Consider the following 141,955-nt stretch of genomic DNA (forward strand, 5'->3'; position numbering starts at 1 on the left):
TCTTTGTTGTGGAAATTAACAAGATGATTGGCCTGATTTAATCATTCCACATTGTATACATATACCAAAACAACACATTATACACCACAAAAATATACATTATGATTTGTCAATTAAAAATAATATCAATAAAATTTAAATTTATATGGAAACACAAAGGTCCTAGAAAAGCTAATCTTAAAACAACAATAGGCCAGGCGAGGTGGCTCACACCTGTAATCCCAGCACTTTGGGAGGCCGAGGTGGGCGGATCGCAGGTCAGGAGTTCAAGACCAGTCTGGCCAACATGGTGAAAGCTCATCTCTACTAAAAATACAAAAATTACCCAGGTGTGGTGGCTGGTGCCTGTCATCTCAGCTATTCAGGAAGCCGAGGCAGGAGAATCGCTTGAACCCGGGAGGTGGAGATTGCAGAGAGCCAAGACCACACAATTGCACTCAGGTCTGGGTGGCAGAGCGAGACTCCATCTCAAAAAAAAAAAAAAAAAAAAAAAAAACAGCTGGAGGACTTACACTATCAGATATCAAGACTTCTTATAATGCTACTGTGATTAAGATCTTGTGGCATTTATTCAGTGATGGTCAAATACACCAATGGAGCACTATAGAGAATACAGAAAGAGAACCACTCGTTTCCAGATATATGGTGAAGGCACCATTACAATTCGGTGGGAAAGGGTTAGACTTTTATTTTTTTTTAATAGTGATGGGTTAACTGGATTTCTATATAGAAAAAATGAACTATTTTAAACCACACACGAAAATTAATTTGAGATAGATAATAGACCTAAGTAATCTAGAACAACAGAGGTTGGCAAACGTTTTCTGTAAAGGGGCAGATTGAAAATATTTTAGGCTTTGTGGCTCATCTGGTCTTTGTCACACTGACTTTGATGCTGAAGTGTGAAAGCAACCATAGACGATACATAAACGAATGGATGTAGCTGTTTCCGTAAAACATTATCTGGGCCACATTTGACCTTTGGGTTGTAGTTTGTTGACTCCTGCTCTAGCAAACACCTGGAAGCATATCTTCTTGATATTAGGAATAGGCAAGGATTATTTATTTTTCTCTTTAGATGCTCTGAATCAGCAGCAAGGATTATTTAAGGCATCAAAAGTACCAACTATATAAAAATGATAAATTGGACTTAATTAAAATTAAGAAACTTTTGGTCAAATGATACCATTAAGAATATGAAAATTCAAGCCATAAACTGGGAGATTTTTGTAATACATATGACTAAGGACTTGTATTTAGAACATGTAAAGAACTGGGCCAGGTGTGGTGGCTCATACCTGCAGCCCCAGCACTTTGGGAAGCTGAGGTGGAAGGATTGATTGAGGCCGGGAGTTCAAGACCAACCTGGGAAACAGAGCAAGATCCCATTTCTACAAAACAAGTAAAAAAAAAAAAAAATTAGCCAAGTGTGGTAGCACACGTCTGTAGTCCCAGCTACTTGGGAGGCTGAGGAAGGAAGATCACTTGAGCTCAGGAGTTTGAGACTACAGTGAAATAGGTTTGCACCATTAAACTCCAGAGTGATACTTTGTCTCTAAAAAATAAAGAATATATACAGAAACCTTACAAAACAATAGAAAGATAAAAACTCGGTAATAAAATAGGTAAAATACCTGAACAAGCATTTTACAAAAGAAGATATCCATATGGTCAATAAACCTATGAAGAGATGCTCACCATCATTAATCATCAGGAAAACACAAATTAAAATGGCATTGTGATACTACCATACATCCAACATAATGGTTAAATTAAACAGACAAAATCAAGTGCTGATGAAGACATAGAGCTATTGATACTGTCATACATTGCTGGTGGTGATGTAAATAAACATATGATCACTTTGGCAGTTTTTTGTTTTGTTTTGTTTTTGTTTTTGTTTTGTTTTTTTTTAAGAGATGAGGTTTCTCCATGTTGGTCAGCCTGGCCTCAGACTCCCAATCTCAGGTAATCCACCCACCTTGGCCTCCCAAAGTGCTGGGATTACAGGCGTGAGCCACTGCGCCCAGCCCACTTTGGCGGTTTTTACAAAAGCCCAAAATACATCTCATTCTATGACCAAGAAATTCCACTCCTGCATATGAACTCAACCAAAATGAGTGCTTCTATTCTGGGAAAGATATGTACAAGACTGTTCATATCCATTTTGTTCATAATTCAAAAACTGGAAACACAAATGTTTTTCTACTCTAGAATGAACAAACCAATTGTGGTAAATTGACACAATGGAATTAGTACATAGCAGCTGAAAAAAAAAAAAAAAAAGAAACTTCTAGAATGTACAGTGATATCAATAAATCCAAGAAAATAATGTTGGCTGGGTACAGTGGCTCACCTCTGTAATCCCAGCACTGTGGGAGGCTAAGTCAGGCAGATCACCTGAGGTCAGGAGTTCAAGACAGTCTGGCCAACATGGCAAAACCCCATTTCTGCTAAAATACAAAAAATTAGCTAGGCATGGTGACAGGTGCCTGTAATCCCAGTTACTCAAGAGGCTGAGGCAGGAGAATCACTTGAACCTGGGAGGCAGACGTTGCAGTGAGTGGAGATCACGCCACTGCACTCCAGCCTAGGCAACAGAGTGAGACTCTGTTTCAAAAAAAAAAAGGAAGAAAAGATAAAGATAAATAAAATAATGTTGAGCAAAAGTCAAATACACAAATACATAGTTTGATTCCATTTAAGTGAAATTTTAAAACAGGCACAATAAACCTATGGTGATAGAGGTTAAAACAGTGGTTAACTTAAGAGTGTTGAGTGGGATGGGGCATGAAGAAGTATTCTAAGGTATTGGAAATGGTTCTAGATGTGTGTGTGTGTGTGTGAGAGAGAGAGAGAGAGAGAGAGACAGAGAGACAGGAAGAGATGTGTGCGTGAGAGAGAAACAGAGAGAGAGAGATAGAATTGAGTGAGCTATGCTTAAGATCTGTGAACTTCACTGTAGAAAAGAAAAAAAATATTTATTAGCTGAGCACAGTGGCACATGCCTGTAGTCCCAGTTACTTGGGAAGCTGAGGCAGGAGGATTGCTTAAGTCCAAGAGTGCAAGACCAGCCTAAACAATATAACGAGACCTTATCTCAAAAAAAAAAAATAAATTTTTAAAAAGAGAATATCAATTTAAAAAGAAAAAATGGTCAATGGTCCCATTGAGCACTTCAAGAAAGTATGTTATCCCAGCATTTGAATTTACTAAGTAAAGTAATTGCTTCTCTCTCAAACTGATAGTTGCAGGAAAGGCTGTTACTGCCCATTAAATCTTTCTTTAAACAGATTATTTTGCTTTTCTTTTGCTCACTTAGATCTTTTTGCTTTGGATGTGGTATACAAGTATAATAAAGCAGAAGAGAATTTTTTTTCCTACTCCCAAGTATTAGTTTATGTCATACAGACATCATTTATTCTTCAAAACATTTGCTCTGACCCAATTCAGGATGCTTTGTTTTTGGCAAATAATCTGAGTAAAAACGTCATTCCTCACTCTGTGAGTGTGTGTATATTTATACGGTTTTGAATTTTCCTGGGAGTACTCATACCAATTTGAAAAGCATGCCTTTGAATAGCCAATCTAGTCACAATGGCTAATTGACAGGAAAAGCCTTGAAGTGCTCAAAGGGATCACTGATCCTTTTATTTCTTGATGAGCAAAGAGATCCTTAGAGCTAATTAAATTATGATCCTAACATTCTTCCCTTTCATTATTAGAAGTATTTGGCCTTGATTTTTTTCCTGGAGCATGTGTACTTAATTAGGGGTAAGGGAAACACATGTTTTATAAAACATAAGTGGTCATCATTCTCTGCTCCAATTAGAGTGTGTTTTATCTTTTTCTTTCTCCAGAGACGGAGTCTCGCTCTTGTTGCCCAGTCTGCCAGTCTGGAGTGCAATGGGCGATCTCAGCTTACCACAACCTCTGCCTCCCGGGTTCAAGTGATTCTCCTGCCTCAGCCTCCTGAGTAGCTGGGATTACAGGCATGTGCCACCATGGCAGTCTAATTTTGTATTTTTAGTAGAGACAGAGTTTCTCCATGTTGGTCAGGCTGGTCTCGAACTCCCGACCTCAGGTGATCCACCCACCTCAGCCTCCCAAATTGCCGGTGAGCCACGGCGCCCAGCTGGGTGTGTTTTATCTTTTATCATTAAAAGAGGAATCGCTATTTTTACCAGGAGCTTTCAAATACAATTTTATTTGAAGAAAGTTCTGATGTGTTTCAATTGTTCTAAACTAAGATTAAGGTCAGGGCTACGATTCAAAATGTTTAAATTATATATAGTGCTTGGTTTTAATTTTCAGTGTGGAAAAGTGGTAACTGAAGACAACATTAATTTGGCAATGCTAAAGCATTAAGTGGAGAACAAGCTTTCAATTTTCCTCACCCTGGTGTGATTTATTATAGTATAGCCCATACGTGCAGGATCTATATTTTCTCCCTCAAGGTATGAGATCTTATGATGCTAATAATCTTTAAAAGGAGATACTTTTCTTAAGAGAGTACAAGGCATCGGGTACAATGGCTCAAGCCTGTGATCCCAGCACTTTGAGAGGCCAAGGCGGGTGGATCGCCTGAGGTCAGGGGTTTGAGACCAGGCTGGCCAACATAGGGAAACCCTGTCTCTACAGAAAATACAAAAATTAGCTGGGTTGGTGGCACATGCCTGTAATCCCAGCTACTTGGGTGGCTGAGGCAGGAGAATCGCTTGAACCCAGGAGGTGGAGGTGCAGTGAGCCAAGATCGCACCACTGCACTCCAGCCTGGGTGACAGAGTGAGACTCCAGCTTAAAAAAAAAAAGAGTACAAGGAGCAGTTTGCAATGCCATATGATTTTATTCTCAACATGGTATGTTGGAAAAAAAAAAAAAACATAGAATCTGGTGTTAGTAAAGCAAAAGGTAGACCTCACTCCATTATGAATGACTTTGTATCAATTATTCAATCTTTCAGAGCTTATAGTTTCTTCACCTGTAAAATGAGACTATTATAATAATGTCTCCCACACTGAAGAATCTGGATGAAAATCATCCACACAATATCTTAGAATGTGAACTGGATATAATGTATGACAATATATATATATTTTTAGACAGGGTCTCACTCTGTCACCCAGACTGGAATGCAGTGGCATGATCATGGCTCACTGCAGCCTCAGCTTCCCAGGCTCAATCAATCCTCCCTTGTCAGCCTTCTGAGTGCTGTGTGCCACCATACCCCTTTAATATTTAAATTTTTTGTACAGATGGGGTTTTGCTATGTTGCCCAGGCTGGTTTTGAACTCCTAGGTTCAAGTGATTATCTCACCTCAGACCCTGCAAAGTGTTGGGATTACAGGCAAGAGCCACTGCACCCAGCCTGATACTATTTTTTTAATTCCGGTATAATTAGGCTGACAAAAGTTTAGGTTTGGGGTTTAAAAATCTAAAAATACTAAATAGTAAAAAATGCACTATAAACATTTTAATAATGGTCGTGGTAATCTAAGACTGACAGAAACCGGTATTTTAATGGGAAAAGGTTACTTTTCAATGCCTAGAAATAAACATTTAATTACTGAGAAGATAAGTATATATCTGTTTGGGAAGGAGGGAGTGTACAGAAGGAAGAGATTACAGGTAAGCCTCTATATTCTATTTTTTAATTAACTAATTATTGAGACAGTGTCTTGCTCTATCACCCAGGCTGGAGTGTAGTCGTGCAATCTTGGCTCACTGCAACCTCCACCTCCTGGGTTCAAGTGATTCTCCTGCCTCAGCCTCCCAAGTAGCTGGGATTACAGGTACGTACCACCACGCCCAGCTAATTTTTGTATTTTTAGTAGAGACAGGGTTTCACCATGTTGTCCAGGCTGGTCTCGACCTCCTGACCTCAGGTGATCTGCCCACCTTGGCCTCCAAGGTGCTGGAATTACAGGCATGAGCCACTGTGCCCAGCCTAAGCCTCTAATATTGTAATCCACTTGTAGGGCCCTGATATGGACACCCAAATATAGCTTTAAAATATAAGGAGAATGACAGAAGTTAACAATAGTATACATGAAATACTCTTACCAAAAGATAAAATCTACTCTAATTAAGCCTGTAGGGAAAAAAAGAGACAAAGGAACATGTTAAACAATATTATGAGAATCGAATCAGCAAACTCTAGAACGTGGGAAACTTAGGAAGACAAACACCCAGTTTCTTCAAGAAATAAATTGCAAAAATAAAAAGGCGCAAGGAGAATCTATAGATTAAATGAGGCATTAAAGACATATCAATCAAATGTAATCTGGGGACCATTGAAAATACCTGAATCAAACAAATGGTTATAAAACACTTTGAGACAATCAGGGAAACAGAAAAATAGACATATATTAAGGAAGTATTGTTCATGTTTTTAGATATAATTATATTAACAAGTTTTTTAAAAAAGATTTCTTGAAGCAATATCAGTGAAAATGGAAAAGTAACAGCCCCCCAAACTCAGCCCTCCATAAAATTTTTTAAAAGCTTGACAAAACTAGTCAGAATCAACATTCTCAGAACTCTAGAAATTAACCAAAGGCTTGCAGCAACCTGGGGAATGTATTTTAAAGAAAAACACCTGAATCTCTGTAAGAAAAGTGAGATTTATGTCATTTTAACTTGTCCTAGTTCCATCTTCCACTCTCTAGCTCTTCAGTAGCCTTAAAAAGTTACAGCCCACATTTATGAAGAAAACCAGCAGCCTGGCTGACACGTGAGGGAGCAGAAAAAATGGGAGCTTATTCAAAGCTTCATTCCTAAACAACCGTCATTATTATATACGTCTGGTGGTTCCCTGGAAAACACCACTTGCAAGGCTGTCTATATTCGATCTGATTCAGAGATAACACAGTGCAAAAAGCCTTCTCCAGGGGGAGTATCCGTCAAGAACAAATACAGGCAAGTGATTTAGCTTTGTAGCTGCCTAAGGCTAAGGTACACAATAGACTAACAAAAAAATGTAAACAGAAAAATAGGGGAAGAAGATATCTATAAGCACTTTGAAAACCTACATTTTCCAGAAAATCTAGAAGAGCATAAGCATGCATAGGACTGTATATATGCTCTAAAAAGACTCAAGAACACCCCGCATTGTTATGTCTAGCTGACCTTGAGCCTTTGCACTATCAGGAATTGAAAGCTAAGGCAGAATTGTTAATGGCCTAGCTGATTGTTGAAAGTACACCCCAACATGCACATTCTTTGACAAAGACTAGGAGATTTGCTGGTTCTGGCCATTGAAGAAGCTCTCTGTCCAATCATGAACTAATCTCTAAGATAGCTGAGTAGAGAATTCAGTGGTCACATATGACAAACAATACAGACTAGTTACTAGTTCAGAGAAATCCCTAAAACGACCACCCACCCACATTAGTAAAAACAAGTCAAAACAACAATAAACCTTGGTGAAGGGAGAGCATCTGATTTCCCAGATTGTCACATCAGATTATTCAAAAGTCCAGTTTTCAACAAAAAATGATGAGTGATGCAAATACATAAGAAAAGTATGGCCAGGCACAATGGCGCATGCTTGTAATCTCAGCAGTTTGGGAGGCAAAGGTGGGCAGATCTCTTGAGATCAGGAGTTTGAGACCAGCCTGGTCAACATGGTGAAACCCCTGTCTCTACTAAAAATATAAAAATTAGCCAGGTGTGGTGGTACATGCCTGTGGTCCCAGCTAATTGGGAGGCTGAGGTGGGAGGATCATTTGAATCCAGGAGATTAAGGCTGTAGTTAGCCGAGATTACACCACTGCACACCAGCCTGGATGACAGAATAAAACTCTGTCTCAAAAATTAATAATAAAATAAAATACAGGCCGGGCGCGGTGGCTCAAGCCTGTCATCCCAGCACTTTGGGAGGCCGAGGCGGGTGGATCACGAGGTCAAGAGATCGAGACCATCCTGGTCAACATAGTGAAACCCCGTCTCTACTAAAAATACAAAAAATTAGCTGGGCATGGTGGCACGTGCCTGTAATCCCGGCTACTCAGGAGGCTGAGGCAGGAGAATTGCCTGAACCCAGGGGGCGGAGGTTGCGGTGAGCCGAGATCGCGCCATTGCACTCCAGCCTGGGTAACAGGAGCGAAACTCCGTCTCAAAAAAAAAAAATAAATAAATACAGTATAAATGTGTTTTTTATAATGCTTTTTCTTGCCTGTCTTATTTAAAAGACAACTGCATAGAAGAAGAAGTATAAATCTGTATTAAAATACACCCAATGTATACGCATGTAATTTGTGGTAACAACAGCATAAAGGAGGGTTAGGACGGAGCTACTAAAGAACAAAATCTTCATCTTCTTCTTCTCGGATAAAACACCAAATGGCGGACGACGACGGTGCAGCAGGGGGACGGGGCCAGAGGCCCTGGGGGCCCTGGGATGGGGAACCGCGGTGGCTTCCGAGGAGGTTTCGGCAGTGGTATCGCGCCGAGGCCGCGGAGCTCGCGGAGGCAAAGCTGAGAATAAGAAGTGGATGCCTGTCACCAAGTTGGGCCGCCTGGTCAAAGACATGAAGATTAAATCTCCGGAGATCTATCTCTTCTCTCTGCCCATTAAGGAAGCTGAGATCATTGACTTTTTCCTGGGGGCCTCTCTCAAGGATGAGGTTTTGAAGATTATGCCGGTGCAGAAGAGACTCGTGCTGGCCAGCGCACCAGGTTCAAGGAGTTTGTTGCTACTGGGGACTAAAATGGTCACGTCGGTCTGGGTGTTAAGTGTTCCAAGGATGTGGCCACTGCCATCCGTGGGGCCATCATCCTGGCCAAGCTCTCCATTGTCCCTATGTGCAGAGGCTACTGGGGGAACAAGATCGGCAAGCCCCACACCGTCCCTTGCAAGGTGACAGGCCGCTGTGGCTCTGTGCTGGTGCGCGCCTCATCCCCGCGCCCAGGGGCACTGGCATCGTCTCAGCACCTGTGCCCAAGAAGCTGCTCATGATGGCTGGTATCAATGACTGCTACACCTCAGCTAGGGGCTGCACTGCCACCTAGAGCAACTTTGCCAAGGCCACGTTTGATGCCATCTCTAAGACTTAAAGCTACCTGACCCCTGATCTCTGGAAGGAGACTGTATTAACCAAGTCTCCCTATCAGGAATTCACTGACCACCTCGTCAAGACCCACACCAGAGTCTCGGTGCAGAGGACCCAAGCTCCAGCTGTGGCTACAACATAGGGTTTTTATACAAGAAAAATAAAGTGAATTAACATTGAAAAAAAAAAAAAAAGAACAAAATCTTCATATACTATTGAAATCAAGTTACTGTTCATCCAAATTAGATTGTTTAAAGTTAAAATGGTAATTGCAATACTCGGAGCAATCACTAAAAATTATTTTTAAAAGACACAGTAAATGAAATAACAAGGGAATGATGTTACACTAGAAAATAGCTATGTTCTATATGAGATTTTAAAAGCATTATCCAACTATATGCTGTCTATAACAACAACAAAAAAAACTTTAGATCCAAAGATACAAATAGGTAGAAAGTAAGGAAAAAAAAAAAATATATATATATATACACACACACATACATATATATAAAAAACTATATATATATACAAAACTATATATACATACACATATATATATACAAAACTATATATATATATATATATATAGTTTGGTTTTTTTTGAGACTCTGTTGCCCAGGATGGAATGCAGTGGCGCAGTCTCTGCTCACTGTAACCTCCACCTCCCAGGATCAAGCGATTCTCGTGCCTCGGCCTCCCAAGTAGCTGGGATTACAGACATACGCCACCATGCCTGGCTAATTTTTGTATTTTTAATAGAAACAGGGTCTCACCATGTTGGCCAGGCTGGTCTTGAACTCTTGAACTCAAGTGATCCACCCACCTCAGCCTCCCAAAGTGCTAGGATTACAGGTGTGAGCCACCGTGCCCAGCCAAAAAAAAAAATTTTTATGCAAACTAACCAAAAGAGAGTTGGAGCAGCTATACTAATGGCAGAGAAAACAAACTTTATGATAAAAGTTGTTGCTAGAGACAAAAAAGGAGTGTGTGTGTGGGTGAATCCATCAAGAAGATGTAACATTTATAAATATATATGCATCTAACAATAAAGCTCCAAAATACAGGAAAAAGTCTTGACAAAATGGAAAAGAGAAATATATGATTCAACCACAAGAGCTGGAGACTTCAATACCCCACTTCAAAAATGCATGGTGGCTAATGCCTATAATCCCAGCACTTTGGGAGGCCAAGGCAGGTAGATAACAAGGTCAGATCAAGACCATCCTGACCAACATGGTGAAACCCCATCTCTACCAAAAATACAAAGATTTGCCAGGCGTGGTGGCGTTGTGCCTGTAGTCTCAGCTACTCAGGAGGCTAAGGCAGGAGAATCGCCTGAACCCAAGCAAGCCACCTAGGAGCCCAAAAGACAGCCCACCTGGATCTAACACTGGTGTCAACATACATCATGCTGAGACACAAGGACAAGTACATTCAGCCCACCACTCAGATCAAGGGACCAAGGACAGGCCCATGTGGTGTCCCTGTCCCCGGAAAAACTTCACCACAGCCTCAACCAATAATAGCATCCTAAACCACTGAGGAAATCACAAACATCACCATATACAAAATCAACTCAGCACAGTAAAGACTGAAACATAAGACCTGAGATTATAAAACATTGGTCTATGCAAGGAACTTACGGCTAAGACCTCAAAAGCACAGAAACAAAAACAGACAAATAGGACTATATAAATAAAAACCTTTTGCACAGCAAAGGAAACAATCAACAGAGTAGAGACATTGCTGAACTGAAGAAAATATGTGCAAATGATTCATGCTACAAGGAACTAATATCCTAAATATACAGATAACTCAAACAACAGGATAAAACAAACCCATTAAAAAGTGAGCAAAGGACATGAATAGACAGTTCTTAAAAGAAGACATGTAACTTCCTAACAGGTATATGAATAAAAATGCTGAACATCATTAATCATCAGGGAAATGCAAATCAAAACTATAATAAGATATCATTTTACCCCAGTTAGAATAGCTATTATTAAAAAGGAAAAAAATAACATGCTGGCAAAGATGTGAAAGGGGAATGCTTATACACTGTTGGTGGGATTGTAAATTAGTATAGCCACCACGGACAACAGTATGGGAGGTTCAAAAAACTAAAAATAGAACTACCATATGTTCCAGGAATCCCACTACTCGGTATTTATCCAAAGGAAAATAGATCAGTATATCAAAGAGACACCTGTGAGCTTACTGCAGCACTATTCACAATAGAAAGATATGTAATAAACCTAAATATCCATCAGTGGATTAGTGGATTAAAATTGCACATACAGGCTGGGCAAGGTGGCTCACGCCTGCAATCCCAGCACTTTGGGAGGCCGAGGTAGGCAGATCACCTGAGGTCAGAAGTTCGAGATCAGCCCAGCCAACATGGTGAAACCCCATCTCTACTAAAAACAAAAATTAGCTGGGCGTGGTGGCAGGCACCTGTAATCCCAGCTACTCAGGAGGCTAAGGTGAGAAAATGGCATTGAGTTCAGGAGTTCAAGACCAGGCTGACCAACATGGAGAAAACCCACCTCTCCTGAAAATACAAAATTAGCCAGGCATGATGGTGCACGCCTATAATCCCAGCTACTTGGGTGGATGAGACAGGAGAATCACTTGAACCCAGGAGGCAGAGGTTGCAGTGAGCTGAGATCGCACCATTGCACTCCAGCCTGGACAACAAGAGTGAAACTGTCTCAAAAAAAAAAAAAAAATGCACATACATACACACATACAATGAAATACTACCATCTATAAAAGAATACAATCCTACGGCTGGGTGCAGTGGCTCATGCCTGTAATCCCAGCACTTTGGGAGGCGGAGGTGGGTGGATCAGGAGGCCAGGAGTTTGAGACCAACCTGGCCAATATGGTGAAACCCCATCTTTACTAAAAAAAACTAGCTGGGCCTGGTGGTGTGCACCTGTCATCCCAGCTACTTAGGACGCTGAGGCAGGAAAATTGCTTGAACCCAGGAGGCGAAGCTTGCAGTGAGCTGAGATTGCGCCACTGCACTCCAGCCTGGACAACAGAAGGAGGCTGTCTCAAAAAAAAAAATAAATAAAATAAAATAAAATAAAATCCTGTCATTTGAAGCAATGTGGATGGAACTGGAGGTCATTATGTTAAGTGAAATAAGCCAGGCCCACAAAGACAAATATCACATATTTTCACTCATATGTGGGAGCTAATAAAGTTGATCTTATGGAGGTCGAGAGTAGAATGATAGATACCAGAAACTGGGAAGGGCATGGGCTTGGTGTGGGTTGGGTGAGGATAAAGAGTGATTAATTAATGGGTACATTCAGTTAGATAGAAGGAATAAGTTCTAATATTTGACAGCACAGGAGGGTAACTATAGTTAACAATGTATTGTATATTTCAATAGCTAGAATAGAGGACTTGAAATGTTCCCAACACAGAAATAATAAGTACTTGAGATGTTAGACATCCCAAGTACCCTGACTTCATCATTACAATCTGTACATGTAATGATGTATCCCATGCACCCCATAAATACATACAAATATTATGCATCAACCAAAAACAGAAGTGTAGATCTTAGAAAGGCTCAATTACTGTCCAACCTCTAGAAGCTAAGATACAGGCCAAGATTCCTTCAGCTCTTTCCTTCAGCTCAATTCATTTCCAAACACAAGGGGAAATAGTCTTTGAAGTTAGAACAAGAAACTGCAATTTTATTCTAACTCCCCCATTCAGCACAACATGCTCATTTTCTTTCCATTTTCTTTCTTCCCGTCCATGGAAGTGGTAGGATCATTTTCTTTACTTTAGCTTTCCCTGCAACTGTAGAGGCTAAATTGCAGAGGTAGAATTCTTATTTCCTTATAGTAGGGTAAATACCCAGCAGGGGTAGGTGGTAGAGCTATATAATCTAAAAAGCTGTTGTACAGCAAAGGAAACAATCAACGGACTAAAGCAATAACACAGGATTCTAAACATTGCTAAGATTTTTTCAGAGTATCTTAAAAATGGGGTTGTTATTGAAATGAGCCTAATTGTTACAATCCTCACCTGAAATTAAATAGTTTAATAAATTTTTTTTTAATTTCAACTTTTATTTTACATTCAGGTGGTACATGTGCAAGTTTGTTACCTGGGCATATTGTGTGATGCTGAGGTTTGGGGTATGATTAACCCCATCACCCAGGTACTGAGCATGGTATCCAACAGTTTTTCAACTCTTGTTCTCCTTCCTCCCCATTTTAGTAATCCCCAGTGTCTCTGTGGCCATATGTCCCTGAGTACTCAATGTTTAGCTCCCACTTATAAGGGTGAACACGTGGTATTTGGCTTTCTGTTCCTGCATCAATTTGCTGACCATAATGGTCTCCAGCTGGTATCTCTGTTGCTGCAAAGGATATAAGTTTGTCTTTTATGGCTATGTAGTATTCTATGGTATATATGTGCCATATTTTCCTCATCCAATATACCACTGATGGGCACCTAGTTTCATTCCATGTTTTGTGACTGTGAATAGTGCTGCAATGAACACATGAGTGCATTTTTTCTTTGGTAAGAAAATGTATTTTCTTTTGGATATGTACGCAGTCATGTGATTGCTAGGTCAAATGGTATCTCATGGGATATCCAGTAAATCCAAAATTCACTTTTAAAAATTCCTGCAATTGGCCAGGTGTGGTGGTGCGTGCCTGTAGTCCCAGCTACTTGGGAGAGTGAGGTGGAAGGATCCCTTGAGCCCAGGAGGTTGAGGTTGCAGTGAGATAAGATCACACCCTTGCACTCCAGCCTGGGTGACAGAGTGAGACTCTGCCTCCAAAAAAACAGGCCGGGCGCGGTGGCTCACACGTGTAATCCCAGCACTTTGGGAGGCCGAGGGGGGTGGATCATGAAGTCAAGAGATAGAGACCATCCTGGCCAACAAGGTGAAACCCTGTCTCTATTAAAAATACAAAAATTAGCTGGGTGTAGTGGCACACGCCTGTAGTCCCAGCTACTCAGGAGGCTGAGGCAGGAGAACTGCTTGAACATGGGAGGTAGAGGTTGCAGTGAGCCAAGATCATGCCACTGCACTCCAGCCTGGCAACAGAGCAAGACTGTTTCAAAAAAGAAAAATAAAAAAAGAATTTCCACAACTACTTAAGAGGTGCACAATGATCATATACAATCCTCTTTGCATATTCCTAACTTCCTGGAGGGCAGGGATTGAGACAGAAGATAAGCAAATAATGATTTTATGAGTATAATTTTTCTAAATGTATTTTTATACAATTAAGGTGATCACTATGCAAATATAAGATCTTTAAGATTACTCACCCTTCTCCAAAGCAGGACTTAAAATAGTCCTTACAAGTTTTTAAACATTGATATAATTTATGTAACAATTTATCCATTTAAAATGTACAATTCAGTGGTTTTTATATTTACATAGCTTAAAACACTTTCATTACCTGAAAAAGAAACCTCTTATCCATTAAGAGTCACTCCCCATTACCTGCCAACCTATCCCCATCAGCCCTAGGCAACTACTTAACTACTTTCTGTCTTTATGCATTTACGTATTGTGGACATTTTCATATAAGTAGAACCATAAAATATGTGTTTTGTGATTGGATTATTTCATATAGCATGATGTCTTTGAGGATTGTCCATGTCATAATATGTATGGTTTTTTTTTTTCCTGCCAAACAGTATTCTGTTAAATGGGTATAGCATACTTTACTCATTCATCAGTTGGACATTTGCATTGTTTCATCTTTTAGCTATTAAAAATGATGTTGCAATGAACAATCTGTGTTCAAGCTTTTGTGAGGACATATCATTTCTTTTAGTGATACATCCAGTGGAACTGCAGGTTCATATGGCCACTCTGAAATTTTGAGCAACTATCAAACTATTCCAAACTGGCTGCAACATTTACATTCCAACCAGCAATGTATGAATATTTCAATTCCTCCACATCCCCCAACACTAGTTATTATCTATCTTATTATGCCTGTCTATCCTACAGGGTATGAAGTTGCAGACCATTGTGGTTTTGATTTGAATTTACCTAATGACTCATAATGTTCAGCATTGTTGCATGTTTTTTGTTTTTTTGTTTTTTCAGATGGAGTCTTGCTCTGTCGCCCAGGCTAGAGTGCAGTGACATGATCTCCTCTCACTGCAATCTCTGACTCCTAGGTTCAAGTGATTCTCCTGCCTCAGCCTCCTGAGTAGCTGGGATTACAGGCACGTGCCACCACGCTCCACTAATTTTTATATTTTCAGTAGAGACAGTGTTTCACCATGTTGGTTAGTCAGGCTGGTATTGAACTCCTAACCTCATGATCCACGCACCTCAGCCTCCCAAAGGGCTGGGATTACAGGCATGAGCCACCATGACCGGCTGTTCCTTGTTTTTTTTTTTTTGTTTTTTTTTTTTTAAGACGGGGTTTCACCATGCTGGTCAGGCTGGTCTTGAACTCCTGACCTCAGGTGATCCGCCCGCCTTCGCTTCCAAAGTGCTTTGATTACGAGCATGAGCCACCACGCCCGGCCTGTCCCATGTTCTTATTATCCATTTGCATATCCTTCTGGGGAGAAATATTCAGATCTTTGGCCCATTTTAAAATCTTAATTTTAAATTATTTATATATTTTAAATAACTTTTATCAGGTATATGATTCGCAAATATTTCCTCTCATTTTGTTTCCACCAGGGATCCCTTAATGGTGTGATTTGAAGCACAAATGTTTTTAACGACAATAAAGTTCATTTTTTTCTTTTATTATATATGCCTTTGCTGTCATAGCTAAGATATCACTGCCCAAACCAATATCACAAATGCATACTCCTATGTTTTATCTAAAAGTCTGTAGGGCCAGGCATAGTGATACACGCCTGTAATCCCAGAACTTTGGGAAGCTGAAGTGGGATGATCATTTGATCAAAGGAGTTCGAGACCAGCTTGAGCAACAGACTCCGTTTCTATAAAAAAATCAAAAAATTAGCCAGGCATGGTGGGGCATGCCTGTGGTCCCAGCTACTTAGGAGGCTGAGGCAGGAGGATTGCATGAGCCTGGTCAAGGCTACAGTGAGCCATGTTTGTGCCACTGCCCTCCAGCGTAGATGAGAGTGTTACTTTGTCTCAAAAAAAAAAAAAAAAAGTTATTTGGTTTCTGGGTTTATATTTAGGTTTTTAAATCCGTTTTAATTTTTATGTATGGTGTGATACAGAGGCCCAAATGGATTCTTCTGAATGGAGATATCCAGTTGTCACAGTATCATAATGTAATATTAAGTCTTTTCATTTAAAATATTGTTTCATGATAATCTTCTCAACTATTGTATTGTCCCAGTACAATGGGGGACTATTCTTTCCCCCATTGAACTGTGTTGGCTCCCTTGTGGAAAAGCACATTGGGCCTAAATGTATGGGTTTATCCCTCAGCTCTCAATTCCATCCCATTGACCTATGTCTACCTTTACGCTAGTATCCCACTGTCTTGATTAACATAGCGTTGTAGTCTTTGAAATTGAGAAATGTGAGTTTTCCAAGTTTTTTCAATATCATTTTGATTATTGAAACAATATTGATAAAAAAAAGAATATTGAAAAATATATTGTTCTGGGGTCCCTCAGTTCCATTTTAATTTTTGGTTAAGCTTGTCAATTTCTGTAAAATGCCAATTGGGATTTCAACAGAGACTGCACTAGAGGCCAGGTGCAGTGGCTCACATCTGTAATCCCAGAACTTTGGGAGTCCGAGGCAGGCAGATCGCTTGAGCCCAGTAGTTCAAGACCAGCCTGGGCAACATGGCAAAACCCTGTCTCTACAAAAAATACAAAAATTAGCTGGGCATGATGGCACATGCCTGTAGTCCCAGCTATTTGGGAGACTGAAGTGGGAGGCTTGTTTGTGCCCAGGTTGTCCACCCTGGGCAACAGAGCACGACCCTGTCTCAGAAAAAAAAAAAAAAAAAAAAAAAAAAAAAAAAAAAGACTGCATTGGAAATCTATCGCTATCTTAACAACATTTTCTTCTAATCTATGAACATAGATACATTTGCATTTATTAGACTGTCTACTTTTTTAAAACAATGTTTTGATATGGTGTATTAACTGCCTTTTGGATTTTAAATCAATCTTGCATTCCTGGGATAAACCCCAGTTTGTCATGAAGTATAATTCTTTTTATGTAGTCATGCACCTCTTTTTTTTCATCTTTTTAAAAAATTTTTATTTTATTGCATTTTAGGTTTGGGGGTACATGTGAAGAACACGCAAGATTGTTGCATAGGTACACACGTGGCAGTGTGATTTGCTGCCTTCCTCCCCCTCACCTAGATCTGGCATTTCTCCCCATGCTATCTCTCCCCAACTCCTCACCCCCCTCCGTCCCTCCCCCATTTCCCCCCAACGGACCCCAGTGTGTAGTGCTCCCCTCCCTGTGTCCATGTGTTCTCATTGTTCAACACCCGCCTATGAGTGAGAACATGAGGTGTTTGATTTTCTGCTCTTGTGTCTGTTTGCTGAGAATGATGGTTTTCAGGTTCAACCATGTCCCTACAAAGGACACGATGCACCTCTTAACAGAGCCATGTCCTGAGAAATGTGTTAGGTGATTTTATTATGTGAACATCACAGAGTAGTATACTTACACAAATCAAGGGTCTATGGCATAGCCTATTACTCCTTGGCTGCAAACCTGAACAGCATGCTCCTGTACTGAACAGAATACTATAGGCAACTGAAACACAAAGTATTTGTGTGTCTCAACACATCTAAACACAGAAAAAGTACAGTAAAAATACCGCATAAAAGGTACAAAGCAGTATACTTCTATACAGCATTTAACAAGAATGAAACCTGCAGGACTAGAAGTTGTTCTGGGTGAATCAGTGAGTGACCGTGAAGGCCTAGAACATTACTGCACAATACTGTAGACCGTATAAACACTGCACACTTAGGCTACATTTATAAAAAGCTTTTCTTCAATAAATTAGCCTTAGCTTACTGTACTTTTTACTTTATAAACTCAAATTTGTTAACTTTTTTCACTCTTTTGTAATAACACTTAGAACACAAACACATTGTACAGCTGTACAAAATATTTTCTTTACATTTTTGTAAGTTTATTTCTAACTTTTTCCCCTTTTAAAAAAAATTAAGCCACAGAAACACATTAGGCTAGGCCTACACCAGGGCAGGATCATCAATATCACTGTCTTCCACCTCCACATCTCATTCTACTGGAAGGTCTTCAGGGGCACTAACAAGCATGGAGCCGTCATCTCGGATGATAACAATGCCTTCTTCTGGAATGCCACCTGAAGGACCCGCCTGAGGTTGTTTCACAAAATGTCGTTATGTGGTGGTACATAACTGTATATTGCTGGATTTGACTTGCTTATATTTCCTTGAGCTTGTTTGATGTATAGATTGCTTTTCATCAAGTTTGGCACATTATTAACCATTATTTGTACTTTCTCTGTCTCCTTCTCTCCTCTTCTAGTATTCCCATTATGAGCATATTTGTGTCCCACATTTCTCTAAGGCTCCATTCATTTTTCTTCACTTTTTTCCAGGTCCAGAATTTCCATTTCTGCGTATACAAATGGCGTATGTGTATCCACTATACTTTATTGATAGTCATTGTCATCATATCTCCCTTTAATTAAACAGTTTCTTTAATTTCTTTGAAGATACTTATAATAGCTGCTTTGAAGTCATTGGTCACTAAGTTCAATATCCGGTCCTCATCAAGATAACTTCTAGTCTTTTTTCCTGTGTATGAATCACATGTTCCTCTTTCTTTCCACGCCTCATTTTACTGCACTGAACACTTTAGGTACTATTGTTGCAGCTCTGGATAATGATACTCTCTGCTCCAGGTTTTGTCGCTGTTGTTTATTCACTTATTTGGTGACCTGGCTAGACTAATCCTGTGAAGTCCATTCCCCCAGTGTACGGCCTCTAATGACTCCATTTAGATTTTTTTGTTTTTGTTTTTAAATCTGGCTTCCTAAGGGTCATCCTTGGGTCAGTACAGTTTAGTAGTCAGCCACTGATAGATAAGAAGTTGTGCTTAAAACTCCCGAGTCAATAAAGTTTTTTGTTTTGTTGTTTTTGAGACAGAGTCCCGCTCTGTTGCCCAGGCTGCAGTGCAGTGGGCAATCTCAGCTCACTGCAACCTCCGCCTCCCGGGTTCAGGCAAGTCTCCTGCCTCAGCCTCCCTAGTAGCTGGGATTACAGGCACATGCCACCACACCCAGCTATTTTTTGCATTTTTAGTAGAGATGGGTTTTCGCCATGTTGACCAGGCTGGTTTAAAACTCCTGACCTCAAGTGATCCACCTGCCTCGGCCTCCCAAAGTGCTGGGATTATAGGCGTGAGACACCGTGCCCAGGTCCAATACGGTTTTTTTCATTCTTTATTGTTTGCTCTGTAGCTTGGAGACTGCTTTCACACTTCAGGGAGTTTACTATTTTGTCCCACATTTAGTGAGGAACTAATAGCAAAGCAGTTCCTCCTTCAGTTGCTTCAGAGAGAATGATATATGTATGTGTACATTTTTCCATATCACCAACTATGACCATGATTTTAGCAAGGCCTCCTTTGCTTTTTCTCTGCTCTCTCTTTTAAACTTCTGGCTGGTCTTCCTCTGTAGGTATTATACTGTGCCGCCAGTCTGCACATATTGCTAATGGGTTATCCTATTCTTATCAGCAATTCCTAGAGTCATAAGTTGCTCCACAGGACAAATAAAGTCAAGCTTCTCAGGAAGGGCCAAGGTCTTGCCAGTCTTTAAGGCTTGCACTGACCCCATTCCCTTGGGAGAGCCTCTGCATTATGAAGCAGTATCTGGAGGGGATAGGAGTTCCAATTTGGGCCATGCCTGCTGGAATACCTCTTCCACAATAGCTCTTCTGCAACATGAAGTTGGGTGGGAAAATGAATGCAGCCTCTAGCTCAGATGTTATGACCTCCACTATTATTGAGTTCTGTAAAGTTTGAATATATTGAGTTTCAATTTATTGCGAATCCTCTGATCACTCTCCAGAGATTGCGAATGATTGCCTTTGCTAATTTTAACCAATGAAATGGGTATTTCTCTGGGAAAAAGTTCCATTGAACTCTTCATAGTGCCACCTAGAGGTCCTCCACATTCCAATTTTCAATTGATTATGCAGAAAGTAGTAATCAAGTTTGAGAATTTAACCCAGTCCATGAAACTGATTATAAATGTAAAAATTATTCATTTCTAATTTTTAAACGCTGGAATTAATGGTTACTTTAAAAAAATTACATGCTATGTTCTCTCTTATTACCCAAGTAGCAGAAAATTGGATACAAATGGATGCAAGGGCAAGGTGGAATGCAAAAAAACTCAGTCTTGTTCAATTTCATAGGTGTCATTATATCTAAGGCTGGAATACTCATAAATGCCCAGGATGTCAGTCTATTAAATATGTGCTCATTCATTGATACTTTCTGCATTTTGTCCAAAATGGCTCAGGCAATCTGTTTGCCCATGAAGGTAAACTATAATAAATGCAAATTATCTCAGTAAGAATTACAGAGCGTAACTTTTCTAGTAGACAATTCTACTATGTTAATAAAAGTTATGTGTGACACCATTGACTTACTTTTCTTTCCAGATCAACCCCAAGATCAAAAGGAAGGAAAAAGTATAATAAAAAGGAAAACAAATGTTAGAACTCTAATAGCAACTTTAGTATTGAACATTAAGCCAATATTAATAATGACAACAATTCTACACAAACACTCAGTAAAGAAAAATATTTTGTGAATGCCAAGTGTCTACTTAAAAAATTAAAAAAAAAAGAAAAATACTTTTTGTACAACTGCAATAATAAACCAAATTTTCCATTTCTTTTATCGTCTAGACATGTTTTGCACTGAAGCAAAATAGCTATTCTTTATTTAACTATTATGGTTTTTGCCATGAAAAATATTTTTCAGATAACTACATTTGGCTTTTTTGTACTGCCATATAAGTAATCTTAAGTAGGTTAAAAAATTAAAAGAAATACGCACAAAAAAAGGTATCCAGGTACATCTAAGTATTTTATTTGTGGGGAAAAAAGATACCCAGGGAATCATTATTGAACAAAAAGACACACCTAAGGGAAAAATGATTTTTCTTCTGGAACATAAATTTAAGTTTAGAAAAGTTTCTTTAATGATAAAATAATCAAATCCCTTCTCACAATGGAAAGTTCTATATGATCTTAAGGACCAAAACATGATCTGAAAAGCTATGTGGAAAGTTATTTGCAGTACAAACTCTACCACATTTACTTAAAAAGCGGCCGAAGTTGCTTTTTTTCCAGGTATACAGGCAACATTCCACACCATTCAATACTATCTTCCTTTTGTGAAACACTTTCTTCTGATGGCTTCCAGAATACCAGTCTCCTGATTTTTCTTCTAGGTCACTGGTGGGTCCTTCTCGGTCTTTTGCTGGTTCCTCTTCTTCTCCTCTACTTCTCAAAGATGGCGTATCTTAGGTCTCCATCTTTTGCCACCTTCTCTTCTCTAGCTGTACTAGATGATCTCATCAGAAGTTATAGTTATTCCCTAATGACTCTCAAATTAATTTTTCCAGTCCCAAATTGTACCCTGAAGCCAGACTTGGATATCCAATTGCCTACACAGCAGCATTTCCAACCTTATATAGCCAAAACAGAACTTGATTCCACATTCTTCCAAACCTGTCCCTTCTCCAGTACACCTCATCTCTGAAACTCAGAATTCACCCATTCTGTCCCAGTGGAATTCATCCTGGGATGTGAAGATGATTCAACATATACAAATCAGTAAATATGATATATCATGTTAACAGAATGAAGGACAAAAGCCATATGACAATCTCAAAAGATACAGAAAAAGCATTTGACAAAATTCAACACATTCTATTCCCATTCCCTGCCTTTTCTTTATAGCACTTGATATGTTGTATTTCCTTATATTGTTATTGTCTGTCTTCTCCATTGGAATGTAAACTCCATAAAAACAGGTACTTTGGGTTGGGTGCAGTGGCTCACGGCTGTAAACCCAACACTTTGGGAGGCCAAATTGGATCACTTGAGGTCAAGAGTTCAAGACCACCATGTCAAACATGACAAAACCCTGTCTCTACTAAAAATACAAAAATTAGCTGGCCATGGTGGCAGGCACCTATAATCCCTGCCGCTCAGGAGGCTGAGGCAGGAAAATAGCTTGAACCAGAAGAAGGTAGAGGTTGCAGTGAGCTGAGATCATACCACCGCACTCCAGCATGGACAACAGAGTGAGACTCCATCTCATCAAAAACAAAAAACGCAGATACTTTGTACTGGTCACAACTGGATAACCAGCACACAGAAGAGTATCTGGCACAGAGTAAGGAGCTCAATAAATATGTATTGAATCAATTAATGAGTCAATGGATGAATGGGACTTCTAGTCTGAACACTATTCAATAATATAATTTAGGGTTTGGTTTTCTTAATGGGGAAAAAAAGAACCCCGAGTATGCATCCTTAAAGACAAAAATTAATTCAGCTTGATTATTCTCGAATGATATAAATTTTATTAGAAGGGAGAGTTATTTAGTAGCACTGGGGCAAAATTTTATAGTAAATTTTCAGTAAGATATTCTAGTTATTATTAATTTTTTTAAACTTCAGACTTCCTTCTGAAAGTAAAATTTCTGTTAGTTTATTTAGTCCTCAACACTTAAAAACTGAAGCCACAGACACACATATATATACACACATACACATATACATATATATACAAACAAAATAGAGCAGTTTCATGAAATGAAATTATACAGGAATGTCTTGATTACCCAACAAATCCTCTTGCCTTCATTCCCTCATCAAATTGCTATGATTAAAGGCCCAGGAAGTTACCAACTACTTAGGGCTTTTAGAGCCATACATGTTACATCCTGTTAATTTGGTGCTCCTGCTATTGTTCACAGTAAGAAAAATGGGAATGTCCCCAGAGGCAGCAAAGTATTTTGCATGTGTATGTCTGTGAATTACCTGTCACCACATATTACTGCTGTCTTCCATCAACGCAGCTAATAGTACACAAAAAAGTGGAAAAAATCCTACCACAAAACAGATGTGTCTTTTTATATACACTTTGGTAGAATGCAGAGCCTGATGACGAAGGGGTCATTTTTCACTAGCAGGCTAAAGAATTTACATCTTGAAAAATCAGTTAGCCCCGCCAAGGCTCTCCTAAGCCATGAACAGAAGGTCAGTCTGAGTACTCCTTGAGGGTGGCAGTCAGTGAAATGAAAATAGGAACTCAAGATGAGCCACTTTGCCTCTAGCATCAAGGAAGGAGTTTAGTCCAGTATGCTCAGTTTATGTTAACATTCATTGAATACTGACTGTTGTAGTTTACGCCCTCTGCTCTGGTAACGGAAGAACGATGAACACTACTTCTTATAAAAAGTTTCAAGCCTTGTAACCCCTGTGAAAATAAATAGTCCAAATACCAGCTCCATTTCTTTCCCTGCAGGCACAGAAAAAGGAAAATTACTTATCGAATATTTTACTATGTTTTTTCTCTATTTCCCCCTCTTTCCCTAGGAAAAGTTCGCAGGATCCTGCACGCATCTATCAAAAGTTAGTTCAAGGAGGAAATAAGCTCAGTCACTAAGTAACATTTAAACCAGAAAGTACCCAATTCCAAGGGCTAAGCATCCATTTTATATGTCGACCAAAAAAAAAATTAAGTACCGTGAAATGGAAATGTGTCATTATTCTCACACTCTAGGAGATAACATAGGAGCAGATATTATTATATTACTGCCTATATGAAACATGTAAATAGCAAGAGTTTTTGATAATGACATAATTATATGTTTTTTAAAATTTTTTGAGACAGGGTCTTGCTCTGTTGCCCAAGCTGGAATGCAGTAGTGATCACAGTTCACTGCAGCCTCAACCTCCCAGGCTAAAGCAATCATCCTGCCTCAGCCTCCTGAGTAACTGGGACCACAGGCATGCACCACTATGCCCGGCTAGTTTTTTAAAAATTTTAGTAGAGGTAGGTCTTGCTATGTTGCCCAGGCTGGTCTCAAAATCCAGGCCTCTGGGTCCAGTGGCTCATGTCTATAATCTCAGCACTTTGGGAGGCTGAGGTGGGCAGATCGCTTAATGTCAGGAGTTCGAGACCAGCTGGCTCACAGGGAGAAACCTCTTATGTACTAAAAAAGCAAAAATTAGCCTAGTATGGTGGTACACACCTGTAATCCCAGCTATTTAGGAGGCTGAGGCACAAGAATCACTTGAACCCAGGAGGCAATTGCAGTGAGCCGAGATTAAACCACTGTACTCCAGCCTGGAAGACAGAGTGAGACTCCTTCTCAAAAAAAAAAAAAAAAATCCAGGCCTCAAGAGACCCTCCTGCCTCAATCTCCCCAAGTGCTGGGATTGCAAGCAAGAGCCACCATGCCCGGCCTATGTACAGTTTTGTTAAATCAGTCTCATTACAGTCACACTTTATATACATGCAACTGTACTTACATAAAATAAGACAATGTGTGGTCACAACAGCAAGAGTCAAGCTATGAAAAGTTATATCCTAGAGAAGACTAGAAAGAGTAAGTGCCAATAAATCACATTAAAGTCACTGTAATGAATTTGGAAGGCAAACACTTCATTTTGACTTTGTAGAGGCAGCAGGCTTAAGACTTAGAAAAAAAGGAAAGGTCTACATTCTCTTGATGAAATTAAGCTGTATGAAATCTCTCAACATGATGAAAGTAAATTTATTTACCTGAATAGAGCTCACGTTTACTGTCCTTTCTTCTGCGCTTTCCTTAAAAACAAAACAAAACAAAAAAAACAAGTGGGGAGACATGGGGATGGAAATACTTGGTTAGCACAATCACCAGAAAATTAAGATGGTGCTTATTCCAACCATCACTCTTGGATTCCTTTCAAATATACACCTACTATATAACCTTCCATATTTCTTTCTCCTTAGAAGCACAAATAGAGGGGAAATAAAATCACGGTAGATAAAGTGAGCACCATTTTGCTAATCTATGGCTTCATTTTAAAATTCTGTACTTAGCCACCAGGGTTAGGGATGAAGGGTGTTAGAGGTTTTTCTCAGGAATGTGATCATTGAATTGAGTCTTAAAAGATGAAGAGGAAGTTTGGTGAGGCAAGCTGTGTACATGGTAGATTCTATTAAACTAATTCTTTATAAAATCTCCCCAACACAAATGAAAATATTAAATCAGTTTGGTTGAACTGGTATTTGATTTTAAACTAGCTCCACTATTTCCATTTGCATCTTACTCCAAAAAACAGGAATTTGGTACAGGATGAATGGATGCCTTCCACTTACAGCTTAGCATAACAATAAATAAGGTTACATTCTATAGCATTACTTGGTCTTTTAGTACAACTAAACAAGTGTGAATAGTATTTATGTTCTCTTTTGCAAGCCAACACTGTAACTTCCACTTGTACAACTATTGTCAGAAATTTCTGAGAGATCATTAAAAAAATAAAATAAAATAATTTAAAAAAATGAAATCTCTAAGCCTAGCTAGTCCCGTGTTTCCTGGCTTTAACTATCACTTACTGTATTTCACTGAATCTAAGATCTATCAGCTCTAAGAAATAACATTTTTAAAATTATTGCTAAGTGAAAACTGCCTATTAAACTATGCATAACAGGCTGGGCACAATGTCTCATGCCTGTAATCTCAACACTTTGGGAGGCCAAGGTGGGCAGATCTCTTGAGACTAGGAGTTCGAGATCAGCTTGGTCAACATGAGACCTTGTCTCTATTTAAATAAATAAACTATGTACAACACAATGCTTTTTTAACAGAATTGTTATAATGATTAAGAGTTATTTGCTTATAGCCATTACCAGAAAAATAAAAATAAATTTAAAAAAAGAAAAGGAAAAAGAGTTCAGATGTAGGCAGATTTTTATCATACCTCATTTTTGTAAACATAAATATAAACAAAATAAATTGGTGAAAGTACTTCTAAAACTTCAGACTACAACTCCTCTATTCAAAGTACAACTCCTCTGAGTTGTAGAATGTCTATATTTTTTCACACCACATCATTCTCTGTGCCATAGAGTATTGGTGATGTAGCATTTCTTTTTTCTTTTTACTAACACATAATAGTACATATTTATGGGATACAATGCAATGTTTCAATACGTGTATATACTGTTTAAGGATCAAATCATAGTAATTAGCATATCTATCACCATAAACATTATTTCCTTGCTGTGGGAACATTCAAAGTCCTCTCTTGGCTATTGGAAATATACAATGCATTTCTTAAAAGAACTAATAGCTAATGATGCTGGGGTCTCAATTATTTAAAGCTAACTACTTTGGGCTTCTGCTTCAGGAAAACCCATAACAGGTATGAATCACTGTTTCTGCCTTCCCTCCCTCCAAATCATTGGGTTTTTGAAGGTTACAACAATGCTCCAATATTGTCTCCAGATTTTTCAGTCTGCCTGTGCACACTCCCATAACAAATGACAAATATATCATGATTCTTACCTGACCTACAATGATCACAAGATGTATCTGCTCTCTTAGAAGTAGGAAAGCGAAAAAAAAGTTTTTGAAATTGATAAATATACTACTCACTGATTAATTCCATATTTTATTTATTTCTCTAGCTTGAACCTCTCTTCTGAGCACCACGCGCCTATTTAAAGCTGTCTACTAACATTTTTTTCTTGGATGTTTAACAAGCATCTCAAACTTAAGTAGGTCAAACAGAACTTGATTCTCAAATTGTCCTCCCCACAAAACAAAATAACCTCTCCTGTTTTCTCATCATTATTCCTCTTAATAGTAAACAAAACCACCATCAACCCAAGTATTCAAGTCAAAAAAACAAAAAGTCAGTCAGGCACGGTGGCACATGCCTGTAATCCCAGCACTTTGGGAGGCCGAGGTGGGTGGATCACCTGAGGTCAGGAGTTCAAGACCAGCCTGGCCAACATGGTGAAATCCCATCTCTACTAAAAATACAAAAAAGTAGCTGGGCGTGGTGGCGGATTACAGAATCCCAGCTACTTGGGAGGCTGAGGCAGGAGAATCACTTAAACTAGGGAGGCGGACATTTCAGTGAGTTGAGATCACACCATTGCACTTCAGCCTGGGCAACAAAAGCGTAACTCTGTCTCAAAATAAACCAAAACTGGTTAGGCATGGTGGCTCATGCCTGTAATCCCAGAACTTTGGGAGGCCAAGGTGGGCAGATCTCTTGAGGTCAGGAGTTCGAGACCAGCCTGACCAACATGGTGAAACTCTGCTTCTACTAAAAATACATTAGCTGGGTGTGGTGTGGTGGTGCAAGCCTGCAATCCCAGCTATTAGGGAGGCTGAGGCATGAGAATCACTAGAACCTGGGAGGCGGATGTTGTGGTGAGCCAAGATCATGCCACTGCACTCCAGCCTGGGCAACAGAGCGAGACTCTGTTTAAAAAAAAAAAAAAAAAAAAGTGATCTCCATTAAACATCAACTCAAACCATTTTACAACCCTACTTAAAAATCATTCCAGGCAGGCGCAGTGGCTCATGCCTATAATCTCAGCACTTTGGGAGGCTGGCAGGCAGATCACCTGAGGTCAGGAGCTCAAGACAAGCCTGGCCAACATGGTGAAACTGTCTCAACTAAAAATACAAAAATTAGCCAGGTGAGGTGGCAGGCACCTATAATCTCAGCTACTTGGGAGGCTGAGGCAGGAGAATCACTTGAACCCAGGAGGCGGAGGATGCAGAGAGCCTAGATGGTGCCACTGTACTCCAGCCTGGGCAATAAGAGCAAAACTCCGTCTCAAAAAAAAAAAAAAATTCCATTGTTTCCCACTGTACTCTTTTTTTTGAGACCAAGTCTTGCTCTGTCACCAGGCTGGAGTGCAGTGGCACAATCTTGGCTCACTACAACCTCCGCCTCCTGGGTTCAAGCAATTCTCCTGCCTCAGCCCCCCAAGTAACTGGTACTACAGGCGTGTGCCACCTCGCCCAGCTAATTTTTGTATTTTTTAGTAGAGATGGGGGTTTCACCATGTTGGCCAGGGTGGTCTCGATCTCCTGACCTCGTGATCTGCCCATCTCAGCCTCCCAAAGTGCGGGGATTACAGGTGTGAGCCACTGCGCCTGGCCTTCCACTGTACTCTTAAAAGGACCTGTAAGATAGATGGCTCCTGCATCCCTCCAACCTTATTTTACTCCATTCTTCCTCTTGTTCCTTAATGCTAAGCCACACTGGTCTTATTTACTATTCCCATTGCCTACATCACTCTTCTATTTATTTCCAAGCTGGCCGATTCTCATTCTTTAGAAGAAATCTTAGATCGAATGTCATCTGCTCAAAAAGGTCTTCCTGGACCATCCATCCCTGACAACTCTACAGTGACTCTATCTCACCCCACACTGTTTATTTTCTTTGTAGCATTCATCAGAATTTAAAATTATTTTTTTTTCATTTTATTACTTATCATTTGCCCTCATTATAATATAAACTCCATTGGGCAGAGATGACATCTATTTTCTTCAACACTGTAGTCCCAGTGCCAGGAGCAGAAGGGACACCAAATAAATATTTGCTGAATGAATAAAGAAACAACTAGTTGTTAATTCAAAAGCAATTTGTGATAAGAAAACACATAGCTTCGGAATTTCCCAAAATGTAGGCTCTACATGTTTAAAATATTTCAACTTATTAAGTGAGCTGAATTCTTTAATAATGAGATCTAACTGGCCAAATTAAAGTTTACTAAATTATCTCTAAAGAATCTGGCTAATTTGAAACATTTTCAAAGTAGTAACTCAGTAAAAACGTCAGGCCAATATCCTTGATGAACACTGATGCAAAAATCCTCAACAAAATACTAGCAAACTGAATCCAGCAGCACATCAAAAAGCTAGTCCACCAAAAGCAAGTGGGCTTTATCCCTGGGATGCAACGTTAGTTCAATATACACAAATCAATAAATATGATTCACTACATAAACATAACTAAAAACAAAAACCACATGATCAGAACCAATTGACGCAGAAAAGACTTTTGATAAAATTCAGTCTCCCTTCAAGTCAAAACTCTCAACAAACTAGGCATTGAAGGAACATATCTCAAAATGGTAAGAGCCATATATGACAAACCCACAGCTATCATCATACTGAACAAACAAAAGCTGGAGGCATTCCCCTTGAAAACTGGAAAAAAAAGGATGCATTCTCTCACCACTCCTATTCAACATAGTGCTGGAAGTCCTAGCTAGAGCAATCAGGCAAGAAAAATAAATAAATAAAAGGCATACAAATAGGAAGATAACAACTCAAACTATCTGTTTTTAGATGATATGCTTCTATACCAAGAAAACCCCAGTCTCTGCCCAAAAGTTCCTAGACCTGAGAAACAACTCCAGCAAAGTTTCAAGATATAAAATCAATGCACAAAAATCAGTAGCATTTCTATACACCAACACCACCTAAGCTGATCTAAGGTCAATTTATTCTACCTCTGAGTTAAGCTTCCCCTCCTGTAAAACAGGGATAGTGATACCTGGCTTTGAGGTCTAACATATATATGTACACTATAGTCCAAGTCTGATGAGTCATAAGTCTTCAATACAATAATTGTTACTTCCTGGTCGTAATAAAAAATAATAATAATAATAATAGATGTTGGTGTGGATACAGTGAAAAGGGAACCCTTCTACATTGCTGATGGGAATGTAAACTAGTACAACCACTATGGAAAATAGCATGGTGATTCCTTAAAAAACTAAAAGTAAAACTACCATTTGATCCACCAATCCCACTACTGAGTACCCAGAGAAAAAGAAGCCATTATACAAAAAAGGCACTTGCACATGCATGTGTATAGTAGCACAATTTGCAACTGTAAAAATGTGGAACTAACCCAAATACCCATCAATCAATAAGTGGATAAATAAACTGTGGCATATATACACAATGGAATATTACTCAGCCATAAAACTGAATCAATTAATGGCATTCACAGCAAACTGGATGGAATTGGAGACTATTATTTTAAGTGAAGTAACTCAGGAATGGAAAACAAAACATCGTGGCCAGGAGTGGTGGCTCATGCCTATAATCCCAGCACTTTCAGAGGCCAAGGCCGGCGGATCACAAGGTCAGGAGTTCGGGACCATCCTGGCTAACAAGGTAAAACCCTGTCTCTACTAAAAATACAAAAATTAGCCGGGCGTGGTGGCATGTGCTTGTAGTCCCGGCTAGTCAGAAAGCTGAGACAGGAAAATCTCTTGAACCCAGGAGGCGGAGGTTGCAGTGAGCCGAGATTCTACCATTGCACTCTAGCCTGGGCGATAGAACAAGACTCCATCTCAAAAAAAGGAAAACAAAACATTGTATGTTCTCACTCATAAGTGGAGGCTAAGCCATGAGGATGCAAAGGCATCAGATGACACAATGGACTCGAGGGACTTGGGGAAATGGTGAGAAGGGGATGAGGGATAAAAGACTACAAATTGGATTCAGTGTATACTTCTCGGGTGATGGGTACACCAAAATCTCACAAATCACCACTAAATAAATTACTCATGTAATCAAATACCACCCGTTGCCCAAAAACCTATGGAAATAAAACATTGAAAAAATAATAAATAGGCCAGGTGTGGTGGCTCATGCCTGTAATCCCAATACTTCAGAAGGCTAAAGCAGGTGGATCATCTGAAGTCAGGAGTCCAAGACCAGCCTGGCTTACATGGTAAAACCCCACCTCTACTAAAAATACAAAATCAGCTGGGCGTAGGGGTGCACACCTGTAATCCCAGCTATTCAGGAGGATGAGGCAGTAGAATTGCTTGAACCTGGAAGGCAGAGGTTGCAGTGAGCCAGGACTGCACCACTGTACTCCAGCCTGGGCAACAAAGCGAGACTCTGTCTCAAAAAAAAAAAGGCCAGGTGCAGTGGCTCATGCCTGTAATCCCAGCACTTTGGGAGGCTGAGGTGGGTGGATCATGAGGTCAGGAGTTCAAGAGCAGCCTGGCCAAGATGGCAAAACCCCGTCTCTACTAAAAATACAAAAAAGATTAGCAGTACATGGTGCCGGGTGCCTGTAATCCCACTACTCGGGAGGCTGTGGCAGAGAATTGCTTGAACCCGGGAGGCAGAGGTTTCAGTGAGCCAAAATTGTGCCACTGCACTCCAGCCTAAACTACATCTCAAAATAATAAATAAATAAATAAATAAATAAATAAATAAATAATTGTTCATTACTTTCCCCTTTAAGCAATAAATCAACCTTCCTGAGGCTATTCCTTCACTTTTCAGATGGGAATAATGGTGCCTAACCTTACAACCTCACAAGACTGCTTTGATAATTAAAGAGTCAACATATATTGTGGCACTTAAAAAAAAGAGGGTAAGGCCAGGAGTGGTGGCTCATGCCTGTTACCCCAACACTTTGGGAGGTCAAGTCAGGAGTTCGAGACCAACATGGTGAAACCCCATCTCTACTAAAAATATAAAAATTAGCCAGGTATTTTGGCAGATGCCGGTAATCCCAGCTACCCAGGAGGCTGAGACAGGAGAATCACTTGAACCCAGGAGGCAGAGGTTGCAGTGAGCCAAGATTGTGCCATTACACTCCAACCTGGGCGATGAGAGTAAAACTCTGTCTCAAAAAAAAAAAAAAGAGGATAAGTTATTAAACAAAGGCAAGGTAAAACATTAGCAGCATCTTCATCATCATCATAATTATTATTATTATTTTTCATTGCATTAAGAAGCTGGCTCAAAAATCATAATTATTATTACAAATATTTATGGCTGTACTTGACTCATTTGTCTTTATTAAGTTCAACATTACATCATAAAAGTCTTACATGACAATCTAGTCTGAGCTATTTTCCAAACTAAACTGGTCATTTTATGCTTTAACATTTTTTCTTCAATAATCGAATCTGTTTGTCTCCAAGAATCTAAAGACTTAACAGAAGAGTTTTTGGTTGCCCTTCCTGAATTTCGTAAGCTTGTGCTATATAGTGTTACCCAAAAAACCCCCAGTAATGTGTAAAAGAGAATTCTTATCCATTACCAAACAGGATTTATTCTAGGAATGCAAGGTTGGTTAAGCATCTGAACCTCAATTAATGTAATACACTGTATCAGTAGAATAGAAGACAAAAAACACAGAACCATGTTTACAGATGCAAAAAAGCATTTCACAACATCTAACACCCATTTATAATAAAAATCATTTGGCATAGCAGTGGCTCATGCCTGTAATCCCATTACTTTGGGAGGCTGAGGCAGGTGGATCACCTGAAGCCAGGAGTTTGAGACCAGCTTGGCCTGGTAAAATCCCATCTCTACTAAAAATACAAAAATTAGCCAGGCATGGTGGCGGGCGCCTGTAATCCCAGCTACTTGGGAGGCTGAGGCAAAAGAATTGCTTGAACCCAGGAGGCAGAGGTTGCAGTGAGCCAAGACTGCACCACTGTACTCCAGCCTGGGCAACAAGAGCAAGGGTCCGTCTCAAAAAAAATAAAAAATTTAAAAAACATTCAACAACAAAAATTTTAACCAAAACAGAAAAAAAATTCAACAAACTAGAAATAGAAGGGCAGTTCCTCAACCTGACAAATGACAAAGTGAACTGTTTCTCCCTATAATTAAGTGACCATTCTAGTCATTTTCTTTTTTGACATAGTACCTGAAGTTCTAGGCAGTACAATTAGGCAAGACAAAGAAAAGGCATTCAAATTTGTAAGGAAAAAAACAAAACTATATCCATTTGCAGAAGATATAATCTTGTATATGGAAAATCCTAAGGCATATAATGAAAAGCTATAAAAACTAATAATTGAGTTCAACATGAGATATAAGATCAATATACAGATGCAGATCAATTGCATTTCTATATAACAGCGATAAGCAATCCAAAACTAAAATTAAGGAAAATATTCCATTTACAATAATATTAAAAAAAAAAACACAATGCTTAGGAATACATTTAACAAAAGGAGTATAAAATTTATAATCTGAAAACTGTAAAACATTGTTGAAAAAAACTGAAGACCTACATAAATGAAAAGACATGATGTTTATGCATTGGAAGACAATATTGTTAAGATGGCAATACTACCCAAATTTCTTTCTTTTTTTTTTTTTGAAGTATTCTATTTACTCCATCTTTCTGAACAAGTCTTTCCCAAAACCTTCCCACTTGCTCTAACCCTAGTTTGCCCTCCTTGCCTGGGACACAGCTGTTATCCTGGATTTGCCTTCACTATACTGGGAGGCCCTCTCATTTTCTGCCCATGTTGTTGGGTCTCTTGTTTTCTGTAAACGTCTTACTGTCTCTAGGGTTTTTTTTTTTTTTTTGGGGGGGGGTTTTGGTTTTTATTATTATTATACTTTAAGTTCTGGGGTACATGTGCAGAGAATGCAAGTTTGTTATGTAGGTGTATACATGCCATGGTGGTTTGCTGCCTCCATCACCCCATCATCTATATTAGAATACTACCCAAATTTCTACAGATTACAAGCCATTATCTATCAGAATTGCAGCCGGAACCTTTTTTCTTTTCTTTTTTTTTTTTTGGAGACAGAGTTTTGCTCTTTTGCCTGGGTTGGATGGAATGAAGTGGCACAATCTTGGCTCACTGCAACCTTCACACCCCCAGGTTCAAGTGATTCTCCTGCCTCAGCCTCTCAGAGTAGTTGGGATTACAGGCACATGCCACCACACCTGACTAATTTTTGCATTTTTAGTAGAGACAGAGTTTCACTGTGTTGGCCGGTCTGATCCCGAACTCTTGACCTCAGGTGATCCCCCCGCCTTGGCCTCCCAAAGTGCTAGGATTACAGGCATGAGCCACCGCACCTTGCCTGGATTCTTTATAGAAATTGAAAAGCTGGTTCTAAAATTCATATGGAATTTCAAAGAATCAAGAATAGCCAAAACAATCTTGAAAAACAAGAACAAGTTAGAGAACTCATATTTTTTGATTTCAACGCTTACTACAAAGCTATACTAATCAAGACAACATTTACTGGCATGAGAATAGACATATAGATCCATAGAACAGAATTAAGAGTCCATACATCTGTGGTCCATTGATTTTAGACAAGGGTGCCAAACATTTTAATGGGAAAGAGTAGCCTTTTCAACAAATGATGTGGGTACATTTGTGTGCTCACACACACAAAAATGAAGTTGTATACTTAAATCACAACATACACAAGAGATAAAATTGATTTTAAAAACCCAAATTTAAGAGTTAAAACTATAAAATTCTCAGACAAAACAGAGGAGTAAATCTTTGTAATCTTGGATCAGCAGTGATTTCTTAAGCTCTGACGACAAAAGCATAAGCAATAGAAAAAAAAAGTGAAATCACATTTCATTAAAATTAAAAACCTTTGTAAATCAAAAGACACTAATAAAAAAGTGAAGACGGCCCACAAAATTGGAGAAAACTTTTGCAAATTACATATTCGATAAAGGATTTGTATCTAGAATATAAAAAGAACTATTATAACTCAATAATAAAATCACAAATAAACTCATTAAAAAATGAGCAAAGGGCCAGGCATGGCAGCTCACACCTGTAATCCCAGCACTCTGGGAGGCCAACCCAGAGTTGAGCCCACGAGTTCCAGACCAGCCTGGGCAACATGGTAAAACCCTGACTACAAAAAGTGAGCCAGTAGTGGTGGCGTGCGCTTGTAGTCCCAGCTACTCAGGCGGCTGAGGTGGGAAGATCAATTGAGCTCTGGAGTTCAAGGCTGCAGTAAGCTGTGATTGTGCCACTGCCCTCTAGCCTGAGCTACAGAACGACAGTCTCAAAAAAAAAAAAAAAAAAAAAAAAAAAAAAAAAAAAAACATATATGTATATATATACACTAAAAAACTTAAAAAAAAATTTTTAAGTGAGCAAAGAGTCTGAATAGATATTTCTCCAAAGAAAATATATCAATGATCGATAAGCACATGAAAAGATGCTAAACATCAATAGCTACCAAGGAAATGCAAATCAATACCACAATGAAATACCACTTCACACCTCCGAGATGGCTGGGGGAAAAAAACAAAACAAAACAAAAAAAAACAGAAAACAAGTGTTAGGAAAGAGGTGGAAAAAATGGAACCCTTACATACTGCTGATGGGAATGTGAAATGGTGCTGCTACTTTGGAAAACAGTCTGGAAGTTCTTCCAGTGGTTAAACATAGAGTTACTATATGATCTAGTATTCCAACTCTTAAGTATATATACCCAAGAGAAATGAAAAGTTGAAAATAACTAAAATGTCCATCAATTGACAAATGAATAAAATGTATCATATCTATACAAAGAAATACTACTTAGCAGTAAAAACAAATAACATACTGATACATACTATAAGATAGCTGAACGCTGAACATATTATCCTAAGTGAAAGAAGCCAGGTCAGGCACTGTGGCTCACGCATGTAATCCCAGCACTATGGGAGGCCAAGGCAGGCCTCCCACAGTGAGGTCAGGAGTTAAGAGAGTCAGGAGTTAGAGACCAGCCTGGCCAACATGGTGAAACCCCATCTCTACTAAAAATACAAAAAATTAGCTGGGCATGGTGGCATATGCATCAGGAGGCTGAGGCAGGAGAAACTGCTTGAACCCAGGAGGCAGAGGTCGTTGCAGTGAGCCAAGATGGCACCACTGCACTCCAGCCCAGGCGACAGAGCAAGACTCTGTCTCAAAAAAGAAAAAGTACAAAAAATTAGCTGGGCATCATGGTACATGCCTGTAGTCCCAGCTACTCAGGAGTCTGAGGCAGGAGAATCACTTGAACCCAGGAGGCAGAGGTTGCAGTGAGCCGAGATGGTACCACTGCGCAGAAGTGGTTACATATTGTATATCACAGAAAATCACATATTGTATGATTTCACTGATTTGAAACTTCTAGAATAGGCCAATAGACAGATATACAAAGTAGATTAGTGTTTGCTTAAGACTGAAAGGTGGGAGGCCCTGAGGAATGATGGCTGAGGGATGTGATGTTTCTTTTGGGAATAATGAAAATGTTCTAAAATTGATGATGGTGATGGATGCACAGCTCTAAGAATAAAAGCCATTGAACCATATACTTAATTTGTTTTTGTTTTTGTTTTTTTTGGTTTTGGTTTGGCTTTTTTCTGAGATGGAGTCTTGCTCTGTCACCTGGACTAGAATGCAGTGGTGCCATCTCAGCTCACTGCAACTTATTCTACCTCCTGGGTTCAAGCAATTCTCCTGCCTCAGACTCCTGAGTAGTTAGGACCACAGGCACGTGCCACCATGCCTGGCTAAGTTTTTGTACTTTTAGTCGAGACTGGGGTTTCGCCAGTTTCACCATATTGGCCAGGCTGGTCTCAACTTGTGACCTCAAGTGATCTGCCCGCCTTGGCCTCCCAAAGTGCTGGGATTACAGAGGTGAGCCACTGTGCCTAGCCTCATCATACTATTCTACCTTTGTTATGTTTTGACATTTTCTGTAACAAAAGGTAGATTTTTTTATTTTTTAAAGTAAAGTGCTAATGCTATGGTAAGGAATTACAAATCCAAAATATAGAAAATGAGAACCCAAAGAGATAAGTCTAATACTCAAAATAACTTTTGGCCTGAGGGAATTTGCCAATCCAGAGGAATTTGCTACCAAAGTGAACTGTACTTCCATGGCCTCAAAGAACTAAGGTAATTAAATTCAGAGCATAGGGTTTGCCAAAATTGGGAACTCTTATTAATCATGCCCCACTTATTTTTCTGGGACAGAGTCTCACTCTGTTGCCAGGCTGGATGGAGTGCAGTAGTGTGATCTCGACTCACTGCAACCTCTACCTCCCAGGTTCAAGTGATTCTCCAGCCTCAGCCTCCCAAAGTGCTGGGATTACAGGCATAAGCCACAACAGCGCCCAGCCATGCTCCACTTTAAACTTGGAAATGGGCTACACCTTCAAGGTAGGACGTAACCAGTAGTAAATCAGTCCTCTTACAAGCTTGCAGTCTGACCTCCCAGTTCAGGGAATCTCAGACACAGAACTTGGATTTAGGGTATTGGCAGACAAAGAGCACCACTGGGTACCTGTGAGAAGCAAAGGAAAATCCTCTGTGCAGAAAGTTATCATTTCAGTGTTCAAATTATTTTTACAAAATAATATTCCAAGTATCCAGCACATGGTCAAATATAACCAGGCACACAAAGAAACTAAGCAGTGTGAGGAAGAAGCACACATACACACACACACATACACACACACATACACACACATACACACAGACACATACACATATACACACACACACACACACACAAGCTGGCAACAGAAGCAGACATTCAGAAACTTCAGACATTGGAATTATCAAACACAGATTATAAAACAATGCAAGAAAGGAAACACTGGATGGAAAAACAAAAAGCAATAGAAATGGCTATCTCAAGGAAGAAGATGGTAAAAGATGGAAGAGGCAAGGGTAGAAATGAGATTTTCATAGTTTAGAATTTAGGGCCAGGCGTGGTGGCTCACGCCTATAATGCCAGCACTTTGGGAGGCTGAGGCGAATGGATCACCTGAGGTCAGGAGTTCGAGACTAGCCTGACCAACATGAAGAAACTCTGTCTCTATTAAAAATACAAAATTAGCCAAGTGTGGTGGCGCATGCCTGTAATCCCAGCTACTCGGGAGGCTGAGGCAGGAGAATTGCTTGAACTTGGGAGGCAGAGGTTGCAGTGAGCCAAGATCACACCATTGCACTCCAGCCTGGGCAACAAGAGCGAGACTCTCTCAAAAAAAAAAAAAAAAAAAAAAATTGAAATTACATAAATTTACATATTTCAAAATAAAATTAAATCTAAAAAAGTAGCCAGGCACAGTGGTGCACACCTTTAATCCCAGCTAAGGCTGGGCAGGCATCTCGCTTGACCTCAGGAGTTTGAGACCAGCCTGGGCAACATGACAAAACTCCATCCTTACAAATAGAAAAAAACTAGCTGGGAGCGGTGGCACACACCTGTAGTCCCAGCTACTCGGGAGGTAGAGGTGGAAGGACCAATCAAGCCCCAGAGGTCAAGGCTGTAGTGAGCCAAGGTTGCGCCACTGCACTCCATCCTGGGGTACAAAGAGTGAGAATGAGACCTTGCCTTAAAAAAAAAAAAAAGGCAATCTGTAAAACATGAAAACAAACGTACCTAACTGCATGTAAAATACAGTATGTGCACCTTACATTTGTAGAAAGATTTACTCCCGGGGGAAGAAGACCTGCAAACATCTAGTAGTCTCATATTAGTAGTAATATTAATATTATTAATTTGACACAGGTTTTTATATATTGTATGATAAATAAAGGTTTTATGAAGGTAAGAAAAGAGAAAAAGACAAGAAGAAGAAATATCAGAAGATCACTATACTATCTCTGAAATTCTTCTATGTAGTTAAAAAATATAACTCTTATTCAAATATTCAAATCAATTAATATAGTTTTAGAGGCTTACATATTACTTTTCTCAGCATCTGGTCCTTGACTGCATTTCAGAACCTCATCTCCTACCAGATTATAGTCTAGCCCAGTGGCTCTCAACTCTTGTTGTATATCAGAACTACTTAAAAGGTGGGTTTCGAATGTTGCCCTGGAGTTATTAAATCAGAGTCTCAGCATGGGAGCAGCCAAGGATGTACACTTTGAAAAAGCACCACTGGGACTGGGCACAGGGCCAAGCATGGTGGCTCACGCCTGTAATCCCAGCACTTTGGGAGGCTGAGGCAGGTGGATCACTTGAAGTCAGGAGTTTGAGACCAGCCTGATCAACATGGTGAAACCCCGTTTCTACTAAAAATACAAAAATTAGCCAGGTGTGGTGGAGCATGCCTGTATTCCCAGCTACTCAGGAGATTGAGGCAGTAGAATGGCTTGAACCTTGGAGGTTGCAGTGAGTCAGGATCACACCACTGCACTCCAGCCTGGGCTACAGAGCAAGACTCCATCTCAAAAACAAAACAAAAGAAAAAGGAAAAGCACCACTGGCAATTCAGCTGCTCAGTCAGTATAGAATCACTGCTCCGGCCCTACAATTCTACTTCATGTTCCTCAAACATGACAGGCTCTAACATGGAGGCCAGCCAACCATGGCCCAAAGCCCAAACTCCAGCTCAATACCTGGTTTTGTAAATAATTTTTTTACTGGAATACAACTATAGCCATTTGTTTATGCTTTGTCTATAGCTGCTTTCATGCTACAATGACAACACTGAGTACTCTTGACACAGACCACATGACCTATAAAATGTAAAATATTTACAGTCTAGCCCTCTACAAGGAGGCTGACTTCTGTTCTATTTCTGCTCTGCATCTTTGCACTTTTCCTCAAACTCTGCTCCTATCTTGGCAAGCTCAAGTCCATCCTTCAAATCAGCATCATTTCTGCAAATCCTGAACCCTCTGTACTTTCCCCTATTATATGACTCATTATTGTTTCTTCTAAGACGTCTGTTTAATGACTGCTTCCCTGACTAGATAGATGGCAAGCTCTCTCAGGACAACACTCTGAGTGTCTTATTCACTACAGTGTCTGCTTCATTGTATGCATATATTAAAATTTATTCAGTGAATATCTCCCCCCACCCCCACCACACACCTTTCCTCATTTTGTTAGATGTTCCGGTCTGTTAAGGGAATTCTGAGTCCAAATTCTTTAGGGTATTTTTATCCCACCCTGTTGTCTCATCCATGCATTTCAGAAACATACAATTTGAGTTCTTTTCCATATCACATACATATAATGTTGAAAGTGACAGAGCTGAGAATAAAGTCCTGAAAGAACACACACAAACACACACCCTCCGCCACCTGCCTGCATATTGGTATCAATCCATTAAATCAGCAGTCTTTGACTACGACTCCAATTGTACTATTATGTAGCCTACATTTTCTATCTTGTCTAGAAGGATTTTATGAGAGCTTCCACTTCTATGTGCCTTTCCTTACATGGCACCACCTCTATCCAGGCAGGACTGAACTAATCACTCTCCCATCTTTCTCACAACTGAACCTTTTCTCATTTTGCCACACTGTATTATAGTAATTTGTTTAGAAGTCCATCTCTGCTACAAGCCCAAGCTCTCTTAGAGGACAGAAACTTACCTAAATTAACTAGAATCCCACAGCCTAGCACAATGCCCAAAATTTAGTCGTTACTTAAAAAAAATTATTAAACACATGTCTTACAATTCAGACACATTAAATTTACGGCATTTCCTATTTCTGCCATCTAAAAATTCTTTAAAAAATACCCTTACCTGTATTCAGTTAGGAAAAGAGGAAGTCAAATTGCCTCTATTTGCAGATGACATGATTATATATTTAGAAGACCCCATCTTCTCAGCCCAAAACCTCCTTAAACTGATAAGCAACTTCAGCCAAGTCTCAGAATACAAAATGCAGCAGAAATCACAAACATTCCTACATACCAATAACAGACAAACGGAGAGCCAAATCAAAAGGAAACTCCCATTCACAATTGCTACAAAGAGAATAAAATACCTAGGAATACAACTAACAAAGGATGTAAAGGACCTCTTCAAGGAGAATGACAAACCACTGCTCAAGGAAATAAGAGAGGACACAAACAGATGGAGAAACATTCCATGCTCATGATTGGAAAGAAGCAACATCGTGGAAATGGCCATACTGCCCAAAGTAATTTACAGATTCAACACTATCCCCATCAAGCTACCAATGACCTTCTTCACAGAAGTGGAAAAAACCACTTCAAACTTCACATGGAACCAAAAGAGAGTGCATAGCCAAAACAATCCTAAGCAAAAAGAGCAAAGCTGGAGGTATCATGCTGCCTGATTCAAACTATACTACAAGGCCACAGTAATCAAACAGCATGGTACTGGTACCAAAACAGAGACACAGACCAATAGAACAGAATAGAGGCCTCAGAGGCAACACCACACATCTACAATTATCTGCTCTTCAACAAACCTGACAAAAATAAGTAATGGGGAAAGGATTCCCTGTTTAATAAATGGTGTTGGGAAAACTGGCTAGCCATGTGCAGAAAGCAGAAACTGGACCCCTTCCTGACACCTTACACTAAAATTAACTCCAGATGGATTAAAGATCTAAACGTAAGACCTAACACCATAAAAACCCTAGAAGAAAACCTAGGCAAAAGCATTCAGGACATAGGCATAGGCAAGGACTTCATGGCTAAAACACCAAAAGCAATGGCAACAAAAGCCAAAATGGACAAATGGGATCAAATTAAACTTCAGAGCTTCCGTAGTTTAGAAAAAAAAAAAAAAAAAAAAAAATCATTAGAGAAAATTGGCAACCAATAGAATGGGAAAAAATGTTTGCAATTTACCCATCTGACAAAGGGCTAATATCCAGACTCGACAAAGGGCTAATATGCAGAATCTACAAAGAACTAAAACAGATTTACAAGAAAAAAACAAACAAATCCATTCAAAAGTGGGCAAAGGATATGAACAGACACTTCACAAAAGAAGAGATATATGAGGCCAACAAACATATGAAAAAATGCTCATCATCACTGGTCATTAGAGAATTGCAAATCAAAACCACATTGAGATACCATCTCGTGCCAGTTAGAATAGCGATCATTAAAAAATCTGGAGACAGATGCTGGAGAGGATGTGGAGAAATAGGAACACTTTTACACTGTTGGTGGGAGTGTAAATTAGTTCAGCCATTGTGGAAGACAGTGTGGTGCTTCCTCAAGGACCTAGAAATAGAAACTCCATTTGACCCAGCAATCCCATTACTGGGTATATACCCAAAGGATTATAAATCGCTCTATTATAAAGACACATGCACACGTATGTTCACTGAGGCACTGTTTACAATAGCAAAGACTTGTAACCAACCCAAATATCCATCAAGGATAGACTGGATAAAGAAAATGTGGCACATATACACCATGAAATACTATGCAGCCATAAAAAACAATGAGTTCGTGTCCTTCATAGGGACATGGATGAATCTGGAAACCATCATTCTCAGCAGACTGTCACAAGAACAGAAAACCAACCACCACATGTCCTCACTCACAGGTGGGTGTTGAAGAATGAGAACAAGTGGACACAGGGAAGGGAGCACCACACATTGCAGTCAGTTGGTGGGGGCTGGGGGAGGGACAGCGGGGGGTAGGGAGGGTGGGGAGGGATAACATGGGGAAATACACCAGATATAGGTGATGGGGGGATGAAGGCAGCAAACTACCTTGCCATGTATGTACCTATGCAACAATCCTGCATGATCTGCACATGTACCCCAGAACCTAAAGTACAATAAAAAGAAATACCCTTACCTGTAGCAAAAAGGAAACAGCATAACTCAAGAAAGAAGGATGATGGACTACATTTAAACTCTTTTTATATTCAGCTACTCCAGTATTTTCTAGGATTTCGGGGTCAATATATATTCCTTTCTCAAAGGGTTTGGAGGTCCACAGGCAACCAACCATGGATGTCAAATAGTGATTAAATTCTTGATAAGTCTTGCTGCTGAAATTGAACTCCGATTTTGTCTAATGGGAGAGAAATAAAAAATTGTCACTATCACCTTTTATCCCTTTCTTTCTTATTCCCATCAGGTCATGTATATCTAGACTTAATTTTTAAACAACAGTGATTTAACAAAGTTTTCTCATTCATACCTTTTGTACCAACTCATTTTTCTTTGCGGCAGTCAAATTTTTATGATACCTAACAGACAAAACAAACAGAATGAAACATGTAATATACCTTTGAATATTATGCCTTTGAAGTGGTAAAAATAAACAAAAACATATATTTTAAATGTAAGTATCTGCAAATGTGCATATACACAAATATCCAGTTGTGTAAAGGATTCTACCCTTTTGTGATACACTCTCCTCAAGTGAAAATTAATAGAGGCTCAATAAGTGGTTCACTTAAGATGCGCGCTTGACTTAAGTAAAAAATAAACAATGAAAAATGCTTTCAATGTTTCACTATTAAAAATGTAATAGAGTTCTCACTCATAAGTGGGAGTTAAAAAATGAGAACACATGGACACAGGCAGGAGAACATCACACACTGGGGCCTGTCAGGGGGTGAAGGGCAAGGGGAGGGAGTACGTTAGGACAAAGACCTAATGCATACAGGACTTAAAACCTAGATGATGGGTTGATGGGTGCAGCAAACCACCATGGCACATGTATACCTATGTAACAAACCTGCATGTTCTGCACATGTATCCCAGAACTTAAAGTAAAATTTAAAAAATAATAATAGAGGCTCAAAAGCAGTCACTGATATAGAACATATTTTCCTAACGTTAAAAAAAAAAAGGTATAGCAGAAAGGATAAAGGGGAAATTTAGAAATATGTTCTTCTTGTCAGAGAACTATTAACAACTAACAAGTTTTTAAACATTTCAACCTTGACACAGTTGTACGAGTTATGCCAACAAGGTGTATACTTAACTGGGCGTGGTGGCTCACACCTGTAATCCCAGTACTTTAGGAGGCCAAGACAGGTAGATCACCTGAGGTCAGGAGTTAAAGACCAGCCTGGCCAATATGGTAAAACCCCGTATCTACAAAAAAGTTCAAAAAATTAGCCAGGCGTGGTGGCAAGTGCCTATAATCCCAGCTACTGAGGAGGCTGAGGCACGAGAATTACTTGAACCCAGGAGGTGGAGGTTACACTAAGCCGAGATCACGCCATTGCACTCCAGGGTAACAAGAGCAAACCCTAGCTAAAAAAAAAAAAAAAAAATACACTTATGGACTGAAAAGAGTAATTTCAGTCCAAACGTGAAATAATTAGAGGAGACTAGAAATAACACAGCTTCACATAATTGGCAATAGCTCCCCTTACCTCCCAGAAAATGTTTTTACTAGGGAAGCTACAAACACTTAAAGCAATTGTCAACAAACGACTAATTTTTCCTGAAGACACAACAACTAGAATGAACCATGCTGAGTGCAACAGTACCACTGCACAACAGGTCCTCAACTATGACTTTTTTTTAATTCCATAACCACAGCAGTGGATTTAAAAACAACACAGCTATCCTAGCCCCATATCAAAAGGTCATGTCCAAAAGCAAGCCACGTTTCTGATTTCCAGAGGCCCTGGCAGAAAATGAGTAGGAATATTTATTGTATTACAGCTGAAAAATGAAGAGAGAATTATACTATACTATTTCATAAAATGGTAAAAAGCTTTTGTACCTGTGCATAATAAAACACAGCTGATTCAGGATGCTGGCATCCAGGCTGAGGAGTGCAGAATAGAAGATCCCAGGAGGAAACACCACCACTAATGGAAGGTCATAATTTATATATATGTCACACACCTTTGAGAAAGAATGATAACATCAGTATATAGAGTATTCCCCAGAACTCTTCAACCAAGTTCGCCCAAAGAATCATCAGTATAAGATAAGCAATAATATAACATTAGCTTTGGACATGTCTGACTCCTAAATAAACAGGTAACTATAAGCTTGCTTAAAATACACTTCACCAATATCAACCATACTATAGAAGATTATTTCCATAAGGCCATTACTTAAATCTTTCATTTTTTTCTGGGGAAAGGTCCTAAAGTTAGGGGAACACGGTAGAGGAAGGAAGTATTTCTTTCTCCTTAAGTCCCATAATACTTACTTATCATATGAGTTAGCTGTCAACCTAGAAAACAAAGGAGCATGCTTCTAAGCAAATGCATAATACAAGACAACTAGGTATTAGTAAATAGAGGAAGCTGGGAAAAGTGAGACTATAATGGATAACTTCATGGATAATATTAAGTTGGCACAAAAGTAATTGCAGTTTTTGCCATTGAAAACAATAGCAAAAGCGGCAATTACTTTTGCACCAATCTATAGTTCTGTCCAGATCATACACTGTAAAACAATAAAAGGGTACTAGGTACCAAGAAAAGTAAGGCAGTTGAAAGGTAGAAATGGACATTGTAGAAACAAGATATTTTTGGTTTCTGCCAGGGGTTGGGAATGAGATGAACAAAAAATAATGCTAACAGTAGACTTCTGTCTAGGGCCAGTATTAACACAGGTCAATGTAGTGGTACCTGGACCTAAAAAACAGCCAGCATTTAGTCCAGTCTAGTGCCTTTGGTGATTAAAAACAAAAATGGAAAAAAAAAAAAAAACAGCATTTAGGCCGAGCGTGGTGGCTCATGCCTGTAATCCCAGCACTTTGGGAGGCTAAGGCAGGTGAATTACGAGGTCAGGAGTTTAAGACCAGCCTGGCCAACATGGTAAAACCCTGTCTCTACTAAAAATACAAAAATTAGCTGCACGTGGTGGTGGGCACCTACAATCCCAGCTACTTGGGAGGCTGAGGCAGGGAACTGAACCTGGGAGGTGGGGGTTGCAGTGAGCTGAGATCGTGCCACTCCACTCCAGCCCAGGCAACAGAGCGAGACTCTGTCTCGAGGGGGGAAAAAAAAGCATTTGTTTTTCCACTTTGTTTATGAAAGTTAGCTATTCTGCCGAGAAAATAATCACGAACTTCAAAATGTGAGGTTATTTTAACGATGCTAATAAGATCACAGGCCACCTTAATGGTTTCGCATAAAATTTAAATAGTAAATCAATAAAGTGGACAGCCTTCACAAAAATCCAAATGGGGAAAATGTAATGTGTACTACCTTCTCATAGAAATCCAAAATAAAGTGCAGCAAGAAAGTACTGTTGCTCTCCAAGCGCATTGCAGTAGTGGACAGGCACCCTACATAGTGGATCAGTTTAGACACGGAGTTCATGGATCCACCCAAAGTTGTCTCTCTGCAATAAGAAACCATTAACATTCAGATATAGAGTAGCAAAAGTGCTCACAATTCCAATGCTAAAGCTGAATAATATAAAGCAAAAAGTTGGTGAATATTTTAAACACTTTCAGTGCTCCAATGTGTAATTCACTTTTTAGAAAAATCACAGTGATTAATCATAAAACTACTCTTAGCCCTCCAGAGAACCATTAAGATGAATTCATAGAACATTCTAAGCAACCAGACTCTACTAGTAAATACCAGAGAAATAAGGTAATATGCTCCAAGTAGATATGAAAATTCTCAAGTGAGAGACATAAAAACCACTAGAAAAATAGGTATTCCATTAATAGTTAAGGGGGGAAAAAAAGTTCACATAAAAGTGACATGAAAAATTCAGGGCAGGACACAGTGGCTCACACCTGTAATTCCAGCACTTAGGGAGTCCAAAGTGGGCAGATCACTTGAATCCAGAAGTTTGAGACCAGCCTGGGCAACATGGCAAAAACCCGTCTTTACAAAAAATACAAAAATTAGCTGTGGTGGTGGCACACGTCTGTAGTTCCAGCTACGTAAGAGGCTGAGGTGGGAGGATTGCTTGAGCCCAGGAGGCAAACGCTGCAGTGAGCAAGACTGCACCACTGCACTTTAGCCTGAGCAACAGAGTAAGATTCTGTTTCAAAAAAAAAAAAAAAAATTAGTCCAGATGCAGTGGCTCATGCCTGTAATCCCACCACTTTGGGAGGCCGAGGAAGGCAGATCACTTGAGGTCAGGAGTTCGAGACCAGCCTAGCCAACATGGTGAAATCCTGTTTCTACTAAAAATACAAAAATTAGCCAGGCATGGTGGTGGGCACCTATAATCCCAGCTACTCAGGAGGCTAAGGCAGGAGAATCACTTCAGGAGGGAGGTGAAGGCTGCAGTGAGCCGAGATCATGCCACTACACTCCAGCCTGGACAACAGAGCAAGACCCTGTCTAAAAAAAATTCAGCATAAAATGTGAAAACAGACAAAATTATACAGTAAACTGGAAAAAATGAGAACTAGTTTATCCCAACCAAGTCAAAAGTGGTTTAAAGGAATAAACATTAAAATGACTTTAGGAATCATTTCCTATGCTGTCAGTAACATTGCAACACAGATTGAAGGAAAACTACAGTGCGCAAATCAAAACTCAGTTTTGCCTGAATTCCTTAGCTAAAATGCTGTTAAACATATTTTCACTTGAATTTGGCTGGGTGCAGTGGCTCATGCATGTAATCCCAGCACTTTGGGAGGTTGAGGAAGGTGGATCCCCTGAGGTCAGGAGTTTAAGACCAGCCTGGCCAATATGGTGAAACCCTGTCTCTACTAAAAATACAAAAATTAGCCAGGCATGGTAGTGCACACCTGTAATCCCAGCAACTCGGTAGGCTGAGGCAGGAGAATCCCTTGAGCTCGGGAGGTGGAAGTTGCAGTGAGCCAAGACTGTACCACTGTACTCCAGCCTTGCCTGGGTGAAAGAGACTTTGTCTCAAAAAAAAAAAAAGCAAAAGCAAAAGAAATATATATACTTTCACTTGAATTCAATTCAATCCTAAAAGAGAATTAGCAAATTTTTTGGCATCTTTTATTCTTCTAGTAAAAAACAGATCTGAGTATTTTATATTCTCCCTGGATCAATGAATGGAGTCTCTTACAGCACATATGGGTATTAGTTCAGTCCATCCACCTACTCACTCCTGTCCTTCAATGCAATGTTAAATGGATTAGGAAAAGACTTAGAAATTTGAATTCATAGCTTTACTCTCCTATCTAGGTAGTCAACAATGGTTATGCATAAGGAAAAGAATATGTATAATCTTAGTTTCAGAGATGATGATGACTCTGCTACTGCCCACCACCATGATAATTCAGTGCCAGGGTAATCAAAGAAGGATCAGGAGACCATTCAAATAGGCAAGCATTTACACATAGCTAGCTGGCTATTTGCAAAACTGTATCTTTTTTTTTTTTTTTTTTTTTTTTTTTTGAGATGGAGTCTTGCTCTGTCACCCAGGCTAAAGTGCAGTGGTGTGATCTCAGCTCACTGCAACCTCCTTCTCCCAGGTTCAAGCAATTCTCGTGCTTCAGCCTCCTGAGTAGCTGGGATTACAGGCATGTGCCACCATGCCCAGCTAATTTTTATATTTTTACTAGAGACAAGGTTTCATCATTTTGGCCAGGCTGATCTCGAACTCCTGACCTCAAATGATCTGCTGGCCTCGGCCTCCCAAAGTGGTGGGATTACAGGCGGTAACTGTATCTTAACTATGAATTTTGCTAACACTCGGCAACTGTGTCTGAAATAATTTGAAACAAAGATGATTGCTCACAGCAGCCCCTTTTGAAGTGTTTCTCCACAAGACACTATTGGCATTTTGGATGAAACAATTCACTGTTGAGGACTGCCTCCTACTCCCCACCCACTGGAGCACATTGAGCATCCCCATCTCCCACATACTAAATGATGGTTGTAACCTCTTCCCAGTCACTGTGACAACCAGAAATGCCTTCCTTCGAGAACCACTGTTAAGAAGTTTTCTTTCCTTCTCTTCTTATATTATGTAACTATAATTTACTCCCTTTTTGACAGTGATTGGCATATGGCCACATGATAGAAACAGGGCATTACACCTATATTTACTAAATAAAGAAGTATTGAAAACTTGAGCTATACTATATAATGCCAAATATTGAAATGACAAGCAAAATTATTTACATGTATGTCCATCTATTTAAGAATTTTAGAAAGCAGAATTCCTTTTTAAATTGTCTCCCTTAACTTATGACACTAATAAAAGAGGAATCCTAAGATTTTTGGAAAGATAATACAGAAATTGTAAGGCAGCTATTTCAGGGGTACCGGAGACTTACATTGCAAATTGGCCAAAGATTATAGATGCAAACATACTATTTTGTTAAATCTCTTGCTTGTCTGGGGAATAGGGAATGAATAAATATGGGTCCAAGCTCAGTAGCCCACAGAAGGGAATGCACATTAGGGAAAACCACAAGTAAAAGAGAGGAATTTTGGGCTGGATGTGGTGGTTCATACCTGTGATCTCAATACTTTGGGAGGCCAAAGCAGGAGGATAGCTTGAGCCTACGGATTCAAGACCAACCTGGACAATACAGTGAGACCATGTCTCTATAAAAAATTTAAAAATTAGCCAGGCGTGGTGGTGCATGCTTGTGGTCACAGCTACTCAAGGGCTGAGGTGGGAGGAATGCTTGAGCTTGGGAGGTCAAGGCTGCAGTGAGCTAAGACTGCATCACTGTACTCCTAGGAGACAGAGCAAGACCCTTTCTCAAAAAAAAAAAAAAAAAAAAAAAAGGCACGGGGGAGTAATTTCAAACCTACTATTCTTTTTTTTTTTTTTTTTTTTTTTTTTGAGACGGAGTTTTGCTCTCGTTACCCAGGCTGGAGTGCAATGGCGCGATCTCAGCTCACCGCAACCTCCGCCTCCTGGATTCAGGCAATTCTCCTGCCTCGGCCTCCTGAGTAGCCGGGATTACAGGCACGAGCCACTATGCCCAGCTAATTTTTTGTATTTTTAGTAGAGACGGGGTTTCACCATGTTGACCAGGATGGTCTCGATCTCTCGACCTCGTGATCCACCCGCCTCGGCCTCCCAAAGTGCTGGGATGACAGGCTTGAGCCACCGCGCCCGGCCTCAAACCTACTATTCTTAATGTAACTTAGGTAGAAGAGATTAAATATTTAAATGGAATTTCTTTATAATAGTAGTTCTCAAACTTCTGCTTGCACCAGAATTATGGTGGTGTTAAAACAGATTACTAGGCCCCAATTCCAGAGTTTAATTCAGTAGATCTAGGGCAAAACCTGAGATTTGCAACTCTAACAAGTTTCCAGGTTATACTGATGATCCAAGAACCATATTTTGAGAAGCACAGCTTTACAAGATGTTTACTACCCACTAACACTCCACTTCCTTCTAAAAGTGATCAGATGGATATGGAAACAATGTAATAAGGAATAGGAAGAATTAAAAACAATTTTCCAGGCCTTAAGAGGCTTCTATTCTATATTCTCCTACCAAAGTAGGAAACCACTATAGGGATAAGAACATACAGAAAAATGAGTCTGGGCTGAACTTTTAACCAAGCTAACCACCAGCTATTTATAACTGAAGCTAAGGGGAATTTGAACATTAGTTAGATATTTGAAGATATTAAGAACTATTCGCTGGGCATGGTGGCTCCTGCCTCTGATCCCAGCACTTTGGGAGGCCAGGTCACTTGAGGTCACGAATTCAAGACCAACCTGGCCAACATGGTGAAACCATCTACTAAAAACCCCAAAATTAGCTGAGTATGGTGGCACACGCCAATAGTCCCAGCTAGTCAGGAGGCCAAAACAGGAGAATTGTTTGAACCCAGGAGGCAGAGGTTGCAGCTAACTATTATCACTCCACTGCACTCCAGCCTAGGCAAAAGTGAGACTCTGTATCAAAAAAAAGAACTACTAATTTTTTAGGTGTCATAACACTATCATTTTTTACAGTTGAAATAAGAACTGAGTTTTGCTTAAAAATAATTGAAGAGGGCGTGGTGGCTCACGCCTATAATCCCAGCACTTTGGGAGGCCCAGGCGGGAGGATCACAAGGTCAAGAGATCGAGACCATCCTGGTCAAGATGGTGAAACCCTGTCTCTACTAAAAATACAAAAACTAGCTGGGCATGATGGCGTACACCTGTAGTCCCAGCTACTCAGGAGGCTGAGGCAGGAGAATTGCTTGAACCCAGGAGGCGGAGGTTACAGTGAACTGAGATTGAGCCATTGCACTCCAGCCTGGGTAACAACAGCGAAACTCTGTCTCAAATAATAATCATAATAATTGAAGAGATAAATCTTAATGTTTTAGTTAACAAAAAAAAAAAAAATTGAAGAGAAAGGTCAAAGGTACTTAGATGAAAAAAGGTTAAGCAAGAGTTGATAACTGTTGAAGATGGGTAATGGGCACAGTACGGTAACACTGCAGTATTTTCTCTACTTTGACTCAATTTGTAATTTTCTATAATATAGTTCTTCAACAGCTGAAAAATAATGCGACTGATAATAGAATTTAGGGGAAGCAGCCAGGCGCAGTGGCTCACACCTGTAATCCCAGCACTTTGGGAGGCCAAGGTGGGCGGATCACCTGAGACCAGCCTGCCTAACAAGGTGAAACCACATCTCTACTAAAAATACAAAAAAAAAAAAAAAAAAAAAAATTAGCCAGGTGTGGTGGCATGTGCCTGTAGTCCCAGCTACTCAGGAGGCTGAAGCAGACGTATCATTTGAAGCTGGGAGGCAGAGGTTGCAGTGAGCTGGCATTGCGTCACTGCATTCCAGCCTGGGTAACAGAGCAAGACTTTGTCTCAAAAAAAAAGAAAAGAATATAGGACAAGGCAAATATTTTTGGTAGAAAGGCAAAACAACCTGATTAGGCAGTGCCTTGAAATTTAGTCTTTTATTTTTTTTGTATAAATATAAGTGTCATACACCAGTTAACACAATCGTCTTTTACTTTTATTTTGAAGGTAAAGCACACATTTAACAAAAATTTAAGGCTTACATTTTAAACTCCAAGTTAAGATAAATTAATGGATATAACCAAAATACAGCTTAGAAACATAAAAACAAAGTTGTACAGCAAAATTGCCTTAGAGATTTTTCTAGCCGTCATGAAAATTGGCTTTACATATAAGAATATATTTTATAAAATGAGTTAAACTGAATGGAAGTCGAAATCTAATCTCAGCTGTCTAGTGTTTTGCTCTATTAACTCTTGAAGTCACTTAGCAGATAAGGGGTTGCTTTTTTATTTACATAATAGAAACTTAGAGAATTAACCTTCCTCTCAGGATTGTGGGGGAAGAAGAGTATAAAGTCACAAAAAAGTCTTCTAGAAAGTACTACTAAGCATTTGCATGAAAAAATTAGGTTTCATGCCACACTATTAAACATATGCAAACATCTGTATACAGATTGTCTCTTGTGGAAGACTGTTAGATAACTCACAGAGGACTGTTTGTAACAGGTTTCATGTGAATGTCCATAGAAAGCCACAACAGCCAATTCTGCAGTAGCTCTTTCAGACTCTGAAGAACACTACACTGAAGAGGGAAAAACAAAACAAAACAAAATCATGAAATCATTCAGACATAACAGTGTTCAGAACTAACAGAGGCTTAGAGATGGAAAGGATCACGGAGACGATCACATCCAATTTGGAACCCAACAGCTGCTTCTACAACATGATCAGTCTCCAGGAGACAGACAAATGCCAAGTACAAGTTTATTTTGCCATTTTCTCTACAAGAAACATACCGCAGCATGACTGCCCAACTTATCAGCCTAGGAATAGACTTTTCTCTAAATTAAATTCATTTATAACAAATATTACATCATCAAATAAAAACAGGATCTTTATCGACCCCTCTCAGAGATCTTTTGAAGTTGTGACAGATATGAGTTCCTCTCCCTTTTTATCTTATGTTCTACAATTACAATTTGCCACCTTTTTTGATGGTAACAAAAATTTATCTTATCTTCTGTGACTTTGAAAAACAAGCAATTCTCGTCTTTCTTTTCTTTTTTTATTTTTCCAGAGATGGGGTTTCGCTATGCTGCCCAGGCTGGAGTGCAGTGGTTATTCACAGGCGCGATCCCACTACTGATCAGCACAGGAGTTTTGACCTGCTCCGTTTCTGACCTGGGCCGGTTCACCCCTCCTTAGGCAACCTGGTGGTCCCCCACTCCCAGGAGATCACCATATTGATGCCGAACTTAGTACAGACACCCGATCGGCAGAGTGCACTACAGCCCAGAACTCCTGGGCTCAAGGGATCCTCCCACCTCAGCCTCCCAAGTAGCTGGGACTACAGGCACGCACCACCATGCCCAGCTCTAGTCTTTCTTTTCTCAGGCCTTGCCTTGATTTCCCAAGCCTCAGTCACATACAAAAACATACAATGATCACAGAAATTAATCCACGGCATTTACGATGATAAACCATAATATCTATAAATTTGAAAGCAATCCATATCATCCCCAAATCTAATACAACGCACCTTTCTTAAAAAACATTCTTACTAAATAATGGCCTACTGATTTCAGTATTTCTAGTGATAGAGTGCTCACTGCTACTTCACACAACAGTTCAATTAATATTTTTTTTGACAACTTGCATTCAGGTTAGTAGTAGTAGTTGAAAGCAACTCTGGAATCATCTAAGACAACAGTCTACTTCAGTGTCAACCAAGGGATTTTATCATTTGAAAAGATATTCAACATTATGTTATATTATCATTTTCTTAAATTTATTTTTAATTTTTGTGGGTACACAGTATATACATATCATGTCATATTTAGAAAACAAAAATCTTGGCCAAACACAGTGGCTCATGCCTGTAATCCCAGCACTTTGGGAGGCTGAGGTGGGTAGATCCCTTGAGCCCAGGAAATTGAGACCAGCCTAGGCAACATGGCAAACCTCTCTCTCTACTAAAAACATAAAAATTAATCAAGCATGTTGACATGTGCCTGTAGTCCCAGCTACTCAGGAGGCTGAGCTAGGAGGATAGTTTGAGCTCAGGAAGCAGAGGTTGCAGTGAGCCAAGATCGCACCACTGCACACCAGCCTGAGCAACAGAATTAGATTCCCATCTCAAAAAAACAAAAGAAAGGTATGAGGCGCCAGGTGGGGTGGCTCACACTTGTAATCCCAGCACTTTGGCAGGCTAAGGTGGGTGAATCACTTGAGGCCAGGAGTTCAAGATCAGCTTGGTCAACATGGCAAAACGCTGTCTCTACTAAATATACAAAAATTAGCCAGGCATGGTGGTGGGCACCTGTAATCCCAGCTACTCAGGAGGCAGAGGCAGGAGAATCACTTGAACCCGTGAGGCAGAGACTGCAGTGAGCAGAGATCGCCCCATTGTACTCCAGCCTGTGCAACAAGAGTGAAACTCCATGTCAAAAAAGAAAGAAAAAGAGAGAGAGACAGAGGGATGGAGGGATGGACGGAAGGTAGATATGAGGTTTTTATATTCACGATGATAAGAGGACATAGGTTTTTTCTTTTCTTTTCTTTTCTTTTTTTTTTTTTTTTTTTTGAGACAGGATCTCACTCCATTGCCCAAACTGGAGTGCAGTGACATGATCTTAGCTCACTGCAACCTTTGCCTCCCAGGCTCAAGCAATTCTCTGGCCTCAGCCTCTCAAGTATCTGGAGTTACAAGTGCGTGTTACTACCACCAGGCTGATTTTTGTATTTTCAGTAGAGATAGGGTTTCACAATGTTGGACAGGCTGGTCTCGAACTCCTGACCTCAAATGATCCACCTGCCTCAGCCTCCCAAAGTGCTGGGATTACAGGCATTGAGCCACTGCACCCAGCCAGTTTTTGCTTTCTAAAAACAAGACTGAGAAACACAGCTCTACCTGACATGTGAACCTTTTCTACATAAATATCCTGAATAGACAGCCATTAAACCTCTGCCTGACCTACTTCACTGTTAAGAAATATATCACCTCTGAAAGTCCTTTATTCCATCATGAGTCTGCTCTAACTGTTACGAGATACTGCCCTATATTTGCCTCTGTTCCCTGCAGCTACACAGAGATCTCCTTTCATGTGACAATCCTTCAAATATTGAAAGGGAACCAGAAAATCTTAGTCTTTTTTTCCTCCAGGCAAAATATCCCAAGTTCATTTACTATCTCAAGTTGGAAAACTTCAAGTCATCTTGCATCATATACACTTTATCTTCAGTCACCATATCCTGTCACTTTTTTTTCTTCAAAATGTCCTACTTATTCATTTTCTTCCCAATCCCACTATAACTACCCTAGACCAGGCCTTCACATCTTTGAGGTCATTTTATCCTCCTAGCTAGTCTCCTTTATTCTTGTATCATCTCCCAAACCCCAACACTTTCCCCATGGCTGCTAGACTCTTGTTATTTAAGCACTCCATCCACTGCATCCTCCTTCTTTCAAAGAACTTGCAGTGTACATCCCATTAGCTAAGTAACAGCACCTTTCTTTTCATCCAGTAATCTCACTCCTATATAGGTATGCCAAGGGAAGAAGTTTTAAAAAAAAAAAAAATATATATATATATATATATAAAATGAAGATGCTGGAGACTGTTATTTGACAAAAGAGACAAATTAGAAATAATAGAGGCCAGGTATAGTGGCTCATGCCTGTAATCCCAACACTTTGGGAGGCTGAGGTGGGAGGATCATTTGAAGCCAGAGGTTCGGGACCAGCCTGGGCAACATAGCAAGACCTTGTCTCTAAAAAAAATTTTAGGATGGGGCCAGTGGCTCACACCTGTAATCCCAGCATTTTGGGAGGCTGAGGTGGGTGGATCATGAGGTCAAGAGATCGAGACCATCCTGGCCAACATGGTGAAACCACAACTCTCTAAAAATACAAAAATTAGCTGGGCGTAGTGGCGTATGCTGTAGTCCCAGCTACTCGGAAGGCTGAGGCAGGAGAATTGCTTGAACCTGGGCGACAGAGGTTGAAGTGAGCCAAGATTGCACTACTGCACTCCAGCCTGGCGACAGGGTGAGACTCTGTCTCAAAAAAACTTTTTTAATTAGCCAGGTTTGGTGGCACATGCCTGTAGTCTCAGCTACTTGGGAGGCTGAGGTGGGAGAATCCCTTGAGCCCAGGAGTTCAAGGTTACAGTGAGCTATGATCATGCCACTGCACTCCAGCCTGGGCAACAGAACAAGATCCTGTCTCTAAAAAACAGAGAGAGAAATAATAATAAATTACTAAATAAATTATGGTGCTAAGGACTATGGTGCCACTATCAACAACATTATGATGACTATGAGGAAATACGAAAATTATTATGTATTCTGATTTTTAATTATGTATTTTGATTTTATGTTAATTACATATTCTGATTTTTAAATTTATGTCTACTATGTTTGCAACTATATGGAAAATCATAAATCAATAAGGACATTTATTGAAAAATTAACATTCCAAAACAAATGTAACAACATTTGTGTGGATTTATGGGGCCTTTCCCATGCAAAATTCTTCAATGAGACCGGGCACAATGGCTCACGCCTGTAATCCCAGCACTTTGGGAGGCTGAGGCAGGCAGATCACCTGAGGTCGGGAGTTCGAGACCAGCCTGACCAACATGGAGAAACCCCATATCTACTAAAAATACAAAATTAGCCGGGTGTGGTGGCACATGCCTGTAATCCCAGCTACTCGGGAGGCTGAGGCAGGAGAATCACTTGAACCCGGGAAGCAGAGGTTGTGGTGAGCCAAGATTACGCCATTGCACTCCAGCCTGGGCAACAAAGAGCGAAACTCCATCTCAAAAAAAAAAAAAAAAAATTCTTCAATGAAAATAAGTTGTTTGCTGATAGGCATAACTGACCGGGACCAAACAAAACACACTGAAAATGTGAAAATATTTTAATAGACTTTAAAAATACTATTCATTTATTAGACTAAGCTGGGTAATCAAGCTATACAATAAGGCAATAACTAGTTACTACAGGCCTTGGCAACTCATGTTTAGCTAATTCTACCGTATTTCACATTCCTGCTACCCTTAGTCACCTCCCAATATGTAAGCCCCTTTAGTCACCTTTTCTTCCTTGTCTCTATGCTTGTCCCCTTTCATTGATTCTGTCCTTTCCAAATCTCTCAATTGCAGTATCCAGAACCTCTGTTCTGTGTTAAACTAATCATGCACCTTCATATTCTACGAAGTATGATTTCTCTGTCTTGTTACCTTAATCATATCCTAGCTCTCCTTCACCAACAAACCAGGTTACTGCTTCCTCTGAATACATTTCCATATCCCACCTTAACAACTAGATGTAAGCACTGCCCTATATCAAGCTTCCCACTGCTAATGTGGAACAGAATATAAGCCCCTTCTTTGAGAAGGTAAATATAAAATCAAAAATAAATCCTACTTTAAGAAGGAAATCAGATTTAATTTAATAGATAACATACAGGCCAGGCACAGTGGCTCACACTTGTAATCCCAGCACTCTGGAAGGCTGAGGTGTGTGAATCACCTCAGGTCAGGAGTTCGTGACCAGCCTGGCCAACATGGCAAAACACCGTTTCTACTAAAAACTACAAAAAATTAGCCGGGTGTGGTAGCAGGCATTTGTAATCCCAGCTACTCAGGAGACTGAGGTAGGAGAATCCCTTGAACCTGTTAGGCTGAGGTTGCAGTAAGCTGAGATCATGCCACTGCACTCCAGCTTGGGTGACACAGCGAGATTCCATCTCAAAAAGAAGAAAGGATAATATACAGAAATCACAGGGATCTTCTATTTAATCAGGTGTCACAGAAAAAAACTGCCTTGTTTAAGTATGTTTACAAATAATCTGTGAGCTACAGAAAGAACCTCATTAGCCAAACTGCTAAAAGCTGAATTTGTTAGGCTACGATCAAAGACACTATTTCTGATTGCATTTTGCTACAGTTTTTCTCATGAGTTTGACTATCCTTTGCTTTTCTGAACACAACATAAAAGCTATCTTCCGCTGGGTGCGGTGGCTCACGCCTGTAATCCCAGCACTTTGGGAGGCCGAGGCAGGTGGATCATGAGGTCAAGAGATCGAGACCATCCTGGTCAACATGGTGAAACCCCGTCTCTACTGAAAATACAAAAAATTGGCTGGGCATGGTGGTGTGTGCCTATAATCCCAGCTACTCAGGAGGCTGAGGCAGGAGAATTGCCTCAACCCAGGAGGCGGAGGTTGCGGTGAGCCGAGATCGCGCCATTGTACTCCAGCCTGGGTAACAAGAGCGAAACTCCGTCCCAAAAACAAAAACAAAAATAAAAACAATATTTCTGGAAACTATTTTGGCAGTATGCATCAAAATGCAAAATGCACATAATTTTTTTTTTTTTTTTTTTTTGAGACGGAGTTTCGCTCTTGTTACCCAGGCTGGAGTGCAATGGCGCGATCTTGGCTCACCGCAACCTCCGCCTCCTGGGTTCAGGCAATTCTCCTGCCTCAGCCTCCTGAGTAGCTGGGATCACAGGCATGCGCCACCATGCCCAGCTAATTTTTTGTATTTTTAGTAGAGACGGGGTTTCACCATGTGGACCAGGATGGTCTCGATCTCTTGACCTCGTGATCCACCCGTCTCGGCCTCCCAAAGTGCTGGGATTACAGGCTTGAGCCACCGAGCCCAGCCTCTTCTAACTTTACAAATATACCAACCACCTATCCGGGCATCCTCTCCCCAGTCTTAGAGGATAAATGGTGCCTCCCAATTCCTAACCACCCATTCAAGTAAATCTCCCTATCTAGTTTTAACCCAATACCTTCATATTTCTTCTGAAACCTTGTACCATCAATTATCCCCATTCTTTTCTCCATTTTCAACTTCTCCCTCTTCTCCACCGGCTCCTTCAACTCCATCTACAAACACACTCATGTTTATGTCATTTTAGAGGCAACAAACAAACAAACAACTTGCCCTGGTTCACAGCCCCCTACAGCTCCTCTCTACAACTTTTTTTTGGTCAAACATTTTTAAACATATTCTATACTCACTGTCTTGACTTTTCACTTACTCCTCAACCCACACAATCTGACTTCTACCTCCACACTCCACTGGAACTACTCACAAAGGAAGCCAAAACCTCTGTATTGTCAATTCTAAAAGAAACTTTTTTTTGTCCTTATCTTTCTGGATCTTCCTGGGATACTTGGCAACATTATTCCTTCATTCCTTTTTGATATTCCATATTCCCTTTGTTTCCTTGGAACTATTATTCTCCTGGTTCTTTTTATACCTCTGGCAATTTCTTCTTAAGATTCCTTCAGACTGTCCTCCTTCTTGGCTTGAGAATTCGATACTGTGTGCATTCCCCTGAGTCCCGTACTTAGCCTCCTGTCTGCTCCCTTCCTTCCTTCCTTCCTCTCCCCACCCCTCTCCCTCTCAAATATGCGTGTGTATGAATGTGTATATGCATATTAGGTTGAACCACAGCAAACTGCCAATCATTAACCATCTTTGACCTACAAAAAATGGCAATTTCCTATGGTCCAGCCTAATGTTTAAACAGCTCTTTAGCATGGAAGAATAAGAAAAGAAACAAATGGCCGGGCGCGGTGGCTCAAGCCTGTCATCCCAGCACTTTGGGAGGCCGAGGCAGGTGGATCACGAGGTAAAGAGATCGAGACCATCCTGGTCAACATGGTGAAACCCCGTCTCTACTAAAAATACAAAAAATCAGCTGGGCGTGGTGGCGCGTGCCTGTGATCCCAGCTACTCAGGAGGCTGAGGCAGGAGAATTGCCTGAACCCAGGAGACGGAGGTTGTGGTGAGCCGAGATCGCGCCATTGCACTCCAGCCTGGGTAACAAGAGCGAAACTCTGTCTCAAAAAAAAAAAGAAAAAAGAAAAAAAAAGAAAAGAAACAAATAACCCAATTAGAAGATTGGAAGAGAATTGCAAAAAAAAAAAAAAATTCAAACTGAAGTCTCTAAAAATTTATTAGCTGGGAGAACTGGTGTGGATGCCACGTGAATGATGATATTGGTCAGGATATATAAATTACAATTAACATAAATAGACCTCAAATCCAAGTTAATATGATAGAAATTAATCAAGTGCCATTCAATTATGACAAACACTAATCAGAACAACATGTTTGCTGTTAATGTGGTCAACAGTAAGTGATTTAAGATAAAAAAAAAAGTTACAAAAGAAACATTACTTAATTGTCTCTCTTTTAAGATAGGAATTCTGTAAGAAAGTGGTTCTCATCCAGGCACAGTGGCTCACGCCTGTAATCCCAGCACTTTGGGAGGCTGAGGCAGGAGGATCACAAAGTCAAGAGTTTGAGACCATCCTGGCCAACATGGTGAAACCTTGTCTCTACTAAAAATACAAAAGTTTGAAGTTTGAGGTAGATGGGAAAAAAATACAAAACAGCTGGGCGTGGTGGTGTGCACCTGTAGTCCCAGCTACTAGGGAGGCTGAGACGAGGAGAATCGCTTGAACCTGGGAGGTGGAGGTTGGTTGCAGTGAGTCAAGATTGCACCACTGCACTCCAGCCAGGCAACAGAGCGAGACTCCGTCTGAAAACAAAACAAAACAAAACAAAAAGAAGGTAGCTCTCAAACTCATTCAGGTAGAACTTCTGGAAGCCATATTGGTCTTCTTGGAGACCACCCTATAATAGTAACATATATAAGGTTGGAACAACTTTACTAGCAGAAAACAACTATTATTATAAATAAAAAATATGAATGTCATGGGGAGTTTTGTTTGCTTTGATCACGACTGTATTCCCAGTGTCAAGAGGGTATATAGCAGGTGCTCAAAAAATATTTGTAAAATGAATAAATGTATCTACAAAAATGTAAACCACAACAATCAAACTATTTCTCAGTTTGTTTTTATTAGTATGCATTTGCCACTTGTTTGTTCACTACGTCATTTGCTACAAGTGGAAACAGGTCAGGAAAACTATATGCAAGATAGCCTTAAAAAAGGAACATTCTATGTATTAACTTTGAGTTAAATGATGCAGCACCTCAATGCCCACGTCCAAGAAAATCCTGTTATAAAACCATTGCTGTAATATCAGTTTGGAATTGTGTACTACTAGCAATAGAATAACACATCCTATGAAATCTAAGCAAGGCAAGTTTTTGTTACCTTAAAATAAATGGTTGATGTAAAGAAGAGCTGTGCTAGACGGTCAAATAGAAGTGGTTTCACCTCTGGGAATTAAAAAAAAAAATTATTCAAAATATTTTCAATCATAGCACATTGAATTAAATGACTCCTAATTTTCATGATACATACCAGAGAAGCTACTAAAAGGAATCCAGCTCACAAGCTGAAGGAACTGTGACCGACAACAGAGGCCATCCCAGAGAGGAAGGCTCTTATACAGGAATGCTTCACAAGAATAAAACCCCTCCTGTAACACAAGTGAATAGTAAATCCCTATATGGAACTCTTCAGTCATAAAATTACGCTCTAAACAACCAGTTTATTTTATGCTATAGTTGCTTCAGTCTTAGACTAATTTTTTGTCATCAATATATTAAAAGCATTAGGTTAGGTGCCAGACTTCCTCAGAAAAAGGATGAGAAGATCAGTATTTGCATACATTACCATCTTTATCAAATGCTTCTCAAATGCTATAAAACTTCATCCACTGGAAAGAAGATTAAAAGTTATAGAATTTTTTAAAATAAAATTTATTATCTTGGGGTACACGCAGTAATTTGAACAGTCAATCAAATGTATACAATGTTATTATGTAACAGGGCTAGAAGTTCATTGGAGGTCATAGACCAAATCCCTACGCTGAGCAGCTCCATCTTTAGAGGCTTAATGTCTAGGTTGCTTATATTTCCACCAGAGTGAGGATCTGGGAATTCCCTTTTTTCCTTTGTCACCTAAGCCTTACACAGTAACATGCGCCAGGACTCTATCCTAAGACCTTCATTTCATGACATGAATTATCTGAACAATCTCATCCATATCACAGTTAAAGCCACCACTTTTAACATGAGGGGTCCTGAATCTGTATCTCTAGCCCAAATCTCATTCCTGAGCTCTAGATTCATTATTTTACTGCATACCAGATATGACCGCTTTGATGTCCCATAGGCATCTCTTAAGTTTTGAAACGTCTTTCCTTCCAAGCCTGCTCCTCCTATATTCCTTTTCTCAGTGAGTGTCATCCATCTTCCCAAGCAGGAAACATAAACGTCAACCTAAATTGCTATCCTCACTACCATCGTCTGCACCCAACTTCCAATTAAATGGTTTCACACCAAATCCCTAAAACTTGGGCTGGGTGTGGTGGCTCATGCCTGTAATCTCAGCACTTTGGGAGGCCAAGGCAGAAGGAATGTTTAAGCCCAGGAGTTCGAGACCAGCCTGGGCAACGTGGCAAACCCCCATTTTTACAAAATAATGAAAAAAAAAAAAAAGAAGAAACTAGCCAGGAATGGTGGTGCACACCTGTAGTTCTAGCTACTAGACCAAAGAGGGAGAATCAGGCTATAGTAAGCCATGATTGTGCTAGTACACTCTAGCCTGGGCAACAAAGCAAGACCTTGTCTCAAAAAAAAAAAAAAAAACAAAGAATTAGTTCACAAACATTTATCAATCAAGCTGAACATCTATACATGAAGAAAAGTTAGACATAGTTTCTGCCTGCTGGGGGCTCATAATGTGTAGAAAAATGGGTGCTAAAAGTGTCACGATAGAGGTAAGCACAGGGAGCCATGGGAGCACATAGAACAAGACGCTAACCCGCATTGGGGCAATAAATGAAGGCTTCTTGATGGTGCTAATACCTAAGCTGCAGCTTAAAATACAACTCAGGGTTACCCAGACCAAATTTTCCATTGGCTGGAACATATTTGATGCTCGAAAAATGTTGATTATAAGAATATAAGTAGCGGAGGCCAGACATAGTGGCTCACTCCTGTAATCCCAGCACTTTGGGAGGCCAAGATGGGTGGATCACCTGAGGTCAGGAGTTTGAGATCAGGCTGTCCAACATGATGACACCCCATCTCTTTATTTAAAAAAAAAGAAAGAAAGAAAGAATATAAGTAGTGACCCTATGAAATTTCATTACTGGCTAATTCAATTAACTGAATATATTTAATTACATCTTCAGTTTGTTCTCTACAGGCTTTTCCCTTTTATCTGCATAATATAACAGTCTTTCTTCAAATCCAACAGTGCAAAGATAAAAGTACAACTCAGCTCTATTTATAATGAGTTTCAAATTGAACAAATAGTGTTTACAAAAGATATCAGGTACTAAAAAAGGGGGTTTTTTGTTTGTTTGTTTTTGAAACAGGATCTCACTCTGTCACCCAGGCTGCAGTGCAGTGGCACAATTATGGCTCACTGCAGCCTCGATCTCCTGAGCTCAAGTGATCCTCCTACCTCATCCTCCTGAGTAGCTGGGACTACGGATGCATGCCACCATGACTGGCTAATTTTTGTATTCTTCATAGAGATGGGGTATTGCCATGTTGCCCAAGCTAGTCTTGAACTCCTGGGCTCAAGAGATCCATCCACCTCAGCTGCTGAAATGCTAAGATTACAGATTTGAGCCACCGCACACAGCCAAGAAAAGGTTTTCAATGGATACCTAAATAAACTTTAGTAAAGAGTGATGGAGTGTGGAAGAAGCAAGTGAAATCTTACTTGTAAGAAGCACTCTGCCCTGATGATAGTGTCCAGGAAATTGGTAAATTCTTTTCCATGTTCATAATTATTCACCTTGTACCAAATACATTCTAGAGCAAAAACAGTAAATATAAGCATCTAGTTGTACCACAATAAAAAAGTGCACAAAAAATTATCACTAAAGTAACAAACAAGTGACAAAGTAAAAAAGCCATTAAGTTTCATACATCCTAGCTAACTCATGATGTAGACTAGAACAGATACATGGAGGTGATAGTGAGATGTTCCTCAACAACTTGGTAATGCAGGGAAAAGTTTACAGTGAAAAAAATAAATGGAGAAAATTCACGTATAATAAATATGGTAAGCTTTATATCACATAGTAATCCAAGAAAGTATAAACATCTGAATTGAAAGTTTTAGAATACCGTAAACTTCAGTTAGGGTAGGCTGGGTATAATGTAAGAGTGATAGAAATTTAGTAAGTGGAAATTTAATAAACGGTATCATATTCTGTTTAAAAGATTCAGAGTACAAGAAGGAGAATTGGCCTGGAACCAACTAAAAGCAACTTTAACCATCAGAAGAGTCAGGAGTTGCTTATCCAGTAAAGAAATAATTTGGTCAAAAGAAATACTATGTCCAGAGAAATATACCCTCTCCTCCCCACTGTCCCCCACCATTGGAGGAATGAAAGCTCAGGCTTTACTCTGGCCTGGATGAAACACTTCTCACTGCCGTTTCCTTTAATTCTATAATTAAGAAACCGTCTAATGACAAATTTGGCTCCCATACATGCTGATAGTACAGAAGGAATATTCTAGTTGGCAGATATGACCATTTTGCTTACCAGAAATAATTAATTTTATAATAAGCTGACATTCTGGCTTATACATTAGTTTCCTCTGAGTTTCGTTACCATTAATGGGAAGACTCTGGGGGCTTAACAGCAAGTTTCTGGACATAAAAAGATGAAGATTCCTTGGATTACAATAGTCACCAAAGTAGAACACCCCATTGAGTTTTGGTGGCCCTCCAGCAGTGTTTCTTTAACAAAATCTCTCTCCCTTCTTACTGCATTAAAATTATAACAACATAAACATTCATGCTTTAAATATATGATTACCAGAGACATAATTACAACATATGAAGGCTCCTCTGGTCTAGGATTTGGCACCCTCATAAAAGAAACCCATTTGTAAACTATCTTGTTCTTCACATCCTCACTCAATTCTTACCTTCTTGTAATGTTTGACTCAACCAGTAATAAAACCTCAGCAAGACAGGCTCATCTCTGACACAATTAATATAGTGAAGCAGCAGAGAGTTGTTTAGCACTGAGCCCATCTGAGAAGGCAGCTGCAACGACAGAACAATCGATCAACAATTAAGTATCTGAAAAGTGGATAAGGGAATCATCATATAGAAAACATATAACAAAAAAAGGCTTGGCATGATGGCTCATGTCTATAATCCCAACACTTTCAGAGGCCGAGGCAGGAAGATCACTTGAGCCCAGGAGTTTGAGACCAGCCTAGGAAACATATTTTTTAAATAATTTTTTTTATTTTGAGACAGAGTCTTGCTCTGTCGCCACACGCCAGGCTGGAGTGCAGTGGCGTGATCTCAGCTCACTGCAACCTCCGCCTCCTGAGTTCAAGCAATTCTCCTGCCTCAGCCTCCCAAGTAGCTAGGACTACAGGCACATGCCACCACGCCCAGCTAACTTTTACATTTTAGTAGAGGTGGGGTTTCACTATGTTGGCCAGGACGGTCTTGATCTCTTGACCTCATGATCCGCCTGCCTTGGCCTCCCAAAGTGCTGGCATTACAGGCTTGAGCCACCACGTCCGGCTTAAATAATTTTTTTAAAACAGAGTCTCGCTCTGTCACCCAGGCTGGAGAGCAGTGGCACAATCTTGGCTCACTGCAACCTCTGTCTCCCAGGTTCAAACGAGTCTCATGCCTCCGCCTCCTGAGTAGCTGGGACTATAGGCACGCACCACCACACCCAGCTAATTTTTGTATTTTTTTGTTTACTTTTTTTTTTTTTTTAAAGATGGGGTTTCACCATGTTGGTCAGGCTGGTCTTGAACTCCCGACCTCAGGTGATCCGCCCGCCTTGGCCTCCAAAGTGCTTGGATTACAGGCATGAGCCACCGCGCCCGGCCTAATTTTTTTATTTTTAATAGAGACAGGGTTTCACCATTTTGGCCAGGCTGGGCTTGAACTCCTGACCTCAAGCGATCTGCCCACCTCAGCCTCCCAAAGGGCCGGGATAACCAGCGTGAGCCACCGCGCCCAGCCTGATATAAACTTTTTTTAAAAATTAGCCAGGCGTAGTGATGCACATCTATAATCCCAGCTACTTGGAAGGCTGAAATGGGAGGATCACATAAGCCCAGGAGTTGAAGGCAGCAGTGAGCCATGATTATACCACTGCCTGGGTGACAAAATAAGACACTGTGTCAAAAAAACAACAACAAAAAAAGGCCATGAAGTTCAAATAGAAAATGCAAAGAAGTATATGTTCCAGTCACATACCTCTAAGCAATGGATGTTCTGTAAAAGTTGAGGGAAGCTTTGAAGCTGTTCTAGTGGAAATGATCTACTTCTATTCAGACAATCAGAAAGACTCATCTCTTTTTTTCCACATTCTTTAGTGCAGCTACTGGAATTGAGCACTGGTATAACTGAGAAAGAATTCCACTTCTAAAGAAAGAAAATAAAACAATCAAAACAAAAAACAAGAAACAAAAAAACAAAAAAAAAAAAGAAAAGAAAAACATCTACTGATGGACTAAACAAACTACAAACCATAAATATAAAAGCAGCTGTTAAGGTGTTTCAATTAAAGGAATCTGAATACGGTTTACACAGAATCCTGGGTAACTGATACGTATTTAAATATCTATAATCTCCTCTAAGATATGAACGGTTATTATTTGGATTTAATAAAAGAAAGTCATGCAAGTTGTTTGGGCTTTAGATACTTACTCTTTTTAGAGGACGAACATTAGCTGGACCTAACATCAATTTCAGAGGTTCTGGAGAAGGTCCCCGGTTTCTTTGCTTCACGGCAAGCAGAGCCGTCTTCCATAGATTCTCTGAATTCTTAAAATAGACCTATAAATTGGGATATAAAGTACAAGAGAGTAGGCACACATAAATTGGAGCAACATAAAGTCCAAAACTCTTATTAATTGAAAATATATTATGAAATCCTTTACACCCATACAAATACATTTAAAGTTTTTTTTTTCTCATCAGCAATCTATTAAATACACTAAATAGGATTAACACAAAATGCCAATCCCTAAAAAACTTCCCCAAAACAGTACCACAATACTAGATAGTAAAATAGTAGGCTGAAAATATTTAAGTTGAAATCTGTAAGTTAACCTTACCAAAAATAACGTATTTCAATCTCAATATGATTTCTCTCTCCTTAATCCCTTACCTTCTTCCTTACAGGCAAAGATACAGAAATCAGAGCAGGAGCGAAGAACTTATACAGCAATAACAAAGCCTGGAGATGAGGCTGCATTCCCTGAAATAAAAATAAGGTTTTTATTTTCAATTCTGTGGCTATTAAGAAACTGAGGAAACAAATACCAAAGAAGGAAAAAAGTATATTCAGACCATAATTTCACTATGAGATATATCTATAGAAAGATGCTATCGAAAATCAAAAAATGAGTAGCCAGACATTCAAGTCAATCACCATTAAACAACCCTCTCCAAACTGTGATCTTCTCTCTTAACACCTTTTTTGACTTTACTTCTACCTTCTGTTTTCTCTCTTCTCTTCCTATGTTTAGGCTTAGCAGTTATACTTACTAGCATAGCATAGCTTATTTTCACTAGCAGCATACTCAGGACTCAAAGTTTACTTGTCCTTGATTTAGACATCAAAGGGATAGGACCAAAAGAGAAGCTAATACCTGATTATCATAATTCTTGGAAAATTATCTGGGACATTACAGTTGGTATGCCATAATCAAGCAGCTTTGATATAACTGAAACAAGTCTTAAGTCTTAACAAAAGCACTAATTTCACAGTGAAAGAAGTCATCACTACTATAAACCTGTTTTATACATCTGGCTATCCAGAGAAAGAATACCACTAAAATGAATTCTAAGAAAGTAACTGAATTGTTTTATTATACTAAAATTTCATTGAATCAAATACTGTAAAAAGTAAGGCAGCAAATGAGGCTTAGAAATACAACTTTTTTTTTTTCTTTTTTTTGAGACAGTCTTATTCCGTCGCCAGGCGCCCGGCTGGAGTGCAGTGGCGTGATCTCGGCTCACTGCAACCTCCACCTCCCGGGTTCAAGCAACTCTCCTGCCTCAGCCTCCTGAGTAGCTGGTACTACAGGTACACGCCACCACATCCAGCTAATTTTTGTATTTTTAGTAGACACGGCGTTTCACCATGTTGGCTAGGATGGTCTTGATCTCTTGACCTCATGATCCGCCTGCCTCAGCCTCCCAAAGTGCTGGGATTATAGGTGTGAGCCACTGCGCCCGGCCTAATATTTCTATTTTATAACAGCTTCTTGAAATTAAATTTATTAAAACAAAACTAAATTAATCGAGTTTATCTACATTGAAATTATCTTCTAACCTCTGTACACCCATTATCCATGGGTATCAGAGTGTTTGTTTTGAGCCAGAATGCTTTTTATAGAATACTTGGTAGTGCTGAGGCCTTTATAACGAATAGTCTAGTTAATTATAACTATTTTACTTGTTAAAAAGTTAATGCTAAAAAAAGGGGAGGGGGAGATTTCCATAAAGGTGGCTGGGCGTGGTAGCTCACACCTGTGATCCCAGCACTTTGGAAGGCCAAAGTGGGTAGATCACTTGAGCTCAGGAGTTCGAAACCAGCCTGGAGTTTGAGACCAGCCTGGCCAACATGGTGAAATCCTGACTCTACTAAAAATACAAAAATTACGCTGGGCATGGTGGTGCACACCTGTAGTCCCTGCTACTCAGGAGGCTGAGGCAGGAGAATGGCTTGAACCTGGGAGGCAGAGGTCACACTGAGCTGAGATCCAGCCTGGGTGATGAAGCGAGACTCCATTTCCAAAAAATAAATAAGTAAATAAAAGAAGAATAAAAAGGGGATAAAGCAAAGCACAAGTTCAAAGAGAACAAGAGAGGAGACAACAGCAAATGAAAAATCTAAACAAGATTTTGGAACCTAGAATGAAGATGGGCAAACAGTAACCAAGTCAGCAGAAAAGATAAAATAAAATATAAGGTATCAACAGAAAAAGCCCCCAAAAAATCAGATTCATGTTTGACAACTCCCAGAAAAGATCAAGATTTGAGGGACCAGACATCTCTAAAAATTGAAGATGCCAGAGGAACAGAAAACTGGAGTATTGCATGAAAGACTACATAAGAAGCAGTTAGAACCCCAAATTCCTTCACTATACTGGCAAGACATTAGGCTTTACTCTCTGAAACTGAAGCTAGACTCAGATACAACCAGGCATAGCCAAGGGAGGACAACAAGACCATTTCTCACCCCTTTCTACTGCTTAGGTCTCAGAGTGCCAGTAGCCAAGTTTACACCCCGTGATGATGTATTAGCCCACTCTAACACTGCTACAAAGAACTGCCCAAGACTGGGTAATTTATAAAGGAAAGGTTTAACTGACTCACAGTTATGCATGGCTAGGGAGGCCTCAGGAAACTTACAATCATAATGGAAGGGAAAGCAAACACATCCGTCTTCACATGATGGCAGGAAGGAAAAGAATGAGAGCAGAGAGAAGCCAGAAGCCCCTCACTATCGCAAGAATAGCTTGGAGGAAACCGCCCCCATGATTCAATTACCTCCCATCAGGTCCCTCCCGTGACATGTGGGGATTATGGGAATTATAATTCAAGATGAGATTTGGGTGAAGAGACAGCCAAACCATATCAGATGGTTAATTTTAAGTGTTGATTTGGCTGGTCCACAGGCTGTCCAGATATTTGGACAAACATTATTCTGGGTGTTTCTGTGAGGGATTTTTGGATATGATTAACATTTAAATCAGCAGACTTTAAGTAAAGCAAATTGATTGTCCTCTGTGATGTGGATAGGTCTCATCCAATCAGTTGAAGGCCTGAATAGAAGAGGCCCCTAAATAAGAAGAAAATGTCCAACAGACTGCCTTCAGACTTTATCTGCAACAGCAGTTCTTTCTGGTTCCATAGTAGACTGCCACTGAACTCAAACTGGAACATTAGCTCTCCTGGATCTCCAGTCTGCTGGCCCATCCTGTAGATTTTGGAATTACCAACCACCATAACTAAATGAGCCAATTCCTCATATTATAAATACACACACACACACACACACACACACACACACGCACACACGCACAAAATTGATTATGTGCAACTATGCAACCCTGTAAGATAGGAAACAGGAGAATTCTGCTGAAAAAATTGACATAGTCATCTGGGAGGATCCTCAATGAAACACCAAGATCCTACAATGAACAAGTCTTGCTCATACACACAAGTTTCCAATCATCGTGTTACTACTTTACTTTCAAATACGAACAAATAAGCTTTACCAAGCCTTTGAGAAAAACTACCAGGAAAGACAGGCCAGGTGCAGTGGCTCACACCTGTAATCCCAGCACTTTGGGAGGCCAAGGTGGATGGACTGCTTGAGTCCAAGAGTTCAAGACCAGCATGGGTGACGTAGAGAGACCCTGTCTCTACAAAAAATTTAAAAATCAGCCAGGCACGGTGGTGCACACCTGTAGTCCCAGCTACTCTGGAGGCTGAGGCGAGAGGATCACCTGAGCCCAGGAATTCACAGTGGCAGTGAGCCATGATCATGCCACTGCACTCTAGTCAGGGTGACAAAGTGAGACCCCGTCTCTTAAAAAAATTTAAATTTAAAAAGTACCATTAGAAAAAAAATACATTTAAAAAAAAAGAAAAACAAAATTAAAAGTACCATTAAAGACAGACCAAACAAACTAAAAACATAAACTATGAGAAAACAGAGACAAAGTTTGAAACAGAAAAATATCACAGCCCAAGGTGCATACACACAAGCTCATGCCTGATAGAGGGAGAATCACAGAAACCATCCTCATCAACCCTTAAGATAAGACCTAATTCTCTTGACCAACAAGCCTAGGGTAACATCAGGAAAAAAAAAAAAAAAACAAAAAACACCTAATTCTCCCTTCTTGTTCCAAAGATTGCTCTGGACAGGGTCTAGTGTATGTAGGAAAATAACATGCCTGCCTCACTTCCTATTATTCATGCCTGCCACCAGAAGGGCAATTTTTGTGGGTTTGTTTCCTTCAGAGATTGGGAGTTATGGGGCATGGATGGGGATAGATGGGATATACACCTTTGCAGGTATCAGAAATTCACACATCCAATGTATTTCCTCACATATGGGGACTGACTATGCCTGTTACTATCAGGCATGTTAGGTTACACATGCACATGGCTATGCCTTCTTGGTATATTATTGGACTTGCCCAAACTCATCAAAATTTGGCTAATCAAAACAATGTTATGTATGCATCTTTTTAAATGGGTGTTCAGAATGGAATAACTTAGGAATGTACTTAGAGTGTTAGTAATGAAACCATACATTTAGTGTCTTTTAGATTTTTAGACAATCATCTAATAAATCATTTTTTAACTTGAACATACACTGTGTTTCAGCTAATACAAATCAGCAAGATCTTTTTTTTTTTTTTGAGACAAAAGTCTCGCCCTGTAACCCAGGCTGGAGTGCAATGGAGGAATCTCAGCTCATCGCAACCTCCACCTCCCGGGTTCAATCAATTGTCCTGCCTCAGCCTCCCAAGTAGCTGGGATTATGGGTGCCCACAACCACGCCCAGCTATTTTTTGTATTTTTAGTAGAGACAGGGTTTCACCACATTGGCCAGGATGGTCTCTAACTCCTGACCTTGTGATCCATCTGCCTCAGGCTCCCAAAGTGCTGGGATTACAGGCGTGAGCCACCGTGCCCACCCAGCAAGATCTTTTATTACGGTAAGAATTTTCTTATTCCATTGAAATGTTTTGCTGTAACATGGAAAAAGGTACATCTTTTTCATAATTTCTACGAATGTGAAATAAAATTCAAATTGGACAAAAACATTACCATTAATATCTTCAGAGAACTAAGAAAAAATAATTGTGCCCATGGAACTAAAACAGAAGGCTATAAAAAAAGAATAATCATTGAACTACACTAAGAGAAGACCTCACATTGGAGAAGCACAAATGTGTTCTGTGTTTGTGTCTCTCATTCAATAAATGCCTGTAGGCAAGTCATGAAGGCTCCAGTTAGGCACGGCCACTATTACTTCCTATTGTTTCATACCCAAAGCTTCACAGACTTCTGTTACCTGGCAGGTAAAGTGAAAATAACAATGCAAGAGAGCTGTAAAGGACTAGAGATAACAGTCAGAGAATATATTGAAGTTTAAGCATCCAGAAGATAATGTCTTAAAATGCTTTCTTAGGTCTGTCTCAGTGGCTCACGCCTGTAATCCCAGCACTTTGGCAGGCCAAGGCAGGTGATCACTTGAGGCCAGGAGTTCCAGACCAGCCTGGCCAACACACTGAAACACTATCTCTACCAAAAAATACAAAAGTTAGCCGGATGTGGTGGCACGTGCCTATCATCCCAGCTACTCGAGAGGCTGTAGCAGGAGAATCACTTGAACCTGGGAGGCAGAGGATGCAGTGAGCCAAGATCGTTCCACTGCACTCCAGTCTAGGCAACAGAGTGAGACCCTGTCTCAACAAAAAAGAAAAAAGTAATGAGTTATTTGATTTTGTATTCCCAAAGTCTGGCTCTGTACCTGGCACATAGTACCTTGGCAGGTCTTAGGTCTTTTCGGTACTCACCATTTTGGCCTGAAGATCGAGCAGTTTTCTCACACGAAATGGTTTGACTAGAAAACATAAAGGAAAGAGGTAGTATGAATTTGGGTTCAGAATAAAAAGAAACTAGTTATATTTAACCATCATGCAGTTCATACAGTTTTTTTCTTACGACGTATCAAAAAAATAAGCATACTGTTCAGTTAAGCCACTAAGCAGATGCTCTAAAGTACTAAAAATCAATTTCCACAAAATGAATTTTGTCATATAACTAATGCTAATAGTGATTTTAACTTTAAAAGGGCCAATACAAATGCAAACTCCCCAAAGTGTAATATAACTGTAATGAAAATACTCACCATTCTCTTTTTTGGTAAGTAAATATAACAAACGGCAAACATAAGGGCACTGTTAAAACATAAAAAATTTAAGAGAAATGATAATATGTCTTGAACACAGGGGTAACACATTTTCCTCAAATGTCAATCTTATGCTAATTAAGTAAAAAACCTTCAGGACTTCACTGAATAACAGTTTTACAAAGCATCTCTTTTTCCTACTATATAGTGATTTTAAAAAAACGATAGTTTTAATCAACATCCCATTAGGTCATTTTTTAGTTATTTTTGGAATGTAAAGAAATTGCAGACAATCTGAAAAACAGAATTACCTATCATCCTTCTACCTAACAAAAACTCATGCATTCGTTTCAATATTTATATATATGTAGTTACTAAATTCATACAAATATTGAAAGAATTGCATGAATTTTTGTTATTTCTTTCAATATTTTTATGTATGTATGTATTGTTAGTTAGTAGAGACAAGGGCTCACTATGTTGCCCAGGCTAGTCTCTAACTCCTGGCCTCGAGTGATTCTCCTGACTCAGCCTCGTAAAGTATGAGGATTACAGGCATGAGCCACTGAGCTTGGCCCATACTTATTAAGACATAAACTTGAAACTTTTATCCTGATTTCCTATTTAAAACCACTTTCCCATGTTGTTTAGTCTCCAAAATTATCATTTTCAATGATGCTTCATATTCCAGTGAGTATATATACAAGAATTTAATTAACAGCTTAGTCTTCACTTTGGCAAATAGCATGCACTCAATTTGCTAATTAAATTATTGAATGATTGATTCCCTTATACCATTTCATTTTCAGTGTCCATCTGTTGAGGTCTTATTCTAGACCAGGGGTCAGGAAACTATGGTCTACCTATTTTTGTAAATAAAGTTTTACTAGGACACAGCCACACTCATTCATTCACTTATTGTCTACAGCTGCTTGCACACCACACCAGCAGAGTTGAATAGTTGCAACAAAGACAATATTCTCAGGTCCAGAATATTTACTACTTGTCCCTTTAAGAAAAATTTGCCAACACCCTCTCTAAATAATAGGCAAGTGAAAAAATAAGGTATTTAATGGTACTAGAGAAAGCAACAAAAGCAAAGACTTTCTTTAAACAAATTTGTATTTTTGTAGTCATGACTCTAAACTTCAAGGTCTAAAGTACAGCATATTCCATATTGCTTCTTCTGTACTTAAAAATGGTTTCAAAAAGCCGGGCGCGGTGGCTCAAGCCTGTAATCCTAGCACTTTGGGAGGCTGAGGCGGGTGGATCACGAGGTCAAGAGATCGAGACCATCCTGGTCAACATGGTGAAACCCCGTCTCTACTAAAAAATACAAAAATTTAGCTGGGCATGGTGGCGCGTGCCTGTAATCCCAGCTACTCAGGAGGCTGAGGCAGGAGAATTGCCAGAACCCAGGAGGGGGAGGATGCGGTGAGCCGAGATCGTGCCATTGCACTCCAGCCTGGGTAACAAGAGCGAAACTCCGTCTCACAAAAAAAAAAAAAAAAAAAAAAAAAAAGGTTTCAAAAAAAATAAAGTTTTAAAAAAAAGAGAGAGAGAGAAAAAAAAGGCCAGGCGTGGTGTCTCACGCCTGTAATCCAAGCACTTTGGAGGCCAAGGCGGGTGGATCACCTGAGGTCGGGAGTTCAAGACCAGCCTGACCAACATGATGAAACCCCATCTTTAAAAAGGAAAAAAAAGAAACGGTTTCAGAGGCCGGGCATGGTGGCTCATGCCGGTAATCCCAGTACTCTGGGAGGCCAAGGCAGGCGGATCACAAGGCCAGGAGTTCGAGACCAGCCTGACCAAATGGAGAAACCCCATCTCTACTAAAAATACAAAATGAGCCGGGGGTGGTGGCACATGCCTGTAATCCCAGCTACTCAGGAGGCTGAGGCAGGAGCATCACTTGAACCCAGGAGGCGGAGGTTGCAGTGAGCCAAGATCACACCATTGTACTTCAGCCTGGGCAACAAGAGTGAAACTCCATCTCAAAAAAAAAAAAGAAAAAAATCTACTAGATGTGTGTGTGTGTGTGTGTGTGTGTGTGTGCGCGCGCGCATGAGTGCACGCGTGTGTGTAAAGGGATGACGAAAAACAAGCTAGAACTAAAACCAGACAACAGCAGCATATAAGCCAGAAGCAGTGTGATAAGAGTTAAAGCATTCTTCAGTACCACATGACAGGGAGAGAAAAAAAGAAAATGAAAAAGAGAGTTAAAGTATCTTAAGGTCTTTGTATCATGTAAGATAAAGGTAAAGATGCCAGTCACCTTTAGAATTTAAGCATGCATGTTAAGTAGGTACGAATACATTTGAAGAAGAGTCACAGAGTATGTGACTTCCAAACAAGAATAGAAAAAAAAGTAGGGTCAATCCAAAAAAAGGATAGAAAACACTTGAAAAAAAAAAAAAAACCCAGCTCATTTAGAATATCTCAAAATAAGATACCTGAATTTATTTTTACTGTATCAGTAATCATTACCAAGGTAAATAAACTAATTCTCAGCCGGGAAAGGCGACAAAGCAAGATTCCGTCTCAAAAAAAAAAAAAAAAATTAGAGGACCCCTTGGCCGGGCACGGTGGCTGACACCTATAATCACAGCACTTTGGGGAGCCCACGGCAGGTGGATCACCTGAGGACAGGAGTTAAAGATCAGCCTGGCCATAATGGGGAAACCCCATCTCTACTAAAAATACAAAAAAGTTAGTCAGGTGTGCTGGTGGGTACTTGTAATCCCAGCTACTCAGGAGGCTCAGGCAGGAGAATTGCTTGAACCCAGGAGGTGGAGGTTGCCGAGAACTGAAATCATGCCATTGTACTCTAGCCTGGGCAACAAGAGCAAAACTCTGTCTCAAAATATATATATACACATTAGAGGACTGCAAAGAGCTTTTGTTTATCTGGATTATGTCTGTCAATACTCACCATGTTGCAAATAATACTGAGAATTTATTTTTTTGAGACAGGTTCTTGCTCTGTCACCCATGCTGAAATGCAATGGCACCATAACAACTCACAGCTGCCTCCAACTCCCAAGCTCAAGTGCTCTTCCCACCCTAGCCTCCCAAGTAGTCAGGCAGGACTACAGGTGCATACCACTACACTCAGCATTTTTTTTTTTTTTTAAGTAAAGACAGGGTCTCACTAGGCTGGAATGCAAAGGCATGATTTCAGCTCACTGCAACCTCCTCTTCTGGGCTCAAGCAATCCTCCTGCCTCAGCCTCCCAAGTAGCTGGAACTATAGATGCATACTACCACACCCAGCTAATTTTTGTATATTTTATAGAGATGGGGTTTCACCATGTTGTCCAAGTTGGTCTCGAACTCCTGAGCTCAAGTGATGTGCCCACCTCAGCCACCCCAAAGTGCTGGGATTATAGGCATGAGCCACCACGTCTAGCCCATTTCTACAATTTTTTTTTTTTTGAGACAGAGTTTCACTCTGTTTCCGACGCTAGAGTACAGTGGCACAATCTCAGCTCACTGCAACCTCCACCTCCTGGGTTGAAGCAATTCTCTGCCTCAGCTTCCCCAGTAGCTGGGATTAGAGGCACCCACCACCACACCTGGCTAATTTTTGTATTTTTAGTAGAGATGGGCTTTCACCATCTTGGTCAGGCTGGTCTGGAACTCCTGACCTCATGATCCACCCACCTCAGCCTCCCAAAGTGCTGGGATTACAGGACTTTGTAATCCCACTGTGTCCAGCCATACAAATCTTTTTAATGTCTCTGGCTTAAAAGAACACAGTTGGATTCTGTGCTGCAGCATCAATTCTGTTGTTTTGATTGAAGATCAATCTTCAATCTTATGTTTTAATATTAAGAAAATCCAGCCTCATACCGATATGTAGTTGGAAAAGGTAGGAATATTTTAAAAGCCTTTTCAGAAAACTGTGGGTATTACTCTTTGATACTACACCAAAACTTGATAAGTGGTAGTTTCTTAAGGGTTAGCTGCAATGTAGAATCTGAAACACTCGTAGTAAAAGCTCTGTACTCTGTTCCATTAAAATTCATTGATGTATCTTGTACTTTGAATGGATCTTTTATCCATGTATGAATTTAGAACATCATACTTGTTAATCTGGAAAATACTGGCGCACTGAGTTATACTGACTTTCCAAATGCTGACACATGTCATTATATGATAACTAAAAATCACATCATTAATACCATCACCAATCATTAGAAAAGTCTTTCAGGTATCTGAAAGCCGTCTGGCTCATAGTGGCAGAAACAAATTTTCCAAACTTCAATTTTTCACTTGAATGCTCAAATTTTATCACTAGCAACAAACACTGCCAGTTTTTTTCTTTGACATAACAGGCTTGTTTTGCTCATTTTCAAGAAAACATCTTCCAAATACTCAAGTCTGAATAACTATGGTTCATATTATCAGTCATTCCTTTTATTTTTTCCACTTTTATTTCTTTTTTTATTTTTCCACCCAAATCTCATCTTGAAATTTTTTTTTTTTTTTTGAGACAGGGTCTCACTCTGTCCTCCAGGCTGGAGTGCAGTGGCGTGACCTTGGCTCACCGTAATCTCCACCTCCTGGGTTCAAGTGATTCTCCTGCCTCAGCCTCTGGAGTAGCTGGGACTACAGGCACGTGCCACCAGGCCCAGTTAATTTTTGTATTTTTAGTAGAGACAGGGTTTCACTATGTTGGCCAGGATGGTCTCTATCTGTTGACCTCATGATCAGCCCACCTCAGCCTCCCAAAGTGTGGGGATTACAGGCATGAACCACTGTGCCCAGCCGTCAGTCATTCTTTCAAATAAAAATGGAGGCTGGGCACGGTGGCTCTCACCTGTAATCCCAACATTTGGGAGGCCAAGGCAGGCGTTATCACCTGAGGTCAGGAGTTCGAGACCTGCCTGGCCAACATGGTGAAACCCCGTCTCTACTAAAAATACTTAGCTTGGCGTGGTGGCACGCACCTGTAGTCCCAGCTACTCAGGAGACTGAGGCAGGAGAATCGCTTGAACCCAGGAGGCGGAAAGCAGAGATTGAGCCATTGTACTTTAACCTGGGCAGAGCAAGACTCCGTCTCAAAAAAAAAAAAAAAAAAAAAAAAAAAAAGGGAGCTAGTTGGACTCGCAACTCAATCACACAAATGCTTTTCCTCAGAATAACCACTGTACTTTAGTATACAGCACTGTGTTTGTACTTGTCATTTCATCACACAAAATATTAAAGATGTAGAGATTTAGGACAGGTGCAATGGCTCATGCCTGTAATCCCAGCACTTTGGGAGGCCAAGGTGGGCGGATCACGAGGTCAAGAGATCAAGACAATCCTGGCCAACATGGTGAAACCCTGTCTCTACTAAAAATTCCAAAACTAGCTGGGCATGGTAGCACACGCCTGTAGTCCAAGTTGCTCAGGAGGCTGAGGCAGGAGAATCAATTGAACCCAGGAGGCAGAGTTTGCAGTGAGCTGAGAGACTTTGCAGTGAGCTGAGATCATGCTACTGCACTGCAGCCTGGTGACAGAGCCAGACTGTCTCAAAAAAAAAAAAAAAAAAAATGATGTAGAGATTTAACTTTGCAAAGTATGCACAAGTTTTAACAGCCAAATTGATCAAGCAGAAGAAAGGATATCAGAGGTCGAAGATCAACTTAATGAAATTAAACAAGAAGACAAGATTAGAGAAAAAAGGATTAAAAAAAAATGAGCAAAGTCTCCAAGAAATATGGGATTATGTGAAAAGACCTAATCTACATTTGATAGGTGTGCCTGAATGTGACGAAGAGAATGAATCCAAGCTGGAAAATACTCTTCAGGGTATTATTCAGGAAAACTTTCCCAACCTAGCAAGGCAGGACAATATTCAACTCCAGGTAATACAGAGGACACCACAAAGATATTCCTCAAGAAGACCAACCTCAAGGCACATAATCGTCAGATTCACCAGGGTTGAAATGAAGGAGAAAATACTAAGGGCAGCAAGAGAGAAAGGTTGGGTTACACACAAAGTGAAGCATATCAGACTCACAGCAGATCTCTCAGCAGAGACCGTACAAACCAGAAGAGAGTGGGGGCCAATATTCAACATCCTTAAAGAAAAGAACTTTCAACCCAGAATTTCATATCCTGCCAAACTAAGCTTCATAAGCGAAGGAAAAATAAAATCTTTTGTGAACAAGCAAGCACTCAGAGATTTCATCACCACCAGGCCTGCTTTACAAGAGCTTCTGAAAGAACCACTACACATAGAAAGGAAAAACCAGTATCAGTCTTTCCAAAAATATACCAAAAAGTAAAAAGCATCAACATAACGAAGAATTTACATCAACTAATGGGCAAAACAGCCAGCTAACATCAAATGGCAGTATTAAACTCACATATATTATTATTAATCCAAAATTTAAATCGACTAATCAAAAGACACGGCCAAAACCCATCAGTATGCTGCATCCAGACCCATCTCACATGCAAGAATACACAAAGACTCAAAACAAAGAGATGGAGAAAGATTTACCAACCAAATGGAGAGCAAAAATAAATAAATAAATAAAAAGCAGGAGTTGCAATTCTCACCTCTGATAAAATAGACTTTAAAGCAACAAAGATCAAAAGAGGCAAAGAAGGACATTACATAACGGTAAAAGGATCAATGCAACAAGAAGAGCTAACGATCCTAAATACATATGCACCCAGTACAGGAACACCCAGATACATACGACTTATAAAAAGACTTAGACTCCCATACAATAATAGTGGGACACTTCAACATCAATACTAGACAGATCAACGAGACAGAAAATTAACAAGGATATCCAGGACTTGAACTCAGATCTGGAACAAGTAAATTTAATAAACATTTATAGAACTCTCCACTTTAAATACACAAAATATACACTCTTATTAGCACCACATGACACCTACTCACAGGTTTAAATGAAATATTGGTTGGCTGCTTGTTTGTTATTTTCTTCCCTCATATTTTTCCTGTCTCCATTATTAAGCACAATTATTGGTATAAAAGAGGTTTTCAATATCCATTTTTAGACTGCATTCTAGCCTGGGCAATAAAGCAAGACTTCCGTTCTCTCTCCCTCTTCCTCTTTCTTCCTCTCCTTCATTTATTTTTAATTTATTTATTTTTCTTTCTTTTTCTCTTTTTTTTTTTTTTAAAAAAAAAAGCCTCACCTCCAACATTGGGAATCAAATTTCAACCAGAAGTTTGTGGGGGTCAAAAAAAAAGAGAGATTTAAGAAAAATGAGTTAATTTTTACTGCTTCACTTGACATTCTTAAATGAAATTAGCATTTTTGGTTTTTTACCACAATGAAGAACACAATGAAGAATATGCTAGTACAGTTTGGTGCCACTGCTTTGATTCAAGTTAAAGGGCCAGCAGTTTTATACACCACTGCTTTAGCACCATCAGTGCCAAGGTCAACAAAGTGAAAATGGCAAATAATACCTTGGGATTATGAAAATAATTTTGACCTCTCAGACTTCCTGAAAGGGTCTCAGGGAGGCTCAGGGGGTCCACAGATCATATTTGAGAATTTCTTGTCTAGGATATCATGATATACCTAGATTACCATGTTCAGCTTCCTAACTAGTCTTCCTGCCTTCAGCCTCCGTCCTAATTCACGTTGTTTGGCACTACTAGATACAGCTTCCTGCTTTCAACATATCCTACCCAGAAATTTTCAGTGATTTCCCCACTGAATAACGTTCAAATTCCTTAGCATCACTTTGGAAGAACTCTACAATCTGTCCTCACCCAACTTTTTCAGCTTTACCACCTAACACCACCTCCAGTTAAGTCAGGCTGGTCTGTTTAAGGTCTCCTAAAACACAATTTACACATCTCACAACTTTGCTTGAACTATCTCCCATCATATCAAATATCATTTTCTGTCATCAAATCCCAAATCCTATTCAACCTGTAAGGCCCAGCTTAAACACCCACATATTTTATGGTGCTTTTACTAATCATTTTGATTTACAGTGCTTTCTTCCTTCCTGGAAATATTACAGCAATTATTATCCTCAAACTATCATATACTATTTCTGATAATTCAACTCTCTGTGATTTCCTTAATTCCCCAACCGGATTTCAAGTTCCTGGAGTAAAGAAACTCTATGCTAAACTTTGAATCTTCTACAGTGCCTAGGACAATGCAATGAATACACTGGAAACATCACTTTTAAAAAATAAAATCAATAAATGAATTCCCTCCCGAAAGGCAAGAGAAAGAGTGAGATGAGTGATTCACATGGTCCATGAACTACTGATGGGTCCTTAAAAGTCTTCCAGGTGGACAGTAGATTGATTTCTTAAAGTTATTAATGTTTTTAAGGGAAATAATTATGCTATTTAATCAAAATCACTCCATTAGCACTCATGAAAAGGAATTCTCTCCTTCTCATTAATTCTGATGAGGATTTTTGCAGTGTTAATCAAGAAAATGTAGAGTAAATGACTCAGAGGACCCTGCTGAAGTGGTTTAAAAGGGAAAAGATGGCAATGAGTGCTCTAGTTCAGCACAGAGACTCCAACGTGGAATCAACTCTATCTGTAACATTTTTATTTCCTTAAAAGAAGATATAAAGTAGATATGATAAAAAAAATTTTGTTAATCCAACAGACAGGTGCAAAATAGAATGCTATTCTTTGCCCTTTTCTGTATATTTCATATGTCTATGTTATGTTGGTACATTTCTGTATGCTTATTTTTAAAATAAGGAAAAACACATTGTGTAGCACTCTGAAGCATATATGGTACATTAATATACACACATGTACTATTTGATTGATGCTCAATACTGTCCAATTTTTACTTACCAATGCATCATCTTGCAATGAGGCAAAAAAGAAGCCATAAAGCAAGTTAATTTGCTCCTTACAATCAATGAAGTCAAACATTGCAACCAGCCAACGATAAAAAAGTACCTATCAAAGAGACAAAATACTTATCTTTAAAGAACTATAACTGGTGCAGAAGAGTTTAATTCACTCTCCCCGCTTCCCAGGCTGTTTTAGAAGCTTCCAGCACAAAGTAGAATGACAGATTTTACTTCTCAGTAAAAATTTCTGTTTGAACATAGTCCTTGCATCAAGATGTATTGTTCCAAAACTACAAGCTTTGCACAAAAGGCCATTGCCGTTACTTCATAAGTGGCTCTTCCCTGCCAGCCCTTAAGTGGTTCTGAAGGACATATCAACATAGTGTTTAAAAAGGTTACCTTAGTGCTACCAGAACACTTGCCAACACAAAGCCAGGAGACTGCCTTAACCACAGAATCTTCTGATATTACTGTTGCTGGGATCATGCACTTCAATATCCGTGTGTTTACAGCATTTCCTGGAAAGCAGACAAGTTAAATTAAACGTTTTAGTTTCTCAATTGTTATTTCACTATTATTCACTCTTGGATCTAAAAATCTCACATTATATTGAAGGCAAGAAAAACCAACAGTATGGCCAGGCGTGGTGGCTCACACCTGTAATCCCAGCATTTTGGGAGGCCGAGACAGGCGGATCATGAGGTCAAGAGATTGAGACCATCCTGGCCAACATGGTGAAACCCCGTCTCTACTAAAAATACAAAAATTAGCTAAGCGTGGTGGCATGCACCTGTAGTCCCAGCTACTCAGGAGGCTGAGGCAGGAGAATTGCTTGAACCCGGGAGGCGAAGGTTGCAGTGAGCTGATCACGTCACTGCACTCCAGCCTAGCCCCTGGCAACAGAGCATGACTCTGTCTTAAATAAAAATAAATTAAAAAAAAAAAAACAGTATGTAAAATTCAGTATCTCCTACCATTATTAATAAATTGTTCAAAAAAGCCGGGCGCAGTGGCTCACGCCTGTAATCCTAGCACTTTGGGAGGCTGAGGTGGGTGGATTATCTGAGGTCAGGAGTTCAAGACCAGCCTGGCCATCATAGTGAAACCCCATCTTAAAAATAAATAAATAAATAAATTGTTCAAAACAAAAATGTACCTTTAACTACTAACATAAACCATAAGGCAATGTCTGGGCACAGTGGCTCATGCCTGTAATCCTAAGACTTTGGGAGGCCGATGCAAGCAGATCACTTGAGCTCAGGAGTTCACAACTAGCCTGAGTGACATGACAAAACCCCATCTCTATTAAAAATACAAAAATTAGCCAGGGGTGGTGGTGCAAACCTGTAGTCCAAGCAACTCAAGAGGCTGATGTGGGGGGATCACCTGAGCCCAGGGAGGTCGAGGCTGCAGTAAGCCATGATCATGCCACTGTACTCCAGCCTGGGTGACAGAGTGAGACCGTGTCTCAAAAAAAAAAAAAAAAAAAATATATATATATATATATATATATATATATATATGGCAAATTATTTGGCCCAAATATTTCTATTTTAAAAATATAGGCCGGATATGGTGGCTCACACCTGTAATCCCAGCACTTTGGGAGGCCAAGGCAGGCAGATTACCTGAGGTCCGGAGTTCAAGATCAGCCTGACCAACATGAAGAAACCCCGTCTTTGGTAAAAACACAAAAAACTGGCCAGGCGTGGTGGCAGGCACCTGCAACCCCAGCTGCTTGAGAGGCTGAGGCAGGAGAATCGCTTGAACCTGGGAGGCAGAGGTTGCAGTGAGCTGAAAACATGCCACAGCACACCACCTGGGCAACAGCGTGAAACTGTCTCAAATAAAAAAACTAAAAAATATAAATTTCTTATTGGGGTGATAACAATTTTCAAGAATTAGACAGTGGTGATGATTATACAACTCTGTGACTATGCTTTTTAAAAAATGCTGAATTTGGGGCCGAGCATGGTGACACATGCCTATAATCCAGGCACTTTGGGAGGCTGAGGCGAACGGATCACTTCAGCCCAGGAGTTTGAGACCAGCCTGGGCAACGCAGCAGGACCCCGTCTCCATGAAAAATAAAAATCAAAATTAGCTGGGCATGGTGGAGCCTCCTGGGAGGCTGAGGTTGGAAGACTGATTGAGCCTAGGAGTTTGAGATTAGCCTGGGCAATACAGTGAGACCCCAATCTCTACAAAAAGTACAAAAATTAGCCAGATGCAGTAGCATATGCCTATAGTCCCAGCTACTTGGGAGGCTGAGGTGGGAAGAGAGCTTGAGCTTGGGAGGTAGAGGTTGCAGTGAGCTGAGATTGCACCACTGGACTCCAGCCTGGGTGACAGAGTGAGATCCTGTCTCCAAAAACAAAAATACTGAATTTTTAAAACAATGAATTTTATTAGGGAATGGTGGCTCACAACTGCAATCCCAGCACTTTGTGAGTCTGACGTGGGTGGATAACCTGGGTTCAGAAGTTCAAGACCAGTTTGGCCAACATGGTGAAACCTAATCTCTACTAAAAACACAAAAATTAGCTGGGCATGGTGCTGGGCACCTATAATCCCAGCTACTTGGGAGGCTGAGGCAGGAGAATCACTTGAACCCAGGAGGTGGAGGTTGCGGTGAGCCAAGATCACGCCATTACACTCCAGCCTGGGCAACAAGAGTGAAACTCCATCTCAAAAAAAAAAAAGGACGACAACTAAACAAAATGAAAAGACAAAGACGGGCGCGGTGGCTCAAGCCTACAATCCCAGCACATTGAGAGGCTGAGATCATGAGTTCAAGACCAGCCTGGCCAACATAGTGAGACACCGTCTCTACTAAAAATACAAAAAATTAACTGGGCGTGGTGGTGGGCACCTGTAATCCCAGCTACTAGGGAGGCTGAGGCAGGAGAATTGCTTGAACCCGGGAGGCAGAGGTTGCAGTGAGTAGAGATTGTGTCACTGCCCTCCAGCCTGGGCAACAAGAGTGAAACTCCATCTCAAAAAAAAGAGTTGTATCTCCAAAAAACACTCAATCACGGGAATATTTCAAAGATTTCATTTTTTTTTAATGGCATAATAGACAGATTTATTTAAAGCTACCAAGGGACACCTTGCATGAGGTGTTACAATTAAGAATATATTCCTTCATTGAGAGAATGTGAACTGGAAATAAAAATATTCCGGGCGCGGTGGTTCACGCCTGTAATCCCAGCAGTTTGTGGGGCAGAGGCAGGTGGATTACCTGGGGCCAGGAGTTAAAGACCAGCCTGGCCAACATGGTGAAAGCCCGTCTCTACTAAAAACACAAAAACTGGCCAGGAGTGGTGGTGGGTAGAGGTTGCAGTGCGTGGAGATTGTGCCACTGCACTCCGGCCTGGGTGACAGAGTGAGACTCTGCCTTAAAATAAATAAATACATAATATGTATATATAATTTAAAATACATATATTTATATCATCCACTCACCCCAAAAAAGAAGGGAAAGTAGCAGAATAGAACAGATATTCTTTTTTTTTTTTTTTGGAGACGCGGTCTCACTTTGTCACTCAGGCTGGAGTGCAGGGGTGCAATCACAGCTCACAACAACCTCAAATTCCTGGGCTCAAGCGATCCTCCCATCTCAGCCTTCAGAATAGCTGGGACTACAGACACATGTCACCATGCCTGCTTACATTTTTTATTTTTAGTAAAGACAAGATCTCACTATGTTGCCCAGGCTGGTTTCACACTCCTGGGCTGAAGGGATCTGTCCACCTTGACCTTCCAAAGTGCTGCAATTACAGGCATGAGCCACTGTGACTGGCCTAGAACAAGATATTCTTGGAATTGGCTGGCAGTAATATCATTCTACACTAGTCCAATCTTTCCACTTGATCTCAGGACTCTATGGCGTTCTCCTATCTGCTAATAGAAATTATGTCACAGAGATCACCTGAGGTCAGGAGTTTAAGACCAGCCTGGCCAATGTGGTGAAACCCCGTTTCTATTAAAAATACAAAAATCAGCTGGGCATGGTGGTGGGTGCCCGTAATCCCAACTATTTATGCTGCTAGGATATAAACAAATAAATCTAACATGCAAGGGCCAGGAAACAGTTAGTATATAAAGCATTTGGTTTTCAGAGCTGTCTTATTCTTTTTTTCCCCCCGAGACAGGGTCTTGCTCTGTTGCCCACACTGGAGTACAGTGGCACCATCATAGCTCACTGCAGCCTCAAACTCCTGGGCTCAAGTGATTCTCTTGCCTCAGACTCCCAAGTAGCTAGGACTGCAGGCACATGACACTGCACCTAGCTAATTTTTTTTTCTTTGCTTACTTTTTGTAGACAAGGTTTCACTTTGTTCCCCAGGCTGGTCTCAAACCTGGCTTCAAGCAATCATCCTGCCTTGGCCTCCCAAACTGCTGGGATTACACGCATAAGCCATGGCACTGTGCCTCTCGTTAACTTTTTTTTAAGTAGAAAAAAGGCAGCAATGTAGTACAGTATAAGCACTAGAACGGGAGTCTGGACATCTTATTTCCCCGGTTCTAGCTCTGACGTTAAGCAAGTCTCTTTAACTACTCTGAGCTTCTGTTTCCTCACCTTTAAATGAAAGTATTTAGAGTCTAAAATACATTCCAAGTCTGACTTTAAGTGAGAAAAAGTTAAAGGGTTCTTTTCAATTAAATAAAATACTGACCAGAAGTTACTCCTAAGAACCTCTTCCAACCATCCCCAACAACAACAATGAACTCAGAACAGGAAAAGATGCATTTGCACAAAAGAAAAAGCATCTTGACTATTAAAGTCATAGACACTGGAATGGAGACAGTGTAAGCAGGGACTTAGACTAAGTAATCTTTTAAGATGCCTTCCAGCAACATTATTTAAATTATGATGTGTGCTTCTTAAGAGAAATACTAAAAAATGGTTTTCATGTATTTGGTGACAAGAGTATGTATTCCATATTTTATTTGTAATGATATATGGTAACTGGTCATTTTCAGCATATGCATATAGAAACTTTTGGCCTAAACACAAGAAAAGCCAATTTTATAATCTTAACAGATTGGTCTTATGACGAGAACAGTAAATATAAAGAACTCCAACCGATTCCAATGAACAATCCAAGTCAAAGTCTAAAAGGAAAAACTAATAGCAAAGTGATGACAAAAGCATCCCAGGTGGGGACTGTGGCTCATGCCTGTAATCCCAGCACTTTGGGAGGCCAAAGCAGGTGGATCACGAGGTCAAGGAGTTCAATACCAGCCTGGCCAAGATGGTGAAACCCTGTCTCTACTAAAAATATAAAAACATTAGCCAGGCATGTGGCGGATACCTGTAATCCTAGCTACTCAGGAGGCTGAGGCAGAGAATCACTTATACCTGGGAGGCAGAGGCTGCAATGAGCCGAGATCCAGCCACTGTACTACGACCTGGGCAACAGAGCGAGACTCTGTCTCAAAATAAAAATAAAAAAAAAGAAGAAGCATCCCCTCGGCTGGGCGTGGTGGCTCACGTCTGTAATCCCAGCACTTTGGGAGGCCAAGGCAGGCAGATCACAAGGTCAGGAGATCGTGACCATCCTGGCTAACATGGGGAAACCCCATCTCTACTAAAAAAAAAAAAAAATACAAAAAATTAGCTGGGCATAGTGGCACACAGAAGTAGTCCCAGCTATTGAGAAGGCTGAGTCAGGAGAATCACTTGAACCTGGGAGGCAGAAGTTGCAGTGAGCCAAGACCATGCCACTGCACTCCAGCCTGGGCAACAAGAGTGAGACTCTGTCTCAAAAAAACAAAAAATCAGAAAACATCCCCTTGGGCCAGGTGTGGTGGCTCAAGCCTGTAATCCCAGCACTTTGGGAGGCCAATGTGGGAGGATTACTTGGGTCTAGGAGTTCGAGACCAGCCTGGGCAATACAGTGGGACCCTCTCTCTTTTATATAAAAAAAGAAAATATAAACAATTTATCTTTAAAATAAAAAATATAGGTGCTAGGTGAATTAAAAGATTAAAAAAAAAAAAGCATCTCCTCAACTTACCAAATTTGCCACTGAGTGCAACATTTAATAGAATGTCAATTTCTTCTGAAGCTAACCCATTCTTCCAAGCCACATTTTCCACAGTTTTCAAGTGTTTTTCCAAGGTTTTATCTTTATTCCGCAAAGTTTTAATGGGACCTGAAAAAAAGAAACAATATTAAACAGCGAGACCTTTAAAATTATTTCTGTCTTCAGCCTCAATAATAACAACTTGAAACTCTTTAAAGGAATAGCTTAATGACCAAGTGTGGTGGCCCACACCTGTAATTCCAGCATTTTGGGAGTCCAAGGCAAGAGGATCACCTGAGGCCAGGCGTTTGAGACCAGCATGGGTAACATGGCAAGACCCCATCTCTACAAAAAATTTAAAAACTAGCTGGGCATGCTGGCACGTGCCTATGGTCCTAGTTCCTAAGGAGGCTGAGATGGGAAGGTCATTTGTGCCCAAGAGGTCAAATGTACACTGGGCCATGATCATGCCACTGCACTCCAGCCTGGGCAACAGAGCAAGACCCTGTCTCCAAAAATAAATAAATAAATGAGTTTGTTTATGTAAGAAGTGTCTTCCCAAAAGCCATTCAAAGATGTTTTGTTTTTTGTTGTTTTTTTTTTTATTATTTTATTATTATTATTTTTTTAAAGACGGGGCTTCACCATGTTGGTCAGGCCAGTCTTGAACTCCCGACCTCAGGTGATCCGCCTGCCTTGGCCTCCAAAAGTGCTTGGATTACAGGCGTGAGCCACCACACCCGGCCTCAAAGATGTTTTTAACTAAAGAATATTTAACAGCAATAGCACCTTCAGTGAGGAAAGCTGGATCATGTACTGACATTCTTATTCTAAACTAACTGAAAGCACTGCCCTTAGACTACAACCTGTCTCAATACTAGGACAGTGGTTCCCAAACTCTGCCATACATTGGAATCACCTAGAAAGCCTTAAAAAAAAAAAATCCCTATGCCAGCTTGCATCCCATGCCAATAAAATCAGAAAATCTAAGAATGGCAGCCAGTTGGGCACGGTGGCTCACACCTGTAATCCCACCACTTGGGGAGGCAGAGGCAGGTGGATCACCTGAGGTTGGGAGTTTGAGAACAACCTGACCAACATGGAGAAACCCCATCTCTACTAAAAATACAAAATTAGCTGGGCGTGGTGGCGCATGCCTGTAATCCCAGCTATTCAGGTTCAAGCAATTCAGAATTGCTTGAACTCAGGAGGTGGAGGTTGCGGTGAGCCAAGATCACACCATTGCACTCCAGCACTCCAGCCTGGGCAACAAAAGCAAGACTCCGGATGCCTGACAACAGTTTGTTAAAGATTCTCAGAACTGGGCCGGGCACGGTGGCTCAAGCCTGTAATCCCAGCACTTTGGGAGGCCGAGGCGGGTGGATCAGAAGGTCAAGAAATCGAGACCATCTTGGTCAACAAGGTGATACCCCGTCTCTACTAAAAATACAAAAAATTAGCTGGGCATGGTGGCACGTGCCTGTAATCCCAGCTACTCAGGAGGCTGAGACAGGAGAATTGCCTGAACCTAGGAGGCGGAGGTTGCGGTGAGCCGAGATCGTGCCATTGCACTCCAGCCTGGGTAACAAGAGCGAAACTCCGTATCAAAAAAAAAAAAAAAAAAAAAAAGATTCTCAGAACTGAAAAGGTAGAGAGGGAGGGGAAAATAAAGAAAAAGAAAAAAAGATTCTCAGGTGATCCCAATATGCAGCAGTTTGGGAACCACTCTGCTGGTAAGTTTTGTTGTGTTCCTAGTACCTACCTAGCATGCTGATACATAGTAAGTGTTCAATGTCTATTAAATAAACAAAAGCATGAATGAGCAAAATTATGCTTTCCTTTAAAAATTCCTTTTTTTTTTTTTAAAGATGAGGTTTCACCATGATGGCCAGGCTGGTCTTGAATTCCTGACCTCAGGTGATCCACCCACCTCGGCCTCCCAAAGTTCTAGGATTACAGGTGTGAGCCACTGCGTCCGGTCCTTTAAAAATTCTTAAGAAAAAAGACTAGAATATTCTTACAGAAATAGGACTTTCATAAGGAAAACAATCCACCTTTACCTTTCTCAAAATATCCCACTGCCATTTGCAAAGTATCTTCAGCTTGATCATCAGCATGTTCATAATTTCCCACTGGATTGTCTTCTCCATGTTTTGAGATGCTCTTTGAGTTGCTTGGATCCTGTTTTACTTTCCAGGCTGAAAGTGTGGTCTGGAAACTATTACTACCTTGTGAAGTCCTGTTTTGTGCCTGGATATTCTTACCTCTCTTTTGAGATGACATTACTGCATATGTTCTATACAGAAACAAGTGTTAAGTTATCATTAATCAGCCAAACAGTCCTTTCTTCTCCACAGAGACAGGGTGTATTTCCGGTATGTAGTATACAATAGCTAGCATACAACAGGCATGCAATAAACAAGTTGACAACAATCCAGGAAACAAAATCTAGAGGTTGACTTTCTCAGAAAGCCCTTGTCCTAAATAGAAATAGAAACAACCTGTCAAGGTAACATTCATCAGCTAAGCTAGCTTTCTAGTGGAAAAAAAAAAAACAGAATACAGGAAACAGAAAGTTCTCTCTTAGAATGGTTATGTCATATAAGTGGGTCCAAAACTAATCCATCTCGGCCAGTTGCAGTAGCTCACGCCTGTAATCCCAACACTCTGGGATGCTGAGGCGGGTGGATCACTTGAGGTCAGGCATACAGGAGTTCCAGACCAGCCTGGCCAATATGATGAAACCCCATCTCCACTAAAAATACAAAAACTAGCTGGGCATGGTAGCACACACCTGTAATCCCAGCTTCTCGGGAGGCTGAGGCAGGAGAATCGCTTGAACTCAGGAGGTGGAGGTTGCAGTGAGCAGAGATTGCACTGCTATACTCCAGCCTGCACGATGGAGGAAGACCCTGTCTCAAAAACAAAACAAAAAACTAATCCATCTCAATCTTACTTTCTCCACACCTATTTTCCCCACCTCTCCTTGATTTTACTTTTAATCTTTTATGCATCTCACTTTGTGAGTACTAAGTTAAAACCACATAGTTCAAAAGCCAAACTGGTGGCCAGACTAAGCATTTTCAGGAGACAAATATTCCCATTCATTCACTTAATAATTACTAAATGTCATCTATATGCCAAGCGCAAGTCTAGTTACCAGGGATAAAATAATAAAACAATCAAGGTCCCTGTTCTCATGAAACTTACATTGAAGGGGGAGGTGAGAGTCAATGAGTAAGTATACAACTAAGATGAGGCATGGTGGTTGACAGTTGTAATACCAGCACTTTGGGAGGCGAGACCAGAGGATCCCTTCAGCCTAGGAGTTCAAGACCAGTCTGGGCAACAGTGAGACCCCATCTCTAAAAAAGACTTAAAAAATTAGCCAGGCGTGGTGGCACGTGTCTGTAGTCTTAGCTACTCAGGAGGATGAGGCAGGAAAATCGCTTGAGCCTGGGAGGCTGAGGCTGCAGAGAGCCCTGACTGCTGCGCCACTCCACTCCAGCCTGTGTGACAGAGCAAGACCTTGTCTCTAAAAAAAAAAAAAAAAAGGAAGAAAAGTAAACAAGTAATAATGAATATGATACACAGTGATGTTACAGAAATGAAGTGGGAATAGGAAGCTATATTGTAACTTTGTAACAAGTGTTCAAAGAAAACCTCTCAGAGGTGACCTTTAAGTACTTTATGTGTTATAAGAAACAGCAGCTTGGCCCTACACGGTAGGGTAGGTCACACTCACAATCCCAGCACTTTGGGAAGCTGAGGGCAACATAGGGAGACATTGTTTCTTTTTTTCTTGAGACAGAGTTCATTCCTCACCCAGGCTTGAGTGCAGTGGTCTGATAAGCTCACTGCAACCTCCACCTCTCGGGTTCAAGGGATTCTCCTGCCTCAGTCTCTCCAGTAGCCATAATTATAGGCGCACTCCGATGGCCGAAATACCTCAGTTGGGAGAGCGTTAGACTGAAGAAGAAGGCGCATGCCACCACACCCAGCTAACTGTAGTATTTTAGTAGAGAAGGGGTTGCCCCATGTTGGCCAGGTTGGTCTCGAATTCCTGACCTCAAGTGATACATACCTGCCTCAGCTTCCTCCCAAAGGTCGTGAGCGACCACACCCAACGCGACTCTGGAAAGAAAAAGAAGGGAAGGAAGGAAGAAAGAAAGAAAAGAGAAAGAAAAAGGAAGGAAGGAAGGAAGGAAAAAATCGAAAAAGAAAGAGTAGCAACATCAGTCTGGAGGGAGTGGAATTAAAGAGGTAAAAGATAATAAGCGATGAAGTCAGAACGTAGCCACGGACTCTAGATCACACTGGGATTTGCAGGCCAGCGTAAGGATTTTGGGTTTTAAATGTCTCCGGAAAACATGGGGGAAGGGAGAAAGGTTAGAGAAGGGAGCAATACCATCTGATTTGTGTTTGAAGATCATTTTAGCTGCAGTGCAGAGACGAGAATGTTAGAGGTCAAGTAGCGGCAATAAACCAAATAAAAGACTGTTAGAGAAGTCCAGTAAAGGAATGACTGTAGCCTGCACGTAGGCCTAAGGTGTAGAGGTAGAAAATGATTGGATTAGTGGTATATTTTGGAAGTAGACAGAGCGGGCAGTGATTAAAAAAAAAAAAAAAAAAAAAAAAAAATTGGATGTAGGGAAAAGGGAAGAGTAACCAAGAATGAGTTCTAAGCTTTTGGCTTCAAATAGGAAAACTGAAAGGAATGGTCGGAATGACATCTACTCAATCCCACCTCCCTGGAACAGATGAGGCCAGATCAGAAGAGGACTACGTATGTCCAACCCAGTGGGAGATTACAGGTGCCAAGTCGTTTCCTAGGGTCCCAGGAAAGAAGGGCGGGGGAGCGGCTTCTGACCCCACCCAGTTGAACAATACCAGCGCTTCCCAAGGATCCCTTTCACAGCCTGCCCCAGGTGGAAGCGAAACTCGCTACGGAAAACGGGACCACAGCCACATCTTGCAGGATAGTCCCACCCTCAAAAATTAAAAATTATCTTCGCCCCTATTCGGCGCGGTGTTTAAAAGCACCTTCTCACCTGACACACTCGACATACACCCGCGCAGGCCTCTGACGACCGAATGCCGCCTCCGGAATTCAAAGAAGCGGACTCCACCCGCACGCATGCGCTTCCGAGCAGACCCAAGCGGCGGCTGGGCGGAGCTACGCACTCGGCTGAAGCCTGACTGGCTAGAGGTGGCGGGAGGTGGCTCTGTGGCGGGAGGTGGCGCGCGCGCCGACGCGGTCGTATACCCAATTACGGAGAGCGGATTGCCCCACCCACCTGGGGCCGAGGGGGCGCGCAGCGAGTGGGCCGTTGCTGCTGGAGTGAACTGATTGGCTGGCGTTACCACTGGGCTAGCAATGTTCGCGTTCGGCATTATGCGTGTGACGGGACAATTCAGGTCTCCGTTCTTGAATTTAACATGATCAATTATAGTGATTATTTTGCCTACGCTGACCCCAGATGTCGGGACCTTGTAGGAAAATGCGAAACCGCAAACTTCACAATAAACGTGGCTTCTCCCTGGCTGAGACATAAGTCAAAGGGCCTGTCGCTTTCCCCATGTGAACCTAGGGCGTGGGAGGAAAGAAAAGCTGGATCTGCCCTCCTTTTACCGAGAATCAGTAGGGATATCCTCAAAGCTTCTCTGGAAACTGGCTGTCAACGTGTAACTATTCCTAACCATGAGAAGTTAATTGACCTTAAAGAAACTGGCTTTAAAACAGCAACAAGGGTTTAGTCTGAGCTCTCAGCTTAGTCTCCAATTTAATCTCTTATTAGAGTAGGAACAAGAGAGAAAAGATATAAATGTAATGACTCACTGAGTTGTTGAGACCAAAGCATACCTATAAACTTTAGGTAAACAAGTTGGGGGAAACTGCAATCTTAGAGATGAATTAGCAAAAATTAAGTTTATGTATTTGGGAAAGCACACAACAAAAAAATAATTATTTACCACATCATGTATAGTTTTCAGAGTAGTTTCACAAACTTATTTAATCATGCATGACAACTGAGACTCTTCAATTTTTTCTGATAAATGCTCTTCTTTAATAAAATTGAAAATTTCTAGAAAAAAAAGAAAATTTCTTGAATTATTTTGCATGCTTTTAATCATGTTTCATAGGCTCAAAGAAATGTAAATTAGAAGGGAATTTAAAGCTTCAACACCCTTCTTATTGTAGATGGTAAAACTGTAGCCCTGAGTGGTGAAATATCTTGCCTAATGTGACAAGTCAGAGGCAGTGCAACTTGTACTACTTTGTGGATATATATATGTAGTGATAGCTAGTGAGTCACCTTTAATATATCTTCAATTTTCTCTGAAATTATTTTTCTAACTTCCCTTGGCATCACCTAATAAAGCAAAACTCCCAAAACCTGGAAATTTTATTGGGATCCTAATTATGTGGCTTTCTGTCTTGTGTGCTAACATCACAAAACTAGGTGGTAACATAAATGAAATTGGAAAGTTAGGCCAGGAGAGATGGCTCCCACCTGTAATTCCAGCACTTTGGGATGCCGGGGCAAGCAGATTGCTTGAGCCCAGGGGTCTGAGGCCAGACTAGGCACTATTGCAAAACCCCATCTCTACAAAAAATAAAAAATTAGCCGGACATGGGGGCACATGCCATAGTCCCAGCTCTTCAGGAGGTGGAGGTGGGAGGAACACTTGAACCTGGTAGACTGATGCAGTGAGCTGTGATCACACCACTGCACTACAGCCTGGGCAACAGAGCAAGACCATGTCTCAAAAAAAAAAGAAAAAGAAAAAGAAAAAAAAAATCAGAAAGTTGGCAACTTCATTAGCATATTAAGTGATTATACTCTTCTCTTTCCTCCCTTCATTCAGACTCAGAAAAAGAGAGACTGAATCCTTTGATATGATCCTTGCTTTCCAGATTTTCAGTATTTGTCCAGACAGTTTCCTCCAAATTTCAAAAAGTTTTATTTTGAAAGAATGAGAGAAATAAAACAGAGAGGTATCAATTACCAAGAACAATGACACTGAAGAAAATACAGTTATAAGTACTCTTCCCACACACACCCCCCACCCATTTCCCCATCCCTGGCACAATAATATTAAACCACCAAAGCACATCTAACAAGGAAAAACAACAGTACGTAATGAAAAAGCAAATGTTTACACTGCTCAATCCAACTAACCCTTGTGAAATGTCCTTCCCCCAGCTAAACTCCACCCACTGGAATGATAAGGAAGTGTAGAGACAACTCTAGGGGTGACTTGGAACTCTGCTTACACTAGCAAACCTCAGTGAAGAATCAATAAGAGTAGTACATTTGTTTGGCAAGGAAACACTGAATACAGCTTCTTTGTCAAATTTTGGATGATTGCAAAGAACAGGTAGAGTTTGAGACTCGCAGACTTCTAACAAGACTGATCCTGTTCCCTCGACCCTAACAGTGGAGCAGCTGCCAAATCCTGGTTGGCTGCTGAGAATAGTGGAAGTGAGGCAACTTTGGGCTTAAGACAACCTGAAAAAGATGTCAGGAAACAAGTTTACTGCTTCAGTTTCAAACTGTGAGTAAAGGGGTTTAGTAGGTGGGGCTCAGAGAAAGGCAAGGTGAAACTTCCTCTATTATCACTTGAAGAATTAAACTATCAGTTTAACTGCATGCGTCCCTTGTTTTAATTAAACTCAATATGGACTATTTAAATTTTAAACAACTGTTGGAATAGAGCCTAATTAATTTTATATATGACTCGGTGTTTCAAATTGAATTTTTTTTTTCTCTAAAGTAGCAAGTTTAAGTTTTCAGCATCTGTGGATGCCCAGCCATGGGAATACATGACTTGTTTTATATCAGTATTCTCTTTATTGGAAATTTGTTTTATTCTGCCTTTGCTGGAATCAATCTATAAAGGGAAGGATGCCTGTGCAGGATTAGTTCAAGATCAGAGCCTGCTCTGCACATGCGTTTGTGCATGTGCACACACATACACACTGGTTAAATACATTTTCCCACACACAATCTCACAATCACATGCTTGCTGGAGTCCATCTCACAATTACACTTCAATAGTAGCCGTATACATGTACATGCAGCAAGATGTGAGAGTTGCCCCAGAGTGATTACAGGTGGTGCACAAATGTCAAGTGGGGAAGTCATTTTAGCATATAGATGTACACAAGCCAATAGGGTCATTAACTTGCAGTTTACATTTTTCCCTTTCCCCAAGATAAATAAATCGAATGAGAAACACACACTGACATCTTCCTGGTGTCGTAGACGCAACTGCCTGGAAGGTCCACTCTTTGCACTTCCACTTTCCTATGACACCTTCACTTTGCCCTGAGGGGCCTTCTCATATAAGGAGGGTTGCTCGTCAGCATTCCCTGGCAAGGGCTTCTTCTCAGAAGACCGGTCTTCAGGCTTTCGGGCAATCAGCAGGCGGCAGGTGAGCAGGATTCCAAATACAAGAGCATGGGCGTAGCGTTTGAGAGGATCACCGACCAGCTGGTGGAAGAAGAGCACAGCCAACACCAGCAAGAGTAGGAAGAAGTTGGCCACATCTTTGGGACGCCCGGGCACAAGGGTCATGACGATGCCACAGGCCACCTCAAGGGCACCAATGCTTTTTCGGAGGAGAATGGAATTTATCCCCATTTTCTTCAGTAGAGGGAGGGCTCGAACATAGCTCTTGTAAGCACGTTTCTAGAGTGGGAATATTATAAGGAAATTACTGCATTAACCATGATTTTAACATTAGAATGAAGAAAGCACAAGCAGAGTCCTCCTTTCCTACCTCCATTCCCCTTTCACACCAGCCACTGGTGTCCCATTATATATAATTTTTCATATCTTAATTTTATATAATTAAAATAAGAGGCCAGGCATGGTGGCTCATACCTATAATCCCAGCACTTTGGGAGGCCGAGGCAGGTAAATCACCTCGGGAGTTGGAGACAGCCTGGCCATCATGATGAAATGCTGTCTCTACTAAAAATACAAAAATTAGCCAGCCATGGTGCTGTCGCCTGTAATCACAGCTGCTCAGGAGGCTGAGGCACAAGAATCATTTGAACTGGGGAGGCGGAGGTTGCAGTGAGCCGAAATTACGCCACTGCACTGCAGCATGGGTGATAGAATGAGACTCCGTCTCAAAAAAATAAAATAAAATGAAAGAAAAAAAAAAAAAGCAGTCTTCTGGGATCCCTGTGATTTAAACCTTAGTAGCATCATTGCTATGGTCTGAATGTTTGTGTTCCCAACAAAACTCATATGTTGAAATCCTAACCCCCAAGATGATGGTATTAGTAGGTTTTGGGAGATGATTATGTCTGAGGGTGGAGTGTTCTTAAATGAGATGAATTCCTTTCTAAAAGAGGCCTCAGGCCGGGCGCAGTGGCTCAAGCCTGTAATCCCAGCACTTTGGGGTGCCAAGGCGGGTGAATCACGGGGTCAAGAGATCGAGACCATCCTGGTCAACATGGTGAAACCCCATCTCTACTGAAAATACAAACAACTAGCTGGGCGTGGTGGTGCGTGCCTGTAATCCCAGCTACTCAGGAGGCTGAGGCAGGAGAATTGCCTGAACCCAGGAGGCAGAGGTTGTGGTGAGCCGAGATCGCACCATTGCACTCCAGCCTCGGTAACAAGAGCTAAACTCCGTCTCATTTAAAAAAAAAAAAAAAAAAAAAAAAAAAAAGAGGCCTCAGAAAGCTGACTTGTCCCTTCTGCCATGTGAGGACACAGTTATAAGGTACTATCTGCCAGGCACGGTGAGGTGGCCCACGCCTGTAATCCTAGCACTTTGGGAGGCTGAGGTGGGTGGATCACCTGAGGTCAGGAGTTCGAGACCAGCCTGGCCATCATGGTGAAACTCCATATTTAAAAAAAAAAAAAAAAAGGCACTATCTATGAACAGAAAGTGGGCCCTCAATAGACATCAAACTGCTGTCATCTTGATCTTGAGCTCCACTGTGAGAACTAAATTTCTGTTGTTTATAAACTACCCAGTTTATGCTATTTTATTATAATAGTCTGAATGGACTAAGACAAGCACCAAAGGTAATAAGGCAAATAATTTGATTTTATAGTTTAAAAACATTTATGATTATAAATCATAAATAACATTAAGAATTTTTTTTAGCTGGGTGCGGTGGGTCACACCTGTAATCTCAGCGCTTTGGGAGGCTGAAGAGGGTGGATCACCTAAGGTCAGGAGGTCGAGAACATCCTGGTCAACATGGTCAAACCCCGTTTCTACTCAAAATAGAATAATTAGCTGGGTGTGGTGGGGCACGCCTGTAATCCCAGGTACTCGGGAGGCTGAGGCAGGAGAATCACTTGAACCTGGGAGGCAGAGGTTGCAGTGAGCCAAGATCGTGTCACTTCACTCCAGCCTGGGTGACAGAGCAAGGCTCTGTCTCAAAAAAAAAAAAAAAAAAAAAAAGAATTTTTTTTTAAATTTAGTAGGTCCATTAAAACTGGTACATGTTAGGCATATCCATATTTTCTAGTGCCTGCTTTGTCAAATCCCAGATGCATATGAATACCAAGCAAAATGAAACAAGGTAAGTTACAATATGGTAAAGCTTCACTAACTTGGACTTCCCTAATTTGGAATCTGTGATATTTCAGAAAAGAGGAAACTGGAGTTTATATTTGTAGAATCTATAAAAATGAATGTTTTTGCTAAGCAAATAGAAAAATGTATGCAAATGTCAGCCCTTTATATAGCTTTAAAATATAGTAAGACAAAATAATTCTCATTTCATTGAAATAAATCCCTAGACCTTTACAAGAAGCTACTTTGGCTAGCTTCATTCCTTAATTTTTATTTTATGTTATTTATTCATTTCCTTTTTTCAGACGGAGTCTCACTCTGTTGCCCAGGCTTGAGTGCAGTGATGGAATCTCAACTCACTACAATCTCCACCTCCCAGGTTCAAGCGATTTTTCTGCCTCAGCCTCTGGTGTAGCTGGGATTCAGGCACACATCACCACCGCCTGGTTAGTTTTTCATTTTTTGTATTTGTAGTTGAGATGGCCAGGCTGGTCTCGAATGCCTGATCTCAGGTGATCTGGCTGTCTTGGCCTCCCAAAGTGCTGGAATTACAGGTGTGAGCCATCGCATCCGGCCTCATTCCTTAATTTTGATTCAACAAATATTTATTGTACACCTATTATGGGTTATGTATCAATGATACAGAGCTAAATAAGATGGGTCACGGCCGGGCGCGGTGGCTCAAGCCTGTAATCCCAGCACTTTGGGAGGCTGAAGAGGGTGGATCACGAGGTCAAGAGATCGAGACCATCCTGCTCAACATGGTGAAACCCTGTCTCTACTAAAAATACAAAAAATTAGCTGGGCATGGTGGTGCATGCCTGTAATCTCAGCTACTCAGGAGGCTGAGGCAGGAGAATTGCCTGAACCCAGGAGGCGGAGGTTGCGGTGAGCCGAGATTGCGCCATTGCACTCCAGCCTGGGTAACAAGAGTGAAACTCCGTCTCAAAAAAAAAAAAAAGATAGGTCATGAAGCTTTCAGACTAGAAGGGGGAAACAGATATGTAAACACCATAAAGCAGCACAGTTCGTGGTACATAAATAGCGATCTGTATAAGATTACAAAGTAACAGAATTATATTGACCTTAGAATAATAGATCATTCCTATTTTTCACTATCCAGAATGACCTGTGCCTCATTTTGCGGTAAATTGATGAGATTTTATCAAGTGTTTTATTGGGTTGGCCCACTGCTTTGTTTTCATTGTGTTTCCATTCATTCATTCAATGTTTACTTTTCTGGCTGGGTGCGATGGCTCACACCTATAATCCCAGCATTTTGGGAGTCCAAGGCGGGCAGATCACAAAGTCAGGAGATCAAGACTATCCTGGCCAACATGGTGAAACCCCATCTCTACTAAAATACAAAAAATTAGCCAGGCAGGGGAATTGCTTGAACCTGGGAGGCAGAGGTTGCAGTGAGCCAAGACCTTGCCACTGCACTCCAGCCTGGTGACAGAGCGAGACTCAATCTCAAAAAAAAAAAAAAGTTTCTTTTCTTTCTTTTTTTTCTTTCCAGGAGGTACTCTCATCTGAATTCAATATTTATTAAGTGCCTCCTTGTGCTAGGCACTGTACTGGGTACTCTGGATATAGATGTGTATTATTCAAAGGTCCTGTCTTCCTGAAGTTTGAGGTTTATAAGGGGAAAAGCAGATATGTAAATACACAAGTGCAATAAAGTGTTTTAAGTGCCAGTTATAATTACATAGTAGAAACAGTATAGGTACACCCGAGGGAGTGGTCAAATCTCCCTAGATGGTGACAGAAAACTTGGAATGGAATCTTAAAGTAGAGCAGGTGTTTGCAAGATAAAAAAAAAAAAAAAAAAAAAAAAAGGAAAGGGCACTGTAGGCAGAGGAAGCTGGATGAGCAAAGACACTGACACACCAAATACGGCCAAATACCACTTCAGTTCAGCATAGGGTGACGGAGGGAAGAGAGGGAGGTGAGACATGAAATAGGAGAGATAAATATGAATTAGATCATGGAGAGCAATATCTGTTCTGAGTGGAGCTGGGCTTTGTTTTATAAGCCAAGAGGAACTTTTAAAGAAGTTCCCTCTGGAAATAGTCTGGGCAGAGTGGCTCACACCTGTAATCCCAACACTTTGGGAGGTCAAGGCAGGAGGATGGATCAAGCCCAGGAATGCAAACCAACCTAAATAAGATAGTGAGACCCTCTCTCTACAAAAGTTTTTTTAAAATTTTGCTGGGCGTGGTGGTGCATGGCTTCAGTGCCAGCTATTCGGGAGGCTGAGATAGGAGGTTTGCCTGAGCCCAGCAGTTCAAAGCTTCAGCGAGTTGTTCGAGGCTTTGGTGAGCTGTGATTGTGCCATTGCACTCCAGCCTAGGTGGCAGACCAAGACCCTATCTGGGAAAAAAAAAAAATGAAAGGAGAAAAGATGGTCCCTCTGGAAATACTGTGGAGGATGAATTGGGGGAAGTGTGCCTAGAAACAAAGAGATCAGGTAAGAGATGTGGACTGGCATAATGACAATCAGGATCATGGGAAGGGGACAGAGTCGAAGAATGCTTTGAAAGCAAAATCTGGGGGCTGGGCGCGGTGGCTCACGCCTGTAATCCTAGCACTTTGGGAGGCCAAGGTGGGTGGGTCACCTGAGGGCAGGAGTTCAAGACCAGCCTGGCCGTAATGGTGAAACCCCATCCTATAAAAAAAAAGAAAAAAAGAAAAAAGAAAGCAAAATCTGGGCAGGGCGCAGTGACTCACGCCTGTAATCCCAGCACTTTGGGAGACCAAGGTGGGTGGATCACAAGGTCAGGAGTTCAAGACCAGCCTGATCAAGATGGTGAAACCCCCGTCTCTACTGAAAATACAAAAATTATCCCGGCATGGTGGTGGGTGCCAATAATCCCAGGTATTCAGGAGGCTGAGGCACAGAATTGCTTGAACCCGGGAGGCAGAGTTTGCAGCGAGCCGAGATCATACCACTGCACTCCAGCCTGGGCAACAGAGTGAGACTCTGTCTAAAAAAAAAAAAAAAAAAAAAAAAAAAAGAAGAAGAAGAAGAAGAAAAAGAAAGAAAGAAAAATCTGGCTGGCTGGTGGCTCATGCCTGTAATCTCAGCACTTTGGGAGGCTGAGGTGGATGGATCACGAGGTCAGGAGTTCCAGACCAGCCTGGCCAACATGGTGAAACCCCATCTCTACTAAAAAAATATAATAATTAGCCAGGCGTGGTGGCCCACGCCTGTAATCCCAGCTCCTAGGGAGGCTGAGGCAGGAGAATCGCCTGAACCCAGGAGGCAGAGGTTTCAGTGAACCAATATCACGTCACTGCACTCCAGCCTGGGCAACAGAGCAAGACTCCATCTCAATTTAAAAAAAAAAAAGCAAAATCAAAATCTACAGAATTTGGTGTCTCATTGGATGTGAGCACTGAGGGAAAGGGAAGAGTCAAGAATGATTCTCAGTTCTCTGGCTTGGGTGCTGGAGAGATAAATAGGTGTTACTGTTCTCCAAGTATGGATGCATATCAGATATAAGACGAACAGAATGGAGGGAGGGGTGGTCAGGGATCAGGAAAGAATGAGGAAGTCAGTTTGGGGTTTTTTAGTATTTCTAAGACATCCAAGTGGAAAGGACGGGTAAGGCAGCTCAGTAAGAGAAGTCTGGATTAAAGATAGAGAATGGATAGTCATTATCATGCCCAGGGAGGGTATATACAATGGGAAAAAACGCATGACAGACATTTAAGAAATGGGAAGAGAGGCCGGGCGCAGTGGCTCATGCCTGTAATCCCAGCATTTTGGCAGGCTGAAGCAGGCAGATCAGTTGAGGGCAGGAGTTTCGAGAGCAGCCTGGCCAACATGGCGAAACCCTGTCTCTACTAAAAAAAAAAAAAAAAAAAAAATAGTCAAGCCAGGCGCGGTGACTCATACCTGTAATCCTAGCTCTTTGGGAGGCCAAGGCGGGCGGATCACAAGGTCAAGAGATCGAGACCATCCTGGCCAACATGGTGAAACCCCGTCTCTACTAAAAATACAAAAATCGGGCCGGGCACGGTGGCTCAAGCCTGTAATCCCAGCACTTTGGGAGGCCGAGGTGGGTGGATCACAAGGTCAAGAGATCGAGACCATCCTGGTCAACATGGTGAAACCCCGTCTCTACTAAAAATACAAAAAATTAGCTGGACATGGTGGCACATGCCTGTACTCCCAGCTACTTGGGAGGCTGAGGCAGAATTGCTTTATCCCAGGAGGTGGACATTGCAGTGAGCCGAGATCGCACCACTGCACTCCAGCCCGGTGACAGAGCGAGACTCGGTCTCCAAAAAAAAAAAAAAAAAAAGGAATAGTCAAAAGTAAAAGTGCCAAATGCTAGACAAGTGTAAGAATAAGGCAGAGTCATGGCACCAAAAAATAAAAAAATAAAGAATCAGGCAGAAAGCCAACTTGACCTTTCAGAAGCATCTGGCACTTAAAATAGTATTCACACACTGTAGATTTGGAACAAATGCTAACAAGCAAATGTATCTTTACTTAATTGATTAATTATCGTGAGTGGCCTAAGATAATCACCTATGAGGACTCTTAAAAGACTAATGGGTAGTGGCTCACGCCTGTAATCCCAGCGCTTTGGGAGGCTAAGGTGGGCAGATCACGAAGTCAGGAGGCCGAGACCAGCCTGGCCAATGTGGTGAAACCTGGTCTCTACTAAAAATACAAAAAATTAGCCGGGTGTGGTGGTACATGCCTGTAATCCCAGCTCCTAGGGAGGCTGAGGAAGGAGAATCACCTGAACCCAGGAGGCAGAGGTTGCAGTGAGCCAAGACAACGCCACTGCACTCCAGCCTGGGCAACAGAAACTCCATCTCAGGGAAAAAAAAAAAAAAAGACTAATGGTAGGCAGGGCTTGGTGGCTCACAACTGTAATCCTGGTACTTTGGGAGGCCAAAGCGGGTAGATCATGAAGTCAGGAGTTCAAGACCAACCTGGCCAAAATAATGAAAGCCCATCTGTACTAGAAATACAAAAATATTAGCTGGGCATAGTGGCAAGGCACCTGTAATCTCAGCTACTCGGGAGTCCGAGGCAGAGAATTGCTTTAACTTGGGAGGCAGAGGTTGCGGTGAGCCAAGATCGCACCACTGCACTCCAGCCTGGGGAACAGAGATTCCATCTCAAAAAAAAAAAAAAAGACTAAAAGTTTAGAAAAAAAAAGCATGGTTTACATGCAAACAGACTGGCATCAAATCCCAGCTCTACCACTTTCCAGTCTTTTTTTTTTTTTTTTTATGGGCTGTCATTGTGTCACTCAGGCCGGAGTGCTAAGTAAGTGGTAAGATCAGAGCTCACTGCAGTCTCGACTTCTGGGGCTCAAAAGCAATTCTCCCAGCTTGCCTCAGCCTCATATGTTGCTGGGACTGCAGGGCATGCACCACCACGCCTGGCTAAATTTATTTTATTTATTTATTTATTTTATGTTTTTTTTAGAGACAGCGCCTAGCTATATGGCCTGCCTCAACTTTCCAAAGTGCTCCCCCCACTTTCTAGTTGGGTGTCTCTGAGCAAATTATTTGAAAGTTCCTGAACAAGCCTGGGCTAAGGTAAAGTCAGCAAGGCTACTTACCTCGGGTGGAAAACTTAAGATGGCACCAAAAACACTCATTAATCAAGGTAAATAATACCCATGATTAACAAAATATCAAACTTTTAAATAAAGGTCGGCTCCAACTCTGCATTTGCACGACCCTGCTTCACTTACTTCTCCCTAAACCTGCCTTGGCAGAGACTGTCCTTATTTAAAAGTCCACCTCGCCCTCATCCCTACCCTGTTCCTGAGCCTATATGGGAATACAAAGTGTTAGTCATTCTTCCTCTCTCTGCCTGTCTTAGATTAAATCAAGGATTTTTCAGAGAGAAATTAGGAGAGAGGTTGACAAGGAGGGAGAGTAAAACCTTGGGGTGAAAGGAGCCAGACCCACGTGAGGCAGAGCTGAGCTGAGGTTTAGGGTACTTGGTGATGGTGAGAAGTCCACCCTTTCCTCTCATTAACCTCAGTACATGCCACCTGCCTTATCCTTCTCTCTCTGCACTCTGGTGATGGTAGCAGGGGGACATTGTGGGAAAATATGTAGACCCAAGAGGCTTCCTTAACACTTTTTTTTTTTTTTTTTTTTTTGAGGCAGAGTCTCACTGCGTCACCCAGAGACGGGGTTTCGCCATGTTGGCCAGGCTGGTCTTGAACTCCTGACTTCAGGTGATCCATCCACCTCGAACTCCCAAAGTGTTAGGATTACAGGAGTCAGCCACTGCACCTGGCCTCTTAACACTTTTGAGATGGGGTCTTGCTATCACCCAGGCGGGAGTGCAGTGGCACCATCAGGGCTCACTGCAGCCTCGACCTCCCAGCCTTAAGTGATCCTCCCACCTCAGCCTCCCGAGTAGCTGGGCCTACAGGCTTGTGCCACCATGCCCGGCTAATATCTTTTAACATTTTTAGTAGAGGCTGCGTCTCATTATTTTGCCTAGGCTTGTATCAAACTCCTGGGCTCAAGTGATCCTCCTGCCTCAGCCTCCCAAAGTGTTGGGATTACAGATGAAAGCCACTGGATAAGTAAGGGCCATTTCTAACTAGCAACACAAAGGTTCTCAAGAGGCAATTCCTATATCCTAAGTGTAAACTTCTGACGTGATTAACACAGGAGGCAAAATGAGTTTCTTTTCTTTTCTTTTTTGAGCTGGAGTGCAGTGGTGTGATCTCAGCTCAGTGCAACCTCTGCCTCCCGGGTTCAAGTGATTCTTCTGCCTCAGCTTCCTGAGTAGCTGGGACTACAGGCATGTGCCACCACACCTGGCTAAATTTTGAATTTTTAGTAGAGACGAGGGTTTCATCATAGTGGCCAGGTTGGTCTCGAACTCCTGACCTCACGATCTGCTGCCTCAGCCTCCCAAAATCCTGTGCTGGTATTAAAGGCGTAAACCACCACGCCTGGCTCAGGATGAGTTTTGTTTTTTTTTTGTTTTTTGTTTTTTTCTTCTTGCTCCATTGTCCAGGCTGGAGTGCAGTGGCACAATCTCTGCTCACTGCAACCTCCGCCTCCCGAGTTCAAGAAATTATTCTCTCTTAGACTACCAAGTAGCTGGGACTACAGGCGCCTGCCACCATGCCTGGCTAATTTTTTGTATTTTTAGTAGAGATGGGATTTCATGTCCTTGGTCAGGCTGGTCTCGAACTCCTGACTTCAGGTGATCCACCCACCTCAGCCTCCCAAAATACTGGGATACAGGCATGAGCCACCACGCCGGCCACAGGATGAGTTTCTTATAGTCAGTTTGGAGCCAAGATTTCCAGATGCTTGTTGAGTGGCTTCTGGAAACACTCCTTTTTTGAATAGGGCTGAACCACCCATCATTCAGGAATCGATTCTTATCTATACTATAGTGCAATCTGTAGCCTGGGGCCAAATTCCAGGTCTTTAAATCAAGTTCCTATAACTTCAGTAATCTTTTTTCTCTCCATTTAGTAAAACTGCATATTACTTTTTTTTTTTTTTGAGACGGAGTTTCGCTCTCGTTACCCAGGCTGGAGTGCAATGGCGCGATCTCGGCTCACCGCAACCTCCGCCTCCCGGGCTCAGGCAATTCTCCTGCCTCAGCCTCCTGCATATTACATTTTTAGTTGTTTAGCTAACCTCTTAAACTGCAGCTGTGGATATTTTATGCAGCTGTTGCCTCTTTCTTTCCTCCTTTTCTCAAGAGAAAACTGCATGTGGATAAGCCATTTTACCAAATGTGTCATTGAAAGCTGAGTAGCTACAGACAGGATTTATTCCCTAGGACTCCAAAGAGGGAATGTTTAGTTTATTGGAGATGAGACTAAGCTTGGATGGGTCTTGACATCATAGGAAACCATCTATCTTTCTCCTGTGCAGTAGGATAGAGACATCAAAAGAATCCTGTTATTGTCAGCCCCTCATTATGCTTGGTCCAGGCCACCTCAAGTTTAACAATAGAAGGGTCACATGTGTTGAGTCTATAGTAACTAGGTCTCTAAAGACTTTAATTGTACGGATAGTAAGAATAAAGAGAGTTGGCCGGGCGCGGTGGCTCAAGTCTGTAATCCCAGCACTTTGGGAGGCCGAGGTGGGTGGATCACGAGGTCAAGAAATCGAGACCATCCTGGTCAACATGGTGAAACCCCGTCTCTACTAAAAATACAAAAAAGTAGCTGGGCATGGTGGCGCGTGCCTGTAATCCCAGCTACTCAGGAGGCTGAGGCAGGAGAATTGCCTGAACCCAGGAGGCGGAGGTTGCGGTGAGCCGAGATCGCGCCATTGCACTCCAGCCTGGGTAACAAGAGCGAAACTCCGTCTCAAAAACAAACAAACAACAAAAAAAACAAAACAAACAAACAAAAAAGAATAAAGAGAGTTGACAGATTCACTTTCTTAAAAGGCTCTTGCAAATCACTTTGTTAGGTCTGTGTTCTTTCCACTGCAATAACCCAGGCTCCAAAACCATAGTTTCCTTATAGGAGGGGGGGAAAAAAAAACCAGGAAAAAGACGGGTTTAGTTATATGTTTCAAATTCCTGTAATCAAAGGCAATCATGTAGCAATATCCTTGGGACTGGGATTCTTAAGCTGAATTCCAATTTTAGTTTTGCTACTAACTAAACTGCTTGGAGAAAATTACTAAGTATTTTATTACCTCAGTTTCTCTCAGATTCAGTAAATCAAATGAGCATTTTAAAGATTTAGTCAAATAATCAAAGCGTCATAGCATCAGCACACACACATTTGATCATTAACGAACTACATAATTAGGCTGGGTACAGTGGCTCACGCCTATAACCCCAGCACTTTGGAAGGCCATGGCGGGTGGATCATCTGAGGTCAGGAGTTCGAGACTAGCCTGGACAACATGGCAAAACTCCATTGCTACTAAAAATACAAAAATTAGCGAAGCGTGGTGGCACACGTCTGTAGTCCCAGCTACTCAGGAGGCTGAGGCAGGAGAATCACTTGAACCCAGGAGGCAGAAGTTGAGGTGATCTGAGACCATGCCACTTCACTCCAGCCTGGGCAACAGAGCCAGACGCTGTCACACACACACACACAAATGAACCACACAATTAGAAATCCATATGTTTGCAAGCGACAGTAATTATTTTAATGATAACAAAATCATTGATGAATCAAGCAAGTCCATTCTTATGGTATGAGGACGTTATGATTCAGACATGAGTCAAAAGCATATGGAGTCTTTTTATTTTAAAAATTTATTACTTTTTCTTTTTTTGAGATGGAGTCTTGCTCAGTCGCCCAGGCTGGAGTGCAGTGGCACAATCTTGACTCACTGCAGCCTCTGCCTCCCAGGTTCAAGCAATTCTCCTGCCTCATCCTCCCGAACAGCTGGGACTACAGGCGCCTGCCACCACGCCTGGCTAATTTTTATATTTTTAGTAGAGACGGGGTTTCACCATGTTGGCCAGGCTGGTCTAGAACTCCTGGCCTCAGGTGATCCACCCACCTCAGCCTCCCAAAGTGCTGGGATTATAAACGTGAGCGATTGAGCCCAGCCAAAGCCTTTCTTTAGTCATATATATATATATATATATATATATATATATATATATATATTCGTTTTTGTCATTTATCCTTCACCACACACCAGGATTCATGATCTCATATTAATGACATTAAACTTGAACAGCTCAAAACTGTCAAATGATATTAATCTTTGATTACAATTAATAACCAGCCCAAGCCAGCTAACAGGACAAAATACAAAATGAGAACACAGGGCAAGTAGTGTCCACTTCAGTTCACTCATGATTACAATTAATAACCAGCCTAAGCCAGCTAACAAGACAAAATACAAAATGAGAACACAGGGAAAGTGGTATCCACTTCAGTTCACTCATGTCAATTAGTAAAAGGAAAAGATAAATTGGCTAATATACTGTAGAATTCCGTTTATATAAAGTTCAAAATCAGGTACAATTGACTTATGTTGTTAGAAGTCAGGATAGTGATTACCCTTGAGGTGGGTAGCAACTGGAAGGGGCCCTGAGGAAGGTTTCTGGGGTGCTAGTCATGTGCTGTTTCTCTCTCTCTCTCTCTCTCTCTCTCTCTCTGTCATTTATTTCTTTATTTGAGACAGAGTCTCGCTCTGTTGCCCAGGCTGCAGTGCAGTGGTGCAAGCTCGGCTCACTGCAACCTCTGCCTCCCGGGTTCAAGCAATTCCCCAGCTTCAGTCTCCCAAGTAGCTGGGATTACAGGCACCCACCACTAAGCCCGGCTAATTTTTGTATTTTTAGTAGAGACGGAGTTTCGCCATGTTGCCCAGGCTGGTCTTGAAATCCTGACCTCAGGTGATCCACCTGTCTCGGCCTCCCAAAATGCTGGGATTACAGGCGTGAGCCACAGTGTCTAGCAATGTGCTTTTTCTTAATATGGGTGTTGTACACGAGAATGTTCTGAAAATTCCTTGAGCTGCATACTTATGCTATGTGCATGTTTCAGTATATATGTTATACTTCAATAAGATTTACAAGGAAAAAAACTATATGAAAGCCGAAGAAAGCACTGATAAAAATATATTTTGGCAAAAAATCTCAGCCTGGTTGCTATCTTAAACCATAAAGCCTACATAAGTGCTGCAAAATGTACTGACTCATGCGTGATTTTTCTGAGTCCCTGTAAGAAATAAAGCCCATGTGAATCATAGATCATTGTTTAAATGTAATAAAAAGCCATTACATATTTAATTGCCAAATAGCCACATGAATGATAAACACCTTTTAAGCAATTCTACTTTCCACTGTCATATAGTGCCCACCTAAAGAGGAAGCTGGCAAGCCTAATTGTACCAGTTAAAGTGGACCCTTCCCAGATTGCATCGTAGGGCAACCAGAAGACGGACTCCTACTGTCAGTCAAAGAGCTGTCTGAAACAAACTCAGCTGTTGTCCATACTGAGAGGCTACAAGCTCCCCAACATAAGCTCTAATATGTAGTTTAGCTTGTGATGGCAGGCTGTGTGAACTAAGCAAAGCTGCTTCACATCTCAGGGTCTCAGTTTCCTCTGCATATAAACATAGTGTACCACCTCAGAGAGTAGTCTAAGCATCAGTAAATTACTATCTTATTACCTAGTTGGAAAGCAAGTAATAGCAGCAATTGGAAGCTTAAAAGATTACCTATGGACAGACATTAAATAAACTGCCCAAATATATTGGGAGTGTTTTCTCAGGATTACATAAACAGGAGGGCATTTAACTACATATAAACAAATAAATCAAATCAACAAACCTTTACTATGAGGGGATACAAAGAATCAGCGACTTGCCCAGTCATCCTCAGGACTAAAATCTCTTGCCTTTATTTTGAGCAGGATTTTGGTGTTTTCTTACCTTTTCATATGTGGACCCTTGTACTTATAGGATGAAGCCACCACTACAAAAAGCTGAACACCAAATTTAAAGCAAACCAACTATTTATGTGTTCCCAGTCACTGCATCCCAGCACTTTTAAGGGCTGTCTCCCAATTTTAAGTGGACTAATAAAGGCATTTAGTTAAGGGAGTGGCCAGTTGTGTTGAATTCACGTGGGATTTAGAGTACTCTATAATGATACTTGCTAAATCTGGAGGAGGTATGGGACAACACATGCCAAATGGGCTATTCAGAGATGCATCTGGAAGTTCTGCATGAGATCCACTGTACATTACACAGTGGCAAGTGTGCATTTTTCAATATTAGCTGATGGCATACAGGTCTGTCCACAGGGCACATAAAAATAGCATCTTGTTCTTCTAAATGCTTGATTTCAGGCCGGGGGTGGTGGCTCATGCCTGTAAACCTAGCACTTTGGGAGGCTCAGGTGGATGGATCACCTGAGGTCAGGAGTTCAAGACCAGCCTGACCAACATGGTGAAACCCTATCTCTACTAAAAATATACAAATTAGCCAGGCGTGGTTGCGGGCACCTGTAATCCCAGCTACTCCGGAGGCTGAGACAGGAGAATTGCTTGAACCTGGGAGACAGAGGTTTCACTGAGCTGAGATCGCACCATTGCACTCCAGCCTGGGCAACAAGAACGAAACGCCATCTCAAAAATAAATAAATAAATAAATAAATAAATGCTTGATTTCAATCCCTTAAACTGGCTATTTAAATCAGGTAGGAAACCACTGCATAAAACAGAATCGCTTATCATAATCACCTCACCCAAAGCATTTTTCAAACACATACTGTACCAGACACTTTTATACATAATCTCATTTAATATTTACAGCCTTCTAAGGTAGGCATTCTTTTTTTCTTCTTCTTAGGATGGTTGTTTCTTAAGTGGCAGGCATTCTTATCCCCATTTTGTGAACAAAGAAACTGAGACACCAAGTGTAGCAGGACTTGAACCCAAGCCTGTGAGACTGCAAAGCCTGCACTCTTTCCACTAATCCTTCCTGACTTCTCCAGTAGAAGTAGGAGAAAAGTTCACAGTTATTTGTTTTTTAGCAATGATTCTCCATGGAGAAGATAACACCTAAGAATGACACAAATGATTTTAAAACAAGAAAAAAAAAATAGTTGGCAGAAAAGCAGAAAAAAAGAGAGAGAGAAAGGAAAAGAGAAACCAAATCAAATAAAAACTCTAAAATTTAAAATACTGATTTTTGAAGTAAAACAACACATACAATATGGATTTGGCAGTTAAACTGGTACAATAAAAGGAGGAAGAATGTACCAGATATTCTCAAGAATCAGTTGTCCATTCTGGCATCCATAAAAACCCAACAGTTTTAATCATTAATGATCTTTCTATTGGGAGTATTGAGCCACGGACTTGGTTTCCCATCTCTGCTCCAACAACAGCTTGCCTTCCTGGCCTTGGATATGTCATTAAACTTGTTCTGCTTCAGTTTATCCATCAGTATAATATAAGCAACTAATACATGAAATATACCTCACAGAGATGTTCTAAAGAACAAATAATCTTAAAACGACAACAGCAGCAACAACGCTTTGAGATCTTGTAAGAAATGCCACTTCAGTCAATACATGACTAACCTCCTCAATGCAGAGGAATTACTCCTTAATGGAAAACAGAAAATCCCAGATAATCATCACAACTGATCTAGGGGTTCTGGGAGACTCTCCCTCTGAGAGAGAAGGGCTTCTTAGAGAGCCCCTCTAAGAAGCAAGACATGTTCCTGAACTGCATAATCAAGAGCCAACCAGAGAAATCTGAAGGGTGTTAACAAGCCAAGGCAATGCTACAATGACTCATTCATTCACCCATCCACTCCACAAATATATATTGAGTACCTTCTCTGTACTAGAACTGAATTTCCCTCCATTTCCTATGGGAATGAGAATAAAACTGGGCCAAGCCCAGGCACTATGCAGTAGGCTCTATGCCAGAGAGCAGTCTCCAGGCTATGGCCTGATGCTCGATGCAGGAGGGGACCCTGAAAAAGGGCAGTCTGAAAACCCTCCTCAAACTACTGTGACTTCTACTTCTCAGTTAGATACAATCTTTCCATTCCCTCTAGATGCCCCTAGCACAGAAGTGCAGAAGTGTGCATACACACCCACACGCAATGGTTCTATATTGCTGTGTTACATTATATCTATTTAAATACGTTCCTATGTGTGATATGAAATCTTCGTATTTGTTTCTTCGGCTTTCATTAGGCTGCGCTAGGCAGCTCCATTTCTAGGAAGAAACATACTGTAAACCCAATTGTGGCTGGTCCTCGTGAGCTCCTGCCAAGCTGGTAGGAAGCTTCCCGGTGACTCCATCTTAGTCGGATTGCCTGCAGAGCCTAACACTGTACTTAGGGTGCAGCTTGGGGTGCCTCTGAAGCAGCTGACTAGGGTCTGGAGGGCAGGGAATATACTGAAGAAAGGTAGTGTGTCCCTAAGGCTAGGGAAAGCTTACAAATACCTATGGTGCACACACGCAAATATATAAATGTATATACATATGAAAAGTAAAGCAAGACCATATTCATTTAGTCATAATCTAACACCAAACTACTACCACCAAGACAGTGGCCTTTCCCCTCCACCCTGTCGCTCTTTCCCAACCTCTTCAAGCCATTTGGTGGCTTCTGCTACCCCACCCCGCCCCTCTTCTCCCAGGGCATGCTGCCTCGGGTACTCATTTTGACCTGATTTCGATTCCATCTGGTCAAACACGCTGGGAGGAGGGGAAGGGAGAAGGCGAAGCATGTAAAGATTTGCCACTGGGGCTAGAACTAAGCCCTCACTCCTAGCCACCCTCCCCCACCCTAGGGGGATCCTGTGGTGAGGAAGAAATGGAAAGCTCCAGCTTAAACCCTGAGACAGAAGCCAGAGCTGCCTGCAAACATTTTCTGAGCATCTATTAATATAATTTGCCAGTCTCCATGCATTTGCAGCTCACGTGAAGGGGCCCTGGGAAGCGCTGCAGTGGGTTCAGGAGAGCTATGAATTCCTCGCAATGTGTGAGGCTGTTCCTCCCTGCCTCAGCCCTTCTCTTCCTCCCCTGAGCTCCTTTCTCTCTTGACCTTGAGAGCCCATTAATGTGCTCCCTCCCATTACTGACAGTCTAGCAAAGGCGACGAGAAGCAGGGTCCCTTCAGCTGGGGTGGGGAAAAGAAGAGGCAAAGTGACACGGGGAGATGGGAGAGACCTGAAAGTGCTGGAAACATTCCCTGCCGTCTCCTAGTACTCCACGGCAGAAGAGCAAGTCCTCATCACGCCCAACTGGGGAAAGCAGCCCAGCCCCCAGGTTGCAGCGGAGATGTTTTGGCCAGTCACCTTTGGTGATTCCAACTCTGCAGAGGGGAAAACCTGCAGAGGGCCCGGTTCTGGACATCCACAGAAAGGAAGGTGGGGATTACGGACTGTTTTGCAGGAGAGAAAAAGCAGACTTTGCCGATTTCGTAATTACCCTACACACAAAAAAGATACAACAAAACACCTAGCTCTCCCTTGAGAGAAGGGGAAGAAGCAAGAGCTTAGTGACCTTTATTTGGGTGAAGAATGCTTTGTCTCAAGGATGCAGATACATAGCCAGGTGGCTGGAGGAATACTATCAGCTGTCTGCCTGGGATGAGGAATACCAGCCGGCCCCTACAAATTGCTTCTTTTCGTAGCCCATTTTTCCCAGCTCTGTCCCTCTTTGTTCTGCTCTAAAATAAATAAACTCTCCGCTTGCTAAACTCTTAGCTCACAGGGAGGGAATCAGACTTGTAGACTGGTTGCCTGGACTTTGGGTGCGTGCTGCAAGGAGGGAAGGATTCCTGCCAGTGACAGGTGCTATGCAGGTCTCAGCCTTCTGGTTTACTTGGGGTGGGGGGTATTCGCTGGGCAACCCCTCCCCCAACTGGCATTCAGTGGCTCCAGAGCAGCATAGCCCACAAAAGAAATCGCTCTTGCCCAGCTGCTCCTCCCGAGCTGCAAAGTTGTTGAGAAGGGAGGGTCCAGGTGGGGATAGGGGCTGAGGGGATGGGACCAGAGACAGGAAAAAGGAAAAAGGGCAGGGGGTCCTCGCAATCCCATGGGAGTGCACTCCTCATCGCCCGTTTGCTTTACTTACCATCTCACTGTAGGCATCCTTGCTGAGTCTGGGGGTCAACTTGATAGTCCCCATGAAAACAAAGAAGAGTCCCAGGGCCACTGAGAGGGCCACAATAGTTATGGTTCTGGGGGATGCCATGGGGTCACCCAGGCAGGTCCCAACTAATCCTTCTGATTTGCACACCCGCTCTGTCCAAGGCGCAGGCAGTTAGCACAGGGAGAGCTGGGGGGACGCTGCGGAGGCAGCAGGCAGCTAGAATGACAAAGGGAGAGGAGGGAGCTCGAGAGAAAAATTGAGAGACCGAGATTCAACCACTCTCACTACAACAATCGCTGGGTCCTAATGCCCTACGTGTGCTCACAGGCCAAAAGGACAGTCTCGAACTTAAATGAAGCCCTAAACTAAAGACGGAAACTTCAAATCTTAAATGAGGAGAAGGTAGGCTATATATTAGTTCAGTCACCAAGTGACCCCAGGAATGAGGAATTAGGGAAGACAGCCTTTGCTGCCGCCTTCCCATAGGGCTCACTTTTCATCTCCCCCTCCCACTTATCCTCCAGTTTTTCACTCCCTTTTTCCATCCCTTCCTTTCTGTCCCCCTTTCCTTTCCCTAAATCAAAATATGAGTCCTCAGAGAGTTGTTTGTGAAGTTGGTAACACTCAAGGATAAAACTGGAACGTTGTCACTCTTCAACGCTGCCAAAGAGGGCTTTCTTTTTCTTTTCCTCAAAGAAGAGAATGACTCTTTATTTCCTTTTTTTTCTTTTTTTCTTTTTTTTGAGATGGAGTGCCACCCTCTCACCCAGGCTGGAGTGCAATGGCATGATCTTGACTCACTACAATGTCTGCCTCCCGGGTTCAAGCGGTTCTCCTGCCTCAACCTCCCAAGTAGCTGGGTTTACAGGCATCCAGCACCATGCACAGATAATTTTTTGTATCTTTAGTAGAGATGGGGTTTCATTATGTTGGCCAGGCTGGTCTCGAACTCCTGACCTCATGATCCACCCACCTCTGTCTCCCAAAGTGCTGGGATTACAGATGTGAGCCACCGGTGCCCAGCCCAACTCTCTCTTTAATGACTCCCATAGCCAGTGATTAACTCCAGTTTTAAATTTGGCATTCAAGGCCCTCCACGTTTTGACCTCTGTCTCTCTTTGGAGATTTAGTTTTCAATAGCTCCCACTGCCACATGCCACTCCTCCTCTCTCCCCGCATGGCCCCACACAACTTAAGCCTTTCCACCTCCTCTACCTTTAACTCCCTAACCTCCTCCATAAGGCCTTTCCTGATCCATTCGCAGTTAGATATGATTTTCCCCTCCTCCAATTTTCTGTAACAATAACCAATATTTGTTGGCTGTTTACTAGATGATGGACACTGCCCTCTACTTTTATTAACTCATTTAATCTTTACAGCAACACTATGGACTATATATGAGTCCCCATGCTATAAATGGGGACATTGAGGTACAGGGAAGGTAAGTAACTTGCCCGAGAGTATGAAAAGCCAGGACTCAGACCTAGGCAATTCACTTCTAGAGCCCAGGCTCTTAACAATTGTTCTACTGCCTTTCTTGTAATATTTTGCAATGTTGTGTCACACTTCAAGTTGTTTAGCACTCTAAGTGCGTGCACGCGCGCGTGCGCGTGCGCGCATACACACACACACACACGAGTTTAGTTTTGTTTAAAGACAAGGTCTCACTCAAGTGATCCTTCACCTCAGCCTCAGAGTAGCCGGGATCACAGGCACATGCCACCATGCTTGGCTAATTTTTTTATTTTTTGTGGAGACAGAGCCCGTGATGTTGTCCAGGCTGATCCCTAACTCCTGGATTCAAGGGATCCTTCCACCTTGGCCTCCCAAAATGTTGAGATTACAGGCATAAGCCACAGAGTCCAGCCCTACACATTTCTTTTTTTTTTTTTTTTTGAGACCACAGAGTCTTCCTCTGCAGCCTCGACCTCGTGGGCTCAAATGGTCTTCCCACCTCAGCCTCTCAAGTAGCTGGGACTACAGGCACGTGTCACCACATCCTTTTTATTTTCTGTAGAGATGGGGTTTCCCAGGCTGGCCTTGAACTCCTAGGCTCAATCGATCCTCCTGCTTCAACCTCCCAAAGCGCTGGGATTATAGGCATGAGCCACCGTGCTCAGCCCTACACAATCATTTTTAATGATTGCATAAAACTTTAGCATCACTCGAATGTATGATAATTCTAATTCATTTAGCATCCTATTGCTAGACATTGATGTTGTTTCCATGGTTTTCACTTTTGCAAATAAAAATGTGATGCATGGCTAGGCGTGGTGGCTCATGCCTGTAATTTCAGCACTTTGGGAGGCTGAGGTAGGTGGATCACCTGAAGTCAGGAGTTCAAGACCAGCCTGGCCAACATGGTGAAACTGTAACTGCCCAAGGGGTTCACCTTGCTCACTGCCTAGACAGAGCCCATTCATCAAGACAGGGGAATTGCAATAGAGAAAAAGTAGTTCATGCAGAGCCCGCTATGCAGGAGACCAGAGTTTTATTACTCAAATCAATCTCCCTGAGCATTGGGGGAGCAGACTTTTTGTTTGTTTTGTTTGTGTATTTTTGAGATGTCACCCAGGCTGGAGTGCAGTGGTGCCATCTCAGCTGGCTGCAACCTCTGCCTCCTGGGTTCAAGCAATTCTGCCTCGGCCTCCCAAATAGCTGGGGATTACAGGCATGTACCACCACACTAGGCTGATTTTTGTATTTTTGGTAGAGACAGGGGGGTTCACCATGTTGGCCAGGCTGGTTTCTAACTCCTGACCTCAGGTGATCCACCAGAACTGGCCTCCCGAAGTGCTAGGATTACAGGCATGAGCCATCACACCTGACCTGGAAGCAGAGTTTTTAAGGGTAGGGGGAAGCCAGTGAGGCAGGAGTGCTGATTGGTCAGAGATGAAATCATAGGGAGTTGAAGCTGTTTTCTTGTCAGTTCCTGGGTGGGGGGCACAAGTTTCAGATGAACTAGTTCATTGATCTGGGTGGTGCCAAGTGATTCATCAAGTGCAGGCTCTGCAAAATGTCTCAAACACGTATGAGCAGTTTAGGGAGGGTCAGAATCTTGCAGCCTCCAGCTACGTGACTCCTAAACCATACTTTCTAATCTTGTGGCCAATGTTATTCCTACAAAGGCAATCTTGTCCCCAAGCCGGAAGGAGATCTACTTTGGGAAAGGGCTGTTACCATCTTTCTTTAAATTATAAACTAAGTTTCTCCCAAAGTTAGTTCAGCCTATGCCCAGGAGTGAATGAGTACAGCTTGGAGGTTAGAAGCAAGATGGAGTCAGTCAAGTTAGATTTCTTTCACTGTCTGTCATAATTTTGTAAAGACGATTTCAATCCCTCCCTTTGAGTTATATGACACCTTAATCTTAAGGTGTAGGTTATGAACATGGGAAAAGGCCATTGATCACTCTGGCTTCTTCCTGCTGACAGAGGATGTAGTGGGAATGGGAGTGAACCCTAAGGTGAGAAGAGTGGAACTGCTTTGCAATTGTCTGAGACCACACTCATGCAGGCCTTATTGAGCTTCTAAGGCTTGCATGGCAGAAACATTAGTACTCTCATCTATAGTTTTACTACAGTGTTCAAGTGAACAGCCAATTTTACCTTTTCTTTCTTTTTTTTTTTTAAATATAAGATGGGGGGCCGGGCGCGGTGGCTCAAGCCTCTAATCCCAGCACTTTGGGAGGCCGAGGCGGGTGGATCACGAGGTCGAGAGATCGAGACCATCCTGGTCAACAAGGTGAAACCCCGTCTCTACTAAAAATACAAAAAGTTAGCTGGGCATGGTGGTGCGTGCCTGTAATCCCAGCTACTTAGGAGGCTGAGGCAGGAGAATTGCCTGAGCCCAGGAGGCGGAGGTTGCGGTGAGCCGAGATGGCGCCATTGCACTCCAGCCTGGGTAACAAGAGCAAAACTCCGTCTCAAAAAAAAAAAAAAAAAAAAAAAAAATGGGGTTTCACCATGTTGGTCAGGCTGGTCTTGAACTCCCGACCTCAGTTGATCTGCCTGCCTTGGCCTCCAAAGTGCTTGGATTACAGGCATGAGCCACCACGCCCTGCCTTTTTTTTTTCTTCTTCTTTTTTTTCTTATTTATTTATTTATCTTCAATTTTACCTTATAAGGTAAATAATGAGTCCTGGGATGAGGAGTACAATTCCCAATTTTAAAAGCAAAGATTTGAAAGCATTAGTTTGGGGACTTCTAACCCACAAAGAATTTAAAATTTAGTCTAAACTGCAAAAGAAACCTCAGGAACAGCTAACAACAGTGTACTATAGTTTTTCTTTTGAAGCATTATTTTTCTCTCTCCAGTCCCTATTTTTATTTAAAAAAAAATCTTAATAGTCGGGTGCAGTGGCTCAAGCCTGTAATCCCAGCACTTTGGGAGGCTGAGGCGGGTAAATCACGAGGTCGAGAGATCGAGACCATCCTGGTCAACGTGGTGAAACCCCGTCTCTACTAAAAATACAAAAAATTAGCTGGGCGTGGTGGCGCGTGCCTGTAATCCCAGCTACTCAGGAGGCTGAGGCAGGAGAATTGCCTGAACCCAGGAGGCGGAGGTTGCGGTGAGCCGAGATCGCGCCATTGCACTCCAGCCTGGGTAACAAGAGTGAAACTCTGTCTCAAAAAAAAAAAAAAAAAAAATCTTAATAGAACTGATTTGTTTACAAAATAAACTTTAGTCTTACTGTATGTGGCCTGATTATTTGCATAATGTGCAGCAAGAATGATTATTTTTCACTTAGGCTTTTTTAATTGGCTTTGCTAGAACTCTGTTTCATGAAGAATCTCAGAGAAGACATTTTAAAAGCCAGGCCCAGCCATGAGTTTGTACCCTCAAATACTCAAATATGAGTTGGGTAAATTCCTCTCCTCTTGAGGTCCCAAGACAACTTGGAGTTCATGAGCCTCTTAGAAGTGACATTCTTTAGTTACCACAGGTCAGGGACCTTGCACAGGGACTTTGTGTGGACAAGGTATGATGCCAGATGCCCCAATGGGCTTTAATTGGCTCTGTAAGTCAACTTTGATTCTTTAAAGGAAGCATGCCATTCCAGTCAAAACCCTGGTAAAATAACCAATTTCTCCAACTGTGTCCTGTTACAAAAGAAAACAAATTCTTTTTTTTTTTTTTTTGAGGCAGAGTTTCGCTCTTGCTGCCCAGGCTGGAGTGCAGTGGCGCGATCTCGGCTCACCGCAACCTCCGCCTCCTGGGTTTAGGCAATTCTCCTGCCTCAGCCTCCTGAGTAGCTGGGATTACAGGCACACGCCACCATGCCCAGCTAATTTTTAGTATTTTTAGTAGAGACGGGGTTTCACCATGTTGACCAGGATGGTCTCGATCTCTTGACCTCGTGATCCACCCGCCTCGGCCTCCCAAAGTGCTGGGATTACAGGCTTGAGCCACCGCGCCCGGCCGAAAACAAATTCTTATTGCATTTATGCAATTAACTATACTGCCATAAATTGAGAATACTCACAAAGAGTTTCCAATTTAGAGAGGAACAAATATGCTCCAAATTTTGTTCACAGCAGTATATTTTACTCACTTGTTAACAGTTGCAAATAGCTCTAAAGAAATAAGTTCTCCTGACTCTGAAAACAAAAGATCTAGCAACGCTTAACACATTAGCTCTCCATGAGAGTCCTAGAAGTTTCCAATAGCTCAGTTTTTTTTTTAAATTTTTTTTTTTTTAAATAGAGACGGGGTTTCCCTATGTTGGTCAGGCTAGATCTCAAACTCCTGGCCTTGTGATCCGCCTGCCTCAGCCTCCCAAAGAGCTGGGATTACAGGTGTGAGCCACTGCACCTGGCCTCCAATAGCTCAGTTTTTAAAGTTATCTGAGGACCTGCACTCAGAGTCCTATATCTGATTATAAACTGTCTTTCGAAAAGGACCAAAGGAAGACAAAATGTCTGTGGATGACAAAAGTCTATAGCAACTATTAAAGCTACAATTGACTAGGAATTTTGGTTACTTCTGTGGCAAACAACAATTTCACATAACAATTGTAATTATTGATAATGTATGCTAAATTATGTGAACATTACAGAAGTTTCCCATAATTTTGGAACACATACCAATAACATATTTATACAAATACGATCCAAAGAAAATCAAACACCATTCACTCTTCTATTTGAAAGTATTTTTCTTTTTTCTTTCTTTTTTTTGAGACGGAGTCTTGCTTTGTTGTCCAGGCTGTAGTGCAATGGTGCGATCTTGGCTCACTGCAACCTCTGCCTCACAGGTTCAAGTGATTCTTTTGCCTTAGCCTCCTGAGCAACTGGGACTACAGGCGCACACCACTGTGCCTGTCTAATTTTTGTATTTTTAGTAGAGACAGAGTTTCACCATATTGGCCAGGCTGGTCTCAAACTCCTGACCTCATGATCTGCCCACCTTGTCCTCCCAAAGTGCTGGGATTACAGGTGTGAGCCATAGCACCTGGTGATCAGAGAGCTCTTTTATATATAAACGTCACACACACACACAATGCATATAAATACAGATAGACAGAAAATTTGGCACTTGTAAGATTTTCCATTTGCCAGTTTCTTAATTGATTACTGGCTTTAGGGTTCCTTTGGAGGAACAGAGCCAGGAAAGCATGGATTTCAAGGGCCAAAGTCTCTACAAAAAATACAAAAATTAGACAGGCATGGTGGTGTGCAGCAAATAAGCTGAAGGCAAAGTCAGATCCCCAAAATTAAGGGTGCCTTTTTATACTGGCAAAGTGCTAAGATTACAGGCATGAGCTGCTGTGCTCTGCCCTGTTTTTGTTTTTTGGAGACAAGGTCTCTCTATGTTGCCCTGGCTGAAGTGCAGTCTGGAGGACCCGGTCTCATACTCTCCTCCTCCCTCAACCTTCCCAGTAGCTGGGACTACGGGCATGTTCAGTATTGTCCTGTTTCAACAATAGGACAGATATAGTGGCTCACACCTGTAGTCCTAGCACTTTGGGAGGCCGAGGCAGGTGGGCCACTTGATGTCAGGTGAACCGACCTCCCAAAGTGCTGGGATTACAGGTGCGAGCCACTGTGCGTGGCCTCTATGCATTTCCTGACTGGGTGTGGTGGCTCATGCCTGTAATTTCCAAGCTTTGGGAGGCCAGAAAAGGAGGACCACTTGAGCCCAGGAGTGCCAGACCAGCCTGGACAACATAGTGAGACCACATGTTGGCCTCACTATGAAATTTTTTTAAAATGTCTACAATGAAATTTTTTTGAAGTCTTTATTTATTTATTTATTTTTATTTCATTTATTTTATTTTAGGTGCATACTATCTGGCATTTCTCCCCATGTTATCTCTCCCCACCCTTCCCTCCCTCCCCATCCCCTGAAGTCTCTCCCCTACCCCCCACCAACTGCCTCCAGGTTGCATGGGCATGTGCCCATAGTCTCAGCTACTTGGGAGGCTGAGACGGGAGGATCTCTTGAGTCCAAGAGTTCAAAAGAGTTATTCCTAGAGTTTTTCTGCTATTTTTGTCATCGTTAATGCATTTTTTTTCCCCATTATATCTTCTAGCTGGTTGTTGCTGGCTTACAGGAAAACTACTGACTGTTCTTCGGCCACTTTTCTGAACCCTCTTGTTAAGTTTTATGAGTGTTTCAATTGATTCCCTTGGGTATTCTCTTGATAGACAAATTAACTGGAAATGGTAATTTCTATCTCTCTTCCAATAGTTATTCCTAATTTCCCTTTCAGTTCTTATGGTATTAGCTACAAGCCAGCTTTTAAGATTTGCTTGGCCTGGGGCAAGAGTACAATTGGAGGCCTACTTACCACACATCAAGGAACCGTGAATTGGATAACAAAGAGAAGCAAGAAAGCCTATGCTTCTTACTATTGGGAAACAATCATTGTTGTGGAAGAATCTATTTCTATTGAGAGAGAAAGGATTTGACAAGTTAACTGTCCTTTTTTTCTCACTAAGCACATCTGCTACTCAGATTTTTCTTGTACTTCTAAGCGGTGTCTGATATCAGCAGCAGCATAACTCACAAAACTTCCTGGCTGGTAGATGGAGTTGCCTTTTGTTTCAAGTATAAAGAGTGAGAGATCGGAAATATTTCCCTTAGGTTTGAATGATGTTAAGAGAGCGGAGATTTGGGGTTATGTGGTTTGCTGTACCAACACTAAGTAGGCACTAGATCCCAAGTGACACAAGTGTCTGTGTCTTTTTTAATGAATTTATTTTGAATATTTACAATATGAGGTACCCTTTAAAGCATGAGCTTCAGGGCAGAAGCCCCTCTTGCCTAGGTCTAAGGATGATACTGGTTATTCAGAACACTATTAAGAGCTTATAAATGGTAGCAGCTGAGCTTTGTTCCTGACTCCAGTGAGGGTGTTTTTAGCTAGAAGTAAGCTATAATTTACAGAGGATTTGGCTGGGAACGGTGGCTCATACCTGTACTCCCAACACTTTGGGAGGCTGAAGTAGGCGGATCACCTGAGGTCAGGAGGTGGAAACCAGCCTGGCCAATATGGTGAAACTCCATCTCTACTAAAAATACACAAGCAAAAAAAAAAAAAATAAAAAATTAGCTGGATGTGGTGGCAGACATCTGTAATCCCAACTACTTTGGAGGCTGAGGCAGAAGAATCACTTGACCTGGGAGGCAGAGGTTGCAGTGAGGCTAGATCTCACAACTGTACTTCAGCCTGGGCGACAGAGTAAGACTCTTTCTCAAAAAAAAAAAAAAAAAAAAAAAAAAAAAAAAAAAAAAAAAAAAAAAAAAAATTACTGAGGGTTTACCATGTATCAAGTGCTATTTTAAGTGTTTTGCATACATAAGCTCATTCATTCCACACAGCAACCCCAAAAAGTAGGAACCATTATTATTAGGTTTTGATTTATTATGTAACTTGCTCAAAGTCACAGGCATATATATTCCTGAGCTGGGATTTTTATAGTTTTTTAATAAAAATAGAGACAAGGTCTCACCATGTTGCCAAGGCTGGTCTCAAACTCCTGGACTCAGAGGATCCTCGTACCTGGGCCTCCCAAAGTGCTGGGATTACAGGTGTGAGCCACCTCACCCACACATGAACTGAGATTTTAAACCCAGGTTGGTCTGAACCCAAAAGCCCATTTTGTTAACTATCATATTTTTACTAACTTCCTTTTTCTCATTTATCACATTGTTGGCTATTGGTTTGAGATGGATATGCTTTATCTTTACTTGGTTCTAGAGGCAATATAGAATACTGGATTTTTTTTTTTATTATTGCTTCTCCGCCTTTTGGCTAAGATCAAGTGTAAAATACTGGATTATTTTTTTCTAAGATGGAGTCTTGCTCTGTTATCCAGGCTGAAGTGCAATGGCCCCATCTTGGCTCACTGCAACCTCTGCCTTGTGGGATCAAGCAATTTTCCTGCCTCAGCCTCCCAAGTAGCTGTGATTACAGGTGCCTGCCACCATGCTTGGCTAATTTTTGTATTTTTAGTAGAGATGGGGTTTCACCATATAGGCCAGGCTGGCCTTGAAATCCTGACCTCAGGTGACCCACCTGCCTTGCCCTTTCAAAGTGCTGGGATTACAGGTATGAGCCACCACATCTGGCTGGAATACTGGATTAAAAAAAAAAAAAAAAAACAAAAAAAAAAAACGGGGTTTCACCATGTTGGTCAGGCTGGTCTTGAACTCCCGACCTCAGGCGATCTGCCCGCCTTGGCCTCCAAGGTGCTTGGATTACAGGCCTGAGCCACCATGCCTGGCCTGGATTTTTTTACTTTATCTTGGATCTGAGCTGAGATCCAATAGTTGGTTCCCACAAAGGGCAGCCTTCTTTGTTGTTTGCTAAGGCCTAAGAAATTCTGTTGTGTTTCATCTCATTCCTTATATACTAATGCTTAGATTCTTGTAGTTTTTTTTCCTTAAACTATAGAGGTCTGTGGGTGGTGAGTGCACTAGGGGTCACCAATTCACGTGCCTACAAGAAGTGAGGAACAAATGTGCAAATCTGGTGAGACATTGGGCAATAAATATTACATTTTTTGGATTGTGACTCTTGAACACTCTGGAAATTCTGGGTTGACCACTAATTAGGCCACCAGTCATAGTGCAAACTATCCCGTACCCTTCAGTGGTTCTCAGAGTGTGATCTGAGAACCCCAAGTGGTCTATTATTTCCTCAAGGTAGTTAATGGGCAGTCTCTAAGGATATTAGTGGTACTTTGTTTCTGTTTTGCTTTTTTAATTGATGTCTTATCCAAAGAAGCATCATTTCCCCCATTTAGCATGAAAGAGGTTTTGCCCGGCATGGTGGCTCTTCCCTGTAATCCCAGCACTTTGGGAGGCCGAGGTGGTTGATCACCTGAGGTCAGGAGTTCGAGATCAGCCTGACCAACATGGAGAAACCCGTCTCTATTAAAAATACAAAATTAACTGGGTGTGGTGTTGCATGCCTGTAATCCCAGCTACTCGGGAGGCTGAGGCAGGAGAATTGCTTGAACCTGGGAGGCAGAGGTTGCAGTGAGCCAAGATTGTGCCATTGCACTCCAGCCTGGGCAACAAGAGCAAATCTCCATCTCAAAACAAACAAACAAATAAACATGAAAGAAAGAGGTTTCCTATGACATGTACCAAGTAGACGGTCTGCATAGCCTTTAACCTTGTCACAGGTGGTCCCTATTGAAAGACCATGAGATCCATAGCAGAGTAAGATACCCACAACTCCCATAGGGTCACAGGCTCATGACTTGCTCCGCATGATAAAAGGGGATGCCTTAATTTTTTTTTTTTTTTTTTTTTTTTTTTTAGATGGAGTCTCACTCTGTTGCCCAGACTGGAGTGCAGTGGTGTGATCTTGGCTTACTGCAACCGCCACCTCCTGGGTTCCAGCGATTCTCCTGCCTCAGCCTCTCAAGTAGCTGAAATTAGAGGTGTGCGTCATCATGCCCTGCTGTTTTTTGTATTTTTAGTAGAGACAGGGATTCACCATTTTGACCAGGATGGTTTTGAACCCATGATCTCAGGTGATCCACCTGCCTCAGCCTCCCAAAGTGTTGGGATTACAGGTGTGAGCCACCACGCCCAACTGGGATGCCTTAATTTTATAACTAGCTACTATCTATGTAGTAATCACTCTGTGCTAGGCATTGTACAATTACAGTGCATTACATATACCAGTACATTCAATCCTTCATAACAGCCCATGAAACAAAGCCTAGTGGGTTCTATTAGTATGCCAATGTTTATAGATGGGAAAATTGGGGCTCAGAGAGGTTAGGGCATTTGCCCAAGGTCATCTTCTCATAAGTAGCAGAGCTAGAAATGAAATCTGCGCAACAGCAGAGCTTATTTTCTTGACCACTGTAGGTTCTTAACCTTGGCTGGCATTGGCATCATCTGGAAATTTTTTTTAAATGCATATATCTGAGGCCTTCCCACAGAAATTTGTGTTTAATTGGTCTAAGGTAGGGTCTCTGGTACAAGTGTTTTTAGAAAGCTTCCCAGCTGGGCAAGGTGGCTCATGCCTGTAATCTCTGCACTTTGGGAGGCCGAGGTGGGTGGCTCACCTAAGGTCAGGAGTTCAAGACCAACCTGGCCAACATGATGAAACCCCGTCTCTACTAAAATTACAAAAAATAGTCGGGTGTGGTGGTGGGTGCCTGTAATCCCAGATACTCAGGAGGCATGAGGCAGGAGAATCACTTGAACCCTTGAACCCGGGAGTCAGAGGTTGCAGTGAGCTTGTGCCACTATATTCCAGCCTATGCAACAAGAGTGAAACTGCATCTCAAAAAAAAAGCTTCTCAAATGACCTGATGTGCAGTCACACTGATGAACACTGAACTATGCTTTGTTGCCTAAAAACTCAGTGACCTTAGCTGTACCTCAAGCTGAAATACAAGGCATAAGGTAGAAAAATTGAAGTAAAGAGAGCAACAAGGTTATGGTAGTGTGAGTGTTATCTTCAACGTGTTCCTCTCTGTGTCTACTGTAGGCAATATATGTTCTTTATAAGGTAGGTGTGAACAGCAGCTCTGAGGAGAGCTTGCACGGTAATGGCTCTTTCCTCAGCTTCACAAGATAGTGCTAATCGAGACCCTCCACAGGATTAGGCTGAATGTGTCAGATATATCAAAAACCTCAATTGACAGGTAGCTATACTTGGCAAATACCGCTCTCCAATTTTAACTCTGAGTTTCTTCCAAAAGAGAACTAAGATCACACTGTATATGCATCAGCTTTTGGTAGCAGTCAAGATTAAGAAACTGAGCCAAGCCGGGCGCGGTGGCTCACGCCTGTAATCCCAGCACTTTGGGAGGCCGAGGTGGGTGGATCACAAGGTCAGGAGATCGAGACCATCCTGGTCAACATGGTGAAACCCCATCTCTACTAAAAATACAAAAAATTAGCTGGGCATGATGGCGCATGCCTGTAATCCCAGCTACTCAGGAGGCTGAGGCAGGAGAATTGCCTGAACCCAGGAGGCGGAGGTTGCTGTGAGCCGAGATCATGCCATTGCACTCCAGCCTGGGTAACAAGAGCGAAACTCCATCTCAAAAAAAAAAAAAAAAGAAAAAGAAAAAAAAGAAACTGAGCCAAACCCATTGTATGTTCAGCTCTTTGCAGAAATATTATATTCTGTGAGCACAGCCTATGCACTGTGTTCTCCTCCAGAGTGGAATCTCTTGCCTATTGTCTGGTCTCCTGGAGAGACAGAGGCAGACCTGAACATCACCCAGGATCCCTGAACATTAAGCCCTAAGAAAAGTGCAAGCTCTGCCAGACCCAGTGGCTCACATGCCTACAGGATTACAATCCCAGCACTTTGGGAGGCTGAGGTGAATGGATCACCCAAGGTCAGGCATTCGAGACGAGCCTGGCCAACAAGATGAACCCTTGTCTCTACTAAAAGTATAAACACTAGCCAGACATGGTAGTGTGTGCCTTTAACCCAGCTACTCAGGAGGCTGAGGCAGGAGAATCGCTTGAACCTGGGAGGTGGAGGTTGCAGTGAGCTGAGATCGCACCACTGCGCTCCAGCCTGGGTGACAAGAGTGAGACTCCATCACACACACACACACACACACACACACACACACACACACACACACACAAAGTGCAAGCTCCCTATTGTGCACGAGTTTCTTCTTAGCTTCATTACAGTGGTAGGCTCTTCTGCCCTTGATGGGAGGCACTGGAGTAGAAAGCAGAGGTCCTCTGAGAGTACTCTCCAATCCAGCAACATCAGCATCACTTGGGAATTTTTTAGAAATGCATATTCTCAGGTCTCCTGAATCAGGAAACTCTGGAGATGGGACCCAGCAATCTGTGTTTTCACAAGCCCTCCAGAGAATTCTGATGCACACTAACATTTGAGAACCACTGGTTAAAAGTCGAAAGATAAAAAGTAGAGACATGTGGCTGGGCGCGGTGGCTCACACCTGTTATCCCAGCACTTTGGGAGGTTGAGATGGGCAGATCTCTAGGTCAAGAGTTTGAGACCAGCCTGGCAAACATGGTGAAATCCCGTTTCTACTAAGAATACAAAAATTAGCCAGGCATGTTGGTATGTGCCTATAATCCCAGTTACTCGGGATGTTGAGGCAGGGGAATTGCTTGAACCTGGGAGGTGGAGGTTGCAGCAAGCCAAAATTGTGCCACTGCACTCCAGCCCAGGCAACACAGCAAGACTCCATCTCGAAGAAAAAGAAAAGTGGAGACATGGGCATCAGATAGCTGAATTCAAATTTGGTTCCACCACTTACTGTGTGGCCTTGAACAAGTCAGTTTTCCCTCTCTGTCTCAACTACTTCCTCTGTAAAATACAGGTACCAGTTTTCTTACATATAAAATAAGCACCCACATGAGATAATGCCTGTTGAGCACTTAGCATGGTGTGAAGTACAGAGTAAGGATTCAATATATATTGAATATTCACTATTATTACAAGGGTAGTTCTGGGTAATCATTTTAATTTCCAACATAATTGTTTTTCTTTGGCAAAAGTCCTAATTATAAGTTCAGAAACTGGCTGGGCGCAGTGACTCACACCTGTAATCCTAGCACTTTAGGAGACCCAGAGGGGCAGATCACCTGAGATTAGAGGTTCAAGACCACTTGGCCAAGGTGGCGAAACCCCGTCTCTTCTAAAAATATAAAAATTAGCAGGGCATGGTGGCACATGCCTGCAATCCCAGCTACCTGAGAGGCTGAGGCAGGAGAATCACTTGAACTCAGGAGTCGGAGGTTGCAGTCAGCTGAGATCACACCACTGCACTCCAGCCTGGGAAACACAGTGAGACTCTGTCTCAAAAAAAAAAAAAGTTTAGAAATCAAATAACACATCTTGACAATGTAATGTGGATAGGGCAGAGAGTATTTCATCTACCAGTTTCTTTACAGAATCATGGAACATAAAAGTGAGGGGAAACAAAGATATGGAGTCAACCTAAATGCCTGTCAATGATAGACTGGATCAAGAAAATGTGGTACATATACACCATGAAATTTTTTTTTTTTTTTTTCTTTTTCAGATGGAGTCTTGCTGTGTCACCCAGAGTGGAGTACAATAGTGCAATCTTGGCTCACTGCAACCTCCGCCTCCCGGGTTCAAGTGATTCTCCTGCCTTAGCCTCCTGAGTAGCTAGGATTACAGGTACCCGTCACCATGCCCTGCTAATTTTTTTTCTTTTTTAGTAGAGACAGCGTTTCACCATGTTTACCAGGATGATCTTGATCTCTTGACCTCATGATCCTCCCACTTGGCCTCCCAAAGTACTGGGATTACAGCCTGGAGCCACCTTGCTTGGCCTATACCATAAAATTCTATGCCACCATAAAAAAGAACAAGATCATATCTTACTCGAACTAATGCAGGAACAGAAAACCAAATGCTGCATGTTCTAACTTATAGGTGGGAGCTAACATTGAGGACACATGGACACAAAGAGAGGAACAGCAAACACCAGCGTCTGGTGGTGGAAGGTGAACGGTGGAGGGTGGGAGGAGGATTGAAAAACTACCTACGGGGGCTGGGTGCGGTGGCTCATGCTTGTAATCCCAGCATTCTGGGAGGCTGAGGCAGGTAGATCACTTGAGGTCAGGCGTTTGAGACCAGTCTGGCCAACATGGTGAAACCCCATCTCTACCAAAAAATACAAAAATTAACTGGGCATGGTAGGGTATGCCTGTAGTCCCAGCTACTCGGGAGGCTGAGGCAAGAGAATCTCTTGAACCTGGGAGGCGGAGGTTGTAGTGAGTTGAGATTGTGCCACTGCACTCCAGCCTGGGTGACAGAGGGAGATCCTGTTTCAAAAAAAAAAAAAAAAAAAAAAAAAAGAAGAGGAAGAAGAAGAAAGAAAAAGAAAAACTACCTATCAGGTACTGTGCTTACTACCTGGGTGATAAAATAATCTGTACACCAAACCCTCGAGACACGCAATTTATCTCTATAACAAACCTGCACATGTACCCCTGAACCTAAAATAATGTTAAAACAAACAAAAAAGACCAGGTGAGGTGGCTCACGCCTGTAATCTCAGCACTTTGAGAGGCCAAGCCGGGAGGACCGCTTGAGCCCAGGAGTTCAAGACCAGCCTGGACAACATGGTGAATGTAGTGTCTCTACTAAAAATTAAAAAAATAGCCGGGCGCGGTGGCTCAAGCCTGTAATCCCAGCACTTTGGAAGGCCGAGGCGGGTGGATCACGAGGTTAAGAGATCGAGGCCATCCTGGTCAACAAGGTGAAACCCCGTCTCTACTAAAAATACAAAAAATCAGCTGGGCATGGTGGCGCGTGCCTGTAATCCCAGCTACTCAGGAGGCTGAGGCAGGAGAATTGCCTGAACCCAGGAGGCGGAGGTTGCGGTGAGCCGAGATCGCGCCATTGCACTCCAGCCTGGGTAACAAGAGCGAAACTCCGTCTCAAAAAAATAAATAAATAAATAAATAAATAAAAATAAAAAATAAATTAGCTGGTGCTGGGCACAGTGGCTAATGCCTGTAATCCCAGCACTTTGCGAGGCCCTGGCAGATGGGTCACTTGAAGTCAGGAGTTCGAGACCAGCCTGGGCAACATGGTGAAACCCAGTCTCTACTAAAAATAAATAAAAAGTAGTCAGGTGTGGTAGTGCATGCCTGTAATCCCAGCTACTAGGGAGGCTGAGGCAATTCTCATTGCTTGAACCTGGTAGGCGGAGGATGCAGTGAGCTAGATCTTGCCACTGCACTCCAGCCTGGGAGACAGAGTGAGACTCCGTCTCAAAAAAAAAAAAAAAAAAAAAAAAAAAAAAAAAAAAAAATTAGTTGGGTGTGGTAGTCCGTGCCTGTGGTCCCAGCTATTTGGGAGGCTGAAGTAAGAGGACCACTTGAGCCCAGGAGGCCGAGGCTGCAATTAACTGTGATCACGCCGCTGCACTCCAGCCTGGGTGCCAGAAGGAGATCCTATTTCAAAAAAAAAAAAAAAAAAGAAAAAGAAAGAAAGAAAGTAGACTTCTCCACTCCCATTGCTTCACTTGACTAGTCTAAGGCGGGAAAAAAGGAAGAAAAGTAGAAGCTAGTGTCTTTATCAAGGGGGATGGAAATGAAAGCCTCTGGGTAGTTGTAGAATGTATGCCCTTGGTGTTGAGTCCCAGGCATGAAACTCAGGATTATGTACTGATGACATTCCAGTGTGGAGCAGGACCCAGGACTGAAGTTCCTATACTATTTCTCTCCATCTAGCTTTGAGGAATGAGCCACCAGTAGTGGAATCCTATTAACATTGAAATGCAAATTTCAACACTATAAAAAGCAAAGGGTTGGGACTGTAAAAAGTGAGAAAATGAACATCAGCACCAGCCATGTAAATGTAAGGTAGTAAATATCTGTGTTACCCTAGAAACCAGCACTATAAAGGTAGGTAGCTAGTTTGGTGACAGTTTCCAGGGTAATTCCCACCACATACAACATAAGAGCTTTCCTGTTATGTTAACTTTTTCTCTACATGCCCACTGAACCTTCACTCAATTCCACTATTTCCTCCCTCTCCCAAAAGACTCCCTCTCTGATTCCCTTTTTTTTTGAGACGAGGTTTCGCTCTTGTTGCCCAGGCTGGAGTGCAATGGCATGATCTTGGCTCGCGGCTACCTCTGCCTCCCAGGTTCCAGCAATACTCCTGCCTCAGCCTGCCGAGTAGCTGGGATTACAGGCGTGTGCCACTACACCCAGATAATTTTTTTTGTATTTTTAGTAGAGGCAGGTTTCTCCATGTTGATCAGACTGCTCTCGGACTTCTGACCTCAGGTGATCCACCCGCCTTGGCCTTCCAAAGTGCTGAGATTACAGGGATGAGCCAACTGCGCCCGGCTGATTTCCTTATTTTTGTGCGTGGCCGTACCATTCTCCTAAGTACTATCTTCAAAAAAACCCTTGATGTTTATCAGTGAAATGAAGGGCCGACACAGTAATGTGTATCTCCAAATTTAAGAGATACAGCTTAGAGAAAAATCAGACACATAATTGGGGAAATAATAAACCCTTCAACTGAAAAAATTAAAAAAAAAAAAAAAGGCTCACAGTGGATAAAACTAGCCATCTGTGACTCTTTCCGGAAAGACTTCTGGTAAATATAATTTGTAGATATATGCAAATAAGATTAAGATGCTTCCCAATATCTCACCTGGGAGCTACCAACCTAGAATGTAATTCATGTAAGACAGCTGTTACCTTGGAAACTGTGACATGTAATGAGAACAGGAGGCAGGTAATATTGCAATGACAGAAGATTCTGATAACTAGTTAGGGATGGTGGAAAAAAGGAACACTGGAGAGTGACAGAAGCACTGGTCTAGTACACATGTTATAAATAACCCTAGGCCGGGCGCGGTGGCTCAAGCCTGTAATCCCAGCACTTTGGGAGGCCGAGGCGGGTGGATCACGAGGTCAAGAGATCGAGACCATCCTGGTCAACAAGGTGAAACCCCGTCTCTACTAAAAATACAAAAAATTAGCTGGGCGTGGTGGCGCGTGCCTGTAATCCCAGCTACTCAGGAGGCTGAGGCAGGAGAATTGCCTGAACCCAGGAGGCGGAGGTTGCGGTGAGCCGAGATCGCGCCATTGCACTCCAGCCTGGGTAACAAGAGCGAAACTCCGTCTCAAAAAAATAAATAAATAAATAAATAAATAACCCAAAGACCTTCATCAAAACCATTTAGCTGGGTGGGTACGGTGGCTCATGCCTGTAATCTCAACACTTTGGGAGGCCGAGACGGGCAGATTACTTGAGGTCAGGAGTTCGAGACCAAACTGGCCAACATGGCAAAACCTCATCTCTACTAAAAATACAAAGATTAGCCAGGCGTGGTGGCACATGCCTGTAATCCCAGCTACTTGGGAGGCTGAAGCAGGAGAATGCTTGAACCCGTGAGGTGGAGGTTGCAGTGAGCTTAGATTGCGCTATTGCACTCAAGCCTAGGCAACAAGAGTGAAACCTCAGAACAAAACAAAACAAAAAGCCATTCAACTCCATTTGTTCAAATTACAAGTGACTTTCGGATTACTAGCTTGGTTTCCCAGGTATATTAATATCTGATAGGTATGACCCTAAATAATTGATAATTCATGTCACTAGAAACTATATTTCTCCTCATTGGTATTTGACTTGTAAGCCAGTATCTTATTATTATCATTATTATGCAGGCTGGAGTGCAATGGCACGATCTCAGCTCACCACAACCTCCACCTCCTGGGTTCAAGTGATTCTCCTGCATCAGCTTCACGAGTAGCTGGGATTATAGGCATGAGCCACCATGCCCAGCTAATTTTGTATATTTTGTATTTTTAGTAGAGACAAGGTTTCTCCACGTTGGTCAGGCTGGTCTGAACTCCTGACCCAGGTGATCCACCTACCTCAGCCTCCCAAAGTGCTGGGATTACAGGCATGAGCCACTGCACCTGGCCCTTTTTGTATTATTACTTTTTATTGAGAAGGAATCACTCTGTCACCCAGGCTGGAGTGCAGTGGTGCGATCTTGGCTCACTTCAACCTCCACCTCATGGGTTCAAGCAATTATTCCACCTCAGCCTCCCAAGTAGCTGAGATCATAGATGTGTGTCATCACGCCTGGCTAACGTTTTCTTTATTTTTAGTAGAGAAGGGGTTTTGCCATGTTGGCCAGGTTGGTCTGGAACCCCTGACGTCAACAGATCCGCCCAGTTTAGCCTCCCAAAGTGCTGGGATTACAGGCATGAGCCACCACACCCCGCCCATATCTCTATTTTCTTATACTAGATTCCTAGAGGGAGAATTTCTGGGGCAAATGCTATGAGATTTTTTAAGACTAGTGATTCTATTTGCTTTCTAGGAAGCATCAATTTACAATCTCACTGGCAGTGTATGAGGGTTTCTGCCTCACTGCCCATGATCTACTTTGAGAATTTTTTTTCTTTTCTTTTTTTTTTTTTGTGACAGAGTCACGCTGCCTGTCACCCAGGCTGGAGTGCACTAGCACTGTCATGGCTGACTGTCACCTTGACTTCCTGGGCTGAAGCAATTCTCCCATCTCAGCCTCCTGCTAGCTGGGACCACAAGCATGCACCACAATACCTGGCTAATTAAAAAAAATTTTTTTTAGCGTTGTGGTCTCTTGATGTTGCCTGAGCTAGTCTCAAACTCCTGGGCTCAAGTGATCCTCTCGCCTCAGCCTCCCAAAGTGCTGGGACTACAGGTGTGAGCCACTGTGCTTGGCACAGTTTCTTCTTTCTTTATTTTTTGAGACCGAATTTTGCTCTTGTTGCCCAGGCTGGAGTGCAATGGCATGATCTCGGCTCACTGCAACTTCTGCCTCCCAGGTTCAACAATTCTCCTGCCTCAGCCTCCTGAATGGCTGGGATTACAGGGCCCAGCTAATTTTTTGTATTTTTAGTAGAGATGGGTTTCTCCACGTTGATCAGTCTGGTCTCGAACTCCTAACCTCCAGTGATCCACCTGCCTCAGCCTCTCAAAGTGCTGGGATTACAGGCATGAGCTACAGCGCCTCGCCAGTTCTTTTTAAATCTTCATCAACTTCACAGGTAAAATAGTATTATCTAGTTTGTATACTTTGCATGTTCTGTGATTACTAGTGAGGTAGAACACAACACCTTATTGAGCAACCACTCTTCCTGGAAATTCTCTCTCCATGCCTTTATCAAGGTCTTTATTGGGGACATCGTGTCCTTCTTGTAAGTTTATGTAAGCTTTTTATCAAGAAAGATAATGACTCTTTGCTATACTTGTATATATTTTTCTGCTTGTTTTTTATTTCACTTTGTTAGTTATAGTTTTGTAATGTCAGGTTCTTAAGGTTATGTTGTAAAATCTGCTTACTTAGTGTTTTTTTTCTGCTGCTTTTAAGTTTATAATGTCTGCTCCCATCCGAATTTCAGATGCATAATCATCTACGTCTTATTCTAGGGCTTTTATGGTTTGATTTTTTTTTTCTTTTCTTTTTTTCTCCAAAGCTACCGCAAATGATTTTTTTTTTTTTTTTTTTTTTTTTTTTTTTGAGACGGAGTTTCGCTCTTGTTACCCAGGCTGGAGTGCAATGGCGCGATCTCGGCTCACCGCAACCTCCGCCTCCTGGGTTCAAGCAATTCTCCTGCCTCAGCCTCCTGAGTAGCTGGGATTACAGGCACGTGCATGCCCAGCTAATTTTTTGTATTTTTAGTAGAGACGGGGTTTCACCATGTTCATCAGGATGGTCTCGATCTCTCAACCTCGTGATCCACCCGCCTTGGCCTCCCAAAGTGCTGGGATTACAGGCTTGAGCCACCGCGCCCGGCATGAATTTTTTTTTCTGGAGATGAAGTCTCGCTCTGTCACCCAGGCTGGAGTACGGTGATTCCATCTTGGTTCACAGCAACCTCCGCCTCCTAGGTTTAAGTTATTCTTGTGCCTCAACCTCTGGAGTAGCTGGGATTACAGGCACATGCCACCATGCCAGCTAATTTTTTGCTGTTTTTTCCTTTTTTTTTTTTTTTGAGACGGAGTTTCACTCTTGTTACCCAGGCTGGAGTGCAATGGCGCGATCTCGGCTCACCGCAAACTCCGCCTCCTGGGTTCAGGCAATTCTCCTATCTCAGCCTCCCGAGTATCTGGGATTACAGGCACGCACAACCATGCCCAACTAATTTTTGTATTTTTAGTAGAGACAGGGTTTCACCTTGTTGACCAGGATGGTCTCGATCTCTTGACCTCGTGATCCACCCGCCTCGGCCTCCCAAAGTGCTGGGATTACAGGCGTGAGCCACCACGCCCGGCTTTTGCTGTTTTTTCTTAGTAGAGACAGGGTTTCACCATGATGGCCAGGCTGGTCTTGAACTCCTGGCCTCAAGTGATCCACCTGCCTCAGCCTCCCAAAGTGCTGGGATTACAGGTATGAACCACTGCCCCGGCCAGAGCTCAGATTTTAATGGGCATCACCTGATATGCTTGTTACTAACCTAAATATTCCTGAACCCTATAACCACCCTATGGGTTCTTCCTGCCCACTGCACAAAAAAAAATAGACCATGACCCTTTCCCCTCCCCTCCCCTCCCCTCCCCTCCCCTCTCCTCCCCTCCCTTCTTTCCTTTCCTTTCCAGATGGAGTTTCGCTCTTGTTGCCCAGGCTGGAGTACAATGGCTCTATCTTGGCTCACCGCAATCTCCACCTCCTGGGTTCAAGTGATTCTCCTGCCTCAGCCTCCTGAGTAGCTGGGACTACAAGCGCCTGCCACCACGCCTGGCTAATATTGGTATTTTTAGTAGAGATGGGGCTTCACTACGTGGGCCAGGCTGGTCTTGAACTGCTGACCTTGTGGTCTGCCCACCTCAGCCTCCCAAAGTCCTGGGATTACAGGCATGAGCCCCTGCCACTGGCATTTCAGTAGAAAAGTGTTTAATTGACACCAGGCCGACCAAGCCATCTCCTCAATGTATCAAAGGTTAGGGGGTTTTCTTTTTCTTTTTCTTTTTTTTTTTTTTAAGAATTTTAGAAGTTGAATGAGAAATTAAAATTAAAAAAAGAAGTCCATTTTCTTTAATGTTGTACAAAAATGTACGAGTAGAAACAAAAATAAATAAACATTATCATATTTGTTTATACCACTATCTAGTTCTTCATATTAATTTCACTATTGAAATGATACAAAGTAGGTGGCAATTTAGGGATCGCAAAAGAGATAAAACTAAAAAAACTTTTCTGCCACAGTTATTCCACACTGTATGTAGCTATGCTCACGGAGACAAGAGGCTTCTTTTACTTCTCCAGTGGGCAGGAATTCAGTTATGTATAAAATTTAACCTGCTCAACAGCTGAGGGAGACTAGAGATGATGGGTCCATATCCTGGTGCTTTGTCATACAATTCAAACAATGGTGCAGCTACCAGCTTGTAATTTTTAGGGACTGCAAACGAAGCTTTTTCTTACAGCTGAACCAGAAACAACTTCTTATGTTCCTTAGGTTTTGTAACATGTGCAGGAATATATGGATACTGCCGAGGTTCAAAAGTTGTTCTCCACCAGTTACCAATGCAGTCATCAATGACCCAGTCTTGCAGAACTCTATCCTGACGACGCAGTATCTCTGTCATTTAAGCATTTCAATCCTTCGACTTCATCTTCTCCTGGGTTAAGTTTACCACCAGGTAGTTTGAAGAAAGTTGGTCCCAGCTGTAGCAGTAACACATGGGGTAATCGATGCTCATGTACAATCAGAGCCTCTTCTACAGTCCTCCTCATTCCAATTTAATCAAATTCTTCCCTCATGTGCTGAAATCTGGCGGCAACAGAGCTGTCCTTCTCGTAGAGAGGCTCTTTTGTACCAAAAGTATAATTGGTAAGAGGGTACAGGTTGATGGTACGTGCCAGGGTGAGGGGCTTGGTCTGTTGGATATACTTGTTGCCAAACTGAGTGACCCCCAGGGACCAGCCAGTCTGCGAGCGATTGGGAAGTATCACAAACATGCTGGCAAGCTCTGGCACTGATGGTGAGCAGAAAGTGGGAGGCAGTGGAGACTTTCCCTGTGCGGGAAGCGGTTATTTCTGACAACCTCAGGGGCTACCGCCTGCCATTAACAGGAGAGCGCAAGAGGAGAGGTTAGGAGTTTTTCAAAGGTAGTTTGGGGGGAAGAGGTGGGGGTAGCTAGGCAATAGATGCTGATTGCTTGGATAGAAGATGAAATTATAGGGATTGGAAGCTCTCCTCTTGTACTGAATCACTTCTGGGTGGGACCACAGGAGTGGTTGGTGGGTACAGGTGGAGCCATGGGTGTCAGACATGTAAGAAACCTGGACATCTCAAAAGGCCAATCTTAGGTTCTACAATAGTCATGTTATCTGCAGGAGTAATTGGAATAGTTGCACATTTTGTGACCTCTGGAATAATGGCTGGTAATCATTTAACTAACTATGCCTACGTCTTAGTAGAAAGCAGGCCCCTTTCATCCTTCTAACCTGGTTGGTGGCCTTTCATTAGTTTCACAAGGATGGTTTAGTTTTTGGGAAAGGCTGTTATCATTTAAACTATAAACTAACTTTCTCCCAAAGTTAGCATGGCCCTTGCGCAGGAATGACCAAGGACAGCTTGGAAGTTAAAGGCAAGACGGAATAGACTATGTCAGATTTCTCTTAATGTCATCATTTGGCAAAGACAGTTTCAGTGACCTGGAAGCTGAGGAAGACTGCTGCATACATTCAGATGGGAGGTCATAAGTTTCTGTGCTACGTAAGCTATACTGCATACTGCAAAAGTTTCTCAAAATATGGTCGGGGCACATCTGCAACATAATCAGCTTGGATGAGTGTAACAAATATGGATTTCTGAGTCCCACCCCACACCTACTGAATTGTTCCACCTCACACCTACTGTGCCCCAACCCAGGAGCAGACTCAGCCCAAGAGGATCATTCTCCACATCCCTATGATTGCATCCCCAACCAAAGGGGAACAAGAGGTGATAAAAGAGCTATCTATACATATAACTGTAACTGCCTACCAAACTATCTTTGAAAAATTCTAGCCTTCAAACTTTCAGGGAGATTGATGTAATAACTCCATCTCCTACATGATATGGCTGACCTCTCATCAATTAAACTATTTTTTTTTTCTTTTTTTTGAGACGGAGTTTCGCTTTATCACCTAAGCTGGAGTGCAGTGGTGTGATCTTGGCTCACTGCAACCTCCACCTCCTGGATTCAGGTGATTCTCCTGCCTCAGCCTCCTGAGCAGCTGGGGTTACAGACACCGACCACTACACCCAGCTAATTTTTGTATTTTTAGTAGAGATGGGGTTTCACCATGTTAGCCAGTCTGGTCTTGAACTCCTGACCTCAGGCGATCCACTCAACTTGGCTGCCCAAAGTGCTGGGATTACAGGCGTGAGCCACTGTGCCCGGCCTAAACCCTTTCTTTAAGGCAATGTTGTGGTCTCAGTGAATTGATTTTTGTCTGTGCAGTGAACAGGAAGAACTGGTCAGGTGACTACATCACTACATCCTATAAAATTCATCTATATACGGCTCCTAGAGTTCTCCTGCAGAAACATCTCATGAAAAAAAACCCTTCATTACCTCCCTATTGTTACAGGAACTAGCTCAAACTCCTCATCCTGGCCCTCTAGACCCTTTGTTATGTTCCCTGACCTGTCTATCTAGTCACCCAATGGCCAATGGCTTAAGCACCAAACTGTTATCTAGCCAGGCCTGCCTCCCCATGGGTCTTGTATAATTATTACTTATTTCCTCTTTTCATGCTGTGGTCCCTAGTTCCTCTTAGATTATTCATATGCTATGCATTCAACACAATTATCACAGTCTCCTCCTTCCTTGGGTACCAAGATGATGGCTGTTTTCCAAGACTTACTGAAGCCCCAATTGTTGTGAATTCTCACACTGAATATTATCTTCCCATCAGGTCACACAATCTTTGAGGGTGTGGTCTATGAATCTGTCCCTCATAGCCTGTAGCACAGCCCTAGGTGCACTGAAGAACCTGCTTAATGGAACCAAACCAGCCCTAACTGCCAACTAAGTTTTCTAAGTGTCAAAGAAAGAAGAAAGAAACATGAAAAGTGGTTCAACAGTCAAAGACAGGTTTATTTTGGAGAATCAACCTGAGAGGGTCTTCTGGTTGATTTCTGTCAGGAGTGCTCTCTCTTACAGACTAAGAGTATTTATTGGTTTTTAGGGTGAGAGAGCTTATCATCAGCTTAGGATGTTTCTGTGTGGGCAAGAAGTTAATTCCGGGGTTGGACTGTCTCTGGTCAGAGGGGAGGTTATCTTGGGGCTGGCATGTCTCTGGTCGGGGAGGGGTTTATCTTACGGTCGGAATGTTTCTAGTTGGAGATGTCATTTTATGGTCATGCTGACCTTAGTCATTAGGCTGATGCCCTTTGGAATTTAGGCGATTTTTTTTTGAAACAGGGTCTCACTCTGCCACCCAGGCTGGAGTGTAGTGGCACAATCTTGGCTCACTGCAACCTCTGCCTCCTGGGTTCAAGCAATTCTCCTGTCTCAGCCTCCCAAGTAGGTGGGATTACAGGCATGCACCACCATGCCCAGCTAATTTTTGTATTTTTAGCACAGATGGGGTTTCACCATGTTGGCCAGGCTGCTCTTGAACTCTTGACCTCAGGGTGATTCAATTGCCCCAGCCTCCCAAATTTCTAGGATTACAGGCATGCACCACAACACCCGGCCTTTGGTGATTTTTTTCTTTTCAACACAGAGTCTTGCCCTATCGCCCAGGCTGGCGTGCAATGGCGTGATTGTTGATCAAGGGGAACTTTAGAATGGTTGTACTTGTCCAAGATGGCAATGCTCCTGCTTTGTCAATTTTAATACATGTTATTTCTGAGCCCTAATAATGTAGCCTCTCAGATATCTTTTCCTTGCACCAAAATGAGAAAGTTTGACAAATTCCTAGGGTTTCACTTTGCTGTGATTTGGTTTGCTGATAACAAAGTTAAGCAAAAGGTTATCTTGGTTCCAGCTCTTATTTGATGTAACAATATTCCTTATCATCTATGACATACCCACTTACTGACTTTCTGGTTTGAAGAGGCCAACCTTTTCTATAATATGGGGTATTTCCCCTCTTACAAATGTAACGATTTCACTTTTAGAGAAGAACATGATTTACCACATTAAATAAATATAAAGGGGTTAATGGCTAAATAATTACATTTTAGTTTCTTTAATCTCTTTTCTCTCTTTATCCCTCTGGGTTTTGCCTCCTTGAATGACAAGTCTGCTTTAAATGAATTTGCCTGGATGCTTGAAATAGGTGGGGGTGGGGGTGAGGGAGGAAATGCCTTCTCTCTTTCAGCAGACAACCTGAAATTCAGTTCAATTAATCAGCCATTAATATTTATTGAACTTGCATTGGACACCTGACTCCGTGCTAGGCACAGCACAGAAGGCCAAAATGAGAAGTGATAAAGGAGCAGAAAGGCTTGGGAAGAAGAGGAAAGGGGAAGAGGAGGTGATAAAAGGTATAGAGTTGTCTATCCACATAAGAGGGGATTAAAAGAAGAGAAAGGGAAAATAGAGCCTGGTCTCACTTGATAGCACTGCATGGGACTAGAAATCTGATGCAGTGGCTTGAGCTCAAATTTTGCTTATGAGCCATGAGAGCAGTTAGGATAATGGCAATTTGAGTCAAACACCTACTCCAGGGTTTAGGATGGAAGTGAAATCTCTCTTTAAAAAACAAGAAATATAAACGTGTGTGTGTGTGTGTGTGTGTGTGTGTGTGTGTGTTGGGGGCCATAACTATTGGCCCCCCTTGAAGGTTTGCTAAAATATCACTGACATGAGGCTGATTGATGAATAGGAGAAAAGACATAGAAATTTTATTTATTTATTTATTTATTTATTTATTTATTTATTAAGATAGAGTTTTGCTCTTGTTGCCCAGGCTGGAGTGCAATGGCGCGATCTCGGCTCACTGCAACCTCCACCTCCTGAGTTCAAGCAATTCTCCTGCCTCAGCCTCCTGAGGAGCTGGGATTACAGGCACGTGCCACTATGCCTGGCTAATTTTGTATTTTTAGTAGAGATGGGGTTTCTCCATGTTGGTCAGGTTGGTCTCGAACTCTCTATCTCAGCTGATCCACCCGCCTCGCCGTCCCAAAGTGCTGGGATTATGGGCGTGAGCCACCTCACCCGGCCACAAATTTATTTAACATGTACACATGAGAGCCTTCAGCATGGAGACCCAACTTCCCAATAATTAACAGAAGCTTATATATCATCTTGAAATTACAGAAAGAGGCCAGGCGCCGTGGCTCACACCTGTAATCCCATCACTTTGGGAGCCCGAGGCAGGAGGCTCATCTGAGGTCTGGGGTTAAAGACCAGCCTGGCCAACAGTGTAAAACCCTGTCTCTACTAAAAATACAAAATCAGCTGGGCGTGGTGGTTGATGCCTGTAATTCCCAGCTACTTGGGAGGTTGAGGCAGGAGAACTGCTTCAACCCAAGAGGTGGAGGTTGCAGTGAGCCGAGATCGTGCCACTGCACTCCAGCTGGGGGGATAGATAAAGACTCTGTCTCAAAAATGAAAACAAAACCAGAAACAAACAGGTTTTAGTGGCAAGATAGGTTATAGGAGAAAGAAAGGAAGAGGCTTGGTTTGTGAAAGTGGCCTTGTTGTATAGATGAAGCCTCCTTCAGAGAGAATAGATGGTAAATGTTTCTTTTCAAACTTTTTAAATTTTATTTTATATATATATTTTTGAGATGGAGTCTCACTCTATGGTCCAGACTGGAGTATAGTGGTGCAATCTCAGCTCACTGCAACCTCTGCCTCCCAGGTTCGAGTGATTCTTCTGCCTCAGTCTCCCTAGTAGCTGGGACTACAGGTGCGTGCCAGCACACCCAGCTAATTTTTGTATTTTTAGTAGAGATGGGGTTTCACTCTATTGGCCAGGCTGGTGAACTCCTGATCTTGTGATCTGCCTGCCTCGGCCTTCCAAGGTGCTGGGATTACAGGCTTGAGCCACCGTGCCCAGCCTCTTTCAAACTTTTAAAGGTGTCAGACTCTCAATCTCTCCTGGATCAAGGGAAGGCATAGAAATGGGAAGCCTGGCTGCATTCAAGGAGGTTCTCTACAGATGCAAATTTCCCCCATCTCAGTCCTCTGACCCTGAGGCAGACATTTTGAAAATAAGCAAATAAATTTATTTTGGGATAAAATATTTTGATTTCTTTTTTGTTTGTTTTGTTTTGAGACAGAGTCTCGCTCTACAGCCAGGTTGGAGTGTGGCTCGATCTTGGCTCACTGCAACCTTCGCCTCCTGGGTTCAAGTGATTTTCCTGCCTCAGCCTCCCGAGTAGCTGAGACTACAGGCATGAGCCACCATGCCTGGCTAATTTGTGTGTGGGGGGTTTTTTTTTTGTTTGTTTGTTTGTTTGTTTTAGTAGCGACGGGGATTCACCATGTTGACCAGGGTGGTCTTGATCTCTTGACCTTGTGATCCACCTGCCTTGACCTCTCAAAGTGCTGGGATTACAGGCGTGAGCCACTGCACCTGGCTCAAATATTTTGATTTCTTTCAGAATGTATGAACACACAGTATATAAACTTATCTTGAATGATAATAGCTATTTTTTTGTGTGCTAATTGTGTTCTAAGCACTTTGCAGATATTAACTCATTTAATGTTCATCACAACGCTAAGAGG

The 141,955-nt window shown here is 41.7% G+C and overlaps 2 protein-coding genes and 2 pseudogenes across 9 annotated transcripts; 1 reads left to right on the forward strand and 3 right to left on the reverse strand.

Moving 5' to 3' along the window:
- The first annotated feature begins 8,343 nt into the window (after positions 1-8,343).
- On the forward strand, positions 8,344-9,219 carry LOC101053066 (small ribosomal subunit protein uS5 pseudogene; annotated as a pseudogene).
- An 11,995-nt stretch (positions 9,220-21,214) lies between these two features.
- Positions 21,215-92,311, reverse strand: CENPI (centromere protein I). 8 transcript variants are annotated; one of them, XM_074392281.1, is made up of 24 exons: positions 92,236-92,285; positions 91,593-91,728; positions 91,269-91,318; positions 89,979-90,719; positions 89,245-89,664; positions 87,176-87,313; positions 81,552-81,670; positions 81,151-81,258; positions 72,334-72,382; positions 71,999-72,045; positions 66,559-66,648; positions 66,096-66,224; positions 65,643-65,810; positions 64,337-64,457; positions 63,117-63,208; positions 60,738-60,855; positions 60,588-60,652; positions 51,922-52,016; positions 45,753-45,888; positions 44,309-44,433; positions 42,764-42,812; positions 42,416-42,634; positions 24,841-24,882; positions 21,215-23,571 (listed from the first exon to the last, which is right to left on the reverse strand). In XM_074392281.1, exons 5-24 carry the CDS (start codon positions 89,465-89,467, stop codon positions 23,416-23,418), a joined length of 2,289 nt encoding a protein of 762 aa, XP_074248382.1. In that variant the 5' UTR covers positions 89,468-89,664; positions 89,979-90,719; positions 91,269-91,318; positions 91,593-91,728; positions 92,236-92,285; the 3' UTR covers positions 21,215-23,415. The 8 variants fall into 8 exon arrangements, with proteins under 8 accessions (XP_074248382.1, XP_074248384.1, XP_074248385.1 ...); XM_074392283.1 differs by having other exon boundaries at positions 89,979-90,096; positions 90,395-91,318; XM_074392284.1 differs by having other exon boundaries at positions 89,245-89,480; positions 89,979-91,318.
- Positions 92,312-94,126: 1,815 nt separating this feature from the next.
- TMEM35A (transmembrane protein 35A) lies at positions 94,127-113,547 on the reverse strand. The gene is made up of 2 exons (XM_003940132.3): positions 113,290-113,547; positions 94,127-95,880 (listed from the first exon to the last, which is right to left on the reverse strand). The coding sequence occupies exons 1-2, from the start codon at positions 113,407-113,409 to the stop codon at positions 95,497-95,499; spliced, it is 504 nt and encodes a 167-aa protein (XP_003940181.1). The 5' UTR covers positions 113,410-113,547; the 3' UTR covers positions 94,127-95,496.
- Positions 113,548-135,553: 22,006 nt separating this feature from the next.
- LOC101052434 (cleavage and polyadenylation specificity factor subunit 5 pseudogene) lies at positions 135,554-136,238 on the reverse strand (annotated as a pseudogene).
- Positions 136,239-141,955: the final 5,717 nt, after the last annotated feature.

The sequence above is a fragment of the Saimiri boliviensis genome, chromosome X (genome assembly GCF_048565385.1).
Source record: "Saimiri boliviensis isolate mSaiBol1 chromosome X, mSaiBol1.pri, whole genome shotgun sequence".
Lineage (NCBI taxonomy): Eukaryota > Metazoa > Chordata > Mammalia > Primates > Cebidae > Saimiri > Saimiri boliviensis.

Excerpts from the sequence above, each read along its gene's own strand:
- CENPI (XM_074392285.1), bottom strand. The coding sequence starts at position 89,467 with ATGTCATCTCAAAAGAGAGGTAAGAATATCCAGGCACAAAACAGGACT. Across the intron at positions 72,046-72,333 it reads ACTTACCAAAAAAGAGAATG|TCAAACCATTTCGTGTGAGA; the intron begins GTGAGTATTTTC and ends TATGTTTTCTAG. Across the intron at positions 42,635-42,763 it reads AAAATGAGTTGGTACAAAAG|ACAAAATCGGAGTTCAATTT; the intron begins GTATGAATGAGA and ends CTCTCCCATTAG.
- TMEM35A (XM_003940132.3), bottom strand. The coding sequence starts at position 113,409 with ATGGCATCCCCCAGAACCATAACTATTGTGGCCCTCTCAGTGGCCCTG. Across the intron at positions 95,881-113,289 it reads AGGATGCCTACAGTGAGATG|AAACGTGCTTACAAGAGCTA; the intron begins GTAAGTAAAGCA and ends TTCCCACTCTAG.